Genomic DNA, 106,136 nt, shown 5'->3' with positions numbered 1-106,136 from the left:
ATTTCTGGATGAATCTCATCCATCCCTGGGGCTTTAACACTGTGGAGTTGTTTGACTACTATATACCTCTGTGTAAATATATATATAGGGCAGGGGTCTTCAACATTTTTTAGGGGAACCCCTTAACTCCATTCGGTTATCCTATACACATACCTTTTTCTGATGCATACAATAGTAAGCTATTCAAATAATAATTATTATTGATATATTAATATATTCAATTATTATTGATATATTAATGTATTTATTGTGGGAATCACAGTGAACCCTGCAGTGGCTACCAAGGCAAGTAAGCATTTAATTAATGTTAAAATAATTATTTATTATATTAAATTAAATGTTTCTTAATTTTACTTAATTTCAATTATCTTTGCTAATAATATGTTGGATTCATGTTAATGCATATTTTCTTATTAACAAGAAAAAAATTATCAAAAAGGGACCAAACAATATTGTGGCGGACCCCCTGGAGCAATTCTGAGGACCTCTCCCCCTCCAGGGGCCCTGGACCCCCTGTTGAATATGTCTACATTAGAGCATACAGGGGAAGTAATAAATAGAGCAAGAATAATATGTTTGTTTTGTACACAGTTCAGGAGTTGGTCAAATGGGATCAGTGAGCTGTAGGGTTACTTTGTGCCTTTGCAGGATTGTAGGGCTTTAGGCCAGAATGAAATGTAGCTCTGCTCTTGTATGAGCGTAACCGAGTATCACTTCTCTTGTTACAGTGCCTCAATACCTCAGATTGTGGAAATCCTTCCAGCTTTTTTCATTTTTTAGTTTGTGGCCTAAGAGCCACATTGCCTGGGACTTCAACTAGGGTCGAGTTAATGTGGTTAAAAGATTGCCTATAGGGAGGCTAAACTTTGACACAAAGCAATGGAAGTGGCTGTTTTCACACTGAAAATTGGCCTAATCCAGTAATGATTTATGAGGCTTTCTGCCCCCTATGGTCACATTTCTTTATTGATTAGAAATATGATACCTATGGATGATACAATAACATGAGTAAGAGTCAACAGCCATGCTAAAGATCTATGAGGCCGCATTTAGACACAGTTTGAGCTAAATGCTAATTTGCTAAATTTGCATCTTAACATGCTGGTGTTAGTAGGTGTAATGTTTACATCTTAGTAAGCATGGTAACATTTACTAATTAGCTCTAAACACAAGATGCAACTAAGACTGATGGGGATATCATCAGTTTAGCAGGGATTTGGTCAAATAGACCATAGTGTCGGACACATTTTGACCTGATGGTGGCGCTAGAGGAAAAGTTAAGGAATCACCAAGTTCTAACAATTCATGAATGTTTGTATCAAATGTCATGGCAAACGACAGCAGGAAATGTGAACCTTATAGTGGTGCTAGAGGAAAATTTGGGATTTGGGAACAAAGTCATAAGTAAACAATTAGTGTCTTAACCAGATTTTGTGCAAATTCTTTAAATAGTGGTCAAGATATTTTACTAAAAGACATACATGTCTGCTGGCTTCCCTCGAGGATCTCTAAAGTCAGCGAGTTTCATCATTTGGGGGACCATGAATGTCTGTTCAAAATGTCATGGCAATCCATCCTTTAGTCGATGAGCTATTTCAGTCCGGACCAAAGTGGTGGACCAACAGACATTGGCTCCCCGGAGCTGTGCTTCTAGTATGGCAAAAAAATAGCACCATAAATTGCATTATTGAGTATCACAAACACTATAAGACATTTCAGATATGGTACCTATACTGCCTCTGACAGCACAGGTCTTTTTTAATGGTAATAATAAAGCCATATTTCATCAGAGTTCATTGCCGTCTTTTAGTGGACAAGTGTGACAGATAATAACAAGGGAAGCACCATTACCATGCTGCAATAAAGCTGGTGGGAGAAGTGACACGAGCTGAACACAGAGGAAGTATAAAAAGACAAGAGGACGTTGCAGAAAAGTGGTCATGAGCAACAACATAAAACCTAACGTATATTGAGTCGTTGTGCTTGTCAAATCTTATAATATCCAGCTAAATTCTACTCACTGGAGCCCATAGCAGCCCCAGAGAGACACTGAGCCGTAATGCCGCTTATAACATTCTGAATGGCTTTGATAAGGGCGCGTCGTGGCATTTTGTTTGTTTGCAAAGAAACTCAATAGATCTATAGCCTTCATTTGATTATTGAGGCGTTCATGTGTAATGTTCCCCACAGTGACAGAGGCCGAGACCAGAATCCTGTTTCACATGTTTGACATCCAGATCCTTCATCCTGCTTTGGAAACACAGAAAACAGCATGCGTTCATATTCAATACTGAGGTATGATAAGCAGCTTGTTGTCTGGTGTGCCGCAGTCCACATTTATTTTAGTCTTTTTTTGGAAAGCAACACTTTTACCTCCTAACCTCTACTGTATAGTATGTTTACAGTATAGCCGGTTGGTGGACTGTTCTAAAACCAGTGCTATGTGCGTTCCTCGAGCTCATATTCCAAGTAAAGTGTCCAATTAGAAAGGAATGTTGGTTTTGGTGGCACTGGGCCTCCGCCAAGGTTGTGTATGTGGCTGTCACAGCGTGTGAAAGATATATATGTATTTGCCACAGCTGGATGCCTCCACTCCTGCCTGATGACTGTTTTGACAGTTCAGTAATAGCCCCTGTTGACAGTCAAGGCAGGCTTCCACTGGTGGAAGCAATTCAACTAGAGCTATTCAGAGTAAAACACCCCTTTCGCAGTAATTAGATTCTTGAATAAGATGATTTTGAATCCCTCGAAGCCCAGCCGAACTAGGAAAAACAATTAATCCTGAAAGGGAAGAGCGCTCTTTAATTGAAGCCCGATGGAGTGTTTTGCCTTGCAGAGAGGCATCCTCAGAAGCTTTCCTTTACATCTGGGTAATTTGTTAGAACAGTTCAGGATGATTTGCGGATAGAGTAAGCAATATGGACTTTCATAAATTTCCAGGCTACACAGAAATGTGTAATTATTAGGTCTATCTAATTAGGTGTTAAGTGTTGGAACATTTTCAAAACATGATTCGGTCTGTTTATCACCTCCTCCATGTCTCAGATGGGCAGGAATATGTGTAACAATTTGATAGCTAAAACATTAAATTTATGGTGTGCTTTTTATAGATGTTTTTTCTTTACCCAAAATGCACTGTTGAGGCCTCCCATTATCAGTGGAGTACTCGCTGTCACAAGGTTGAGATAAAATGCTGGATACCAAATGGCATCAGGATGCTAAGTTCACTCATTCTAACTCTGAAACGCTGCCTACACTAAGGCTGATTCCCTAAATCAGCAGCCTGGTTACATAAGCAGGGTGACCTGTGGCCCTCGCCTTGAATAGAAATGCTCACATCATCTCCTCTATGTTTTAACCTGTCTGCTAATCATATCAGAAACAATATATCACGACCCAGCTGCGTGTGCTGTGTCACAGAGTGGAACCAGATTAAAGGGATTTGAAAACACTGAAATTGACAAAGCACTTGGTTTTTATCCTCGAGGTAATCTCCTAAAACCTAACCCCCAAGTCATCACACCATGAAATGTTTCTAATATACTGTCTCTGAAAAACAACAGGTCATGTCACTGATACAAGATGTTGCATCACACACATGTAGCGTTACATAATCTTTGTCCAGCAATTTGAATGTTCCTTATCGCCGTGAAAACTTCTAAATAAAAGTAGCAGTGTGATTAAACAGAGTGGTGCATTACAATACAGTGCTCTCTTAGTCCTGGTTTTTTTTTTTTTTTTTTTTTTTTTTTGCTTAATCCCTGAGAGTTTAATAGTGATGAAACTCAGCGCTGTTAAATAGCTAGGCTGTCCCAGTTTCATGCACTGCTGCCCATTTGATTTTCCACCTTCTTTTTGTCTGTATTCTCTTCTAGCTGGAAATGATTCAAGTTTTAATTAAGGATGTGGAAATAATCAAAGGCCCCTCCTCTAACAACACGCCCTGTCTTTGTGAGACGCACGGTAACTGACAACTTCTCTTTGACATTATATGAAGGATTACATCTAATCCTATTCATTTTCCGATGCGATCCCACCCAGTATTGGCATAAAGATTAAACTGCAATCTCAAAACACTATGGATGCGCAGACTTAAAGAAATTGATTTGTTTCTTTTGAGGCTACTGTTTGTCTCATTGAGGTTTAAAATATCCCTTCATCCCTGGCCACCCATATGCTCTCTTTGGTCTTTCATGTCATCGACTTAATGTTCTCATCCCACACACTTATGTTCTCTCATGGCAGTGCATACCATTCCTTCTTCACCATCTTTCATCTCTGGCGTTGTAGTGTGTAATTCTGTCATTTGGAGCATGTTACACTGAATTTTTAAAAAAAACAACAAAGCTATACAAAGTAATGCTCCCTTCAGGGTTTGCGTCAGGGCTGCTTGAAGTGTTTGTCACTTCAGTTCAAATTTTGTGGTTGCGTTTGTTCCGCAACGTTCAAAGTGCTCTGCTGTGTTTGATCAAAGAGATGCTGTCTTTGAAGAGCAGTCCAATTGCTGTTTGTTTTTGGTTTGTTGACACTCCTGATTTCTGTACTTCACTATTTGCCAGATAAGCAGAGCGCTGATAGAGAGTCATTGTTTTTAGCAGCCAGATTAATGCAACAGGTTTATATGCGTTGTGTGTGTGTGTATATATATGATGGATCACTGCCGGATGCACCTCTGTTTCTGTTAGATAAGATTTGTTTTAATGTTTGCTGAAAGCTGTGGCGTCTGCACACAGATGTTTATTGCTTTTCTTGCTCCACCATAGTCTTTTTTTATACGAAAGTAATGGATTTGCTAAAACTGCCTTCAAAGCCAAATCAGCAGAGCACACAATTGATCTGAAGGGAACAAATCCTTTATTAGGAACATAAGGAACAGATGTTTTCAGGAGTTGAATAGATTTTCAGGAGCTTTATGTTTAAACTACATATTCTAAGAAATATCAGCTATAAAAGTTATCTTCAGCTGGTGCAGTGCAAGCGCCTGTCTCTGCTACACTAATTATGTAGCAACTCAACTCAACCAAGACACAAAGGCTGAATTTTTTCTGCACTCCGTCACAGTCATGAACTTGCAGCGTTTTTCCAGGGCTTTTAATCCTCGTTATTAACCACTTTCTGTGAAAAGCGGGCCAGATTCACTCTCTGATCCCGTGAGAAATATTCCCCCCTCGTGCCGTACCTGAGTACACACAGAAGTTATTAGCTGATTTTTAGGGCTGATAATGGCTCTACTGTGAGTTAGCAATGTCAGTACACTGAGGGTAATATACCAAAGTTGAAACTTTCATTTCGACTACTGAGCCAGATGACAGAAGAGCAGAAATGGAACAGGAAATATTGCTTTTTGTTCAGAAGGCCCTTTAAGTGCAGCTGGTAGTTGGGAAAGAGACGCAATGTTATTTTTTTCCTGTTCAGCGCTTCTCACTTCTAATTCCTGCGTAAGGAGCTCTGTTTTGTCCAGAGATCTTTTGTGTACACCTCGAAAAAAGGAAAAGAGAAAAAACCCTATTCAGCATTAACTCTCAGGTGTCCATTCTGTTCCTTCTTCACTCATCATCGGCTCCATGAATGCTACATGCTTGTTAGTTTGGATTTTGTCCTGGTCTCTCATAGAGGGAGCAAAAACAGAAGTTAGGGTGCTTGGGTCGTAGGTCGCGAGCGGGATAGCTAGAGCTTTGGGCTGTTTACAGCAGCTGCAGCGACATGGAGTCATGTAGAGGTATATGAGGATGCAGATTGCAGTCACCGCACAGCCTAGCAATGTTGTGTAGCCGGTGTTGAATGGCTCTGCCGTAGGCAGCAGCACCGTCACATTCACCTCCCGGGTTGCATTCAGTGCCTGTTTAATATCCATAGCTGTGCACACATACAAACCTGAGTCATTGACCTTGGTTGCTTGGATCTCCAAGGTACCATTAGGAAACAAACTAATTAGCGTGTCATTTATGCTAGTCTGGGTGATGTACCCCTTGCTGGGGGAGAACCATGTGAATGAGAGGTCTGTGCTACTCAGGGATGTTTGGCAGTCAAGATGCACTCTTTCTCCCTCTGAAATCAACACATTTGAGAGGAGTACGGTCACGGGCAATGAGACGGCTTTTTCCACAGTGCAGTTGCGAAAGAAGCGGGAGTGCCGCAGGAACCGAATGGACGCTCGTGGGTTCCCATAGACGGTGCATGTGTGCTCATCTGTAAAGTCCGTCAGTGAGTCATAACCCCTCAGATCCCAATGCCAGAACACACTATACATGGAGCAGTCACAGATCAGAGAGTTGTTGTGGAGGTACAGCCCCCGCTGCACCAACCCAGGCAAAGCTTTCACATCCTCCCAGGGAACATGGCTCATACGGTTGGACGAGAGGTCCAGCATGGTCAGGAAAGGGTGACTGTGGTCTTGGATGGAGAAGAACGGGAAGTGTGTGATCTGGTTGAGGCTGAAGTAGGCCTTTTTCAAGCTGCTCAGGCCGCTCAATGTGCCGGCCTCCACCTGTGTGATCTTATTATTGAAGAGAAGGAGCTCCTCCAGCCTCCAAAGCCCCTGGAAGTAGTGTTGCTCCACCACATGCAGCTTGTTGGAGGACAGGTCAAGGTACCGGAGGCCAGAGGCATTGCGAAACACCCCATGCCCCAGGGAGCCAAGCTGGTTGTGGGTCATCCGGAGGTTTTCCAATCTGGACATCCTTTTGAAACTGCCTGGACCCAACCAAGACATATGGTTGTGGCTGAGGTCGAGGGTGACGGAGAAAGAGGGCAGGGACAGAGGAATTTTGGTTAAACCACTGGCGCTACAGCTCACTGTGTCAGATACACAGAGGCAGATGGAGGGACAGTTCCCCTCGGAGTCGCAGAGGAGACAGAGCAGCACCAGGAAAAGGCCTGGATACAGTCCGGAGATCATGTTTCTGGAAGTTGGATCCGTCAAGCTTTCTAATCCCTCTGGCTCTCCCTGGTCAGATAAGAATCAAATAAGAAACGGCATGATATATTAAAAAGCTATTCTTTTTTTTCAAGCCACCTGCTGCTTTGAGCTGTTCAACTGACACATGATATAACTACAAGGTTAATACTGTGTTGGAACCCTCAGTATCTATGACAAATGAAAGATGGTTCAAATGTCCCTTTTGCCCCAGAAAAGATTGTTTTCAGCTCTTGAATCTAAAATACTCACATCAGACTATTAAAAAATGTCTCTACGTAAACATCAATAATGCTGTTTTTTTTTTTACAGCAGTAATCATTGTGGGACTTCTACAAATGATAATTTTCATTAATAATTAACTATTTATCTTGATCAATGGATAAGCTATTTGGTCTCTAAAAAGGCAGAAAATGCTCCTCAAATTTCCCCCCAAACCCCGGTGGCACATTACTTTATCTGACCTAAAGATATTTGGTTCGCTATTATAGAAGGCAACAAAAAACTGAAAGTATTCACATGCAAGGAGCTGGAACTAGAGACCTTTGTGGTTCAGAATTATTACTTTGACTTTAAAAACAGTTGGCAACTAATTTCCCACCCTCTATAAATCATTGTCAACTCGGTAGGAAACTTTTAAACATATTATGTAATGTGATTAAAAGTCATATGCACAGAGAGAAATACTTACGCCTTTTAAAAAAGATGTTTCTTCTCAGTTATTATCGGGTGACTTGCAGCAGAACATTTTCAGAGATCAGTTCAACATTTCCTGCTACTGTCCTGTAAGTCAGTGTGAATTTGAAGGCAGGGGGGAAAAGTTCATTCCACTTCCAGATGCGTGAGCATTTCGCCTCACTTACTTAACTCCATTCTCCCTAAAAAACCTGGGAAAAAAACACTTCAAATCCAAAGTGAACTGCTCAGCAACAACATTAGACTCCAACTTTTCCCTCTGAGAAGTTATATACCATCAATACCCATTGCTGTCTAATCCTTATCTTCTTCTCAGATCCTCCTTCCGAAGCGCTCGACTAACAATGCTTTTCCCATTCTCCTCAGCCAAGTTTAAGGTCCCCTACCGGCTTTCTCGTCATCCCAAATAAGAGTGCCGCTCAACAAACATCCTGCAGTGCTTTGCGTATAACGAATAGCACAGAGCTCACTTAATCTCCCACGATCCCCTCCTCCTTCTATGTCATTTAGAGACCAGCCTTGTGTCTCCCTCTCTCATCATTAAGTAATGATGCTTGTGGCTGCCCTTCCTTATTCCTCTCTTTCTTTCTCCCCCCCTCAACAATATCAGTTTTCTCACAATATCCTATTAATACAATTCCATTAAACTTTTAGTGTTTCCCTTGATAAGAGATTAGTAGAAACCGAGACGCTTTCCGCATGAATATTACATGCACCATCCGGTAACCTTTTACCAATAATCCCAGAGGACTGAAACTTAGATCTGCTTATGCCTAATGTATTTTATTCTTTTGTGTGTGTGCAACTCTGCCTCGATGTCGGTTTACTTATTGTTGTGTATACACCTGTTTTTGTGAGTTCTTGAATTCGGCAAATCGTGTCCATCCCTCTTCATCTTTTGTCAACTTCGTCTTCCTGACTGTGAAGGTGCTTGTGTGTCTCCTTTACCTTGTCGTTTCTATTTCTGCGTTTTTTGTGTAGATGGATGTTGCCCACACACACACACACACACACACACACACATACACACACACACACACACACACACACACACACGCACACACACACTCTCTCTCTCTCTCTCCATCTCTAAGTGCCTTAATCACTACATCCCCCCTCTTTCTTTCTGAGCCCCCAACATCCCTCCTTCCCCTCGGCTGTGGGTTTGACTGCATATATGCTGTCCATGCTGCTTGGTCATGGTGGCCCTGAAAGCTCTGATTTCTGTCACAGTGAATTAGCTTTGCCTTCCAGCAGCCACCTTCTCACTGCTACCCCCAACCCTCCACCCCGTCCCTATAAGTGCTTGGGGCTTTGACTGACTCCCACTCACTCACTCTCTTTTTCTGTAGGGGCACATAGCCGATTCCCCATAGATTCAGGCTCGCTCAATTGGGTTCACTTCTCTAAAGGTGGGCCGATGGGAGCAGATGTGGAGTCCACACAGGAAGATGAATGCAGAGCACTGAAGGTGGCATGTAAGGTGCAAGGCTTTAGTCTTGAGGTTGGTTGGAAATAGGACTCCTCTGCTTTTTAAGAATAGGATTAAGGATAAGAAAACACAGTTGGATGTGGAAATGAACAAGCCATCACCGTCTTTGGCATTGTGGAATTATGCACAATCTTATCCCAAGGCTAGTCATCAGCTTGGCTGGATCATGTAAGAAATATATACGCCCACAAATGCACATTTGAGTTATGTTAGAAAATGATGCTAAACAGGCCCTTCTTGTAGGTGTTATGTTTACGTGGGCTTATATCATGGCTCAAATGGCCTCAGAGTAATTTGTCTCTTTTCCTGAAAAATGAACTTTGTCCTACTGAAAAGAAAAGCTTCATCCGGGAAGCTTCTTACATGTGCATGTTTCATTGATTTAAGGTATTGTGTAGCACTCCTGTTTGTTTAGTAGGCTGCTCTAGTCATGTATGTAGTGTTTTTCTAAGTCCCTAATTGGAAATGGATCACACAAGACTTATAAAGCAGTGGCCTCATCTGCATAAGCTGGTAATGATTCATGGTGTGGTGCGCTCAGAAGGATATGAGCATACAAATAAGGTGCACCATCGTGCCAGCATAATGTCAGTGGCTGCATTTGTTTTTAGCTACAGTATAATTGTGCAGGGAACATGTTCTTTTTCTCAGTGAGCCCTTGTTTTGCTGCTGTTGACATTACAATGACGTACTTTTCAGTGCCTCATTATATCCTGTATTGACTTTCATTCCTTAAAGGATCTGTCATGTTCGAGTCCAATCATTTGCCATTGTCCTCGGAGATCGATTCAATCAAAGCATGAACAAGTAAACAAGGTGGAAATGTAGTGGAGTTTCTGAGCAGGCTTTAATACATTTTAATTGCACAACAATTATTTTTGCCTTTTACTGCTGATTGCATCTCATCATACAGTATTAGTCTATGTAGTTTCAACAGAAGGACATCCTTTTAAATGTCAATATTAACACCTTCTTTATCTCTTCCCCTTTTTTTCCAGTCAGGTTGCACTGAAAAGCTTTCTGCAAGTCTCTTTGTGTTTCTTTCTACATGCTCCTATTGTCCGAACGGACTGTTTGGCTCAAGCCAGCTGTTCTTTAAAATCCCTAATCTTATCAGGATCTTTGTACCAAGCTGCTTTGCAAATCCCGCCTTCTTCTGCATATATTTGATTAGACTCAGGGAATGCTAAAAAGTCCCGTCAAATCGGCCAGGTTCAGAGCGGACCTCAAAGCTTAAACCCTGACCCCGATGCATCCTTCCCCCGGCAGAAAGTGATTTTCTTTTTACCATCTGCTGCAGAGGAAAAGAAAAAAACAGAAACACACAATAGCACCGGGAAATGTCTGCTCTTATCTTGCCCTTGAGAAGCAGTGAAGCTCACTAAGAGTCGATAATATAAAGTTTTTTATTCTCAGATGCAAGAGGAATATTTTTGTTGAACATTAAATCACTTGAGTAGAGGAAAGCAGACATTTATGACTTATTCTGTTATTATTCTCTCTCTATACTTCAAAATAATGCCAGGCTCATAACAAGCAAGTCTTGAAATTATATTTACAGTATCTATAATATCTTTATATCCCCCTTCAGTGACATGCTGTGATGTGATTTTAAAGATAAATTGAATGTATAGAAAGGGAAATAAACATGTCTTTTGTTACTTATTGAATAAACATTTGATAAAGGGATGGACTTGCACTGAAATATCCAACATTACTAAAAAACAACTGCAGCTGAAGTGTTTCCATAGCCTGTGTCTGCCAATTCTGAGCCCCTGAACCTGAACATGCACATCTTGTGTTCAGTGTTTATTCTTTCTTTCAACAGCTTTTTGTTAGCATGGCTGACAGCCAGACTCTCAAATATGAATGAAGCAGTGCCTGGATTAAGATTCGGAGGATTGAGTTTTATTTCTTTTCGCTCCGCGCTTGAATTTGCTGTTTGGATGAGCTCTCTTTTGAAAAGGAGTTTCAGACAGTGCAGGACTGTTTGCTTGTCACAAGGAGCTGCTCGGCTGCTCCATATGCTGTGTGTATTCACAGTGATAGCAATGCATTATATGAGAATGTCTTACTCAAAAACCCCTAAACCTGGTGAGATAGCTGTTTTATGTGTTGTATAATGCTGGGAGACAATATGAGTCGTATCTTTTCCAGTTAGAGATTTTCTCCCACTCAACCCGTCTGGTGGATGGCGGATGTAGTATACTGTAAGTGGTAAGAGACAAGAACACCATCTAGTGGTTTAAGACTCAACTGGAATGATGTAGTATGCAAGTCATTTCCTTTTTCACTATTTCCAGTGCTGCGTAACGGGATAACAAATAGAAAACAAATAAATGGTAAGAAATACTATTATAAATTATAGATGCAGCTAATAATAATAATGAATAATAAATAATCTTAAAAATATAATACTGGGAAAGACGTCTAAAATGAAACACAGTAGTAGACACGTACCATTTGTCCTTAGTCAGAATTGGAGGTAATTCTCAGTACACACTCTTATAGCACAACATGGTTGGAAATATGCTTTCTTGGCAATAGTTTTTTAAGAAGTAGGGCTTCTGACTCCACTCCTGTAGGACTCTAGTGACCCACAGCATTCCCGAAAAAATGTCAGCATCTACTTCATATTTAATGGACAGATATGAGAGCGATTCACAGTCGGGATAGTTTCCCCTTTTCAAATTCAGCTGATTTACACTGTGCGAGGTGGGTGGAAACCAGAAATGATTTTAATTGCAAGCAGATCTCTGACTGAGGTATAATGCTCACATGTGCAGATGTTAAGCTGCCCTGTTTACGCGACCCATGAGAACAGAGATCAAGCATAACTCTTGATTATAATGCAAACCCACGTCTTCACGCATGTCAATACACAGAGCGCAGCGTGCCAGAAAGATGGCTTGGGGTATGAACAGCCCCACGTCTCCTCAGCCTTTATCATTTGTGCTGATTGGTAACGGATTTCAATTAGGACTCACAGGAGTTAATATGATTGCTTGCTGTTTACCCTTTCTTGCTTCCTACCATGGAAGCCAATTATGCATGAGTAGCTGTAGATGAGAACTGGACACTGCTAATGGCTCTGCTTCTCCCTTTGTGTTCACATTACCGAAGGATATGGGATGTGAAATGAGATCACTACTGACTACTGTGCTATCAGTGATTGTGCTATAAAACATTATGGGCCAGAACATAGTAAATTGTGTGACGTGACTGTGGGGTGGCAGGCTGTCTGCTCTTCCCCTGCTCTTTTATCTGTTATCCTCTCATCTTCTTCCTCTTATTTCCCCCATTTTTGTCATCTCTTGTTTTTCTCCCCTACTCTTATATAGTCTCTCTCCTCTCCTGGCTCATCCACTAACCTTCCTCTCGCTGCCTCCCTTTGCTTCTTACAGAGTCTCCTCTCATCCTATACTTCTTTCGTTTATACTCTCAACTCTTATCTCTCCACATCACTTTTTTTTTCACCACTTTCGTTTCATCTCCTGCTCTGTGGTTATCAACAGGGACAGACGGGACGTGGGCCTAGCCTCTACCCCTTCCACATCACTTATGGTTGATTGACATATCTTAGAAATTCCATTATGTTCTAATCAATAAGGTTTAATGTACATAATATAGTGGTTTCATATAAATCACAGCCATAAAATTAATCATTATTGTATTACTCATGGAATCCATTGCCCATATATCATCTGGTATGGCTGATTGCATGCGTGCATGTCCTTGTGTGTGGCCATGAATGCACACAATTGGTTTGACTTCTGATGTGCTGTTCGGTAAAAAATGAATGAGAGTTGAAATAATTAGTGAATATGACAGAAAGTAGCTAGTGTTAGTTTATGATCGATACCATTTTAAAAGGAAAAGAGAAAGAAGGTAGAGAAATGGAACTCAAAGACGGGAGAATAAAACAGCAACGTCTCATGCATAGAAGGTTTGTCTGACTGCACTCCACCGTTGAGAAAGTATGATGGATCCTGCAGGCAGCTGCCTTTGCCACCTGAGCCACGTTGCTGTCGCCGCCGTTCTGTGCTCAGACAGACACCCGGGGACATGAGGGGTGATGAGCAGTTAGCAGTTCCATCAAGTATCTCCGGGGCCATCCGTGGAAAATGAAACCATCTCTGAACAGGTAACTCAATTTAACTTGTGGCCGCCTTCTCCGGAGCTACAAGCACAAATACTTTCCCAGCTGATGAGATGAGGTAACAGAGCATGGCCAGAGTCACTGAGTGCAACAGGAGAGGCCGGCTTCACCCAAATTGCCTGGACATGGTCAGAGGAGGCTTTTCCACCACTTTTACAGATGGAGAAGCGGAGACTGAAGAGTAAAAAGGCCTTGGGTTTTCTTCCCTTCCTTTTCAATCAATACAATAGACCGGCTTTAATCATGGAGCTATTGAGTGCTGAAGCTAGCAAAATGGAGAGTTGATCTTGTGGAACCATTGCACAGGAGGGAAAAAACTGTATTTGGACCGAAATCGTAGTGAGGCCCATGAGGGAAACTTTCGAAATGTATTATTCAATTCCAGTTTGTGCTCCATACATGGAAATAAATGGATTTTCTAAAAGCCGTTCTAACTTTGAGCCACAGCAGTATCTTTTTGTTTATAGGGAAACATTTTGTGTCATCTGGCAACGTTTTGCCTGCTTGTGTGCGCGGGGGTTCATATGTCATCCATATGATTAATGCCATCTATCTGTACCGCCCACACTGCAGTAACACAAGGATAACTGAAAATCAGCAAAATTCCCCTTTAAGTCGCAATACAGCAGTGTTAAACCCTCAATAAAAAGTCCTGCATTCAGAATCCTACATATAGCACCATTCCTATCATCAGATTTTCTGCACGGTATATTTCAATATGAATATTTACTGTATTGAAGCGATTTATAATTAGTATTTTGTAGCTCATTATCTAGTCAAATCTTGTTGAAATGTATGAATCAAATGTGATAATGCTGGAATTGAAGATAATTTGCCATTGAATTCCCTATTAATGATTTCATAGGCAAATTGTTCTGTTGTTGCATTTTATCAAATGGTCCATAAATACTTAATTCAAAAGAAAACTGAATTTTCTGCCTATTATTTCATGGTTCAGGCTTTACAGGCTGTGTTATCACCAAAATATACTTAAAGTAGTGAAAGTAATGTGCTCATTTTGCAGTTAAATGGCCTCTGTAGTTGTATAATCATATATCACATTATTAAATTGTTTATACCAATGCATCATTCAGTAAGTAGCATTTCACTGTTGCTGAGTCGAGGTGCTGTTTTTTAAAATTACTTTATATACAGTTAAGTCGTTTAATAGTCATAAGATGAGTAATGGGGTGCAGCCTAGAAAAAAAGACATTTCTTCTACATAAATATGTTTTTTTAGGGGCCTATGTCTTGTCTTTTTTTGTAAAATATTGGATAATTTGACTTGTTTTAATAACCATTTAGAGGGTATATCTTTCTTTAGTGGAACTGCGAACAACCTGTAGGCATATGAAACGTGACAAGGGCGCCAACATTGCATTGCTCTTACAATACATTGTATTTTATAAGCGCTCAACCATTAACTATAGCTGTCAGCTATAGGGAAGTAAAAAGTGCAATATTTCTCTCTGAAATAATAATTCCCGGAAATATGGTAAATAGCAGAAAATGGAAGTACTCCAGTAAAGAACAAGTAAAGTTGTACTTAAGTGCCCTCAGCTAGGGGTCTAAGAAAATACCGATACACTTTACTATCACAATATTATGTTTTGTGATACTGTATTGATTCTCAAAAACACTATACATTTTTAACAAATTGTTGACATGCAAATATTTATGGCAGACCGTAGTTCATTTTGTGTGTTTAAACCCCTGACCGCTAGACGGCAGTGTTGTAATGTACCTTCAGCCATTTGGATTTTCCACTCCTATGTAACAATTCGTTATTATGCATTTGTGGTTTGTTCTTAATACTATAACAGTTTTCCTAAAATTTATTTTGACGTGTCGTCTTGATTACAGTATCGCAGTATAATGAAGTGAGTTCCACGATGGGTTCGCATTCATGCTCTGAAATGGATCTTCAAATTTTGACAATTAGCTCCAAAGAGAAGGAGATGTCACTCTCACACTGCACATTAGAATTAACTCTTATTAGAAGGTTTCATAATTGTTCTCCATCTAAATGATATAATGATCACATTGACCTTTCCAAAGTCCTGCTTAGTAGTCTGAGTTGGTGCATTCAGTGAGTGATTTTAATGAGTGCTGTTTAATCTGTGGCTCAATAATGCGATATTCTACTCTATTATTAATCACAATAAAAAAGTTAGCTCTGTTAATTATTGCAAATGCGTTTCAATGAAAATGCCAATGTAGCTTGAAGGCCTCAAGGTATTTCAGAGCAAGTGATGTATTGTTCGCGCTGGAAGAACTCCTAATAAAATGTTAAAGTCAGCTACTACAGCAGCTAGATGGCTTTAGATGTACACTGTCTCTCAGTAAAGTCTGTATGACTCCATTAAAACACATTAGATGAAACTTTAATGTTCCCTGCGGGCAAATTGGGTCATTACACCTTCATGTAAGAGGGGAGCTCTGAACATATACCATGTATTGGCATCCTACAAAGAATCCTATAAATGAGCAGGGGTTGTAATGAGGAATGAGACTTCCCTCTAATGACGAAGTCCGGGTTCAAGCCTCTGTCACATTAGCATCTTTCCTGCCGAAGTGTCCTTGAACAGGGCACTGAATCCCTCCCAGCTCCAGACCTGATGTTCTGCAGCTGAACCTGGCGATAATAGAAAAGAATAAACACAGCAAGCAGACATGCACGTGTTGATTACCTGCAGTGACTTTCATTGATTATTCACTAATGCAGTCACTAACTCTATTTGAAAAACAAAATGCAAAGGGAAAATAATGGTGGTGCCGTAGGTTCTTTAACCGAGCGAAGCAGTTGTATATCATGCCTCACGCTGTCAGCCGCATGCTGTGAAAGTGAGGCAGAAGATGAAAAAGAGAAGGGGGGATGGGGCGCGATGGGTACAAAAACAGGATTGAGTGAGACTGATTGTAGCCTGCAGAGGGCAACCATTAAGGCTCACAAATATCATTATCAGATTTTCAATAAGGTTGCAGCCATTAGACAGTGAATGCAGACAGTGTTGCTGTTTCTCCTTTCCGCTCCTGCTGCACCAGGTGCAACATGTTTTTGCAATTCAATCTGGCTACAAGGCCACAAGGAGGCTTTACTTATTGCTTAGATCCCAGAACAAATCATAAGCCCAAATATCAGGAGCTGGGCTGCCTGGGGAGTGGCTGGAGGCTCTTGGGCTTGGATGTGCACTGTTGTTTGAGTGATTACACAATGATTACCACCCGCTGTGTTCTGTTGTGCTGTATGTTCGCCGTGGTACAAGGGCACTCTGGGGATTTACCATGTTCTTCATTATCAAAATTTAAATTGCTTTGCTGATAAAGTCTATCCAAAATGAAACCATATTTTAATAGATTTACCCCCCACTCCCCCCCATGCAAAGCCCCAGCACTCATCACGGGCCAAAGCTAATGAGAGATAAGAAACTGAAGATAAGGGAGTTTGTGATTACAGGGTTTTCCTTTGCTTTATTGTACAGAAAGGTTATAAAAGACTAAGTAGTCTCATAAGCCAGCACACATCAACAGAGAAAGTGTTGGTTGGTTTGGATAAAATAAGAGAGGAGGGGTACTGAAAAATAAAAGTGGGAGCCCATCTGTCAGTGCAGTCTGGCTGAGGTTGGCCCTCGCCTCTCTGGTTTGATTATTTCCTTATCTCTCTCTTTTACTGGCTGGCAGTGAGTAACAATGACCTGCTGGATTGCTTCCTAGACCATATTTCCTAGTCTGACTCCTGCATTGCAATCCATTCCTAATGTCAGTAGATTTATTCTGATGCTTAAACTCCAACAAAGCAGCAAAAGAGTGACTTACCAATAAAGAAAAAAATGATAAAATGCCACATTGAACATACCGTGCATCCATGAGAAGGCTGAATGTGAATGGTGTTATGAATGAAAATGGAAAATAAACACGCACACACACACACACACACACACACACACGACCCAATCCGTGACACCTGGGACCAGTTTCTCAAAGATGGACTTTGACCATGGCTATAACTAAAGCCAGACTTCAGTCAGTCTAAATTCATGTGCAAAGCCGTTTGTTTTTTTGTTTTTATCATACTACACTTATGATATACATTTTTGTATTATGCTATAGCATGCCCATACTATGGTATATTCAGTACTCTATTCCATCATATGTTATGCTGTATTAGGTTATATTATACTACTACCCTTTCACATTATACAGTTAATCATTTCCCATAGCAATATAAGTACATCATATTTTACATTATAATTACTCTGGTGTACAATGGTAACACTTAAACCATATCAATGTCACTTTTCCTTGCAGTTCCTGTCTCCATATGTTCTTATCTGTAGTATTGCTGTCTGCTACTGCTGTCACAATAGAGGTTTTCCTCTGGGATTAATAAAGGTTTATCTTATCGTGACTGTCTTTAGTAGGATTCATTTGACAAGAATTATAGGTTTCAAGCTAAAAAACATAGCTGACCGAGAATCCTCTTCATATTGCTCAGCTCCCTTTACTCAAAAAAAAGAATGTTTTCGTTCTGGAAGAATTCAACAGTTATTCTTAATGTGGCAGGACTCAGTGCTTCTGCTAACTCTGAAGTCTAAAAAGTTCCTGTGGTGACATTATTATTATCAACAGTTTACTGCCGATGCTAAAACCCCTTCCCATTCTCACCAAACCACAAATTATGAGCCATGTTTTCTTCCTTTTTGTCATTTGGTGCCACTGGTCAGCATGTGTCATTGACTGTTACCATGGAAACACCGGTCAGCAGATGCCACTGTTTGGAAACAAACCTCTTATTTAGCTTGAGGGTAGGGTGGCTAACTTCTTAGGCATAAAATGTGTTTTTTGAAACTGTCTAACTTGCAGTAGACTACTGAAAGAGCACAATGAACAAATGGGAAACAATTTCTGTTTTTTGTGAAATCAACTTCATAAGACCTGAGGTATTAACTTTATAAATTAATCAGCTAAATAAAAAAAACAGTCTGAACATTACTGACAAAGACAGACAGACGGGAAATTTAATTTCAAAGCATTGTGGTGGTGACTTTTTAATTTAGCAGTGACAGATTGGGCAAATGCACTCGTCCGGGGAAGCCAATGGCGGGATATAAAGAATAACAAAGATGACGTCTCGGTTTCAGAACCGCTACACCCTTATATATGACCTAGAAAAGCAGAATATTCTCACATTGGTACCAGTGAAAGTTTGGCATTTTTCAGTTAACAGAATATTTGCTGGTTAATCTTTTGTCAGTCAAATGTTTATTTCAGTTGTTCTATCAATTATAAAAACAACAATAACAAAAATATAAATGAAACTTTATAACTGGCTTTGTCTTTTCAACAAGCAGTTTGTTTGGATACTTGTACAGTTTACATGCACTGCATGGCAGTCAAAGACTGTCAATCATCTGTGAAACACATCACACACACGTGACACTTTTTCCCATTTGCTAAACAATCATCTTTGCCTTGTTATTGTACTGCTGTGTTTTTCTCTGCCCTGGCTTATGTCCTGTACAAGTAAACAGTGTCTTTGAAGTATTCCCCCAATGTTAATAGCCATGGCATCTTTAATGATGAGGCAACCCACAAGGCCTGGGAGAAATATTAGCTCAGCAAGGTCATAGCAGACAAGGTCCCATCTGTCTCCGTGTAGCCTCGGTGGATCCCAGGCCCTTACATTACGGTGGCCCCGGGGCAGGGAAAATGGATCATCAATCTGATTTAGACTCTGGCCAATGCTGTCATTTCCAAGCTGAGTAATACTAGTTTCTTCTCCCGTCACCTCTCGCAGGTAAATTCATAATGGCTTGTGATGTTAAACTGTCTCATGTATGGCGTCGCTGAGACCAGACCTTCAGTGAGCTTCACATTGCATTACATCACACCAACGTGTCGCCATGGATATCTGGGTTTCGTGCAACACAGGAGTACAGACAAAAATAGAGCAGAAAAAGAAAGTAGTAGAATCTGTTCATTTTTTTATACACTGGTGAATATACCGCTGCTATGTATTCAGGAGTAATTCCCTGCCATGGTCATGAAGTTTAAATCCGTTGATAAACTCAATGGCCAAACACTTTACTCCAACTTCAGAAATGAAGCACAGTGTAAAACTGGATCAGCCTTGCCTTTAGCGCAGGCACTTTTCTCTCACACACACACAAAAACACAGCGACACTCTCCTCCCATGGAATTTGCCGTTGTGGATGACACCGTAGAAATGTGGTGTAAACGACAGTTGTTGTTGTTGTGTGTACTGTTGATAATGAGTCTATAATCCATTTGATAGCCTCTAAACAGGGTGAGATTCTTATAAGCCCCAGCCAGGGAAGGCAGCCAAACAGACCCCTGAGGTAGACATTATCATAAAGAAAAGAGCATGAAGAGGAGCCCCGGTCTAGAGCGAGCAGGTCATCACTGCTCCAACCTCTCCCTGTTGCTGGATGTTTACTTATTGAACCTCTCCCTGTTGGTGGATCGTTACTTAATCGAACATCTCCCTGTTGGTGGATCTTTGCATAAGGGGTGTTTGAAAATGAAAGGGTTGGAGAAATCCCACACTTGCTGATTTCTGTCATCTCCTTTTCACGCTGGTTTTCCAGACCCTCCAATCCCCGCTGTCGTCTTATCAGCCTTGCCCACCTATGAAGCGTCCTCTTAAGCAGCTCCTGCACGAGGAAAATGTCACGTTTGACTGCCGGTGTAAATTTGCTTAAAGGAGCCAGTGAGAGGGAAGAGGTTGTCTCCTCAGAATGGGGGCCTTAAGATCTTTTGAAAACCGGTTCGTTTCAGCTCAGCATCCCTCTTATGTGACACAAATCCCTCCAACAGAGGAATGGCTTCTCCATTCTCAGGTTGCTTCCGGTACATTAGTTGTGTTTTTTTCCCCCTGTTGTTATGTGTTGCATTCAAGCACAGCAGAGAAACAGCAGGGGGACCCCAGCTTTCATCCCTAGCAGGGTGTTTAAAAACCTTGGCAGCTGCCCATGAAGCAAGCGGGTGTTCAGGCCAGGCCAAGCTCGCTGTGCTCCTGCGCTCTTTGAACCTGATTCCTGCAAATCCACACATTGTTATTCACCTGGAACTTGCTGTTTGGTTGAGTTCCAGACCCAGACAGCATTTCCCAACACTCAGCTTAGCCTAGCTTGGGTTTTTATTCGATGTATCACATCTTACTTTCATACTGAGTCCAAACCTCCCTGAAGAGTTTCCTCCCTCTGTACACCGTGTGATAGCGCGCTTTGTTCTCTCTGGCAAGGTGAATATTGTCAAGGGATCATATAATAAGAAAAGAATTGCTTGGAAAGGAAAAGAAAGGGGCCTCAGGTGGAGAACCACCCCGATGAGGATTAGTTTTATCCTGCATATGCAAATTACATTGATTAAGCCATAGACGGTACTGTACTTTCCCTACTTCAGCGTGGCATTCCTCTCCTGCAGGTAATCTCTTGAGAAAGTACTGCAATACAGCCTTGGGAGACAGTGCTAATAGCCAAAGATGAACTACCCTCATCATGATCATCATTTATGGCTCACTGGCAGAGGGGTATTGGCAAATTACATACACATGTCTTTGAACAACTGGTGTTTGCTTTTCCTGCATGCTGATCAGCATGATAAGTAACATACTTCTCTGTTCCTAAAATGCACTGGAACGCATCTTGCAGTCCATGACTACACAGCCTTATCGTCTTCTCATGCTGGGACTTTTAACGTCTTAATCCCTCAGCATATTGCAGGAGATTATCTTTCTAAAATTAACTAGCCCCTTGAGACTGCAGAGATAGCAGCTGCTTTTTTGCCACTTGGCAAGTTTTCAACAAACAAAGTGGCTTATTGCATACAGAAGAGCATGCTCACATTAGCTTTTTAAAAGCTGCAAGATTATAGGACTATTATGCTGTTTCCACTGCAGCGTAATGCATTGAAATAGGGGAAATGTTTGTGTGCCGGTTAGAGGATTCTTAAGATTTTTTGTTGTTGAAAAGGCTGTTTAGCCGCATATGTGCTCTGCATGTTGTCGCTGTGCTGGGAAATAAAGATGGAGAAATTCTAAAGCGCTGTCAATCCCACTTCAATCCCAGTGTGCTTGGCATTTATGAGAGGTAGTCAATCTAAATTACAGAGAAGGAAACTTAAACTGACATATCCTGTGGGGAAAAACACACTGCATCTTCTTTGAAACAAAATATAGATTAATCATTCTTATGTCTGCATGTAAACTTAAAGCATATTGATTATAATTCAAGTTCTTATGTTGCCAACTAATCCTCCATATAGCTGAGGTTTCCAGAAAAAAATCACCTGACTGGACACAGCGGGTTTAAAAAAAACAAACTCTTCTCACCTTTTTGTTATATATGTAGATCCATACTACTGCAAGGACTAAGACATTAATATTACACATGGTCATGAGTCTCTCACTTTATATGTGTCCACAGGGCTGCAGCTAGATGTCCACTATTATACGATATCAAGTCTGGAGTTGTAAAAGTTAATACATTGATTTTGCATTATGCAGCTCTTTTCCAGAAAGTCAAACGATCTAGTGAATATGTCCAATCAATTTAAAAGAGCTAAAATAAAATAACCTATATATAGGCCTTAGTGGAGAGTATGTATTACTACTAGCAATTCAGTTTGTCTTTTAAAGGTAAAGGATCATTATGATGACATCTTTGTTCCTTCCGAAAGTGAACCCTTCCACTCTGCTATATGAATGTTGATTGATGTAAAGAAATAGAAAAGCTCAAGACTTTATTGTACTGATCTTGGCTTGGCAGTATTTTGCAACAACAGAGATGCTGGCTTTTATTCTCCCGCTACATTAATGGGAAACTAAATGCACAGAATGTATTTATTGTTATCAACTTCTTTCAGAGTCTTTGACAGCATATTCTGGATATAAATGGAAGGAAAACAACCTGGACAGGCTGCTAGTTTATCACAGAGCAATCACAGATTCACATAATAAGTCACACTTACACCGATTTGGAGTCATTAATCCTCCCCATTTGCATTTGTTTAGACTGTGGGAGGAATCATTAAAAGTGATGCATCACTTATCAAGAGCAACAGGTTTGGATCAGGTCGGGTTTGTTGTTTTTTTTTAAAAAAATTGAGATTATAATCACCACAATTGGGAGGGAAATATTGTCCTTTTTTTAATCCATCCACCTGACAGATGTGGCATATCATGATGCTGATTAAACAGCATGATTATTGCACTGATGTGCCAGTTGCACTCCTAATGAAAGGCCACTCTATGTCCAGTTTTATCACATAACACAATGCCACAGATGTTACAGGTTTTGGTATGCTGACTGCAGGAATGTCCACCAGAGCTGTTGCCCATGGATTGAATGTTCATTTCACTACTATTGGCCATTTCCAATTTTGTTGCATAGAATTGGCAGTACATCCGGCTTCACAACAGCAGACCACATGTAATCAGGCCAGCCCAGGACCTCCATATCCAGCTTTTTCATTTGTAAGAACATCTGAGACCAGCCACAAGGACAGCTAATTAAAGTGTTGGATTTCACAGCCAAAGAATTTCTGCACAAACTGTCATAAACCACCTCAGGGTTGTTCATCTGTGTGCTCGTCATCCTCAGCATGTTCTTGACCTGACTGCAGTCCGTCATCGTAGTTGACTTGAGCTGGCAAATGCTCAGCTCTGATGGCGTCTGGCAATATTCTCTTCTCTGAACGAGCACGTGTCCAAAAAATGCAGCCCTAGTTATTTGAAATCCATGGTTCAGAGTGCCTGTGACCAGTCCAAGGCACACCTGTAATAATCATGCGGTTTAATCAGCACCAGGCTGGTGGATGGCCTGGTGCCTTATCTTGGCAAAGGAATAATGCTCACTAACAGGGATTTAAACACATTTGTGCACAAAATGTATGTGTTCATATTTTTGTTCAGTGCTGGGTGATATACTGATTTTAATTTCCGGTATGATAGGAGATTTTCACATAATGCCATGCCGGTATAGCCGGCATAGCTGAAACTACTGCTGTAACTCTTCAATAACTTTTGACCTTAACATAACAAGTAATAACCCACAACTAAGTCTCTTTAATAGGGCAAAACACCATGGCACACAACAACCCTAATAATTAGCGCTAGGCCGATATGATCAGCCAATATTGACCTATCACAAACATATCAGTATGAAAACCAGATTATTTAATACAGAAATGATACTTGGAGTGATTTAGAAATAGTATGTAGCTGTAAAATGTAAAATGTGTTTTATTTATTCAAATGTTAAGCAATTGACTGAAACTGAACATGCTATTTATATTATTTTTATTTATACTTTTTTTCTTCAGGGTTCATTTATAAATGGTTGAAAATGTAAAACATTATGTATATATGTTTAATAATATTAAATATTCTTTAATTAAGTAATTTGTTTAGTAGTTTGTCTCTGGGTACCTTTGCGAAGCCATGTCTGTGCAAAATTGGTGCTCAATCCACATAGAAAAGGTCTATTATTATTATTCCAGTCCTGACAAACGCCACTATAAACCCAAGATAAGGCCCAGTTATAAAAAAAGATACCATGATGTACCATGAAACTGCCAGAATCTTTGAAAATACTGTGACACACATTTTTGGTCATACAGCCCAGTACTAGTGTACATTAGATAATAGCATACAGTCTGTTTTCCCTTACCTTTGTTGATGCTTGTCATTTTCTGTTACTGTAAGTGAAATTTTCATTGTGAGACTTTTACTTTGCAATGGATTATTTCTGTATTGGAGAATTGTTACTTTTACTAAATGATCTGAATACACCCCTCTCCGCTGTTGAAATGCTATACTGTAGAAGGATTTAAGGCCCCAAATTAATTTTGTCAAACTTTAGTCTCTGGTCCATTCTCTGCAGGACTGAAACACTCAATCTCCTTCACAGCAAGCCAAAAAGCCTTATCTGACTCACAGGCAGATGTGTTGTTACTCGTGAGTGGCCACTTTGAAGACAAATACCGAGGCCTTCACAAAACGACATGAATGGGCCGTCCAGTCAAAGAGTAATGAGGGCTTCTTTGGCTTTTTACCTGTATCCATGCCTGTGTATGCCTTTATAGAATTATGCTCATTATTCACTATTTGGTGCTGAACTGTGTTCCGCTTCAACTCACTCCCTGGTAATATAAGCTATTTTATAGAGTGCATCTATTATCTGTAATCTGATAAAGATTTAGAAGCAGTGTATGGTTGCTCTGCTCCAGCCTCCTTTGTGTGCAGTAAAGCTGAGACTCAGGCAAGTGAGTCATGTTGGAAGTGACAGCAGATATTTATCACTGCCACTGTTTATGGTGCAGCCTGCATGTACATTTTTTCTTTTTTTCTGTCAATCTGAAGGCCTGAGCAGGAGAGTTAACTACTAATAAGACAGCTTCAATGTTCATCTCGCACACTCCCCTCCTCTCCTCCGTCAGATGAAGGAAGAGATCTGAGCGCATCCTGGAGAGCCTCCCTAGTGATCACTGTGTAGAAAAAAAGCAGATTGCTTAAATAAATAAGAACTACCACCACTACTGACTGACTGGCTAGATATGCTGCAGCAGTAGATTTAGCCCCATCAATGTTTGAATGTGTGAAAATCAAAAACAGTTATGGTTTTGCATCATGTACACAGAGTGGAAGCAACTGGGTTGCTGCTGTATGCTGGCAAGTATCTGCTTTTCAAAATTAGGACTTGCCCCCGTATCAGCATCCTATTTCTTTCCCCCCACAGAAAACATGATAAATAATTAAACAATTAATAGTGGAAGCAAGGAATATGTCATCAGTGCATCAACTTGATTTTTCAAGACGTTACAAAGAAGAAAATATCTGCCAGGATTAAGTTTGTACACTTTGTTCTTTTTGAAGCTTAAACGTCCTTCACTTTCCTGTTTCTTCTTTTTTTTTTTGTTATCTACGTTTGTGATTGGATTTCACAACTGAGATCCATGCAAGCCTTCACGCAAGGAATATCCTTTGGATGTTTTGCATTCAGTGTATTGCTGCGTGCTATACGAGTGTCATGAACAGGTTAATAAAACGCTGAAATTACATTTACTGCAAAATGAACCACACTGAAAATGACTGACCCTGAAGGGAATGCATTTTTTTTTGTCTCAGTCTGTGATCATGATTTACCCATATCCCTGCAGCTACGTTGTGATTGCAGAGGTCGTCTCCTAATGTTTTGCTGTTTACTTTCAGTGCACTTTCAAATCGCTTATATCACCTTGTACACGCATGTTTTCTAATAGCATCCGGACCGAGCATCTACCATGTGCACCATGGCGTCTCTGAGGCCTTCATCAATTATGTCCTCAAGGCTAAGTCTTCCAGCATATTTCCTCTCTCAAATGAATGAAATTCTCTATTATTTAGCTGCTAATATGGCTCCTCATGGCCCCTAAAGTCTGACAGGATGGGCTCGTGTTTGATGCTTTCCTGCACTCTAGAGCAGCCGCAATGTAAAAAGGGGCTGACTCTGGCCACACTGGTCATTTTATCTTTTCTCCTCATTTCCTGCTAGTTGCATTAGCCTGCCCACTGGGGTTTCTTTTGGCACATTAAAACAGATTTGGGTTAATAATTGATGCTGCGATTTATGGACTCTAGTGCCTGAGGTTCAATTGTAAGCATCCACTTAAAAAGAAAGCATGCTTCTCATTGCTGCCTTTGCCTCAGAGTGCTGCGATTTATAACGTCAGATTGATGGGCTGCAATTTATTGTATAGGAGTCTATTGAAAAAAAAGGACCCGACGTATCATTTTTCATACAACAGTCATTTTGATGTGATTATGTTTGAGTTTCGGATTTCTCCTTCACACATCAACTCAAGACAATGAAAAAAAATATATCGATCTATGCACCAGAGGCAGTAAATCTATTTGTATTTGTGCAGCGCTGGGCTCCTGATATTTGTCTTTGATTAGGAAGCTGTGCCTGAAATTAATGTTCAGTGTCAACACTGGCGTTGACATGTGAAAAGATCTACAGGATGTCCCATCCATTTATCCGTCTTCAACCGCTTGTCCCTATCGGGGTCGCGAGGAGGGTTGGATCTGGCAGAGCCCAGCTGACATCGGGCGTGAGGCCAAGACACACGTCTATCGCAGGGCTCATAGAGACAAACAGAGACAGACAACCATTTACACTCACATTCCTACCTACGGGCAATTTAGAGTCACCAATTAACCTAACACGTGCATGTCTTTGGACTATGGGAGAAAGCCAGAGAACACCCACGCAGACACGGGGAGAACATGCAAACACAGAAGGGTCAAATCAGGAACCCTCTTGCTGTGAGGTGACAGTGTTAACCACCACACCACCGTGCTGCCATCTACAGGATGTCAATCAATAGTAGTACATAGGTGATCAAAGAAAGTGTAATAGATGTAAATGCATCAGGCTCAGCTTCCGGTCCAATTCTGAAAAGAGACTGTCAAGAATCGCATGTCTCATAATGTTTTTTCTGTGATAGCTCTCCCTTTCTACACAAAACTGGAAGTGAGAGTCATATATTTCATCTGAATGTGTCATTCAGCTAAATGCCTCAGTGTATTCCATCCAATGCCTATCTGAGAGGAAAAATGTAACTTATATCTGGACTTATTGGATCAGATTGTTGGATAGAAGACAACTCAACTTTGAGTAGTCATTTCTAGCCATGCTAATGTCGGAACTCTAGGCAGTATCAGTCAGTCAGTCCAAAACTTTGGTACTCCCTGACACTTTAAAACAACTATTGGATGGATTGTCATGACATTTCATACAGACATTCATGTTACCCAGACGATGAATCCTAGATGACACGGATGAAGAGGCGACCGCTCATTAAAAACACCAATGGCGACTCCTAAAGAAGTTAACTTAGATGCTGCAATAGAATCATTTTTTATTAGAACTGGAGAGTTTTTATTAATTGAGAAAATATGTTTTCTCTCTTCTCCTGATTGACTTTGGTGAGTGTTTGATGGACAGATGGTCCATCCAATCACCTGCAAAAATGTATGCCCTTTACTCGTTACGCTGTTGAAGCACCTTTGGAAGTAATTCAAGCCTGGATTCCTCTTTGGTATGAAGCTACAGGCTTTAATTCAATTCAATTAAATTCAGTTTTATTTACAGTGCCAAACCATAACAAAAGTTATCTCAAGACACTTTACAAATAGAGTAGGTAAAGACCACACTCCCCATGAGCAGCAACAAGTTGTGCTATATGTAGTAAAACAGTAATTATTATTATTGTTATTATATACAGTATTAATCCATTAATCTTGTGCACATAGTGCGACAACCATCTTCCCTTTAACAGGCAGGAACATCAAACAGACCCAGCTCTATGAAGGACGACCATTTGTCTTGACCGTTTGGAGAGGAAGAAAAGGAAAGAGAAAGAGAGACAGAGAGATCAACAGACAAGGACTCTTTGTATATGATTTTCAGAGACCCTTACAAGTGATACTAAAACCTCTTTGCATTTGCAATGCATCACTAAGAGAATTGGGGGCAGGACTAGATTCAGATGTAAATGACACTGGTACAGTAAAGAGCAGGTGGTTGAATAAACAGCAGTAAGTCAACAAGGGTCTGATGGATCAGGTGAGCCTCAAGTCATTACTCTGCTGCCAGATGTGCAGCAGAGGTGGGTCACTTTAAGGGCTGAATCTCTGGACTGATTTTCCTCTTGAACTCTATATAAGAATTAGTCAAGAGAAGAAACCTGTAAAGTGACCCAATCACCTCTGCTGCACATCTGGCAGCAGACATTTGTGGTTCTGAGTGAATGTCTCATGTCCTCATCAGGACTAATTTTAATAACTTTAATAACTGACCCCCTTTTCATTACGGTCAAAATTTAAAATTGTCCAATACTTTTAAAAAAAATACATTCTTATCAGCCTCAGTTATACTTTTAGTGTTAGTGTTTGGTGTTTATTGTTAATTAGTAAATGTTGCATGCTTGGACATGTTAACATTATCTACTAAATATCAGCCTCTTAACATTGTGATTAAAGTCTGATATAGGTTTTTTGAGACTGATACCGATTTTAGACTGATTACAGATATGGTGGCAGATATAGCGAATTTCTTGAGCTGGAATGAAAGAAGCCATTTTCTATGTGGATTGTGCACTTATGTATATACCTATAAAAAGGTACCAGAATGTATTTTCTTAAACAAATAACTTAATTAAAGAACATTCCCCATTATACATACAATGTATTAGAAAATAAAGAAAATAAAGAATAAAAAAAAAAATAGCTAAACATCAGTACTGTTTGTTCAGCATCAGCCATTTGCTGACTGTTTAAATAAAGAACTACGTGGTGGCACCATTTCTATGTCATCTCAAGCATAGTTTTCTGCATGAAGAAAATAATATTTTCAATCCGGACAACATATGACATCACACTAAGGCCAAATCAGTTGTGCTGTTCTTTTTTTATGTGTTTTGTGTGAAAATGTTTTTATCGATGAGATATGAAAGCTTCACACATGCATTTTAGAGAGAGTATATCCAGATATGTTCCTGGCCCTTTGTGCTTGAACTAAATATACAGGGCGCAGTGGTTTTTCCACCCGTAAGACAGTGTGAACAAACATTGATTGAGTCTATATCCCGTTACTGATAAATACCCTTATGCCTGACATAGTCCAATAATGTCGGATAAAATGGGCTTATTGTGAGTATGTTTGCATTTAGCTAAAAGCCCTGCTGTGCTTAAGAGTAGTCTCTAACAGGTTTGAGCTGTTGGTGGTAGATTGTGGTCTCTCACTCATGGATGTGGTCAGTGCTCTTGTGAAGTGTGAACAAATTAGTTTTCTCAGTGGTTGCTGCGCCTTGTCTAATCATATGCTTTTATGCAAATTAAATTCAGTCTGAAGGTCAGCCAACAGCTTTGTTCAGCAGCAATATTTCAGTAAAACACACAGCCAGGTGAGCAGTCGTAGGGGATGTTAAACCCGATGACATACAGTAGAAAGCCTGGGGATACAATGTAAGACTGCACTTGGAGGATTTTGCACAGCATGACAACTTCTTTTGGTGCCTCAGAATACAAAAAAAATCAAAAACAATTGAACAAAAAAGAATCAGTTGTTAATTTCTGGCGTTTGTAGCATTTCTCAAAGACTATAATTCCTTTCCTTTTTTCAAGAAATGAATAGGGCGGAGGAGGATTCATTCCCAACAGAGCGGAATATAAAGCAGGAAGAAACATTAAGAAATACACCTGGTTTCAATCCCCTGAAAAGAGGAATTGCTACGATTTCCAGCTCCATTTTAATTTCCTGTTTATTTCGCTCTCTGAAGCTTTGGGAACTCTGAAAGGATTTAAATGCCCTTCAGTCCCCGTGTCTTTCTCCCATTGCCTTTGATTTATAGATTTGATTTTCTTTTTGAAAGCGAAAAGGGAGAAATTCCAAAAGGGAAAAAAAAAACACCATCATGACACGGAGGAGCTTAAAGCGAGCTGAAAGGTGGAGGAAATAGAAGGGATATAAAACGCCCATTGCCAGCTCCACGGATGAAATATGATGAATTGTCAGAAACCATGTAACAAAACGTGATATGTAGCAAATGAACTGGGCTTCATTCAATCCCAGAGCAACCATAAGAAGTCCCATTCTACGCTGCCAGTATTGTGCGGTGCCCTGTGTCGACAGGACTCACTTTCACTCAACACCCATTATATTCTACAATACACAATCATTCCTCCCTCCAAACTCTCTGTAAACACAGTGTGCTCCATGTTACTCTGTTTCACTTTGAGCAGTGTTTTCTCAGCAGGAGATGTCACTTAAGGACAGGCACCCTGATTTGACCATGACAATTTAGTGCAGCCAAAACAAGCCATAACCCAGAAGGTATGAATATATGCATTTCCTCACCTTGACTCTCTCTCTATATGCGAGCGATCAGCTGGGATGGCTCAAAAAGGCACCCAGTGTGGAGAGAGTGGGGCGGCCCTAGGGAAAAGGCAGCTTTTGTGACACACAGTTCCAGCCACAGTGCTCCTATGGGACCACTGGGCCATGGGGAGCCCGTTGGGAGACGGACCATGGCTGAGAGACAGGATGGATAGTGGGGGACGGAGAAGCACTGAGCTCACTGAACAGATAAACCCAGGGGATTACTGTCAGACTGTACGCTCCTCAGGCTTGCACATGGTCAAAGTGGGGAGAGGTTTAACTTGAACCTCTTTTAATTGAGTACAGCCTCCAGATAAAGGAGATGACATACAGTGTATGAAACAGCGGCCATAAGTGTCGATTCAGGTGGATTGCTTTTATACATAAAGGTAGTGATTTATTGTTCCACCTTATGTGATAGCTATGTGCGGTAATTTGTAACAGAGTTAATTTCCGCCTAATGAGTGAGAGTGATTAATTTATGTGCATGATGAACTGCGCAGTGGCAAGCAGTCAGGCTAAGCAAATTCTTGTTCACAATTGTGTGTGTGTGTGTGTGTGTTAGGTGTGTGTGTGTGTGTGTGTGTGTCTGTGTGAGTGTGTGTGTGTGTGTGTACCGTTTCCAACTCTGGTAAAGACTGCAGGGGCACTTATCTGAAATAAGTAGGCTTGCCCTCCACCGCAGTCCTCACTAGCAGCTCCATATGGTAATGAGCTGTGTAAGATGAAAAAATATGTTATTTGCAACACAAACAGCACTGCAGTTAATTCAAACAGCCTAGGCACAATCCACTCACAAACTTTTCAGCGATATGTGTAAAGTTCATGTGACAAATGAAGAATGAGCTCATTTGCGTTGCAATGATTCAATGAGCATTTAAAAAAATATATAATACTTTGAAGTAAGGCTTGTGCAATGCAAATACGTTAGTCACTGTGGTAGTATGTGACTAGCTGCCAGATCATTCATTGAAAAGAATAACAAACCAAGAGGCTTGCATGCCAAAGTGTAAGGGATGATGGGTTTATGATGTCCATGTGCAGTATGTGCAGTGTCTCAGCATTAGCGTCCTCATTAACGTCAAGATTGTTTTTATCTGCCCAAATTGGTCAGTTTAAACACACCAATCTTTTTAAATTTAGTGAATCCTTTTGTCATACATCATTAGGGATGGGAATAGGGAATTGAGAACCAGTAACAAATTGGAATCAATACTGGAATTGTAGTCCTCTGAGCTTATCAGTTTCTTTTATCAATGCTGGCATGTTTTTCTGACAGTTGCTCATTGCAAAACAATGACATCAAAGTCATGCAACTAAACTGCTGCAAACTTGGAACAAGAAGGAGTCATACGGACAGGAAGACACAGTCCCAAGTGTGGGATTATAATACCATTAGCAAGCAGGTTTAGCAGATTTTTCTGGAAAATTGAAATGAAAATGACTGCTGTAGAAATATTCTCTCAGTTCGTCAACACTGTGTTCAAACTCACAGATAAAACAGTTGTGTTTACTACGAAAACCTGTGGAGACCTACTTTATTTTCAAAAAGAAAATTGATCAGGAATCAATCATGGAACAGTATTGGTATCAGTAAAATCTTAACAATACCCATTCCTAATCACGAGTTAAGAGCTACAGTATGTTTGGAAAAAATATCTGCACTTGTATAAGCTACCTACATTACTGGACAATGTTTACCACAGAGACAGAAATCAATTCAAAACAAAAACAAATCATTGTTGAATAAAAATGGTAATCATAGATCAAAGCACTTCACCTGCACACACTGAAAACATTTCCTGATGTTTATCACGTCACAGTGCAGATTTTTACCCCTTGTCCTGTGTTCTATCTCTGGTTTGTTTGTAGGAACCAAATGTGGATTCCCAGTCAAAAAGGATGATGATGATGATGATGATGATGATGATGATGATGATGACGATGATGATGATGATGATGTTGATGATGATGATGATGATGGTGATGATGACGAGGATGATGATGATGATGATGATGTTGATGATGATGATGATGAAATGGTGCGTAATGGTAAGGCTGCATTCACACTAAATCAGGGGTTGCACCAGCAGCTATGGCCCTATGTTTGCCCTGTGTATTTTTGAAGATTTTGTATTTTTAAACATCAGTATTCTTAAAGTATTTCTCATGTCACAGAAACCACTGAGAGTGAATCTTGTGATTGCATCGTTTGCTGGTTCTATTTAGAAGCCGGCGAGCTTGAGGAGGAGCTGTAAATCAGTGGGTAAACACATTTCATTTCCTATAAAATCTTCACAGTAGTCCACTGATGTTTTATTATTATTTTTTTATTATGAAGCCACTAAATCAGGAAATGTTGGGCTTTCATCATCAGTAACTTAACCCTTGTAAATTATCTTTATCTCTCGTCTCCTTCATAGAGACATGAGTTGAATGTCACAACACACATTTAACTCTACCTTAGTATCGGCTCAGCTCGTTTGGGACCTTGACCAAAGTAGTACTAAAAAAAGTAACACAACTGTTGCTAATGGAAAACCAAAAAAGGGTGACATGCAGACATCAGAAGTTAGACACACCCCTTGCACATCCAACATTTTCTAACCACACGAAAATTGAGAACTGCTGCTGATGTGCCTCAAGGACAAACCTGCAGAGAGTATAAAAGATTTCCTTGTCACCATTTAGCCTCATGTCCGTGCAAGCGTCCATGAGGAAAGCATGACTGGGGCTTAAACAACCAACATTCAAATGACAGTAAGGACCTGCGTTTCTGTATAATCATGATCATCAGGTTACCTGAGAGCGCATGAAAGTAGTAATCATAATGTAAGTAATTAGAACTACTAAATCATCATGTGGTTCCTGATTTGTTCCTACCTCACTCATTTCATGGTATTGTATCCTTTTGTAAAACATTACCAATAAAACCCTTATTTGCAATGGAAACATACATTTTTTTATTTGAGCTAAAGTGCTATTTTTATACTGGTTTCTTCTTTCTTTTGGCAGATAAATAGTTATGAAAGGTGGTCATCTGGACCTGTCTCTCCACAGTCACGCAGGCATGTCACACCTCCCTTCCCACACACAAACACACACGGTTGTTATGAGTCATTCACAAAGACTGTGGATCAAATCTCCTCCATCACAATGCACCATGAAAACACTCTTGATAAAACAATTTGCTGGGATCTAGGGCAGCTCAGAAGGTTGGCTAATTAACAGACACAAGGCGGGAGGCATTTGCTATCACAATCAAATTTGTAGCTGAAGTCCTCCTGGCTAACTAACACAGCTGCACCCACTTATCACATAAGTCCAGTGGACCATGAGGTTAGCCATCAAAATAAAGGCCCAGTCACCCACTAATAGAGCCTGTGGAAGATTCCAGGAAAGTGTGGGTGGGAGGTCAACACCTTTGGGTTCATTACTGCCACATGTAATACCTCTCATCATTATCCAGGCAGGTTCCCAATCAGGAGCACATACTTGAACATGTGTAAGAAAGAAAAGCAGTTGTGGGTTAATATTCTTTCGCTTTCCCTTGCTTTAACTTTTTGCTGGTCTCAAAGGCCACATCTCTGTGTTACCATCCCTGCAGACTCGTTGTCACATAACACACGAGTTATAACAAAGAAAGCCAGAGGAGAAAAACCTCCTGTTACCAAGCTACCCCTGCAGTTATGTATTCCGGTGGCCACTTGTGCATTATCTGTCTATCTTTCACATTTCAGAGTGTGAATGGGCACTGAGCTCACAGCAGCAACTTTACAGAGACTTAATTAGAATGGAGCTGGTATGACAGATGGATTACAATCATAATTGAGAGCGTGGAGAGTCTATGGCCCTAGCTGCAGTGCACCTGCTTTGTCTTTGGCATAAACAGCAGAAGAGGTACAAATTTGTCTTCCCATACAGCGTGCCTGTAGAATTACAATATGTTTTTCTTTTTTTTCCCCACAGGAGGTGATTCTGCTTACAGTGATGAAGAAAAAAACCTAGATAGCCTTATTTTAGTATTATAAAGCAGATGGTGCAAAAGGAGACATGAGGGGCCCAGCAGCTCAGTGACCTTCATGTTGCTAATCTAACATTGCCCCTACATTGATCCAACACCTCACCCCTCACAGAATATGCATGACTCCAAACAGAAGCTGGTCGCCTGCTTGCTTTCGAACAAATCACCCAGACATGCAATTACCTTCCCGCTCTGGAGTTATTTCTTTCCCGTGGATACGACGGGTCTTTCATTTGAGGCTCGGAATTAAACAGGTTTCCAGGTTAATTAATTTGACAGACAGACCCCATTGTGCCTAGTGTCAGCCCAAAATGAACCCTTATTGGCTCTTGTCCTGAAGGTTGACTTTTTATTGTTCTTTGAATCTTCGTTCTTTAAAGGAGCCGTGTAATTGACTTGAAGAAGGCTGCATCGAGCAGACGTGTTATTGGATGCTTGAAACAAAAGCTCTGGCCTCTCATAGGTGGGTGTAATTCATCTAGTGGGATGAATTGAAATGTAGTGCACCCTGGGCATATGAAAACCATGGCTGTTTGTTTGTTTGGTCAGATATATATTGAACATAGACCTCTTGCAGTATACATTCACACTCCTTGCTTGTTGCTTCCTACTTCATCCCATGATGAAAACGAAATGGAATTTATCTGAGTGTGTGTTGTGTGTGTGTGTGTGTGTGTGTGTGTGTGTGTGTGTGTGTGTGTGTGTGTGTGTGTGTGTGTGTGTGTGTGTGTGTGTGTTTGTGTGTGTGTGTGTGTATGTGTGTGTGTGTTCACATGAGTGAGTGTGAGAGTGAGGCAGGAGAAAGAGAGAAGATTCAAACCAAAGTGTAATCTCAGTCTAAATCACACAGCCTCCCCGGGGGGAAAGACCCCTCTTCCTGGGGTTAGTCAGTGAATTAAATCATGGTGAGGGCCCCATTTTTCAAAAGTAACCTTTCCGTTGACAGTATAAGTGGGAGTCAGGCTCTCACCGCAGCCCGAGTCCGAGCAGTGGAATTAGTGTCGTTCGTAGCGACACCAGTCTCTCAGGGTGTCATTTGTAGGGGCTGTTGCAGCATTTTCCAGGCCTGCCTGTCTTGGTGTGCCCACAGTGGAGTAGGCCATCTGCCTCCCTCCTGTCTCTCATCCCTCACTTCTTTCCTCAGCAGTCTCTTCCCAGCAGCTCCTACACAGTGTCTTAAAATGTATTTTTGGTGCAGCTCATGAATTCTGGCCTCATCGTGCAGTTTTTTGAACCCAAAGCCACACTGACATGTTCGGAGTTTGACATGCATGAGTTGCATATTGAAAGATATTCACGCAAAATCAGTGCGGCTAATGAAGATAAATACACTACATGGTCGGATTAGGCTTGAATTAATCTTTATTCAACGTAATTAATTAGAAATTTGTCCATCCAAGCCTGTAATGTCAATAGGACATGTTTCAATTAGAGCTACATCGCCTTTTCTAATCTTTTAATTGAACAGAAACGAATGCAACGAACATGTTCATAAAATGGGATTCTATGCCTCATAATCATTTTCACGATAAAGCAACTCTCAGAGGCTGTTTATTACTCAGTGATCAAGAACTTTAACTGACTCATCCTATAATCCATTTACTGTTTCCTGTTTGACTGTTTCCCTGGGTGCTGCTGATTTCTCAGCAACAGCAGCATGCTATTGTGGGATGTGTGGCGGATGGTTTAGAAGTGGCCGGTTCCTAACATTACTTGAAAATGAAGGCTTACACATGAATTATATATCTACAGAGTGCTCAGTGGGCACCTTTTCTCACACTGTAACCCACTGAATGAATACAGCAGTCGTTTGCAGAGCCTAACAATTTCTTTTTAACATGAAATTTGTATTACAGAATACCTTTTTGAATTAATGCCACAAATTGCCAACTGAGTCTTTGACTAATGCATGCCCAGTGAAGGCAAATTATCATAATCTGCTTGTTTGTAAAAGTGCCATCTGTGCAATTAAAGACTTTAGTGATGATAGTGTTTTGTTAGGAAGATGTGAGGGCTCCTTGCTCCAAAAGGTGTGGTTAATTCTCACCAGCCTGTGTGCCAGCATGAGGCGCGCGCGCGTTTGTATGTGCGTTCGGGGTGCAAAGGATGAATCAGGAGTGTCTTCAGAAGAAGGGTTGCCTGGGAGACCAGCCTGGACCCCGCTAAACGTGTCTGTTCTCTCTCTCTCTCTCTCTCTCTCTCTCTCTCTCTCTCTCTCTCTCTCTCTCTCTCTCTCTCTCTCTCCTCTCTCTCTTTCTCTCTCCCTCATCCGATTTAAAGGTGCATCGATAATGAATCCAAAACTATTTCAGGAAAGGCTCTTTATTTAGTCGGCGGGTGAAGCTCTGCATTCCTGCAGCACCGCTGTGTTTTCATAATGCCACAGATCTGTGTTTCATGCAACATCAAAAGAAAAGAGGAAAAACACTCTGACTTATGCGTGTGTGTGTGTGTGTGTGTGTGTGTGTGTGTGTGTGTGTATCTGTGTCTGTGTGTTTGTGTGTGTGTGTCTGTGTCTGTGTCTGTGTCTGTGTTTGTGTGTGTGTGTCTGTGCGTGCTTGAGGGGGATAAAGGAGGGAGGCGAAGAAGAGAAAGAGATTATAAATGCGCACTTCAGAGGAGCAATAATTGTCTTACTATATAAGTGCATTTGTTCGCCTTGTTTACCTTCTCGTTGAACTGTCTGAACTTGTCATGAAGTGATGCCTCTCTTTTTTTTCTAGCCTGTATGACGTCTCGCAAGGAAAGGGGGCTGAAAACTGGGAAGCACACAGTGAATCCTCTCGCTGTGACTCATTCATTTTGTCTAAATGCGAGCGATTGTGGAGACCGAGAAAGAGCCGGTGCTTTAATTGGCTTTATTTCTTAGTCCTCCGCTCAGAGAACGCACATTTGAGCGCATACTACTCGTTTTCTTTGCTTTCTTTTATTTTGGAAGACTGTGGAGATGATATGCACCCCTGGGAGACAGACACCACCGCCGACCGAGCGACCGAGCCGTGGTGTTGGTCCGAGCAAGAAGAATGTCACCCACTTCTGCCGGCCCTAACATCTAAGTATTGATTTCGAGATATAACCACTTAAATTAACATCGTTTATTTGGCAGAATTTCCGCTCTAGATTGCGAGGATTCTCGGCAGCGGCTGCGTTGTGTTTTCGCGCTTTGGATTCAGCATAAATGGACACAGTTAGGCCAGTTCATCTGCGGCGTGTGATCATCATCTTTAACTGATATTTTCCGACTATTGGATGTAGCCTCTCTCTCTCCAAAGGGAACTGAATTACCGTCAAGAGCTTCACTATTCAACAAGCTGCACCGCTCACTCCTGGCAGCAAAGCGATGGGCGCTGTTTGTCTGAGCCATCTACTGCGTCTTGGTTCTTCAGCCCAGCTTGTTGAATATCTCTACTGACAAGAATGGGTTCGTTTTAAGACACTTCTTCGCCTCTCCGGTTCTATCTTCAGCGGATTTGCACACTCCCGTCTTTCCTAAAAGTGAATCATGGCCGGACCTGGTGGTTCGTGCGTCAAGCTGAGCGCTATATGCAGAGTGCTTTGGCTCATGAGGACTGTGGTAGATTTCGCGCTGCCTCAAGAGACTTATGCGCCCCATTCAATACGGACTGAGGGACACCTGACCCTCGGTGGACTCTTCCCGGTGCACGCTAGGGGGGCCGACGGCACGCCGTGTGGAGACCTCAAAAAGGAGAACGGCATCCAGCGGCTTGAGGCCATGATGTACGCTTTGGACCAGATAAACCAGGACGAGGTCCTCTTACCCAACATCACCTTAGGCGCCCGGGTGCTGGACACTTGTTCGAGGGATACCTACGCGCTGGAGCAATCTTTAACTTTCGTTCAAGCCCTGATCACGAAAGACACCTCCGACGTAAGATGCACTAACGGGGAGCCACCGGTTTTTGTCAAGCCGGAAAAAGTGGTGGGAGTCATCGGAGCCTCCGCGAGCTCAGTATCGATTATGGTTGCCAACATCCTACGCCTCTTTCAGGCAAGTCTGAGTGTGTGCGAGAGTGTTTTGTGGCTTTAGAACAGGGCTTTCACAGATGCAGCTTCAGTGTGTGCAAGCCTCTGGTAATAATCCGTTTTTTTTAGGGAGGAGTGAAAGTGTTGCCTCATTGCTACACCCAGTGATGAGAAGCAGGTGAGAACAGGGGATGCCATGAGTAGTAATAACAAAAAGCCTTATCTCACAGGAAAAAAATATTCTGTGTTGTTAAGAAAAATCTGCTATTTTTCAGGTCATATAATGTATTTTGTGCCTTTTCTTTGTTTTTAATGTGGTGCATTTTATGACAAATTTACACATAGACTTCTCTTCATTTTTTAATGTGGTAACAAAGAAAGGCAAAGTGAGTTTGGGTGATTTTTCCCTCTACTACACTATGTGGATGAGACAGCTGAGTGTGCTGTTGCTTGTCCCCGGTGGTGCTGGAAGAACAGCTCCCGTCTGTTCCAGTCTCACTCCAGAGTCTGGATGAGTGGGCACTGACAGCCTGACACAATCACACCCAAACTCAACAACCCCCTCCTGAGAATAACAGGCCCGCTTCATGTGATTGCACACGATTAGGGCTATATGAATCCTCTTGCACTGTAGAGACTGCGGGCGTTTTTTGAATTGTTTTGAACCGGAACGCCTTGATTTATGACGGAGTTGGCTAGCTTTTATCAACAGGGGGCCCCTTCTTTGAAATGAGCCTGTTTCAAACTCTTTGTAGCCTAATTGAGCTCCATGGCTGCAAGTAAATTAAATGAATTTGCATCACTAATTTCAAAATGAGCTAGCTCGGGTTGATGAGGAGCACATTTTTATTCTTGTATAGGCTGAGCGTCGACTGATAATGTTTGCCCACTGCTGGTGCTGCAGTGGAATGGGAAACGCAGCAGGGCACCAATACAGCCGATCAATTATTTAAAACACATCTCCATAGCAAAATATCTAATAACTTGAAATACCATGTGGATGGTTTTTCAAACTTCCAGACTTCTGTACAGTTTTTCTCATGTGAGGACGGCGGCGAGGCTCATCAAAGCTGCAGTGTTGCGGTAATGATTTGTGGTAGCAGTTTCTTACTCAGTCTTGTCATCTTGTGTTTTGTTTCAGTTCAATTAGACAGGATATTGGGTCTGGCTATTAGTAGCTGTTTGACTGCAACTCTAAGACCATCAAAGTACTTAACATGCTTTTAGCCCCCCTCTTCCACACACACTAACACATGCAACACATGGATTTCCTGGCTCCATCAGCTGGACAATACACCGATGGTCCCAACCGCAACCTTCAGCCCTTTGGTTCTCTTTGTAGGCTGAGTTAACAACTTATTTATTTATTATCCAAGTTGGTAAAACCCTCCAGTGATACTTTGAAGCATCCTCAATACATTTGTTATTTGTTGCTGAGTGTGAGAGTAATAAGGCTTCCCTTTTTTCATGCAACATTATGTATGCATTTGGGATATTCAGAGGGTTTAAGGAGAGAGAGAGATTATTTCTTAATTCCCCCTCATCTTTCCTCCTCACACCAGGTGAACCAGCATGTCTAAGTGTAAAGCAATGGGAGAGTAGGTGGAGTCCATGTGTGATGTTGCACAGAAACTTGAGCTTGTAGAATCTGTGGACTGAACAGCAGTTGTCGTAAAGCTCTGTTTAATACTATTTTTATCATCTCCCTTAAGTGTTACCAGAAAAGTGGATTGAATCTCTGCAGTCAAATCTAAACACACACCCAATGCATTCAGTCTGAGCCTGATCATCCTTTAGCACACTTATTTTTCCTATGGTACCAGTGGTGATGATAGCAGCGATAATAAGTGATGATAAATTAAACGTGAGGCCACAGGACACTGTATAATCAATACTTACCAGAAACGATAACTCCCAGCCCATTTAACCTCATTAGTTTTACAGTATTTGATTTGTGTTTGGCAGCCATTACACGTTTTTGAGATTGTTTGCAACTGTAATCCATCAAGCGTCAAATGATTCCTGTCAAAAGCTAGATATAACACCTGTTCCGTTATGATTAGTGAAGCAAAGCAGATTTCTTTTCTCAAATCAAAGCAAACGTGTTTAATTTATTCTCCTTGTTTATTTAAATTACATTTGATCATGGGATGTGGTCCATAACTAAGCTATCTAATGGACTTTGAAGTAAAATCTTTACACTTCAAGCTTTTGGTCAATGACCGCTGCTTTAGCTGTCCTCCTAGTCCAATTCTCCCCTTGTACTCAGTGAATATCTTGAGGTCTTTGTGCGTCTCACCCCTGTGATAAATGAATCATCAGAGTAGCTAACTTGCCATACGCCAAATATCATGGCCCTCTTTTCAGGACATGAGTAGCTACTGAACTGTTAATGCTGGGAAATTGACATGCGAGATAGATTTTTCTAAAGGGCCTAGGAGGGTTGATCAATACTGTTGCCATGGTGAGGCCGATTTGCTGCTAAGGTGTTTTTATTTCACTGCCTTTCATGCTGTGTTGGAAATGAGAAGCAACAATGCCACAGGAGGGGGAAAAAAATCAATCAGCCAAACTTTTGAATTGTTACCATGAGCTAGGATGTTGTGCACCTTCTTGAAAAATCATCCAATCCTTACAGTCTGAGCTACCCAGTCATTCTCGGGGAGGATGGCACTGTAGTTGAAAAGGCCGGGCAACCTTGTCCATTTGTAAGTCCTGGTCTCTTGAATGAATCACAAAATTGATTTTTATCCACATGACATTTACATCAGGGAGTCTCTGTCGCATCTCTTTTGTCAAAGGCTGATGCAAAACTTTGTATTGAATGCAGGTGAACTCCGTCTTGTCCTCTTGTCTGGGCAAACAGCCCCTTCAGACTAGCTGTCTAAATGAGGCATTGACATCCCGTGCTCTTATAGCCCTGACAGGCATCGGTCGGCTTTTTATCTCTCCTTTTTCACAGAATCATCACCGTGATTGATTTGAAGGAGATTGAAGCCTTGCAGTGTGATCTATTCAGCTGACAGGCAGTGGTAAAGACAGACACCAAAGGATTATGAAGGCTGTGTGAGTGTTACGTAACAAGCTTTCAAAGTGACACAAAATGGCAGAGGTTAATTATGTCTGTTTTTCCAAACAGCGTTGTACATCGATGCATGCAGCAGTGCAGGTTAATTAGTCACATCTCTTGTACTTTCAATTTTCAGCCCCATCATAGGAGATGTGGTTGGTATGTCAAATTTGCACCATATGATTAGATACACGCACACACATGCACACACACACAGACACACAAATATATATATATATATATATATATATACATATGCATACAAAGAGCTTCATTACCATTACTGAAGGAATGAAAACACAACTGTCTCATGGATATTTCATGATCCACGCCAGTGGTTCTGGCTGTAGTATTTTCTCTCCATCACTCTCTAATTGGCTTTTATTCAGGGTGAGACACAGTGATCCCACTCAGTACATCACAACTTTATACCAAGTATGTGAATGTGGATTACAAAAAAAGTTATTCCACTTCCTCATCTAACTGGACACTTCTATCCACACTAAGGTTAAGCATCTTGGTCAACACATTACTAAAACCATGTGAGAGCTATAATATTAATTATTTATTATCTCAGCAAAGGAACTTAAGCTTTCTACTCAGTTTGTCTGTCGGTCTGTTTAGTTGTTTGTGTGTTTGTCAGTCACCAGGATTATGGCCTGACTTTTTCGAAACATGGTGGAAGGGTGTAGCATGGGCCAAAGAACTATTAATGGTCGATATGATGATATACGTATTTCCTCAAAACCATATCAAATATCTTATATATCTTACATATCACAATGTCGAAAAGCCACCGGCCCAACTGTTAGTAAAATAACTCTTGTTTCTGGTAGAGTGGAAAAAGTGACTACTGTATGCAGAAAAGTTAGGTTGGCTATAAGGTTGGGTGATATTAAATAAAACAATTCGACAAGTCATCATCAGCCCAGCAACCACTGTTTGCCATCCATCAATCTGTGTGTGTTTTTTGGAGTGGGACAATTAAATTACCAAAAAATAAATAAAAAAAAGCCCCCCCCCCCAAACAAAACAAACAACCAGTCGCAGATATATATATATATATATATATATATATTAACCCCTGGGTTGAAAGCAAAAAAAGTCTTGATTGTATAACATAGCATACAAGAATGGAGAAAAGAGTGTGAGATTTAAGAGAACATTTTAAATTGTACTCAATATGAACGATAAACCATCAAACCTCCATCCTCCACTCTCTGGAGTCGTGAAATATTCAGAGTGGAACAAGAGTATTACTGAATATTAGAACATGAGTCATATGAGTATATCTGTCTGGCTTTCCAAAAGGTTCAGCTTTAACTTTGATTTTGTCCTTAGATGCTGAAATGGAAGACCACCTGTACAATTGAATGGACCGTGTTGGAGGCACAAGTAATCAAAACAACCCCACCACTTCCATCCCGTCCCAATTTTTTGTTTTATTCTACATGAACATGGCATGTTCTATAGATTGAGATTGTGAGCGCGTCTTTATTTATGGATGAGCTGTGATGACTCAGTACAGCACCTGAGGCCCCACAGGAGTCAACTTTTTGTTTCAATCATTGCCATGCCCTTGTAGAATAAAATAAGAAATTGGGAACAAAATAACACTGTGCAGGTGTTTTTTTCCCCTCACTGTTTTCATGCAGAACACAAAACATGAATACAAAATTCTCCCAGGTTGATTTTTTTCAAAACAAAGAAAACATATATTTATTGTGAAACAGTCTCTTCACAAAAAAACTGAAATTCCTGACAGACTTTAAAGGGTTGAGGAGTCATCACTTATTTGTGCTGGTTTTGTAGAACAAACTTTGTTCACCAAAATTGTTATTAAAAAAATAGAAACAACTACCATAACCTACAAAACTAGAGTATTGCACATGTAAATAAGTATGACTTTATTAAACATATACTACATATGTAATACTTTTAAAGGATAATAGTACTAATAAATGTTATACTGCCTAGTAAAAGTAATATAATTAATAATTAATTTGTTGTACTTTCATTGGTCTTATAAATATACTCAAAACATTATCCATAGTCCATTAATTCTCACTTCTGCTGAGAGCCCTGCTGGTTTTCATTCCAGCCATTTAATCAGATGCTGACTTATGGCCCGATTAGACCACAATTGGAAAGGTGAAATTTATTTTTGTGCTTCAACTAAGAGCCGGTTGGACAGGAAATAATGTGGGCAGGGTTACCAAGCATGATTTGTCAGTGTTAAGAATGGCATTCCACAAGTTGAGAAGTATACCCTGTATTGATTAATTTACACTCTGTTTTTTTTCCACTATCCCTGTCCTTGGACTAATGGACCACCACAAAGCATGGACCTTCTTCTGCTGCTTGTGTTCTTTAGGCATGCAGTTAGAGAAGCAAGGATACAAACAATCAATATGTACTTAAGAAGAGGTCAATCCCAGCTGCTCTTCCAAATTGGCTACAGGCCAGTGCGACTCGCTATCTCTCAGGTCAGAATTCATTCGGATTACAGGAAGTGAACGGGGTGAGATTAATTCACGACAAGAAATGAATGTGTCTCGCCTGTGTCACTGAAATGACGGGGAGCGAATTTTGGTGTGAACAGGGCAGTAAAACTGGGATGCGGATGAATGCATTTAACTGAAGTGATCCAGTTGGACAGAATGGCCGCATTTCTCTGAGTCTGAGCGCTGTGATTAAGCGATAACATGCATAGATTTGATATTGAAACTGGATGAACTACAGACCGAAAACAGCAATTATTTTTGTGTTTGAGTTGGGATGTTTGCAAAATGAGAGTCTGACTGTTTGAATTCATGGAAAATCCAGACCCGCAAAGGCAGTTATTAAGCCAATAACACACAGAGAAATGTTTCCTGAGAGCTTGACTTTTCAAATTTCCATGCTTTTTGCCGTTTGAGGAGAAATAGTGCTGTGAAGGTGTGCTGTTTCTCTCATGTCCAGTGGAGCAGGTATATATTCACACACACAAACACGACGCAGCGTGAGCAACTGATGCAATATTAATAGACTGAATAAAATATCCCTGTGTCAAACAAGTTGTCATTGCGCCTGACATGAGGTCATTAGGTCAGCAGCCTGCCACAGGGGGAATATGAGAAACCATGCACGCCTAATATTAAGGTCTTGGCTATTCCCACAGGCCTGGGGGGATGGTGCACTTTATTATTCAGCTAGATAATAGCACGCTATATGAATAAATGTTTCTCAATGAAAATGCAGCTGATACAATCTTATTTTTCCATCAGTCATTTTCAGACATATTCTATTTGTTTCCACGTTGTGATTGCACTTATAGTTGGTAAATATTGTTTAGGTATATTTAATGAGGTGCCATCCCTGGGGTCTTTGCTTGACGATTGCAGCAGCTTCACTCAGTCCCAGTCAGGCTATTACCCCCATTTTCTGCCACTACACTGGAGGCGGGAGGGGGGCTCCTGCTTAAAAGCTTAGCTCATCTCACATTGAGGTCACACCAGTGTTCCTTCAAAACTTATTGGTTGATATGACTGTAAAAGGTGACAATAATAGCTCTCTTAGACTTTGTTGGAAGTTTTCTGCAGTTTATCCGGCAAGCAGAAGGAGCCAGAGAAGAAGAAAACCCCATTACGTCGGATCCTCTTACGGGGATGAGTGGAGAAGCATGATGAGGTCTCTGCTGGTTGCTGGTTCTTCTCTCACTCAGCCTTTCAGCAGAAAACGAATCCAGTGTGGGCAGAAAAGCATTATCACAGGGCTAATTGTGTTTTTAGTAGTCATTTCAAGGCATTGGTCTCTGATCCATGCAACATTATGGACAGAGCCTGAATTACAAAGTCACTCAAGTGTAGCAGACGTCTGTGCTATATGACTAAATAACATCTCGGTCTGTTTTCGCTGTGGAAAACCTCAAACGAGCACAAAACGCCTGCATTGATCAATAAGAAATTTGCCTTTTAAATTTGATTTGAGTTTTTACCAAGCAAATTCCTCTCTTCTTACAGTTCCTCAAATCCTGCTAAATGAGTTAAGTGAATTTGTTAAAAGGCTGCCTTTGGTGCTGCCTGTGAGAGTGTCTGCTGTTTCAAAAGGAGGCATGTTGTTGAGGGTTTTCTTAGAGCTGGGATCTGTGCTTTGTTCTCTGTTTTATCCCTTTGTCAACACTTTTATGCACCACTACGATGCACCTTAGAAATTATATTGCAGACTAATACCATGTATCTACTTGTCAGGGGGAATCCCTTTAATGTTGCATTTTAAGAAAAAAGGGAGCTAACAGAAGATAGCAAGATTAAGTCTACAGCCCTGGCTCTGTGAGGCTTCCATTTACCTATCTTTATGTGCATTTTGAAGTATCCCATTAGAAAAGCTGAATAGAAAGAGCAATTTTCAATAGAATTGTCTCAATTGCGAGAAAAAAGGTTTATGCTTGCGTGAGGGTGTTTTTGTCTGATGAAAAAGAGTTGATGCTTGATGGATCGGCTGTTTTGCACTGTTGGCATCTTCCTGGATATTCTTCAAAATTATTAATATTCATCTACTTCTTCTCTGTTAACTGGAACTTTTTTAAGACATTTCAAAAGTTTGCTTAAACTTCGCTTGACAATTGAATGGAAACATTGCTAATGATACTTTGAGCTAAATGCTAACATCAGCATGCTAACATGCATTATTCATCCAATAGCTGTTGAGAAATTTCTAAAACCACTAATGTCAGCCTCATGGTGGCGCTATGTGGAAAGTCAGTAGGCTACAACCTTTGGGCACTACAAAATTCCATGGCAAATATCTAATATCAAATAATATAAAATAAATTAAAGTCTAAATATTTCAGTCTGGACCAAAGTGGTAGACCAACAGTCCGACGTTTCCATCCTTAAAGCCACGCCACTAGCATAGCTAATGAAACAACAGCTTCATATTCAAGTTCTGCACATGGATACACACAATTTCAGTGTCTCAATGACACAGTTCACAGAGTTACGGGCAGCCATATGTATGCAAAAAAACTTTTGCAACAAAACACTTAAAACAAAATGATCTGTATGCAATGTGCTACCAACAGGAGGTGCACCACTCACATGGCTGTCCCAGGAGGCTGGTGGAACAAGGCTCTGTTTAGACGGCATGCCCATGTGAGGGCTCTAATGTAGATAGGCATGCCAATGAAGAGCAGTGAGAATCAGACAGGGAGTCACAGCACGCCAACTTGAGCTGCAAGAGAGAGAAGAGAGAACACAGTGGTCCTTCTTCTACATTCTTCATTTTTTCTCAGTTACCTCTAGTGGCACCGAGCAATGCAGATTCAATCATTTTTAGTTTTATGTGCCACACTTTCGATTCTGTTTTTTTATTTGTTGTCATTTTGTTTTAAGAGGAAATTATTGTTGTAGGCATTCACCACCACGATCAAAATCCATTTCACTGCCACTGTTTTGGGGTAAGGCACCAATCAATGTGGCAGATATTGATGTAGAAGTAGAAGTAGAAACAGCAAAACCACAATGCAAACAAATAATAATAATAAATCCATTGAGAGTAAAACAAGTCCTGCATTTAAAATCTTAAGTAAAAATACAGCATTATCAGCTAAATGTACCATGTATCAAAATATACATGTAGAGTAGTTATATTGAAGACATATTTGTCATGCAGTAGTTTTATTATATATGTGGTGATTATTAATGATGCATTAATGTGTAATTAATTAAAGTAGTGCTTTACAGTTTGAACTAGTTGAGCTTATTTTAATTACTTTATATTTTGTAAGCTGATTATGTGTGTAAAATCCCTATCAGTTAGGTAACTGGTAATTAAAACCAGAAAGAAGAAGAAGAAGAAATATTCAGATATTCCACTTAAGCAGAAGTAGCAATACCACAGTATAAAAACTCTTTGCCTCACGAAAAAATGTGCACCCCCAATCCTAGCCAGCATTAAAAATATACCCAAAGTACCAAAAGCAAGAGCAGTCATCATACTCCATTAGATTCACATATAGTATATTATTACATTACGTATAGAGTTACAATCACTAATGCAACAAGTGCACATCACTGGTAAAGATGGAACATATTTCAACAATCTAATACACTGCTGGGCAGCTGAATCGATTAACAATACAATAGTCTAAGTTATAAGTTGATCCATACCCTCTACCAACAACCGATCTGTCAAACAAATGCAGTGCAGCAAAAGCACTATACCTGCAGTGTCGTGGAAGCTGAAAGTAGCAACAAATGTTGTTAAAAAGTACAATATTTCCCTCTGAAAGGTGAAGTTGAACTATTAAGTAATAGCATGCATTGAGAGGAGTAGCTTGAAAGTGTATTTTAAAAAGCTGGCCAAATTAGACCAAACCTGTCCTCAAGGCTGGATACAATAACCGATTTCCGATCTCTGTTTAAATATGCATTTGATTTTCACCTCATATATGTGTGTGTGTGTGTGTGCGCATGTGCGTGTGTGTGTGTTTGTGTGCGTGCAGATACTGTTGGATCTCAGGGATCTCAGGCTCCAGTGTGCTCTCTCACAGTATACATAATAAGCTGTCATAGGAATTCATTCCTTGTCCTTCAGTTGTGTTTTTCAAGATTCAAGATTTATAGATATGAATAGATTTATAGTTTATTGTCACTCCGGTTATACAAGTACATGTGTGAAATGCTTGTGCTGGGAGGCTCCATTGCAGAAAAATACAATTAAAAGGAAAACATAAACAGTAAGGGGTAGACGTAAGGGAAAATAACATATACAATCTGTGTGTGTGTGTGTGTGTGTGTGTGTGTGTGTGTGTGTGTGTGTGTGTGTGTGTGTGTGTGTGTGTGTGTGTGTGTGTGTGTGTGTGTGTGTGTGTGTGTGTGTGTGTGTGTGTGTGTGAGGGAGTTGCTATTGTTCGTTGTGCGTTTTGAATGTTGGGTCCGTTATTTTTACAGCGGGGCCTGAGGGTGCATCAGAATGGTTGCTAACAACAGATAGTAATATATAACCATTATATCAGCTAGCACAGTGTGGACCTTTATAGGGAGACTAAATTATTAGAGTGCAGCATGGGCCTCGGGCAATTATGTTAAAATACCTGTTGGTTTTATGTGTGGAAAGGAAAGAGTGGAACTTCGGTGTTTCATTATCTTCAATTTCATTTTGTCGGTATTTCCCTCAAGATGATGTTTGGGAAGTGTGTTTTTTTTTCCTGACTGGCTGTGCAGTGGTGTGTGAGTTCTGTTTGAACATATTTGTGTGTCTCTGCTCTTTTGAGCTTAAAAAGTATACTCTGCCGCAGCAGCCAGAGCGTACATAAAAAAATCAGTTGTCAGGATAACTGTTTTCAGATGCAAATCCTGTGGGATTTCAAGTGCTCTCTGAAAAGCCTGCATGTGACAGTTACATTGATTTGGGGGGAAGACCTCAATCACCATTGACATTTTGTAAATTAGGGAAGCTCTTTCTTTTCAAATAGGGTTGCTTAACCTACTTGCTTGACAAGCGGACGGGAGCTTTCGCTGACAGAATATAGTGTTTTTTAACTGCCTTATCAATGTTAGAGCACTCACATGATGCCCTCAACAGGGCTAGGGGGATCGATAGCATGTAATTTATCAATGGATTATGCAAAGAGCTGTCAGGCACTCACGGAGGTCTCAGGGCAATCAAGTGTGGTATTTGCCAGTAAATATGCTCAGACCTTTGGGAAACAAAGCCATCTGTATGTTGCATCAGCCAGTCAAACATAATCTCCAGTCCCAGTGGATACAATTCTTAGATGTATGAAAGATGTTTTGTTTCATGATAAGTATTTTACAGTCCTGATTAAGTCAGCTCGGATCCATCAGCTTCGTCCAGTTTTTCATATAATAATGCAAAAGGTTTTCCTTTATGTGTGTTTTTGTATGAGTCGTGTAGTTGGGACAAAAATATGTTAAAATATTCACATTATGGGGACCTCACAAGGTTATCCAGTAAATTTCAGGGCTATGATTTGGTTTCTGGCTAAGGCGAGAGTAAGGGTTGGGCATGTAGTGATTAAGATTAGGACAAGTCTCCAGAGACTTAATGAAAAGCCAGATTTATGCTTGTGGTTAACAGGAGCCCCACAGTACATACCTCCAGCATAGGTTTTTGATTTACAATTCTGCTTCAGATTTCGCCCGTTCATGCCACCACTGCACACACTACATTGACGGATAGGATGTGATCAGGTTACATCTTGCTTTATTTGTATTCCCCATAGTTACTGTTGTTTACATTATTTAATTCCCTTTGTGATAGAGAGATGGTGGGCTATGCAAAGACTTGTACAGAAGAACTGGAGTTCCATCAAGGTTAAATGCCTATTTTGCCATGTCTCATTACTGAACAGGAGACTACTCCCTGTGCAGTCCCAGTGTTTACGTTAATTTATTTGCTGTGAGAAAGAGTGGGGGTTGCAGTTAGCACAAGGTTTCCATTGGAGAGTTTGTTACTGGAGAAGACTTCCTTAACATTGACTTTGCTATAAGCAATGTCCACCATCATCATAGTATATGATATCTCCGTAGCCCCAACGTATTGTTAACTTTCTGAGGATGCACACCTCAGATGCGGCATAGCCTACATCACATCTTTTGCAGCTACATGCCATAACCCTGTACAACTATTAATCGGAATATGAGCAGTGGGTTGTCCTCCCCGGCTCCTCTGGTCTGAAGTGTCCTTGGGCAAGGCACTGAACCCGAAATTGCTCCCTGTGCTGTGAATGTGGTCTGAATGTTTGAATTAGATTAGAGGATGGTCAGGGCCAGAAGTAAGAATTACTGTGTGAATGGGTGACAAATAATGTAAAAGCTCCTTGAGTATTCAGAAGACTAGAAAGGCGCTATAAGTCCACTTACCTTTTACTATTTAATAAAACTTAAGTTGAGGCAAGTGACAAAAACAAGCTTGTGCGTATATTTGTATAATGTGTGTAATACCTTGTATTGATTATTTACAGGGACTAATTTCTCTGGAGACACAGGTTAACCATTAGATTTAGCTACTCTGAGAGTTGAGGCTGAGGAGAGGGTTGCGGTTAGGCATGTAAATGGTTATGGTTAAGGTTAGGCTAAAGCCTCTAGGGCAGGGGTAGCCAACCCTGCTCCTGGAGAGCTACTGCCCTACATGGTTTAGATTTCTCCCTGCTCCAACACACCTGATTCTAAATATTATCAAACCTTTGGCAAGCTTCACCTGCTTGATAACGAGCAGATCATTAGAATCAGGGGTGTTGGAGCAGGGAGAAACCTAAAACATGCAGGAGCAGTAGCTCTCCAGGAGCAGGGTTGGCTACCCCTGCTCTAGGGTATAAATATACGTCAATGTCCTTTTTTTAGGGTGGCAAGCAATTTCTCAGTTTGTGCGCACAGTTGGAAACCCATCACACCTTTTTTTTGGGAGAAAGCATCCACACAGAGGTTATGATCTTGAATGCACTCTAATGAACATAAAAAGAAAAAAAGAAATAAACAAATGCCACTTATATTCAACCACTCTGTTGGTCATAGCACAAGAAGCTTTGAGTAGCCTAGTTTACCACAAGACTTTGTTGCATTTTTCTATACCAGTTCACACTACAATGATAATGTTAACGTTTTTTTCTGTTCAGGCCGTACAGCTCATGTAAGTCTTTACTGCTACTGTGTTCACAGGTTTCACTTCAATAATATTGCTATAGAGAATTATTCCTCCTCTGAAATCTGTAATCATTTGCAGACTTTGAACGCTCGTAATTCTTGAAAAGACGCAATCTGCATATCGGTCTCTTCTTAATGTAATTCACAGCACATCTATTACATTTTTTATTTTGGATGATCAATGAAGCAACAAGTTTAAAAGCCAGGGTTTCAAATCTTTTGCGGTATTGTATTTGTCTTATTTCAGCTCATGTGACATGTGTTATGAGAAGACTTTAGATCAGCATGAGTTGTTTTGGGAAAGACGCATGTTTGTGCTCTTGTTGAAAATAAAGATAAGCCTTCAGTAGCTGTGTGTGACAGTTCCATTGTATTTCGACTGGGCCGATTCCTGTTTCGGCTGGTTAACTTGTCTGAGGGTAATTGTCTGATCTGGCGTCTGTTGCACATCTCTGATTCTGGCCCTGAAATACATGCCAGTGTGCAGCCTTCTGACACTTAATCTTACTGCGAGTGGAAGTTATGTGAAATGTGCGTGTCACAAAAACACATTCCACATAAATCTTCTCGGTCCATTAGTTGAGACAGTTGCTCTGATGAATCATGATCTCGGTGAGAACGAGAGTCTGTTTACAAGGAATAGCTCTCTCTGAAAGACTGTCCAGTTCATTGGCAGGTTGTTCAGTACGGCACTGTAAAAAGCCTCTTGGGCTCACTCAGTGGACAATTGTCCATTGTTCTGGCTGTGCAGCACAGCTAGTGTGATGCTGACAGGTCTACCAGGTCAGATGTCCTCTGTGATGCACTACACCTGCAGCACAGAGCAGAGCGGAGAGCCCAGGAGTGGCCAGGTCACGACTGGACACAAGATTGTTTCCATCAGAGGAAATGTAATGGGATCACCAAGTCAGTGGGGTCCATCCTTTGGGCATCATGAAAGTCTGTACAAAATGTCACACCAGTCCATCTACAGCAATAATGGTAAGAAATTGAAATATTTATGTCTGGACTGAAAGACTGAAAATACAAGCTCTTCAAGTCAAACTCTGCACATGAATGCACAAAGAGCATACCAACTATCGATAATGCCATCCCTAGAGAAAAGTCCCTAAGAAAAAACAATTATTTGCAAAAACAACCAGGATTTATTTGCATATTTGCCTCTACATTTAAAGAACCTTTCCCTCTCCATGTTCTTGCCTTGAGCATCAAAGTCATTAAAATTCAGCAGTCAGAATTTAAAACATTAAAGGATCATACATTCTTGATTTTAGAGTCCTCTCATTAGCTGCAAGTTTTTTAAAGTCAGTCTTCTGTTGACATCCAGATCACATTGAAAACATGCAGCTGTGGTCTGACTGATGAGTCACGCTCAGCATGAGATCCTCAGGCTGATCTGACTGTCCCCTGTCTTGGCAGAAAAGGAAAGGTGACTGCGCTTTTGCCATTAGGACCCAGAGACTAACTGAGACTTCCAGGCTTTGGGGTGTATACAACATTGTCTACCAGTCAAATGCTTCAGGTTATAGATGGTCAATGTGAGTGCCAGTTAGAGTCAGCCAATCCCAGCAAAGGAGGCAAGATTTGTTTAAAGCCTTGGAGGAAGGTCTGCATCTGCAGCTCAACAATAAAGCCTAGAGTTGACTGTGAAATTACTTTTTTTCCAACCACGCTCAAGGTTGTCTTTCAAGTCACTGTCATTATCATTTTTATACTCTGGAGGTTTTGCCTATTTGTAGTTTTATGCTGCTATATTTTGAATGTTTTATCTGTTTATGCATTTGTTTGTTCATTTATTTGTTCATTTGTTTATCCATTTTATTTTAACTCCTTTTTTCTTGTGAATGTGTTTCTGGATTTTTATTGCTTTTTTTTTTAAATAGATTTTTGATGTTCTTTGTTGTTATACCAGTTTTGCAAAGCCCTGCTCGGTGAGTGTGAATATCTTGCTGTGAATGGCAGCTTAAGCAGCTATTTCTGCCCATTTCCTGTAACATTTGAATATGAGCTCTACCTAAATTGCACTGCGGCTGCATACGTTCATCTCCAAATACCTCCTGTGAAAACTGTTATAGTTCCCAAAATCCATAATAAAAAAACAGCAGGTATTACATCAGTTTTGGCTATTTAAATAAACATGTGAAGCTGTTGCAGGAGAGTGTATTCATCTGCACGTTTGCAACGTCTCTCCCATATGGTCAGATGGTGGATTTGCTGTATGTTGAATGCAGGTGTTGTTGGTAAGATACTATAATCTCAATCCTTGGCGATGTTCAAAGCAGCACTGCAGGCAATGCCTAGCATGCAAATAACTTAAAAGTGTTCTGTTCTGTTCTGTTCTAAACCAGTGCATATAACTTAAGTGCATGGCCTCAAGTGGGGGTTCAGATGCACTAACAGACGGAATAGGGTATCTGTGATATTTTCCACTGCTGTGATCAGTACGTAATTACATGGCCCTGCTAAAGAATTCTTTGTGAGGAGCAGACAGAGTGGAAAGATAAGATCGAGGAGGCTCACCCGCATTGTCTGTGCTATTAGGAGAGAAATGGGCCTGTTGATGATGCTCTGTCGAGTTTGAAGAGAGAGCTATACAGGGAGCGGATGATAGTACAGAGGGAGTCATTGGGATGCAGGTCAGAGTGTTGCAGGTGCACGGCTGACAATGAATGTGTCAGACCCTGAATGTTCCAGGTGTAGGTAGGGAAAAAAACCTGCAGCTATGCGCTCGCTCTTTGGTGAATAATATGTCAGAGCCAGATTAGGACTGGATAATGAGGCAGAGCAGAGATCTCAAGATGTTGCAGACACCAACAATTCCTCAAAAGCAAACATTTGTATTTTGTTTAACATGAATTGATTGAATGATTAATGATGATTCTTCTTTTTCTCCAACCCAAGGCAAAGTAACCTGCATATTTTAGTATTAGTTTGTAGATCTTCCAAATGTATCTGAGAGAAAATAAAGTTAGCATGCAGGGTGTGAAAGAACACAGTAGAGAAAAACAAAGCTGCGTCCAGTGAACTTAGCTGTCGGGAAAAATCATTACAGCCATATGTAATGTGAAACCCAGTGGATATAAAAGAATAAATTTGATAACGCTTACTAATAAACCTGCAGGCTACGTTTTATTCCTACCGTGAGTCGAGATTCTGTCGCACCTGGAGAGAGCACACAGCACAGCTTCGATGATCAAGGCTGTTCTGCTGAACTGCATTGTTCTCTGCAGGGCCTCGCTTTTTTGTGAAGCCCAAGTGAAAAGAAGCCTTACAGAATTACTTGAAGAGGTACAGTTTCTGTACAAAATAACTCTCACAAGTGACAGCGTAAGTTTGGCTGTCATGTACGATTGAAAGGCAAGATCCTTAAATGGTGCTAGTAGGCTCGATTTGTGACATGTGCTCCTATCGACACCACTGCGCCTTCATAGTGCATTACATAGATTTTGAGCCATTCCCCTGTACAGGCTCTTCTCCGATGAAGCTTTAAGAGTTATTTGGTTTTGGGAAACGATCATTTCTTTGAAACACCGATTCCGAAACAACACCGAGTTGAAATAGCAGTCTGTTTACCAGATGGAAAAAAAGAGGTCGGTCAGGTTCCCTTTGTGAGCTATCCACACTTTCCTCCCACGCCTCGGCTCTACTCTGTTGTGTGGCTCTCCTGGTCAAATATCGGATTTGTGAGTCATACCTAGCCTCTATACCCATGGAGAAACACGCTGGTTGTCTTAAAATACACACTGGCAGAGCAGCCATGCAAGAGCTCTGGCCCGGCACAGAGCACTGGAGCTGCCCGTGGGACTGGCGTGGTGCGAGCAGGAGAGACGGAGGGTGAGGGAATCGACTGGGAAAAAGGGGGAAGTGGGCGGAAAGAAGGAGACAGTGGAAGGTCGTGTTAGATAAAGGATTATGAAAGCCTAACTTTCTGTCATGTAACACGAAGTCTAGTTCAGTGGTGTGGGCAACTCTGAGAATGTGGTGTTTGTGAGTCCTGCAGCAAAAAGCTGCTGCAAAGCGCAATAAAGACTCAGACTGGTTAAACACTATTCAGGTGAGGTCCTTGTAGAATAACTGGCTTGAAAATGGTAGAGAGATGTTGTAGGAGTGCGTTGCGAGGCTGCCCTTGGCGAGAAGTATGGATGAGAGAGAATTAGAAAGGAGTATCCTTTTTTCTCCTACAAAACACATCAACATCTAATTTTCTTTGTCAAATACGGTATGGAGGAGACAGAATTGCTGCCTGGGTTATACTTACTAGCAACGCTTTCTCCAATCCAGGAAGTGTGACATTCCTATACAGTGATGGATAGTTGGGTGTACAAAGCACAGGTCTTCAACACTTAAAATTGCAGTTCACATCCTGCGTCGTTGAAAAAAACAATTTGTCTCATCTGACGCTTCAAGTCAGAGATAACTTTCTCAATATTAGACCATTATTTTTCCCTAGCGTTAAAGCTGTTATATTCAATAATTTTATATTAACAATGAGTCAAATGACCATGTATATGTGAAAGGTGTCGCACATAGTCGTGATTCCACACAAAAATATAACCCGAGTCTGCAGTCTCCCTTAGCTCTACTGAGCGTTTCCAGCTAATTGTTTGAATTATTTGCCACACAACTTCATTATTTATGTTCACTTTCATTGCTCCACCAGTGTCCATTTTTTTCTATTTTCAATGAGAAAATTCTACATTCTAGACTACTAGCCCAGCACGAAATGGCAGAGAGATCCAGTTCACAACTAGCTGGGGAACTCAGTGCAGCATTTAAACGGATGTTTCCCTCAGGAGTTGGTGTGGACCAAAAAGAGGGCTAAAAGACACTTAATATTGCACATTATGTCCGCTGGATGTATGAATAAGCAACTGTTTGCGTTTATGTTCATAATATGTCAGTGTTGTGCTGCCTCCTATCAGTCAATGCAGGTGCTGTAGTTGCCACAAGCGCATATTGTTGGGAAAATCAATTAATTGCACTGACAATGAACCTTCTACAGATATGATTTTGAATTGGCAGTGAACAGTTTGCAGATACACTGTGTAGCAAACAATGGTAAAACCTAATACCGGCGACATTACATTTACAACAAAATGTATTTGCTAATGCAAATTAGCCGTTACCTGAGTGAAATTAGTAGGAGCTAGGGTTTAGAGGAAAATTCTGGAGAAAATGGAGGAAAGAAAAGAAACACTAACAACAGCGAGGAGGGAGTAGTTGGGTGGCATGCAAGCAAATGACTGAGGGCAGATTGTCTCAGTTTGGGAGTAAACCGGCAGCCCCAGGACCTCTCTGAGCAGGAAGTGTCTGCTGATCATCTGTGTGGGTGTGTCTGCATGCAGACAGATGACAGGGAGGGAGGGAGAGACGCACAGGAAGATGAGACTCACTTGTCTCTCTCTCCGACGAGGCTGAAACGCACAGAGGGGCGGAGAACAGTGGAGCGAGGCTGAAAGTCACAGGTTGTGTGAGGGCACAATGATGAAACATAGCCTTCACAAAAGGAGAATTTGAGTGAGAGACACAGATGGGCAGGAAGAGAGGGGGAGAGAGTGACAGAGAGAGGGAGGGTAAGCTGCCCCTTCCTCCGTCCCTGTCTCCTTGGCTGTGTTGGCAGTGCCATGCTCTGGTGAAGAGAGATTACTAAAGCCCAGCCTGAGGTTGCATGTATGGACACAGTCATTACCTCTGCCCTGCTAATAAATGGCACTGCTGTCTGGATACAAACCAATGGCTGTCTGATTCCTCCCCCATGTCACAGAGTTGCTGAGCCTTGATTTAGCAGGAAAGATGTAAACGCTGATAACTGCTCAATATCTTTACAGGCCTGTTTATCGTACTGTATTATTTTGTTTAGAGGATATCGACCGTGGCTGGTTTTACAACGCCGGGCAGTGGAGCTACAAATAAATCTTCTGACTAGGAATGTTTTTTGGGAGCAAATATTTATCCCATCATGGGTTGTGAAATTTTTTTGAACCGCTTTCAAAATGACCAGTCCATAGGATCATACTTACAGTGTGTGTGTGTGTGTGTGTGTGTGTGTGTGTGTGTGTGTGTGTGTGCATGCCATTGTGCTGGTGTCACAAGGACAATCTGTGCATTGGCATCCGGCCACAGACAGCATGGGGTTAGAGTCGGGTCTGTCAGAACCCGCTGTCATTTCCGCCGTGGCCATGGAGATTGTTGCAAACAGGCGAGTGGAGCTGACTGATGTCAAGATATACTTAGAGGCTAATCATGCAGCAAATAGAGGCACAGGAATTCCTGCAACAGAAACTGCCTGGCCGCCCTCACCCCAGTTAAAGCCATTCATGGGAAGCATTTCAGCTCTGCCACTCACAGCTCATTTGTAGCTACGTTTTTGAGTGTTGCTCTCAGATTACTGGAAACCAAACCCAGTCTGGACAACACTAGCTCTCTGTGTCTAATATTTTGACACGAATGATGTCTACACGGTGCTGCCTTTTGTAAAGGAAAGCGCTGTGTTTGAAAGATGGCCTTTGTTTTTTTTAATTTTTGTTTAAGAACCCATGGACTGTCATGTCCCTCTGTTTTCTGTGGAGCCAGTCTGTCTTTTCATATCTGCAGATTTCCCTTCTCTCAGATGACAAAGATAGATGGTTGCCATTACCCTAACTGAGAGTCGTGTTGTGCCATATGCTGCCTATTTTCCTTCAAAAAGCATTTCTTTCTGCATTGAGCATTTACAAGAGAAAATACGGAGCAGCATAGCTAGCTGCAAGTGTTGCTCTGAGCCCGTCGGAGTCGTCATCTTCACAATAGCAGAGCAGGACGGTTAAAGCACAAACATCACATTTTCTCACCTTTCTTTACAACTGACCATGGTGCTTGTGGGCTGCTGTATGTGAAAATGCAAGGAAAGGCCAAGGCACTCTAATTAACTTCACCTAGCACTCCCACTTACTGTGAACGCTTCTAACCTTTACACAACCTCTCTTAGTCACCTCTCTTCTTAAAGACCGACGTTGAAATTCTCATTTTATGTCAGTAAGCAGATTACCACGTCTCCCTCCATGTACCACCTCCCAACCCTGCCTTCTTTTTTCTGAGCCTTCTTTAGACTTCAGCAACAGCTTTTTTTTATTCAGGGCGGCCGCAGCACTTTGTGGTGGTAAATCAATAAAATAGTGTCCCCCATAACAGACCTCTGTGTTTTCGTTCCATCGATCCTGTCAGCCCAGATACATTCCAGAGCAAGTCAGGCGATTACCCTCAGCAATCCTAACTTTGATGTATACAGCCAATGACAGGTGCCAGACATCAGCTTTGGGTAATTGTGATACTGAAAGGGGGCATCATTAATCATTCTTTCTTAGTCTGAACTCAGTTGCTTATGGTCAGATTGCAGTTATTGTAGTCGATGCAGGCTGCTCACAGGCATCACTGTCACAATTTCACCTTGTTGCCACTGGAGCAAAGACCATGTTGTCATGTCTCATACCATATTTCACGTTATAGATTTAGGGAGCAATGCAAGCTGTATCAAGTGCAACCTTGAAACTGGCAGATTCTTAATATAGAGTGATTGAGGGAAAATAATCCTTTCCTCATTCTGTGCTGATTATTTACAGACAAAAATCCTAAAATGTTGATAAAATATTCATTCTCCCGCCTTATTATCTCTGCATCATGAAGAAACTCAAATATGCCCACAACAAAAGCTTATTTAGTTGAACCCAAATCTGGGAATCAATCATGCAACTGTGAAGTGGATAGATGGAAGATAAACTTTGTTGCTTGTAATCTACTGACAAAAGGCATAATCAAGTTCAGAATATGGTTTCAATTCACTTATTTCATGAATATGGTTAAATTACTAACTTGCTTTCCACTTGATTTGTAGCCCGTTATCTACCAGAGGGAAAAACACAAAGGCGTTAGATTCTAATCAGCATTCGTTTGTCAGCATCTCCTTGCATCGTAATTCCAGCATGTTTAATCCTCACGCCTCAGCATTTTCTCAATCAAGGTTTAGCACATTTGTTACCTGAAGGTCAAAGTGTTAATTAAAAAAAGGCAAAGTCTGAAAACATAGAGGTTTTACATTCCTGGGGAATAATGAGTTGAAAAATGATATCAACAGGGTACAAGCCTGGGACAAAGTAAAAAGACAGTGCCACCTTAAATGCCTCCCCTGCAGCAAAAAAGCTACAGAAAGATGAATGTTCAAGTAGCTTTCTGTCCCAGCTGGGGCGAAGATGCGACGTGATTCAAAAAACCTATAACACCTTTTGACTGCATCGTATTACTACAGCTGCACTGTTAAAATACATCCCCTATCAAATGTTTCCAATAGATGCTTCACTTTTTTTTTTGTTGGAAAGAAGAGTCTTTTTAAATGCAAATCACTGCTGCTGTTGCTTTTCCATTACTTTTCAGCCCTCCCTTTCTGACCCACTACACTCAATTTAGGCAGCCCTGGAGTGATTTCACATGTGACCTCACAGCAGCATTCCCACCTGTGAATTTGTTTAATTGCATCACTCATTTTGTGTTTGCTGGTTTTGTAGTAGCTGGGTGTTTTTTTTTTGGGCGACTTTAAACATATTGAGTCATCTTGAGCTTCACTCCTCAATTTGTCAGCTTTGTGCGGTTGACCCCCTTTGAGTTGTGGGTCAAAGCTATAACTCACACTCTGTGAGTTGAAGCAATCCCATCAGCAAGCTGCTGTGTCCTCATTCCTGTGTTTCCCCAGTGTCTGGCTGCTTTTGATCACTCTAACGGAAATGGATGGCATTCATACGCTGCTTAGATGAGACTGCGTGATGAGGTGCTGCACTGGGAGAAAATAAGGCATGTCCCTCTTGTGCATCCACCTGTCTAATGGGAGGTAGCCAGTTTGATCCCAGACGTGCCACATTTGTGATTGCAGTTTCAAAACCTTGAACATAGTTGCTGATTACATGTTTAGGTCTTCATCAGACAGCATTGTAAGCATTGTGAACAACCTCATACTCATCCCCCTATCAACTGATGTACTTTGTACTGGGTATTTGACTATGAATGCAGTCAAACTGATAGATCCCACTTTTACTTTTCCAAGACTTTTTAGCTTGTATGAAACAAGACTAAAAGTGTATAGAGACAAAAAGTGATGCCTCGTTTTATCCACACAAATTTGACGATTGGTCCATTTGGGTTTATTTGCACCAAACAGTCAACAAAGCTAGCAGGATAGCTAACAATAGGCATACAGACCATGCCTGTGGGCAACACACTCTCACTCCCAACTGGTCACATATGGCATCTTGGTCTGGACCTTTTTCATCACATTTTTAATGATCTGGTAAACCCTTCGGCATCATTTTTCAATATGCATGGTAGTGTTAGGTTTAGGCAACAAAGCTACTTACAGTAGGTTTAGGAAAAGATCATGGTTTGGGTTAAAATTATGTAACTTCTGTGCATGATGTTAGTGGAGTATGTTGCGTACGTTACTTAACATATGTGGGCTACTTAGTTAAAATAAGTCAACAGAAAGTCCTGTGCTGGTTTGAGCCATGCATCCATCACTCTTTATACCACGTTATCACACAGCTCTGTGTTTTAATCCTGGTGCATCTCATTCAAGGGTGCCTTGTGCATCCGTATCAGACGCTGAGGGCCGCTGACCAAGCTGCCATATTTGACGAGTTGGAAGTGTGAACAGGTTGCTGACTATATGCTTACTCCAGAATGCTAACATGCTCACAAAGGCAATGCTAACATAGTGATGCAAATAAGCTGTAATGTTTAACATGATCAACATATTTGCTTGCTAAAAGTATTGGACACAATTTGACCTAATGATGGAAAGAATAAAAGTTAAGGGATCACCAAAGTTATTGCATTTCATCCTGAGGGAGGATGCATGTGTGCACCAGATTTCATGGCAATCCATCGTATAGTTGTTGAAATATTCCAGTCAAAACCACAAATATGAACCTCATGATGGTACTAGTGGTAAATTGGGCAGAGCGTTTCACCGTCAAAAACTCTGAGCGATTTAAAGACGTGTTTGGGGGAGGGAGAGCACCTGCAGTCTATCAAGGATTATCCTGAACATTACGAAAAGTGACTATCTTGCATTTTTCTAAAGAATTTGATTAATACAGCCTGTTTACATACTCTCACTTATCTACACTGTTTAGTTGATAGTGATCATTAGGTGTGCTTACACTGCTTTCTTTAAGAGGGAACATAGTATGCAAGTATTAACACATTTTAACTCCATTCACATATATATTTGTTTATTCCATAAACCACAGAAAGTCTGACTTAAACAACAGGTCTGCGGAGTAAAATTGTGAAAATATTCTAAATATAGCATATACTTAAACTGATATTGATTTTTTGTAGTTGGGCCTTTTTTTAAACTAAGATATGTTTTAATGCAGCTAGTGCCCCTGTCCACAGCAGCTTCAATGTTAAGTACCTCATACAGCCCCACTTCAACGAATCAGAACGATCAACTTACTACTTCAATGCAACAAAAAGCATTTAATAAATTTGATGAAAATGAATGCAATTGAAAGCTGAATTCCTTAAGTGTAATACTGGATATACTGTAGGGAAGAGGGAAGTGTAAGAGAGCGAGGCTGTTCTTCTAGTTCATAAAAAAAAGTGCTGCACAGAAAATATATTTCTCCAGCAAGACTTCAATGACCAGTTCAGAGAAGAAAGTGACAGCACAACAGGTTGCCCAGGTAACAGATCCAATATAGGCTCTGTAAACTATTGCATCACATACATGTAATGTGAGTGTATTCTTAGATGATCAGTTGACAAGATGATGTGAAATATATGAAAAATATATAGCTTGTCTGTTTTGCAAGCCATCATCTGCCTGTGTGAGTGGCAGAAGGAAGTGATGTGCAGCTCCTTTCAGAGATACTTTCAATTAATTATAGGACAGATATTATTTATATGGAAGAGACCCAAGTGAAATCAAACCAATGTGTCGAAAATGACATCTGACAATATGCATAAAATACAACATAATGTTATATTTATATTGTAATTCTTTGTGATGGAATTAGAGCAAGGTGATAATAATGTTTCGTGAGAAAATCAAAATCGATACACAGTTAAAATCCGATGTCAGATATTTTAAGGGGAACATCGTTAAAAGATTGTTTTGTTTTTAAACCACACTATTTGTGTGCATACATGTAAACAAAGCTGCAATAATTTCACCTGAAAATGTTATGTCCATTTTTGCACTGAAGTTCTTCATAAAATCAGAAAATACAGCGGCAATTTCCTATACTATGTATTTATGAAATTACCAGAAAAGTTGCGTTATTGTGATATATGTCTTTACTGAGATGTGAAATGATCTATTTCAGGATAGACGATTTTGCAGACGAAATGTATTTGAGAGTTGTAAACCAAAAGTATATCTGAAATGTATCCAGCTTGCCATCCCACATTAAAAGAATTCAAATATGAAAATGTCCCTTATGTTAATCTAAGCTAACCAGCTGTTGGGAATTGTTTTGTATGTACAGAAATTAGTGTTATCGATCAGTGAACTCTCTGCATAACGGTAAATTAGCATGTTCCCCACAATGTCAAACTTTTTCCTGAACTTCTCTCACTTTCATTTTCACATCTATCACGTGCCACACATTGTGGGATTGCTGGTAAAAATATTTTATCTCATTGTGAGAACTAAACTGAGGGCATATTGTTTGTGTGAATTTGACACTTAAAATGTATGCACTGGCAGGCAGTAAATATAGTGCACCTTGTGGTAAATTGGGAGTGATTTTGGGCACTGCCATTCAAAAATGTGATATGTCATAATCATCCACCCATGACACTAAAGCAGAATAGCACCAACACATGAGTAAACGTTCTCTTCCCCTCCCCAACCCCACTTGTTTTATGAAGATCCCGCAGATCAGCTATGCGTCAACAGCCCCGGAGTTGAGTGATGACAGGCGCTATGACTTCTTCTCACGGGTGGTCCCTCCAGACTCATTCCAGGCTCAGGCCATGGTGGACATTATCCGAGCCCTGGGATGGACTTACGTCTCCACCATCGCCTCAGAGGGCAGCTATGGAGAGAAGGGAGTGGAGGCCTTCACACAACTCTCCAAAGAAGCAGGTAAGGAAAGATGATTAGTGATGGGCACGAAACAGAATTCTGAAAAAAAAATGCTTCTATTATTTCTTAGTCAAATCAAATTATTAATTACATTTATTTATATGGCACTTTCTATACTATTACAGTAGCACAAAGTGCCTTACAGAAAATAAAAGCAAAACAAAAAACCGAAACAAAACATGAACAAAAAAGAAACACATACAAACCCAAACCTCCCATCCCCACAAATATACACACAGAGATACACAAAGACATACACACTCACGCACACACATAAAACAGTAAAATAAGATAAAAGGTATAGAAGCTAAAAACTGAGGGAATAAAAAACAGTAGAATAAGATAAAAATAATAGAGGCTAAAAACTGAGGGAGTGAAAACAGTCAAAAGAGATAAAAGGAATAGAGGCTAAAAATAATAATAAAAACATAAGAAGCATGGTAGGAATGAGAAAGAATTAAACAGGTCAGTTAAACATGTATTTGATTTTTTTTCACCGGAGTCAGAACATTTTGCATCTGCAATTCATTGTAAAATCTGTTTTTGTGGATGAATTATTGATCTGTTTGGCAGCCATTGGTTTAGTCCCCCAGTGAGTTGTGGTGTGTTACTGAAAATGTAGACAGAGAAACAGCTTGTAGAGAGGATGGCATGTTTCAGTGATCATGGTCTGTACCTATGTCACAGTATGATGATGATTATAGCCACAACCCTGAAATTATCTAGACATTACCCTGCGGAGCTGTATGAGAGCGCAAAAATCATAATCAATTGAACCATAAATTAAACAGTCTTTACCGTGCCGTCTAGTACAAAGCCCACGTTATGTCCAGTTGAGCCCTTGTTTGAATAGAGCATTGTGTGGAGTATTCACAGCAAGCAAGTGGGCGTGTTAATTATCTATCCGTGATGCGGCTTGCCTAAAACTGGAAGAAACAAACATCCGAGGGTGAAGAAGAAGGGTCATTTAGTCAAAGACGCAAAGGAAAATATCTAACTGGAGAAATGATTAGATTCGGAAACTTCTACGGTGATGTTGAGGTTTTCTATGTAGTGAGACCCCTGGACCCACAAGCGGTCATTTGCGTGGCTCCTCCCAGAACTGTCCATAATACAATCTAAGCCATCCCAAGATGAAAATGGACCGCTCCAAATTATGTGTGACCTTTAACATAAATCATCATACAGTACAAATGATTGACCTTGTTATTTAAAGTCTTCTGAAAATATTAGAAACTAGAGTCACATCAATCAGTCACACTAACGAAGCACACGGATATCATAAAAACTGTTCTCAAGGAGTAGAAAACTTTCAACTGTGGTAGACCTTGATAAAACATTTTAATGGTCCTCCTCTCAGTCTAAAGTTTGTACAAATGTGCCCTTCTTATCACTTAAATAAACCCAAATATCATGGAGCTTTCTGTTTCACCATACTGATGTAGCTTTACCTTTCTTAGCTAACTTAACAATACTAACATATACACAATCAATGAGGCCTTTTTTCCACTGACTGATAAGCTAAAGAAGCTACCTCAACCTCTACTGTAAAGACTGGGGCCTCCCCTTGTGTGCTACCATATTGAGAGATATGCTTGTGTTAGTAATGCAATTCTCTAGAAACTTCATAAAATTGGTAAGTGTTTAGAATGCACACATGTGCATTTAGCTTGTGTGGATTGCAGGCTGTGGGAAGATTTAAGACTGTACACTGCAGCAAAGAACATGGTGCTCTTTTCAGAAGCTGCAGGTGGGAGACGAGCATCTCGAGTAGCGTGTGTGTGTGAGCACATGTTTTTGTTATCTATTGGGGACCTTTCCATGTGTGTGTGTGTGTGTTTGTGTGTGTTAGCGTGTGTGTGTGTGTGTGTGTGTATGTGTGTGTGTGTGTGTGTGTGTGTGTGTGTGTGTGTGTGTGTGTGTGTGTGTGTGTGTGTGTGTGTTTGTGTGTGTGTGTGTGTGTGTGGATGTGGGTGTGGGTGTGCGTGTGTGTGTGTATATGTTGTGGAGGAGGTTTAATAAGAACTAGTGTGCTACACAAAATGTTTCTTTGAGGTTTTGAGGTTTCTTTTATTTATTGCCATGATTTCAACTTCGATTTGTTGTTCCCAAGGTAGCATTATCAGAGATAAAAAGGGTCTGTCCCCTAGATACATGGATAGTGAGTTTACTGCGTCCTTTCACATTTTAATGTGTCAGAGTATTCCATACCTACTAACATCACTGCTTCTGTCCGTAAGGGCCAATAGGAAAAACCACCGGACATATTCAAGGAATGGCAAGAGACTTGGATGTTTATGACCAACTTATGAAATGGTTACATGGCCGCTGCATAATCCGCGTCATGTCCTACCTCCTGCACACTAAGGCACCATTAAGTGAGAGCGCTTCATACAAGGACAATCTCCTGTTGTGTGCTACGTGTGAAAGGGGAAATGTCTGAACCTCGTTAGACATCCGGAGTTGAGAAAATTGCTTATGTAACCATTTCAGCTATTTGATGCATGCACACTCAGAAAAGGAATTGTTAGGAGATGTCTGTCTCTTTAGCCAGAAGAGTGGAAAGGGAACAGTTTGGTTGATGGTCATTTGGGAGACATGAATTTTGTTTTACACTCGTGCCTTTTCTGTTTCACTCAACCTCATTTTTCGTCCCTGCTTGTGAGAGTGCAGGGCTCTGAGGATGGTAATGGTGGTCAGTCAGCCTTGTGGTCAGTCAATTCAAACCACTCTGATCTGGTTTTGCGCATGAAGCAGAAGAGTTTTAGATATTTTATAGAAAAGAAGCCTGCCTTCCCTGGTGAATGTCTGTAGGTATATCTCTGAGAAACCATATGATTAAACAGAGAGAGCTGAACCACGGAATAGGCTCGAATCAAGCTATTAGAATCAGTCTTGTTTGTCGGTCTTGTAATGTAACACTAATGGTGATTGTTTAAAGTGGCAATGATCCTTTTTCAGGTTAAACAGCTCAGTTGTTAAGTTCACATTTGGGGTTTTGAGAGGTTAGAATAAGGATGTTGAAGAGTATTCACAACAGAAATTAGCATTCAGACAAGGTGTTGTTGGTTTGCCTGTAACTGTGTTGAAAATTGTGCTCATGCTTGACTCACCTGCCACATTGATGGCATGTGATGGTACATGTGAATCAGCAGCCACTGCCGTCGCCAGGAGACACTCAGTTGCTATACAGTACAACAAGCCGGCTATCTTTGTCAAATCATGTGGTTTACAATCTGCTGCTGCAGTCTGTAGGATAAAGACATGATACACTTTCATTATAAAATACAGTGAGTTTGAAATAAAAAATAAAAAAAATGGACCATGATTGCAGCAATGTTTATAATGCTCAACAATAGCTGTATGATCTCAACTCAAATTCCTTTTCCATATTTGTGAAATAATAACTTGTTACCTGGGCTGAAAAAATCACCCTCCATGATTCATGACAGCACAAGCATGGCACTCATGATAATAGCAGCAAATGTTTTGCTGCTTCTCACTCCGACCTTCTATGGATCCCAATCTATTTCCTGTAAATCTGCAGGGAGTGATCTCTGTCTCTTCTAGTGTACAGAAACCCATAAAATGAGGAGAGCTAATGATATCCCATAGGCACTGATCAGAAGTCCAGCATGCATGAATTTTTTATCTGTGTGCATTTGTGTCCAGTGTGATCACTCGTTAAAACGTAAAGTAGCTGTTTGTGGTGGTGTAATTTGCATGGACACAGAGAGGGAGGAAGTAGCCTGTATAGGAGCAAATAAGGGAAAAGTCACAATACTTATTTTCAAAGTTTCAATTCATCTTATATCTTCTGCATATGAGTTTCTTCCTGCTGGTTTTTACAGAGACATTTCCTATTGATGTTTCTTTTTTTCTCCCATGAAAAGAACAGTAAACACACTGCTATTATTATGACTGTTGAACAGGTACACAATGAAATTCTAAGCCACTGTTGATGTCGATTCATCCTATTGCTAGTGAGCTGCACTCACTTTGCAATATTTTTTTAATATACAAATGGGAATTATTTCCTCAAAAAAAAAATGCCTGCAATACCCAGGGCACCTTATCTTTAATAAACACATTAATTATGTAATAGCATAACTGTAAATTCACAGGATTCAGTCAAAGGCACCAGAACAGACTGGAATGGATTGAATATGAAGCAAACATTTTAGCGAATATGGAAAGAGAGAATATCTGAAAAATACTGTAAGTCTGGCGAGAGTGGATGAATTAAACATTGCAAAGCTGCAGAACAACAACAATTTTTGGGTAAATGTTTTTTGCAGCATACCTTCAAGCTGATCGGGGGGACCTTGAGACATTTTTTTGTGGCTGTCCTGTTTGGTTCCAGTGAAATGTCAGATGCATTAGTAGGATTCTCGCTTCACCACTTCAAGGAGAACCGTCTAGCGAACTAATGCAATATGGCTACCCATTACCCGAAGCTGAGACTGGAGTGATGGTCAGACTGTATTGATCTCTTCTTTTTTTTTCTATTCTTCTTTTTTTCACTCCACCTTCTCTCTCCCTCTTTTACTGTTCCCGTTGTGCACCTTCATCCTGGCTCCAGGTGAAGCTGGCAGAGATTAATCTTGTTTGTATTTTTCTGTGTCTGTCTGGACTCAGGCCAGAGCGATGGAGTTCAGTTTTCCCATTTGATAAAAAAAGACTTGCATTTAAGGAAAACCTCCCACAAAGTATCACTGTGGAATTGATTTCATCAAGTTGCCAACACAATGCGTTTTAAGATCTAGTCTTGGCTGTGAGAGGGGGGAAAAAACTGCCAGCTAAGTATAGCACTCTTATTTAGCAGTAGGAGAGGAGTGGGGAGGAAGCCTGATGCATCTGCAAACACCGTAAAATAGACCACGATCCTTCTGCATGACCCTTCGTCATTGCCAAGTCCCAGACCGGCACTGTAAGGGCACACAGACGTAGAATATGAATGTCAGCCCATCTTGATGTGCTCCCACGTGTTCAGGCGGGGAGACTGGAGAGAGCGGCTCTGCCTTTTGACTGCTGAGGTGATAAATATAATTGCAGCATTATGGATCCCCTGGAGGTTTGGGTATGGAGGTGTTCAGTCGGTGGGGTGGGGGGTCGAATCCATCCAGAGCCTCTAATTTAAAAGGATTTGTATTCCCCTAATCAAAATGGCGAAGCTGGATCCCTCGCCCTGGAGTGCATTTTCAGAACCGAGGGCATTGAGAATGAATAATTGAAGCAGTTAATGCAGTGCATGACCTATGGCACTCAGACAGATAAGCGGAGAACTTCCAAGGGCCTGATGAATTTAGCCATCATGATCAGTTAGCCGTCTTTGATATATTAATCAAATGTGGAACAGAGGGTAGAGGTTCATGATGCATATAGCGTTGATATTACGTTCTAGGATCATAGTTAAATGAATAAAGTACAGCTAAAGCTATCTGTGTCACAACCTCACTTTAAATGTAAGCACAATTTTCATATTAGTAAAGTTATTGTATTGATTCCCTTTCACACATGTAGCACACAGCAGGAGATTGTTCATGTCAGATGCATTCTCACCTACTGTAAATACTCGTTTAGGAGAGGGGTGATGCCGGGTAGAGCGTGCAGGAGGCAGTACTTGATGCAGATTACACCGCGGTCACGTAGCTGGTATGAAATTTGGTCATAAACAACCAAACCTCTCACCGTTTCTTGAATTTGTCTGATGATTTGAATGTTTGCCCTTACTTTCCGACAAAACTGAATCTCGTTATCTCTCCAGACATTTTTCTTGAGGTCTTCGTGTAAAACACTCTTCTTCTTCACCCTCAGATTTTTATTTTCTTTAGGTTTCACACAAGCCACATGCTTGAAACGTCATCAAAACACCCACTCACTCACTGTTAATTCTCACACTTTAGGCTCAGTCGGACAATTACACAGATTTTGTACTAGAGAGCAGACAGGGTAAAGTCTATTTAATTTCCAGTCCCGCTGATTCTGGACATTTGTGTTCTCACATATAGATCCTCCAGGTACTGTGTAGATAATTTCAAGTTTGCAGTTCATGTGTAAAAGGGGCTTTGTTTTCTACCACATCAAAAAAGTGGTGATAGCTGTTCAGATTTGCTTAAATATATTATGAATTCATGTTGCACTGGGTGGTACACATGAAGTGTCAGAAATAGTTGCATAAGGAACGAAAAGGAAAGCTTGACCTCCTTCACCTCAACACCCTCGCATGAAGTGGGTGTGAATGTCTAATTGGGGTAGGGGGGAGGGGAATATCCACAGCTATTCAAGCGTCCAACAAGCACTTCTGATATACTGGCATCTTAAGTGCCAGCCAGGAGGCACAGAGTTACTATACAATCCTATTTCTTGGATAAGACTTTGAGAAAAACACTCTCTTCTCCCAGAGCCTGACATTTATCTGTCTCTCATCACACATCTCCAGCCAAGACAGACATGCAGCTTTTCTTTAAACCCACTGTTTGAGTCTGTCGGGGACTCTTTCAAGTCCACACGGTGACAGGTGAATGCGTTCTGACCCACGGTATGGCACTCTGGAGTAAAGATACGATACTTGCATTTCCATCAGGCCTGCCTTCCTGACTTTCTAACTGACCATCTGACTGACTGACAGATGAGGTATTCTGCAGGCATTCAATAATTTAGCCACCGCTGCACAACCACTAGTCCACAGCCTGTAGGGCAGTCTTAAGACCCCAGCATGATCAGCTCTTTGCTATCTCTCTGAAGACGGGATCTGCTCCAAATGCGTCTTATCTTCATCAGTGGCCCCTGTGGTCTCTGCATGTAGTATTGACTATTGTGACCTACAGTATAATATGTCTCTGTTCAAGACTGGTATACGGTTATAACTCTTCACACAAGCCAGCAGTTTTTTTCTTCCTTAATGGAGTTAATGCATTTTCATGAGCCTTGAGTTCACAGTGGAAAAAAAAAAAAAATGTTTTATTCCTCTCTGGAACTAATGTGTGTGATACCTACCTGCAGAGATGCAAACCCTTGAACTAAAAGGTCTCGATAAGACACCATAATCAGATATTATACAGTGCTAGAGATTCCCAAAACAGAAACCTAGAAGTGCAGTGTCAAACTGTAGGCTTTCTGGCTGAAATCAACCGAAATCTCTGTGCTGAAACCGAGCTTTAGTGTCTTCCCATGGAGACCTACAATGCTGGCTGCTCTGCATAAATGACACCAAGCACGTTCCACTTTAACAGGATACCACAAACCCTTAAGCAACAGCTAGGCCATTTGCAGGATCTCCAGTTTTATGTTTAGTCCACTTAGGGAGGATAACAGCAGCCATCCCAGAGGTCTTCTGGCACATAAAAAATGTTTTCTCGCATTGAGAAATATTCCTAACTCTGTCTGAAAAATGGATAGTTAAGAGCAGTCAGTAGTTGTCATTTTTCTATCTTCTGCCTTTAGAAATGCCACAGTAAACCGTGACTGGAGATGTGTGATCTGCCAGCTAAAAGCTGTTTATATCAAAGTAATGAGCCTGAGGAGACTGGCAATTAGAAGATGTCTTCCATTTCTGTGTCTACTCAGGGAAACTTAAACTGAAAGGTTATTGGGTAGGCTATTAAAATGCTTGAGTGGGAGAAATTTTAATTGGTTTGGGTAGAGGTTTACTGTTGACTCAGGACACAGACTGTCTCAAATATAGGACTAGAGTAGTTCTTTCATAAAGGTGTTCATATTATCTGTTTACCCAAAGTGCCTTGAAGGTTAGCTTGTTCTCCGCACCTGTAATTACCATGCCAGAGTGAAGCAAAACTCTTATTATTTTTTTATATGAAAGATATCATTTTTCCTTTCCACTTGATAATGAGCAGTTGAATATAACCCAGAAGATAAAAATATATAGCAAACAGCCAGAAGCCAATTGTGATAATATACTGTGCCAAATATGCAGCAAACGCATGGAAGCAATCAGTACCCTTCAGCCTGTACAAAACCATTAGTGGTGACCTGTCTGAGAATGATTTATTGTCAGTATTAATATCCTCTTTGTTTGTTATTGCCAGCTGTGCTATCTGATTGGTTCAGGGTCTAACAAGAGATGTTTGATAATAACTTTAAATGAAAAGTCATTGGCAAGCTGTTGGATTTTCTCAAATCCATAATATGAAACCTGTAGCTTTATGTCCCTAATGGTGTGGATTATTGGATTTGTTACAGCAGCTACATACGGATGTTTATACCTCTCACTCTGTGAAATGACTCTGGTGCTCGGTCGGAAGGCGCATTTTAAGTGTGATATTGCATGCTGCCGTGGTTTTCAGACCATTTCCAAAATGTAAATGTATACACTGTAAGAGTATCATTTAGACTCAATAGCAAACATGATAGCATCATCAAAATCTCACTATTGTGTTCAGTTGTTTTCCATTTCCATATGGAAAAAAGCAGCTATTGTGACCCCAGGCTTTTGTGTACGAGTGTGCCTACATCTGTGTGTGAAAGTGAGTGAATGGGAGAGCTCATCCCAGAGGCCTTACTATTTCTTACTCCTCTCCCATTAAAAAGGTGGAATCTGCATCGCCCAGTCTTTGAAAATTCCCCACAACCCCAAGCTGGAGGATTATGACAAAGCCATCCAACAACTGGTGGAAACGCAGCACTCGCGGGCAGTCATCATTTTTGCCAGTGAAGAAGACATACGGTGAGGAGCTTCACTCATGTTGTTCAGGCGCGTTGATGGCTTTCCATGTTGTCGTTTTTAATCTCTGAGTAGCTGTTCCTGAAGACAGGCTAGAGGCACAGATTTACCATGCATACAGGATGTCTGCTACACAAACATAGCTCCAACAACACAAACACAACCGTGCCTCGGAGGAGAGGTGGGAATACAGCTCACAACAAGGCAACACAGAGATATTGTTTCATTTACAATGCCCCATGGGAAATATTTATGTAAAGAAACATATAATCAAACATTTAGTACCTGGAAATTCAGAGTGAATGCCCGTGAAATCTAAAAGAAAAGAAGTGTGGAAGACATTAAGATTAATTATTGTAACTCCCTGTAACAAAAATAGAAGGAGTTTCTGTCCGTCTGTCTGTCTTTCTGTCCTTTGATTTTCTCAACACGCGTTCATCCAATCAACTTCACACTTGGCTGGTGGATTGCTGAGGACCCAAAGAAGAGCAGTGTCCAGTGTGAGCTCTTGAGATCTGCGGCACATATTTATTAGTGGTGCTTTTGTACACATTGTGTAGTGTATTGAGAGGCAAGCCCTATTAACTGCTACACCAGCAGGCTTGGTACAGCTCGCTCGCTACAGTACATTCAAGAACAGATGAAGAGAGACTGGAGATGTGTTAAGCATCTGCGATGTAATTTTCAGAATGAACGCTTTTGTTCCTAGAAATTGCTTATTTCCAAATAGCTAGCTGTTGGAAAAGATTAGTTTACTCTAACATTGCTGGGAGACACAACTAAGTCACGGCAGGTGTGTTGCTCAGGACCTGAGGACGTGCAGTGTCGAGTGGGAAGTTGTTTGGATAAGCGGTTCTTGAGAAAGCTGCAAGCAGCAATACTTGAGACCAAGCAATCGTCCCCGCTCCCAACAGACAAGTTTTGAACGGGCACTGCACTAGTCTCTAAATAAAACACACAAAACATATAAACATTACAAACAACAAAACGATAGTGCCTCTCCTTTCCCCTCTCAGCTGTAATGAGAAAAACTGTAGAACTATACGCTGCAAGGCTGTAATGTGCAGACAACTCCTTTAAGCTAGCTGTGCTTTTGTATAATAGATATAACATTACACACAGCCCCTTTGCTCTCTCCTAATTCACACATGGATGTCCTTGCAGGGGAGTTCTTAATGCCACCAAGAGGGCCAATCAGGTGGGTCATTTCCTATGGATTGGTTCTGACAGCTGGGGGGCCAAAAGCAGCCCCATCCACCAGCTCGAGGATGTAGCGGTGGGAGCAGTCACTATACTGCCCAAACGCTCCTCCATTGAAGGTAAGCACACACAGTGACTCACACCGCATACTTCACCACATGTTGTGTTAATGTAATGTATTGGTTTAAATTTGTTGGGTGTATTTGCCTTCTGCAGTCTTTTTTCCTAATTTTTTGTGTAGTTGCAGAAAAACAATATTTCTATGAAAACACCCGCAGTTATTGTTTTTTTGGGTCACCTGAGGGCATTGAAACAAGTTATGAACACAACATTGACATATTATCACCTTAACACAGCCAGCAGTTATGTGGAGCAACGTTACGGTAGCATTCACTTGGAGTGGTGTTTTTGACTGCCAGGCAAATGTGAGTCCAATATTATCTGTCCTTCTAGCTCTGTTTTGGGTCAAGTAAAGAAAGGAGACATACTTACAGAGCGGGGGCTGCCCGGAGGCAAACTGGCACCTCTCCAGCTTCATATTCAGTCCGTACAGGGGACGTACTGGCAACCCTCCGGTTCCCAAGCCAATTCCCTATTGCCTGTGCTATTGCCGCCCTGTAGATCAGTTGTATGTATAAAAATATAGACACGTTAACTGATGTGCATTTTGCATGTTTTTTTTCACAGCACAACAACAATCTCTATGGCTAAATCTTGCACATTTACATGTTGGATTCAAGTGCTCGTGTTAATTATTGTATATTATTCTTTCCTTTTATTTACATATATATATATATATGAGATTACTGTAGGAAAAAACTGGTCTCACAAATTTCATGAAGCTTAGTGGAAGTGCAAGTAGCATGGACAAAAGAAGAACACATTAAATTCATGTGGTGGTGGAATTTCAGAAAAATGAGTTCCGGACAGGTAAAATTCAGACTGCATAAATAATGTGAGATAGGGCATGCCTTGGCCGGAGTCTGTCCTTTCCGAGTGCCCTTTTAGTGTAGAATTGTAGTTATGACCACCTGTCAAATTTAATATTCTCTCTCCTGTTAGCAAAATATATATTTTGCTTGGTGTTGGTAGGAAAGTGGGATTTACAGAACTTCCTCATTAAAAAAAGATGCCTGCTGTAATGATGCAGGCCATGAAACCAAGACAGTGAGCTAAAAGATCCTAAAATGCTCCCTAAAACTGAGAGGAGTCAGGTGGAAATTAACCACCATTGGGTTACCACATTCAGCCCTGCCTCATCTAGTTCTACTTCAGCTGGCAATATTCTGCATTTCTCACAATGACTTTCGATAATCCCAAGTGTGACCTTGTTGTTTGCATTTGGCCGTGGGTTGTAAATGACCAGACTTAAGTTGTTTTGGACAAATTGGCTACTCTGTGTATTTTACAAGTTGCTGAAACCAATAAATGTCAACTTTAATTGTCATCACTGTTAAAAATGGAAAAATGTCCCATCTCAGTCTGCTGTGGGTATCTCTGGTCTCTGCTGTATCATTGTTGATTGTTGAGGGATGCAAAAGGACGAGTTTGAGAAAAAGCTTTAATTTAGTTTTTAATATTAAGCGCTGAAGTTTTATTGTTTTCTGTCATTAAACTCCAAAAGAAAAAACCTCCAAGTATTTTCCTTTAAAACTGTAGCTTACAGTTCACAAGAGAAAGGAGGAAAATATACTGTACAATGTAGAAATTCCCCACAGAGATAAAATATTCACACAGCGTCTATTTTAAGTTCTGTCCAGTGTCACAATCCTGATAACCACTCACCATTACAATCGAGAAAATTTGAGTTTTATGAAGCTCCCCGTAATTAGGGGAGGACTAGTCGGGACAAACGCACACTCTGGAGGCAGGGAGAATATTATTAATCCACCATGCATCATTGAGGGTCTTTTGAAAAGAAAATCTGCTGAGTCATTCGGCTATGATTAGCCATTATCACCTCTACTTTGATATGACTGGATAACAGGGGAGTGAAGACACAGACTATAAAATGTGAAATACTGATTATTCTTAAAGGAAACTTGTGAAAAAAAGGTAAAAAAATAAAAATGAAATACTGCACCATGAATCTCATAGTGAAGTTTGTCCTAGCTCAGCTCCCTGACCCACATTGGGTAGTAAAGCACAAACAAGAGGAAAAAATTCTGCATACAAGCTTTTTTTTTTTTTCCTTTGTTGCAGCAAGTTACTTCTCCTAAAGCTAATGTTTCATATAGTACAGGCACCTAATCCCTGTTGGAATGAGTAATAAACTAATACGTCATGCCTTTCATCCATTTCTATTGTAATAGATTTAATGAAAGGAAGAAAACCTGTTCAGCACCTGCAGGACCATCGCAGCCCGAGGCAACAGGCTGCGGCACCACTTACAATCTCTGCTTTATTTATTATGCATCCTGTTTTTTAATTAATGTAATTTCCTAGATGAAAGAAGTGATTAAAGATCCATGGGGCTCAAGAGGAAGAGGAACCACCGTGTTCAAATTTTGATGAAATAGTGCTTGCTGGTGTCCTTCCAACACCTAGCGGCCAGCACCACACGACCACCACCACCACCGCCACGACACTGCTGCACAAGTTTTTCTCCATTTCCTCCAGGTTTGAATTGGTTGATAATTGGTCCGGAACTGAGCCATTCTCCTCTTTCCTCTACTCCCAGGGTTTGATGAATACTTTACTGGGCTCACCCTCGAGAACAACCGCAGAAACGTGTGGTTTGCTGAGTTCTGGGAGGAAAACTTTGACTGCAGGCTCCTCAGTGCCTCAAAAAGAGAGGATACCAGCCGTAAATGCACAGGTACACCAGTTTTGGCATGAAAAAATTCTGTAATACACTAAATAGACGATACATATTTTCACCCTCCCTTGTCAGGTGTATGTGAACTTGACCTTTTGTCTGCATTAGTAGCTACAGATAGACTCTCTGGTTTTTAATTCAACCCCTCTTGTCTACGGAACAACCAGAAATTCTAACACCAGGTGTTTCTACCCAACGGGTGCAGCACAGGCAGAGTTTATTATTAGAATAATAATGCTCCACGTGTCTTAGTTATACTACAGTTACAGAGTGTCTGCCCCTGTGGCTAATGTCCTGTAACTCTTAAATCCCATATTCCCTCTCTTCCCCCTTAACCCAGTCACCTTGACAGCTCAGCAGAGTCATGCAGTGTGTACTAACTGCACAGAGCCAGAGTCCACTTTATTTAGGTTAAAAATTGCAGGTGAAATGACAGAAAGCTAAGTGAATACTGCTCATGCTTTATTATCATCTTCGTGGTGGCGTTAATGATAGTGTTGTTAACAGCCAGGCATTCACATATTACTTAAACTGTGCTTGTCAACGGTGTGACAGCCATTGCACTGAATTCATTATCTACGAGGATGATGCCTGTGATGTGGAATGCTGTATAAATCTTTCTTGCATACATGATGACGGTAATGGCAGTGTGACACAAATTACTGTTTGCCGGAGGATTTTGTTTCCTTTATAATCTCCTGTTTGACGCCTTTTATCATGCCTCAAAGACTGAAGATTCTTGTCCTCTCAGTGAGCCCCACAAACCCTCTCCAAAATTCCTGTCAATGTCTTTTATCTTTTTTCCTGGCTGTAGAGCCATCTCTGTGTTCTCTTTTTGTATACCTCAAGCCAAGCTGATATTTATGAATGTTAGATACAAAGGGGAAGCATTCAGACACTGTCCATTTAGCACCCTATGCAGAGCTCAGAAAAGCAAGAAGGTTACGTGTGGGCTGAAATGTACGTTAAGTTCTGAGGAATGCCCTGAGATGTCAAGACATATTCCTTTTCTTTCAGCCTCCTACATTTTTAGATGTTTTCTATTAACATCCTCTGCCCTCCACTGAGCTCTCTGTGAGAGCTATGAGCAGCTATCACTGAGGAGAAAATGGTCTATTAGAGTTATTTCCTCGATGGTGTATTTTTGTTAACTGGAAGCTTGAACATTAAAATTATGATGCTAATGAGGATGATAATGATGATGATTATTATTATTATTATTATTAAAAGTTATAGTAGTATTTTTGTTGTTATGCAGTTGAAATACGACTTCCATCTACCAGCAGAGTAAAAGCTAATTCAGTTTGTAACAAAAACAGAAATCCAGCAGAGGTTGCACATTACGTATTCAAGCAGAGTAGCAGCGGCATGAGGCAAAACCTTCACAGCAGCCCATAGTGAAAGGGCAGAGCACTGGGAGGAGGATGTAAAAGAGCAGGAAGCCACTGTAGAAGAGTATGTTACTAAAGTTCATGGTGATCTTCATCACCTTGCATACAGGACAAGTGAGGTCTGTTCTTAGCAGCATATTACCTTGTAATACAGCGCAGTAATTCAATCTGAGCCTCCTGTATTTGTCACAAACGCTTTGCCTCCCAGCTCAGCTTGATATTTTTCACTTGGGAATTAAATGTGTCTTCTTATTTGCTATGCCACATTGTCCCTTTAGGTGTAATTCCTACAAAATCACAATTGAAGTCACTGGTAGAAAATGTTAAATGAGGGAATAAAAATGAAGCTGTAGATGATGGGGAGTGCTAGGAGGATATAATGCCTAATGGCTCATGGTGCATTTGACTGTAAGTCCTCCTCCTTTCTTTTCTTCCCTCAGGAAAAGAACGCATTGGGAGCGACTCCAAGTACGAGCAGGAAGGGAAGGTGCAGTTTGTGATTGATGCGGTGTACGCCATGGCCCACGCTCTCCACAACATGCATAGGGACTTATGTCCTGATCATCCTGGCGTCTGTCCACGAATGGAGACTGCTGAGGGAAAGACTCTGCTCAAGTACATACGAAACACCAGCTTCAACGGTGAGTGAAGATGCTTACACAATGTGTAGATAAGAAATGTTAAAATGTTGTAACTTTTTGCAGAGTTTTGGATGACCTTTTTAATAGAATAAACTGTAGATTAGAATAATAAGCTTGACTAAAACAATGTATGCACAGTGATGAATTTCTGGAAGAACCACCTATAAACATAATGAGGTGAAACAAGTTAGTTAACCAATTGGTTTAAATGTGCCTACTGACCCTACGTTAGTTAAAGAAATAGTTCAACATTCTGGGAAATATGCACATTTGTTTTCTTGCTGAGAGTAAGATAAGGAGATGGATACCACTCTCATCTCATGTCTGTACGCTAAATATAAATCTACAGTCAGCAGCTGGTTAGCTTAGCTTAGCACAAAGACTGGAAACAGGGAGAAACACGTAGCCTGACTCACCTGTAGCTTACTAATTAACACGTTATATCTCGTTTGTGTAATCTGTACAGAAAACAAAGTGTTGAACATGGATCCCACAGGTCCTTGATATCCTTGAAAGTTTGTCAATTTGAGGGGAAAAAAACAAGGCCCAAAAATATTTGGAAAATAGATGTTGTTCATTAAAAGTGCTTGATATTTGTTCTACTTAAAGGTTGAATATGGAGAATGAGCAGTGATGAATCATACAGCGTAACAACTAATTTCGACTACTGGATTTATTTTACAACAGTATTTAACGTTAGCCAAGCTTCAACTGGAAGTCTTTCTTTGAGTGGTGTGTAATAGATAGTTAGCTCTCGACTCGAAATGATTCCTTAAGTCTGTAGCCTAACAACAGACAACCCTGGCAACCTGCCTTCCGGACCGCTATTGGCTGGTACAATGTAAATAGAACGTGACAGAAAGTAATTGCCAAATTTTTTTTTTTTTAAATATAATTCAGACTAAGTATATATTTTTTTAATGGAAAAGCAATACTTTCATTCTATACCCCTCAAAACGCCCCGTGGGTGTATTATTATTTATTTTTTTTAAATATAGCTTTTAATGGAGATTCTACATATTCAACCTTTAATGTTAGTAAATAGGCTTCCATCCCTATCACTCATCATACGCTGTACAGTATAGTGTTTTGCTGTGCAGTGTTCATACATAACCTGACTCGTCAGATGGTTTGTTACACAGAATCATCTGAGACGGCATCATTGGAAACTGAGTGGGAAAGGGCAGGCAGTTAAAAAACATACTTGGCAGGTTATAGGATAAACCATCTGACTGGCAAACTCTCGCCAAAGTCAATCAGGAGAAGAGAGAAAACAACTTCTCCCTCGAGGAAAGCCTTCGGTGTTGTTCTCTTCTCTCAATGAACACTGTTGGTGTTGCTTTGAATGAGCGGTCGTTATCTTGAGAAAACAAGTTGTGGTTTTATTTATTTCTTAGCTGGGGGGTTGCCAGGCTAGACGCATTGATGTAGTTTGGGGCAAAACCCCCCACAAATTGGCAAATTGTTTTGTATCATTCTTTTTTTCAGTACAGATTAACAAACAAGCTATAATATGTTAATTAATGAACATATTGTAACTGGTTGTCAGATTTTTTTAAATCCTTGGACAGAGACTGACTAGCTTTCCCCCCCCGTTTCTCATCTTTATTCTAAGCAAACTAACTAACTAACTGTCTCCTGGCACCATGCTAATTATTTATTCTACAGACATCTCATCTAACTCACGCCAAGAAAGCAAATATGCATACTCCCCAAAATATTGAACAAATGTAATCAAATTTGCATATTTTAGCAAGCTAATCATAGCACCTTAATGTCGGTGTTAAGCTCAAAATATTGAGTCCATCATCAATCTTCTCATCTAATAAGAAAGCTAATATGTGTATTTAACAAAATGTATAACTATTCATTAACTACTACTTTATCCTCCAAGTATTTACTCAGAACTGCTGTGTCCACACCTATCTGAAGTGTAGATTTAAAAAGCAATTTAGAGAAACTAAATAAGGAACATAAGAGCCAGACAGAGTCATCTCCGTTCAGACTATATCAAGTAGGTAAATGAGTAAAAAGTCAATATGTCCACCTCTGTTTTATGCACCACATCCAGTTGCTTGTGGGCTGGCTACAGTTTAAATTTACATGAAATTGTTAGCTGAAAGCACCACAACATTTTCTGGATCCGTGCGATATTTTGAGCCAATATGATATATTATCTGCCAGTACTTGAACCTCTGCATTATTCAGCCCTGTGCACAAAGTGATGGAGGAAGATACTTAACAATTAATGGCAAATAGCTATTAATGACAACTGCTCTGAACTGCAGAAATGAGTGGAGGAGGAGAGCCATACGGGAGATGCGTTTAAAACAAGACAAACCTTTGTCATTACAAATTCACTGGCATGTATGTCAGCCAGTGATCATTAGAGGCTCTACTGAACTACATTGTGTCTTCACAAAATGTTCTAGAAAAGATTCAGCAGTAAGGAATCAGCGTAATCTTCTCACAAAAGTGCCCTACTTTAAGAGCTGGACTGAGCTCATTGTGTCTCTTTTTTAAGTATTAAACACTCCAGTATAATGTTTTATATGTAGGATTTGATATGTGGGAAAAAAATGTACTTTACTGGCATAGACATATTGTACTAATAATTCGCTAAAGGTCCTGGTGCTTCATTTCATTCTTTATTCAATTTCCAACATGAAATAATAATGTACAGAATCCATGAGTGAAAAGGAGCAGAGAGAAGAAAAGTCTTGTTTCTTTGCCCGGTTAAACGAATAAATGATCATAAAAAAAAGATAATCTTCTAATACTTTTGAATACCTTTTGCTAAAACATACGAATGCTTTTATAATATTTCTTTTAAATTTTTCATTAAATACATTTAGTATAAAAACAACTGCAGAATGCAAAACAGATCAAATCATGTTTTTCTTGGACCTGCAGCACATCTCTCATACTTGTGAAATGTGAACACTGACATCTCTAGCCTTATAATAAGACTAAATTTCCATTTAATGTTGCGTTATTATTCTGTCAGGTTAGCTGTCAGTTTTGAAGATGGGGTTGTTTTGTTTTATTTTGTTTTGTTTTGTCCTAAATAATCTGAAGCGTGACATATCCATCCCCAGAAGTTTTTTTCTCAAAGATCTGAGACATTTGCAGTCGGAAATGTATCTAATGTGTCTTTTTATTCAGTCTCTTTTTTCATGGATATAGCTATTCCTCTGGCTCTGCCACAGAAAGACGACTTCCTTATTAGTAATCCTGCCGACAAAGCTCTGTTTGCCTCGATTGTTTTCCAACCAACAACACAGACCTATTTGTATCACTGAAAAAAATGGAAGATGCAGTCTGGTACCAGCCTGACACTTCTATCAGCCTTACTTCTTCCATAATACAGGCTAGCGATCTATATTTTTATTACTGTCAACACTTTTTTACTTCCTTACACTGTCTGTGGCAGCCCCAAGCCCATTTATTCCTAGTGGAGAGGGTCTGTAAGAGGTCATAATTGTAGTTAACAATTTTAATAAAGATTTTTAAAATGTAATTTTCTAAAATGGGCACTGTAGTTTAAAGAAAAATTACTCAAACAGGACTAAATAGTGCGTCTGTTTGGGACTTTTTTCCACTGCGGATTAATAAGTATTTGCTGCGTTAGTGAGTATTTCCAGAAGCAGGATGGTATGTGTGGGAATAATTTGAAATAAACAAGAGTGGCCATGTTTATCACAATAAGGGAGCATATCACCCAGTGCACTAATGTGATTTCTTTATGAGTTTTTAATTGTTTTTGGACAACGATAGAAGTCTGTGGCATAGAGGAATAAGCTGCATCAGGCAGTCTACACAGGCAATACTAAGCACATTACATGATTAATTAGTTTGTTCAGATTATATATAATACAGGTATATAATAAAGTTCCTATGCACATTTTGTATTTTGTTGATCAGTGTAAGAAACACATCGATCATGTATTTTTTTAGAATTACTCATATGCAAAAACATGCAAGAACAAACTTCTGTCAGTGAGCAAAGGGTGAAGAGCTGCCTGTCTTTCTTTAACACCGTCGCTATGGCAGCGGTGCAGAGTTCCAGCAGGCGAAATGCCTTCAGATTTTAAGGCAGAACTAAAGGAACCCAATATATGCAATTGCCTGTGCACTGCTGAAATTTTAAGGAGACCTTAACTACTGCAGATTCATGCATGGGATCGAGAAACTGCTCTCCAATCTCAGTAACCATCTGGGGCCGTGCTGACTTTTTTTGGAGGATTTTCAGCTTCCATTAAAAACATTTACCTCAGTATGGAACTGACAAAAAAGAAGCTTATTTCACCTGAGCCAAAAATAAGATCACTACCTTCTCCTCCTCCTCTTCTACTTCCTGTCATGCTTTTATATTCTCAAACCTTTTTACTGGCAAGCAGGGGTTGTTCTATTGTTGCTCCCATCAGGCATATCTCACTGCCCCTTATTGCATTTAAAGACTGGAACCACGCACATTATCCTGTGTATGTGCCACTACTAATGTATGTTTGAAAGCGAAGGAGTGTAAGCCTCCTTTGTTGATCTCCCCACTGCGCCGGAGTCACAGAGCTGAAGAGTGAGAGGTAGGAGAAAAAAAAGGAGAGAATAATGATGCGAGAGAAACACAGCAGTGGATCCCCAGTCCACCCACACTGCATGGCACAGCGGCAGTGCACTTTTGTCATGTCTTAGTTCAGAGCCACATGCAAATGCATAAATCTTTCATCTTAGACAGCGTTCCCACTAAGGAGCCTACATAGACCATTTTGCTCCCTTGGAAATATCAGGCAATAGAAAACAGAGTGGAATTCCTAATGCCTTTTTGTCTGCACACACAGAGATACCACTTAATTATTTGCTCTAAAGCTGAAGAGCGCCAAGTGCCCAATCACTAATGTCACTTACTGAATGACTTTGTGTGTTTGTTTGCATGCTGCATGTTTTCGCTGGGGTGGAGAGAAAGAATGGTACCCCTGTCATAGCGTTTGCTCGCAAGAGTCAATACCTTGTCAACATCTTTATTCACTGTGTCAACGAGTCGACAGTCTGTTTGGTGGAAGCAGAAATGACAGGACGTTGACTGCCACCCATCGAGGTTTAGGTTTGGTTTTCACATTGAGAGAGTTTTCACTCTGGGATTCACAAGAACACTTGAATTAATTCTGAACCCCCCCGTCCTGCTTCATTTTCTGTGCCGACCCATGGGTACCTATAAATTAGTGTTCGGCTTTTACACACAAAGACCGATGGGTCAGATGGCTCCACTGGTGCCGTTTCTGCATTGTTAATGTGGAATATATGTGCTGTCACTTTGCATAACAGCAGATAGTGAGGGGTTTATGGCTGTACATCAACATGGGAATGGACACTTAAAGTTTTATAAACTGACATTTGTAATGCACAGTGGTGTTACAAAGTCAAAGAGGAACATTTATGTGCTTGTCCACAGTATTTTATTAAAATGGCCCCATATTCAGTCGCTTCAAATGGGCTTTCTCTCTTGCTACCTCTGCCTCTCTTGTTTTACAAGAGTCCTTTCGTCCTGAAACTTTTGTAGAATGTTCAATGACAAATGTCCTTGGAGAAGGCTGGAGGGAGATGAAATTCCCTTCTGGCTGAACACTACGGTAAAAGGTGCAGTGGCCTTCCATCCAAAAGCCATGAGCTCTGTTCTAGATACAAAAGACAACATGTTCCCAAAACACATGCTCCGGGTCCTTTTTTTTAATAGCCAGAGCTATTAAAATACTTAATACCCATGCCAATTGTCAACACACTGTCCCTGTCCCATTTCAAAAATGGTGCCTCCACTTGTGCCTAAGAGCTACTATATACAGTGCCAAGGTGAAAAGACTTGTAAAATGTGTTCATTCTCTCTCAGCATTGTGGGATGGTAAAAATGAGCTCATCAACAATGCAGCACCTCATGTATAAAATAAAGTACAACCGTTTTTTTCCCATTAATGCCATTCAAAGTTTACTGCTGCAGTGTTGCTCTCATGTTGACTGACATCTGCATTAACACACCATCTTGCACACATACTTATAATTGACTGACATACATTCATACATTAGACGTAGACGACACGGACAGGCTTGAGAGCTCGCACAAATACTCATTTAAAAAACTCATTTTCCTCATGCGCTCTGTTTCAGGTGTCCGCAGTCCTCTCTGAGCTAATTAGTGAAATCTTCAGGGCTCTGCTTGAGACAGGCTGCTGCACACTGAGAGCAGATGGGGACCGTATGATGCCTTGGCTGACCTGTTTATCCTCCCTATATCTCCTGTTGTTGTCCACTGTGTGATTGAAATGCATAACTTTTAACCTGAGGAGGTGTGCGTTCACTTGAATTTCTGATATGAGCGCACAGCTGAGAGTTAATATATATAAGCAGGTTTCCAATATGAAAATATATTCCTCCAGAGGCCACTGTGCGTCCGTGATGATGCATAGGAAGAAGGCGAGAAAGTGCTATATTGGTCAGTAGGGAGCTTGCTTCCCTGTTCGTGATTATCATAAAGGTTGAAGATATAGGTCATTGTGTTTGGAGGTTTTAACTGTGTCGTTACTCTGTGGTTCTTTGTGTGGTCCGTTGGCCACCGCGCAGGGTTAAAAGTTCATGTTTCAGAAGAGGTGCTGTACCCTGTCACACCAGCATCTAACACTTTTCTTTCCTGCCGTCCTTTTACTGTATTTTTTTTTCTCTTTCTCTCGCTCTGTACAGGCAGTGCTGGCACCTCTGTTGTGTTTAACAAGAATGGGGATGCTCCAGGACGCTATGACCTGTTCCAGTTCCAGATGACCAACTCCTCCACCCCAGAATATAAAGTGGTAGGACAGTGGGTGGAGAACCTCCAGCTCAGGGTATGATGATTTACTGATACCGGAAAAGCAGACGACAATGTCAAAATGTTGTTTTTTAAATGCTTGTGTTTAAACAGGATGTCTGGGCTAAGCGATTGGAGAGATTTGAAAGCGTGAAGACTTTCCGTGTTTTCGGAAAATTTAAATCTCTCAGATGACAAGGGGGTGCACATTTATTTGCATCTCAAATACGGAGAGAGCTCAGGTGCAGACACGTTTTACTTTCAGTCTAATTGGTGTATTTTGAATCTGTTTGTGCAATTTAGCAAGAAAAAAAAAGGTGTTACTCTCTACCCAGAAGATAATGTTCAGAATTCTTCAGGTGTAATATTTTTCTCCAACAATGAATAGAAAAACAAGTTCACACATTTCAGCTAATGTGCTGCTTACTAATGTGTGACAAATGTTAAATATATTCAAACTCCAACTGAAAATTACTTTCAAAATTGATTTAAAGGTCCCATATTATGCTAATTTTCAGGTTTGTTCTTGTATTTTGGGTTTCTACTTGTACATATTTACACGTTTTAATGTTAAAAGAAACAGTTTCAGCGCATGTCTTTTTAAGCCCCCCTCCCAAAAAAGCCAAGTCTGCTCTGATTGGTGTTTTGGGTCTTTGGGTCAAATCGTGCTGTGGGCATTTCTCTGTGGATTGAGCATTTTGATACTGCTTTAAAATTAAAAAAACAAAACAATATAAGACCTTTAATTGAACAATTTTATATACAAAATTGAAACATGGGTTTTATCAAATTTATGAAAAGGGCTGCTTTTATAAGAGGACAAACACATGCAATTAAAAAGACACATTATTTAAAACTCTGTGTGTGAAGGGTGATACAATGCTATAATTTTAGTCTGTCAAGATTATATGCTGTTAAAAGGGGGTTTGATATGTTTCCACCTGTAAAAGTATGTCATGGCAGAACTAAAACACCAGTGAGGGCTTCACTTGAGAATTCAACAAGAAAATAACAGAAACATTCAAAGAAATAAGTAGAACTATAACAGACAATTAACGAGGGACATTATTCCATTGTCAGAGATCGCTCTTCTCCCACTGCATAGGTTTGGATGACTGGGGGTGAAGGAGTGGGAGGAAGAGAACTACATGTTTTTAACCCAAGTGTCAACCCATATATGTTCAGCAGAGAGCTGCTGAGGATGTTTGATGTTGTTGGAAGCTGACACCTAAATAAACACCTCCCATGTTGCTGCTGTTGCTCGGTAGCTTTTCCTGCAGGTTTTACTGGTCATGATGAAACTCTAAATCTATGATCGGATTTTATCAGATGACATTTAATGTAGACCCAAAAGAGCAAGATACATCATAAGAAAGCTCTGGGTACTGTTCAGCTAATATATTTGAATAGGAAAAATGTAATCTATTTTAAAAATTTGGTGGCATATGGAAAAGAACCAATGGGATAACAATGTGGATTTGACGTTTTTAATTTCATGGGAGTTTTAAATAACTAAAAATACTGTCTAATATCAGGATAGGTGCAGAGCACGAGACAGCTGCCCTGATGCTTTTATAGGTGCAAGGTGTTGGTTTGTAGCTACCATGATAGATCTCACTGTCACAACACAAGAATGGGCTTGGGTGATTCATGTGGACAATAAAGAAACTGATGAGTTTTATTTTATTTCAAGGCAAACGTGGTTTGAAATTGCCATTGCTGTATGATAGGATGAAACCTTAGCTGAACATTTCGAGGTATTTCTATGTAAGTCAGATTACACAAAAACATGACATTTACATACAGATGAGTTAGCATTTGCATAATGGCTCTCTGGTTCACAAGAATTAAACTCAGCCGAATGGACTGCACGGCACAGGTGGAACAACGGAGGAGATTTGTGCTGCATTCTGTTTTAGTGTGATTACAAACCAAATGCTGTTACAATGCAATTATTTTCCAATGCAATAGCTATCACTTTAACAGAGGAGAGGATAAACTTAAGAGGAAAGTTTAATTACAAAAAGAAACATTGTCTTTGGACTATGAAGAGTATGTGTATTTCAATTTGTGGAATGGTTTGGATATTAAACTTCAGCAAAGTCTAAATATAAATCAACTTAAGAAGATATACAAAAAAGTAATTTAAAGAAGTATAGATAGGAAGGAAGGGTTGGTAGGATGAATGTGCGGTAATTGTTTTAGTTATCTCTGATTGACACAGGGTAGATGTTGGGTGGTACGTAATGGCATTGGGATAGTTGTTTGTGAGTCAACCATTTCACAGTCGTAATCAGAAACATTCTAAATGTGTCCTAGTTTATTTCCTGTTGCAGTGCAAGGAAACTCTAAAAGTAGGAACGGTCATTACTCATTAGATGTTGCTCTGGTGCCAGTTCTGTTGAAGTTAATGGGGCAAGCATGGCAAGTCCCACTATAACCCCTCATATCTGTGCTGTTTGACCCTTGATTTAAAAATGCTTCCACAAAATAAAACACATTGAGAGATGTTGACTGATTTTTTAATCTATATGGGTACATTTGTTTTTCTTGTTGTCGGTCTCCAAATAGCAGCAGCTGCTTATAGCTCAGCTCAAGCTCCCGTTTGGTCCAAGATGGCTGCTACATCCTGATACATGACCAAACAGAGCAGGTCTGACCTCGATAGAGCTGACTAATGTTAGGCCTCCTGAATGTTATTAAATATAATATGTGATGGTTGTTTAGATATTGACGAAATATGATGCTTTATTATAATCAAGTACATGTAGAATCCTACCGCTTGGCACAAATTACATCACGACCGTTCCTTCTTTAATAATTTCCTTGTTGCGGTGTATGTGACTGACCACAACTGACAGGAAGTTAACAAGGACCTAGGCTGTTGCCTAGCAATGGAATTCCATTGAAAAGGTCTATAGTCAGTAGTGTATGCTTCTTCCTACTCTTTTTTGGAGTAATAGCTATTTTTTTTTTTATGATCATGTGTATGTTAAGAGTTGGCTATGTGTTTACTGTTCATTTCATTTTATTTATTTCATTTATTATTATTTTTAATTATGTTAAAAATTAAATGAATCCAAAGGTATTCAGTAACATTTAAGGAACAATCCAATTATTATTATTGTTATTATTATCAATAAAGACACTCGATGTAACGCTGTACCCGCTCACAAAAGCTCAAATTAACTGTAAAATTAACAACTAAAGCAAAAGCCAAATGAAAACTATGGCAGCCGTACAAATCCAAGGTGTCAAAAATCTTGCTTCTGGTCTCCATGGCAACAGAGCTTTTGGTCTCATTACTGTTTCCACACTGTGTGTAATCGGGAAGTTTTCCAGAGAGCACCATTCTTTGTCCAAATAACAAATGGCACCTTCATGCCCCCAGATAAATGGCAGATGATAATCTATCCAGACACCACAGAAACAACACATTTGTCATACAGGTACACACAACATAAACACACTGCATGTGTGTGTGTGTGTGTGTGTGTGAAGCAAAGGTGCTGCACTGTGTCTGTAATTATTGGCAGTTGCCACATTTGGAGGAGGCGATCCTGTTAGTATGCTTAGCTGGATTCCTATTGTATGTGATGATATTTGTACGTGGTGGAGATTTTCTATCTGCTGACATTTATGTTACATAAGTTATGTGAGCTGGCTGGTAGTTAGTCTGTGAGAATTTCCATGTGTTTGATGTATGCGCACATCAGTTTGAATTCCATTTCACACCACGGAAATGAAAAGATCAGCAGTGAAGAAAAATTGTTCATTTTTAAAGTAAAGAATATTTTGACATTTTGGGGAAAGCGCTTATTCTCTTTCTTGCTGAGAGTCAGACGATTGAAGCCACTCTCGTTTCTGTATGCCAAAAACAATCTGCCTACCAGCACCTCTAAAACTCACTAATTAGCACGTTATATCTCTGTTCAATCTGCACAAAAACTGTGTAAAATTGAGAAGTTGTGGTTTTATAGGGGATAGTGTGCCATACTAGTTCTTTGAGTCTTTCTCGAGTTTAACCGTCACCGTGACATTGCCAGGTAGTGTAACCATCGGTTTTTGTATGGATTAAACATAGAAGATACAACACGCTAATTTGGGAGCTTTAGAGATGCCATGCTAGCTGTTTTGTCATGCTTTAGTCTTGATGCTAAGCTAAGCTAACAGGCTGCTAACTGTATGTGTTACTAAATTTTGTATAACAAATACCTATTGCATAACATTTGTAAAGCCGATTTAGTATTTTAAATCCTGCATTTTTGTGGATCCATGTTTGCTAGTATACAGTCTATTCCCTGCCTTTGCTGGCGCATTGCTGTGTTTCTTGGCACATTACTGACACCATTATATCACTGGAATGGCGGGAAATCATTGGCAGAACTGTGCATCTTGTCGTTTACCTCCATGTGTGTGCATGTACGTCCTGGTGAACATAACATGAGACAAAAAAAATGGGGACACACTCGACACAAAACACATCCCTCCTATTTTAACTTCTCCTCACTGGCTCCAAATATAATAAAAAATTGATTTTAAAACAAGCTTAGCTCCTTCGTACATCGCTGACATTCTCACTGAATAAAAGCAGACTAAAAATATATCTTTTTTTCTCAAGCTTTAGTTTTTAATTGTATATTAAGTGTGTTGTTAATGGTTATTTTATAATCAGTATTATTATTATTCCCTTTTTTAATCTCAATAATGATATTACCATCTTATTTTACTCAATTTTCACTGTAATAGCCACATTATTATGCTATTTATGTAATACCTTCTTAAGTTTTTGTCATGTATGATTTTTGCCCTTTTTTGCTTTTGAGTGTGAAGCACATTTAGTTACCTATTGTATGAAACGTGCTGCATAAATAAACTTGACATGACTCATTGAAAAAATGCTCCACTGCGCTATTAGAGGTGTAAACTCCACAGGGTTCCTTTAAGTCATTAAATCACTTAACATCAAGACATAATTCACACTACAAAAACGATCTCTGCAATTAATTCCTATTCATTTCCATAATAATTTTATGCTATTCTGAGTTTCATTTAGGCCGTTTCAGACTCATCATCTCAAAGTACCTTTTAAATCTGTCATATTAGCAGTTTTAGAGGACAATAAATATCATTTAAACCATCATACCACTAGAATGTGTAGATTTCTGTTTTTGTGTCTTTTTGTTTGTTGGTAACTTGGCTCATACTGTATATTACTGTGAAGCTGCCATGTTGGAGTATCTTTAATCTTCTGGTGCTTCTAAAGTCATGGATGAGTACACTTTCATAATAGATCAAAAGGAGTATCAAGAAAGCTTTTTTTTAACACCCTAACTAAATATGTAAGAGCCCTTAAAAAATTCCATTCCTTCATGGCTTCTTTTTTAAGGCCGACATGTACATTGAGCTTAAACCATGAAACACCTCAGGGCCTTTTTAGATTGGAGTTTCAGATAGTTCTTCAGTGTGCCTGTATACTGCACTTTTCATTTTGATGACAAGATCATAAATAGAAATAGCTCTACGAAGTCTAAAAGAGGCCTTTTGCAATCCCAAAGTGCCATTCTCCTTCCTTATCATCACATATTTCATACCCCACTGGCTTCTGTATTAAAACATAATGTCTCTTGCATTTCATATTTCTTTATTTTCATTTCACTGAACAAAGGTAAGCTCTGTTGCCATGGTGATTTCAATTACTTTCAAGTATTAGAAAAAGGCAATCCTCTCCGAAATTGGCAAGAAAGATGTTGTACTGTATTAGCTTAATTGTTTTTCCGACTGCGTTTACACTTTTCTCAGCTGTTTGCAAAGATTAAATTGTGCTTTGTTTTTCAAAGAATGTAACTTCATGGGAAGCACAATATAGTGATTAGTGGCCGCTTCTAAGTATAAGGTCATGCCCAAAATTCAGGAACATTTTACCATCCACACATTTTTCATGTTCAGCTGTACCTAACCCTAGCCTCCTGTGCTGTGGTTCATCTCTCTACCAGCTGGAGGAGCTTCAGTGGCCAGATGGGGAGCAGGAGGTGCCTATCTCTGTGTGCAGCCTGCCCTGCAAAACTGGAGAGAGGAAGAAGAGGGTTAAGGGCATGCCGTGCTGCTGGCACTGTGAGCTATGTGATGGCTACCAGTACCAATACGACGAGATTTCCTGCAGACTGTGTGCCTACAACATGCGTCCCAACCCCAACAGAACCGCCTGCCAGCCAATCCCCATTGTCAAGCTGGAGTGGCACTCCCCTTGGGCAATTATCCCCGTCTTTCTTGCCATGCTCGGTATCATCGCCACCATCTTTGTCATGGCAACCTTCGTGCGGTACAATGACACACCCATCGTGCGGGCGTCAGGCCGAGAGCTGAGCTACGTGCTGCTAACTGGCATCTTCCTGTGTTACATCATCACCTTCCTCATGATTGCCAAACCTGACGTAGCCGTGTGTGCCTTCAGGAGGATCTTCTTGGGCCTGGGCATGTGCATCAGCTACGCCGCTCTGCTCACCAAGACTAACCGTATCTATCGGATCTTCGAGCAGGGAAAGCAGACAGTCGCAGCCCCACGATTCATCAGTCCCACCTCCCAGATTGCCATTACTTCCAGTCTGATCTGCGTGCAGCTTCTTGGCGTGCTGGTGTGGTTTGCCGTGGACCCTCCGAACACTATCGTCGACTACGATGAGCAGAAAACCATTAACCCCAAGCTGGCCCGTGGGGTGCTGAAGTGTGACATCACAGACCTGCAGATAATCTGCTCGTTGGGCTACAGCATCCTGTTGATGGTTACCTGCACTATCTACGCCATTAAGACAAGGGATGTACCGGAAGACTTCAATGAAGCCAAGCCCATTGGCTTCACTATGTACACCACGTGCATAGTCTGGCTGGCCTTCATCCCGATTTTCTTTGGCACAGCCCAGTCGGCAGAGAAGGTGAGTCATTTCTTTCTCTCTCTTTGTCGGCACCCTTCTCTTTGTCTGTTTCTCTCTCTCTCTTCTCACAAATTTCCCTTTCATTCCTTCGGCCCTGTTTTTATCTTGTCCAAACACATGCGCACACGCATATTCGTGCAAACACAAAATTAAAACACAAACAGTACATAAAGGGACCACACAAACACGCACACACACACACACACACACAGACGCACGCACAAACGCACACACACACACACACACACACACACAAACACACACACACACACACACACACACACACACACACACACACACACACACTGCAGTGACTGTATAAGTCATGGGTTCATTTTCTTTTGATCTCACATCCACATGGCTCCGATGTGCATGGAAACCCACACCAGGACCACCACAGACAGAAATAGGCATAAAAAGGCAGAGGGAGGGTTGATGTTAAGCACCACAATCCTGAAATGCCTGAGGGGTGATACGGAGGGGGTGCCAGCAGCTCCAGATGCCATTATCTTAGTTCTCATGCCTTGTGCTCAACATATACTGATATGCCTAATTCTGGAAAAGGAGACAAGCAGGTTGAGGAGGTGGAGGAAGAAGAGGAAGATGAGCTGGAAGAGGAGGAAGGCAGGGAGAAATGTGGGGGTACATAGAAGTTTGATTCAACACATTCCATCTCCTGATAGCTGTGCTCTATTCAACAAAGCATTTGACATCGGGTGCTACTGGAGTTGATTGAGAATATGACATTTTGACCTGACGCGCTAGTCATTGCTTATCTGGCCAGCACTGGGGAGAATACAAATGCCTTCGCCGGCTGGACTCACGAGCCGTGCGTGCAGCTCGGCAGGCCTGCGTGTTCCAGACGGAGTGGAGGGGAAGTTTCCACTGACAGAATATCGATGCTGACAGGAAAGTGTTACTCCTAACCTTTTTGAGAGGCACGCCGCTCAATATCCTTCCTGCTAAGCTACTGCATGAGATGGATCAGAAACTGATTTTCCTCATCTCAATTTGCTGCTGATTTCATAGATGAATTACACCCTCAGCAGCGATTAGGAGTTCATTATGTTACTCGCGGCGACTAGCGAGGCAGTAATGTGTTTATCTTTCCCCTTTATGCAGTTAACTCTTTCTTCACACAAGCTCCTGTCTTGCACTCACCTCCAGTTCACACCACGGCATCCTGTTGTTATGGCCTTCATGGGCACATTTCTTCTTACTCCCTAGCCACTGCAAGTGAGAAGTGCCTTTGCACGTCTTGATAACATACTTTTCAGAAGCTTCAGTGCAGTTAAGGTGAAGTGAAGCTATCTCATCCATCATCTCAGCTGACTTATACTTAAAATAATGGTGTCACTAGTGATTGAAGATATTGATGCTGTGGGTGTGTGTGCATGTGAATGAGCTGTTGGAGGCGAAATGGGATTCAATGTCATGCATTAGACTATATGCTTACTTTGTACGAATTTTACCTTGACATTTTGTGTTTATAAGTGCAGATGGGGAAAAACAAACACAGATTTGAATAACCTCTCTTACCCCAGGTTGTCTCATATCAAAATATTTATGAAAACAGTGGGAAACGTATGTATTTGCCAGCTGCCAGTGATAAAAAAAATCAGATCACTGACCTTATGTTGTATTGTAGCAGTTGTGACAATTTCTTTAACTCAACACCATTTAGACTCCCATGTTTTCCACACCTGTGACCCCCCCTCCTTCCCCTGGTTTTGCCCATTCAAACTCATGTTGAGGGCAGCCATGCGAAAACAGTAACAAAAGATCACAGAGCATCCCCCCTCGCCTCCTGTGCACCTGCATGTGCTCAGTCAACTACTCAACACTCTCAAGTTAATGACTGTGAGAGTCACCAGCATCCAAATTCAGCCATCCTCCAGCCTCAGACTTCAAAACAATTAGATGACATAGAAATGTGCGAAATAGCAATAGAAAAGTCCCAAAAAGTGTTTTTTTTTTACATTACTGCATATTTTTGAGTAAAGGAACTAGGGAATAGATATAAGGGATGCTATCACTGAACACGAGAAGTCTTTGACCACAAAAAAGAACATTTCTTACAGTTGAGCAGAATAGGATGATGATATAATAAAACATTTTCCCTGAGGTGGAAACAATTTAGATGGATACTTTCTAGTAAAACACCCACGAGATTCAGTCACGCTCAAAGGAGATCTTCATGTCATGCAAACTAACACACAATACGTGTATAGAAACCACTTAGGCTCTTGTAAGATGTCTCCTGTACCCACAAGCCTCCAGACAAGAGAGGCTATGCCGCCAAGTATCATTAGCAATGATTAACTATACTTGGAAAAAACTTTGACATTCCATGTTTCAGCAGGTAAAATAAAATTGCAACAAGTAATCCTCCCATCTCTCTCTCTCTCTCGAAAACAACTGCACTTGACAGGAGTTGGACTTGACACTTACTGCAGGGATGGGGAGTCTTTTAAAATTAATGTCTGAAATTCTCCTGCCTATCAGTTGTTTTATGATTGAAAGTCGGAGCAGACTGTACAAGAGGCAGACTGCCGGCAAAAAGTTAAAAAGTGGCCTAATGGAAAGAAGGAAAAGTTGGAGGTTTTCTTCTGAAAAAAAATGTTGAAAATCCCTCAAGATAAAGAGGTCAAGTGGGAGAGAGTGTGATGTTGCTGTTTTGCAACACACAGAGCCGCAAAGTAGTAAAAGTAAATATGATTAGGTATTGCATTTCTCTCCACAGCTGCAGTTTGGAATATTAGACAAAACCAAAATGAAGAAAATAGCAAGATTTTTTTTAGTAGTATGGGCAAATAGTTCATTTCAGAGGTAATAAATGCAATAATATGACAGCGAAGCATAAATATAGCTATATAATATATATAATAATACATCATTTACATAGCCGACTTTGAGTAAACACTGGCAGGCCACTTATCTGGCTTTAAAAAGTAGGTAGCCGGTAATTTGACTCAGCTGCATGAAATTATCATATACAGTAACCACATCATTTTACAAAACATGCCACACACAGACTGCATCCGTTGTTCAGTGTTGTACACACAGTGATAATGTTTGAAACCCTCTGTGGGCTGTGGCACGCCTCTTAACTGAGAACATCAAATCTTCTATTTTGTGTCCTTTACAGGTGCGAGAAAATAAAATTCTGTAATGTAACCCAGTCTTGTGAAGTAAACCATAGCAATGTGAACACATCTCTCAAATATTGTAGCTCTTATATAATTTGAAATAAATGAATAGGACATAACATATAAGACCCTTATGTTTGATTTTACCTCACCTCATGAAGATTATGTTGATGAAATTTGATTTATTGCCGCCTAGATTGTTAGATCTAATAGAATCATCATTGTTGAAAAGCTGAAATTTCCCTGTAGGAAAAAAGCCTTATAGGAATACACAGGGACTGATTAGCTTCCGTGCCAGGGCTCATGTCTGCCAACCGCCATCTACTGTAGTTAATACAGACTATGAATAAGTACCTCATGAAACCCCACTTAAAAAAATGAGCTATCACTTCAAGGTTGTGAGGATAGCGCTTTCTGCACAAAGTCACAATTGCTCAGTTTTTTTCCAAAACAGTATCTTTTTCACAAACTTCTTGTCATGAAGTGTTACTAAAACATCTCTCCTCCCCTAAATACTGTCTGAGTCAAGAAAGATAATACGCTTTTACCTTTAGTGCTAAAGGTTGGCCCAAAATTGAGCCCCAGTAAAATTTTTGGACAGTCAGTACTGATTTACAACACGCTTGATGATGCAGGCCCTGATTAGAGCATTAGAGCAACATTAAGACTAGTATGAGCGCTGTATTACAGCATATTGTGTTGAGAAAACATCACTAGCAACATCAGAGTGTCTTACATGTGTCAGCACCTTTTTATCTTTGTCTTGAAACCCAAAAATGGGGATCTCCTGCACAGTCAAAATTAGGGGAAGACCGTCCACACAGAAAGACTCCTATATGGAATAGGGCTTTGCAGCACAAAGCCAAACAGAGTTATTCATGACATGAGTCTGGCAAGAAAGTAGGCCACCCAAAACAACAAGAGACACATCCAGGTAGTTGAGAGGAGACTGCAAATCCCCTGGATCCATTATTGAAGGCATTCTCTAACAGGGCAGAGAGCATCCTAATTGTCACTTACTGAATCAAACCCTTATTGCTGTGTGCATTTATAGTACTCAACCATACCCTTCTAAATTGCCTTTGCAGTAAGTATGTCCCTAGTGGGTATAATTATGAGGATTACCCTCAACAGCTTTTTGTGTAAATGGAAGACATGTCCCTTGTTGTGAGTTGGTGTTGGCGTTTGGCTTGTCAATGAGATGTAAAACTCAAAAAGCAACCATTTGATTCGATTCTTGATGAGGACGTTAATAAATCATTACTGCAGCTATAAATAGTGAGTTGCCAAGCAGTTGTGAAAATGACTTCATGTATTTATTTATGTTAAAGCAACAGGAATTAATTATGAATGTTCTGTGACAAGCTAAACATTCGAGTGGTGGGTGAGTGGGGCTACGAATTTGGGTCAAGCTCATCGAGAGGCACAATGCAAAACCCCAGTCTCTATGATTAGAGGCAATAAGAAAGAGGATTTGTGTGTGTGTGTGTGTGTGTGTGTGTGTGTGTGTGTGTGTGTGTGTGTGTGTGTGTGTGTGTGTGTGTGTGTGTGTGTGTGTGTGTGTGTGTGTGTGTGTGTGTGTGTGTGTGTGTGTGTGTGTGTGTGTGTTATGTGTGTGAAGCTGTATAAGAGGTATCGAAAGCCCACATATCAACACGTTTTCTGTGTGTGTGTGTGTGTGTGTGTGTGTGTGTGTGGGGGGGGGGGGGGGGGGGGTTTTCTTGTGTGTGATGAGTATGAGTAAGCACCTTATACTCATTGTGCGCCTGCTCCCAAATCAACTCTCCTGCGTGGTCAATAAATCAGTTCTGATAGGGTCAGCATTGCAGCGTCTAAGGTATCAGAATCTCATTAAAAGCTTATTCCAGTCGTGTTTAGTTGCTTGCACCAAACTCTATTGTTGCTATGGATACCAGACAGGTTACCAACTACCAAACATGGAAACACAGCACAGGGCGGAGATTCTCTGGTGATTATATTTGACGCCACGTGTACTCCTCGCTTTGCTTTGATCAGCTGCCCAAATATCTAATCACAAACTCTGCGAATTCAGAGCTCAGACTCCAGAAAAAGCATGACATTTCCGTTCTCCCCCAGCTTGGAGTGACACAGTACAGAGTGCACCGAGAGCATTGTGATATTCATACAGTTATTAATGCATGGTGCGCCAGCCAGATCACTGCCTCTGATGCTGCTCCACACAGAAACAGGAGGGGATGGAGAGAGAAAAAGGCAGTTGAGTGTATTGGCATGTTGATTATATCAGGCATTTGAATGATTGGTGGAGATTGGGAGACAAAGACACGACAGGCATATAAATGAGTATCTTGTATGAAAGAAATTACCATTAGTCATGCTTTTTACCAAGGAAAACGGTATGCAAATGCTGACATTTCTTCCTCTCACTGAATCAGTGAGCATTCCTCTGCAAATACTGTACACTCTGGTGGCTAATGTGTCTACAATTGTGTCCTCTCCCTGGTTCACATCAACAGTGGCTGGCAGCATATAAGTGACATCTGAGGCTTTCAAGCATAGTAGATGAGTGAGGGACTTTGGTGATCTGCTCTTGAAACAATAATGTCCCCTCTTGAAGCAATTCCTTCTCCTCCGATTCGACCTTAAATGAAAAAATAGGCTGCTGCGTGCTGAATTACTAACTTAACTACCTCTTGAAATCACCACCTTTTGATGAAGTCATGACAGAAAATAACCTAAATAATAGCGTGATCTCAGTTATGTAAGCTCGTAATTACCACGTATCAATGTGAAAGGTCTTATGTAACCTCTCTGAAAAGGAATGTTACAGCATTAAGCATTTAAGAGAACGGGCTCAAATGAATGGAAATCTTGTGAATGATCTTACCACTTAATGCAGGGAGAGGCTTTCACAGGTTGTATTCGACTGCATGCAGAGCTGCAGAAAAGCAAATGGTCTGCTGTATACTGCAGATGCAGTGTTCTTAGTTTAAGTTTGTGTTCTACTCTAGGGGGAATTTACATAGAAATGATCCTGGCCAATGGAATTATTAGTAGAGGAAGAAGTAGCTGAGTTGCTGTTGATTGGTCTGATGAATGCTTGTATGTCGCTTGAGTGGTGAGATAAAAGATCTGATATGAAGGGAAAGGAAATGTGACTGCAAGATGTCACGGACAGTGTAGTCTATCAATCTAGTCAAGCGATTGGGTGGAGGGACTGGCAGAAAGGAGGCCATGTGAGGAAATTTTGATAAAGTCATGGTGATGCTTCTGCTTTTGTCATTAATACGCTTGAACCGTCTTCGACTTGACTGAGTAGCTGCAGGTCAGGCTTTAATAAATGCTGCTGGATTATGTTACCGTACGCATGACTGCTCCTTTCCCCAAAGCTACAAATAGAAGCAAATATCCACACTAGAGATAGGATAGCACCCAAAAAACTCAGGCCCAACCTTACATGAACCCGCATAGTTTCCGACCCAAGCCCCAACCACAAGTTTTGGGCCAGAGCCGGATTAAAAAACTGAATTTCCCCTTCTTTTTTAGTCCATGTGTGCAAATTGAATATATACTGTATCCAGAAGATGGCTATCACACAACACATTATTTGTGGCATTACTCGGACGTTTAATCACACACACACACACACACACACACACACACACACACACACACACACACACACACACACACACACACACACACACACACACACACACACACACACACACACACACACACACACACACACACACACACACACACACACACACACACACACACACACACACACACACACACACACACACACACACACACACACACACACACACACACACACACACACACACACACACACACACACACACACACACACACACACACACACACACACACACACACACACACACACACACACACACACACACACACACAAAATGGGACCTCAACCTGATTGAAGTCCAGGGTAATTTTGAGAAATTTCAGGACGTATCTTTTCTTTCTTATCAGAAGGTTGTGTTTAATACAAGTTAAAAAAAAAAATAATTACAAACATTTTTTTGCTGGATGCTCACACTTATCAGGTTATAGTTATCATTAGGTTTTGCCTCATCACTGTGTTCAACAGTGTGACTGTTCTGTAATTGGCAACAGATGTTAACCCATTATAGCTGTCTTTTCTTTCATTTTTCTTGATCTTGAATCTCAGAAAGGAATTGTCCATTTATGATAGTTTTGTTGCTATTACAGTCTGTATTAAAAATACTTTTTACCTGTGCTTTTTTCCAGCTGTACATTCAGACAACCACCCTGACCATCTCCATGAACCTCAGTGCCTCTGTAGCACTGGGCATGCTCTACATGCCGAAGGTGTATATCATTATCTTCCACCCTGAGATGAACGTACAGAAGAGGAAGCGTAGCTTCAAGGCTGTGGTTACGGCTGCGACAATGTCATCACGTCTTTCCCAGAAGCCCAACGAGAGGCCCAATGGAGAGGCTAAGACTGAGCTGTGTGAGAACCCTGCTGCTGACCCCATGAGTAAGTAGCCCAGTGAGAGTCATAGTATAGTACGTCGAAAAAAATGCCATAACAAGTAATGGCAGCCTGCAGTAGCCGCTGCTGGTCTTTCAAGGAGGGGAAGCTAATTTTTCCGGCCTACATCATAAATGTGTTTGTTTATTTATATATAAATTCTACCCTTTGTTCCTTTTCAATAAAATGATCTGTAACCTTGTCGTATCAACTAGGCATCTTTTCCAGTGACTTGACCAGTGTCCTCTCAATGCTAGCAGAGCTAGGCTGCTTAAACGGCCTTGGCCCAGCTGGAGCTGCTGCGCCAGGCTACTGTGAAGTGTGACTGCCTGTGAGTGTGAGTGATGGGGGAGGAAGCTCCACAGCTGCTTGTTGGGGAAAGAAGCCGCAGAGTGACAGAACAGAGTTGCCAAACACAATGCTAGTCGTTTTTAACAAAGACAAAGTAGCTGGGGATCAGTACATTCCGGATCAGTTCAGAATAACGGAAGGAAAAACTTGGAAATGCTCTGATGGATGTTTATTCTTTAAGATCACTGATTCGCTCATTTAGCTGTCAATCAAAAAATTATTCCGCCTCAGACAGCTCATCCAATCATCATGCAGAAGCCAAGCGTCCGGGCCAGCCCACCATTCCATAGAACCCAGAGATGCTGAGCTGATGGGCGGGACAAAGCCCAGCATTTATCCAATGACCATCTAGTTTCGCTGCAGTGGAACAACCTGCTTTACGCTTCCCCATTGAAGTCAGTAGAAGCTGAGCGTCTGCTGTGTAAAGCACTGTGGTGCTGCGGGGATGAATGAGAAGGAAGTTGCGCCGGCTTCTAGCACATAGTTAGTCAATGAAACGTACACACAGCAGTACATGTTTAACCCTTTTTTTTTGGTGACATTTTAGGGGAAGCTGAGCTTCCCTTGCAGTCTTAGAGCAAATGCCACTGGTATGTCGAAAAAAAGTCATAGTATAGTACACATAATCACAAAGCCTCAGAGCCACATATGTATGCAACAAGAACACATTTAAGTTAACATTAGACCACATTTCATGTGTAATCAGACGTAATCTATTGCTTAAGAGCTCTGAATGCAATAGTGAGCCATTCGTCAAACACAACATGAATGCTTTCCATGTTTGGTTACGCATAGCCTAAATATGTCACTGTTCATTTTACGATGATCAAGCCAAATTATTCACCAGCGTTTGACAAAATGGCTGTGTATCATAGCAAGTGTAATATAGCCACCATCACACACAGAGGGATTTTCTGTCAACTATTTCTGGGTTACAGTAGGCGCAAGTCTGTCCCTTTAGTCTCCTGTAAAATGAGTTAATTAAGCTTATATAGAGATCAGGGTGTTATACAGACCACAGAGAGCAAGGAGTTGAAATATATATATATATATATATATATATATATATATATATATATGGGGGGTTTCGATTGGTTTTAAATTATGTTCCTAAGAAGGACGAGTGAGATCTCTCTCTTTCCTTTCTCATATCCTTTCTTGTACGAAAAAAAAGTCCCATTCCAGCAGTTTAATTGGGTGGCTACTTGGTCAAAAAGTATGTATGATGTCCTTTAGAATGGACCCAGTTTTCTCAGGGCTCCTGATAAAGGGTTGGACCTTTAGCTCAAATGCATGACAGTGAGAATGAAAGAAGATAGGAGGAATCGCTCTGTCGAGAGATTTGAAGAAGCGGGGCTTTGTAGCCTGAAATGGAAGGAGATAATCCGTCTCTGTGGCTGCATGTTACTCACACCACCCTTCATCTGAAACAGTAAGCATGATCCTGTTAGCAAAGATAATACTGGGTATTAGTACGTGAGTGGGGAAGCCTACATACAGCAATAGTTAGGTGATATAGTGTTTGTTTGTGGTGGGAAACACCAACACTCAAAAGGGTTTTAGAGAAAATAAACTGCAAAGCTGGTTATTAGACCAAACGTTGCCATGGAAGCTCTTCTCTAGTTGTCACGATGAAGACAGAGATGATTGACAGCTTATGCAAATCACACATCACAGTCTCTAAAGGCCTCCTCTCCTGCAACGCTTTTAATCACACAGAGCGATCATGGCACCCACAGGTGCACCAGCCCCCAACCCCTCTTTGAATTATGCCTGCGAGATGACAGATTTTCCTGGGAATTTCTCCAAACACCCAACAGTTGTCACACTCATCTGTCAGGAGCTGAATAAGCTTGTGTATGCGTACAACTGTGGAGGGTGCATCTGTGCATGCAGTTTTCAGTGTGTGCATCTGTGTGTGACTGAATGTGTGAGTTACGTCCATATAACTCACAGAGCTGATGCAAGTGTATCAGGGGATGGGGAGCATATCCTACCCAATCACACTTGTGGTTCAATGAGCAAATTCACTCCGCATTGAGGGTGAAACCCCAACATCTGTCGCAGCAGCACATCAAAAAGTCCCCAAGCAGGGCATGCGGTCTCTGCGAGGCCCTCCCAAAAGTGCACCATGTCATCTGCTCTGTGTGTCTCTCACCTTCTGTCTCTCCTACATGAATGTCTTCTCACCTCACCTCCCCCTCCTAACTCACACTCTTTTCCTCTTGCCCTTCTTTTTTTTTTTTAGCAGCAGATGAAGTGACATTTATTAATGGCGAATTTATGTGCATGACCGCCCCGAAACCTGAACTGCGCCTCCACCATCCCTTGAGACTGTCCGTCAATTCCTGTAACCATCAGAGCGCCAAATACCTCCCTTTCAGGGCCCATCAGCCCTGTATGAGATGACATGGAGTGATTTATGGGATTAACAGCGTTAGCAGTTCTTCTGATTTACATTGCTTCTGATACTGTGTAAAATCTTCATGATTACGCCTCTAAAAGACCTTGAAAATCAGTGATGTTGAAATGCTGAACTTTTCTGTCCTGTTTTTTTCCAATATAGAACAACCAAAACAGGCATGTGTGGGCATTGTTGGGAGTATAGAATATAATGCATACATACCCTAAAATACATGCCCTAAAATGTAATTTGTAACATATTCCATTAGATTATTCAAATTAATACTTGGATTACTTTTGCAATACTTCAAAATTGTCTTGCTGAGCTAATTTGTCTGGGTCTTACATTTTGATGCCAAAAAAACTTCCTGACTATGTCCTCACTGTGCATCTCCTCTGCTGTTGTGAGGCAGGTGCACCGCATACACACCAAAGGGTTGCGCTTTTAAAAAAAGAAGAATAAAAATCTGAGAAAATCGGAGAGCACAGACCTCCCCCAGGGCCAATGATCGAAATGTTAATAAAAGAAAAAACAATGCGTACCTGCCCCCCAGATTCTCCCTTGGCCTTTGCTACAACCTTCCACCAAGTTTCATGGAGGCAATGAAGCAATCCCCTTTATTCAATATATACCAACAATTCAAACTGTCACATAATACAGTTTCAATTCATATTTTGTAATATAAATACGTAATTCCGTTATTTGTATTCGGTTACTCCCCAACCCTGAGTGTGGTTGACTTGATGTTTTCAGATCAATTTAAAATATAAGAAAAGGTTTGGGGAGAGATGATTAACAAGCTATCAATATTAAAAATTGAAATGATGGCATAAGGAGATGTCAAAATCCCCCCCCCCACACACACACAAACATACATACACACACAAACACAAACACACACACAGACTTATCTTCTTGAAGACTGTTTATGATTACAGCAGGATCTGTTGTACATTTACTAATGTTTTATTCATCATTCTTGCTGGCCAAGACTACAAAATGCAGCTGTAAAGAAATGGTGCGACTTTAATTGCATAGCCCATGGGAGCTAGTCACCATAGCAACGTTAAAGCAGTAGAATAAGAATTTATAGCAATGTGTGAGATTCCGCCCTACAGAAATAACACACATTCACACATCCTCGCACTTAACAACAAAATTCTAAAAGAAGGAACGATCATGATGCCATTGGTGCCAAACGATCGAATTCTTTATTTATTTGATTTTAATCAAGCATCTTTGTTATCATAACTAACCAACCAACCAATTGTTAATGGCATATAAATAATACGAGGGCTAACATTAGCCAGCTCTATCGATAACAGGTCGGACCTGCTCTGTTAGTCATGTATCATGATGATGTAGCAGCCGTCTTGGACCAAACATGGGCTCGAGGTGAGCTATATGCAGCTGCTGCAGCAGAGCCACGATCCTTGTACAAGAAAAACAAACACGTACATTTTGCTTACATAAAAGTCATCGTCGCACAATGTGTTTTATTTTGTGGAAGCTCTTCAGTCAAAGGTAAAGCAGCACAGATATGAATGGTTATAGTGGGATTTGCCATGCTCGCCCCATTAACTTCAATAGAACTGGCACCAACATTTGAATGAATAATGTATGTCCTTTTTTTTTTAGAGGTTTTAGAGTTGGTCCATTGACTTCATTCACATTTTCCTTATCCCAACATCGACACCCACCCTACATTTAAACCTAATTCAAAGAATAATACTAACTCTTGACCTAATATAGACTTTTACAGAAGTCATGACAAGTCCAAAATGCCTTCACTATCAAGGTTTGAAACCTTGGCTCTCATAACTATAGATACACAGAAGGATGCACACAAAAACACACAGCACCTAGGCACTCAGCCACATTCTGATATGTTTCCATGGCAATCCAGGCTGGGATCACATTGTATGCCCTAGCATTTGTTGGGAGTTCACTTGTGTGGTGTTTGTGTTTTTTATCTCTAGTTAACATCTGAAAATAGAAACTAAGGCTGCACACGGGGGCATTGTGAGTTGAAATGATACACTAAGCCAGAAAATATTGCAACTGATTGCACACAGCTGGTGATACAGTACGAATGCACAGCGCAGTAGGATGAGTTTACAAAAGCAGTTGCTTCAAGATGCTTTTTTTGCCTCTTTTGTTTTGTTTAATGCAGTGCTCAAAGTAAATCTGAATCTTTTTTTACTCTGTTCTCAGGTCAAGCAACCAAGAAAACATATGTGAGTTACAACAACCTCAGGATCTGATCTGCTTGAAAATGAATGCTGTTTGTCCTTTTATCTGTGATTTGAAAAGGGAAGGGAGCTCTAGAGGAACAGAGAAAGACAGACAGAGACAGGAGAGCGAACGCAGGCATCCCAGCACCACCTGCAGTACCTATGCACTCCAGGACTGTGGATAGCATCCAACCTTCATCCAGACATGATACATGAGTTTTGACAGCGACTAGCACAACTGTAAGCCAGTGTGTCTGGGTCGGCCTCACGAACCAAACTGTAGGTTTTAAACTTGTATTGTGACCCCTATCTCTCTGACAGAGAACAACTTGCCTGCTAAAAAAAGGGTCACTGTGGACGAGAACCACACACAAAAAAAAAGGACAGTGGATCTGCTTTCAAGATATTTTCTTTTAAAATGTCATTAAAGCCATATTCTCTTGGGATTCCCATTATCTGATTTCAGTTGTATTGTTTAAGTGATTTTTCTTGTGTGCCTCTTTTTCTTGCAGTTGATTTAATTACCTTGAACAGCAAGCTCTGCCACAAACAGTACTTTGTTTTACTGATATCAACTCAAATCAGTTCCAGATGATTATGTTAGAGTGATGGGCATTGTAAGTATATATTTTTTGTAAATATTTGAGAGTATTTTCATGTTTGGAGTACAAAAATAGATATCCAGTCTTTGTTCAGTTGGATTTGGATGGTTATGAAGCACCACAAAGTGTTCACTTTGCATGTGCCAATGTATGTCTGTTCTATTTGATGTAAACAAAAACAAAAAAAGAGAAATAAATTCTAAAAATGATAAGCTTCAGCATCCTTCTGCCGTTTGTTTTCTTTACCTGGACTGAACTTCACTGAATGACAGAATATGGCTTTAATTAATCTGTTGTTGAATTGACCCTCCTTGTATCTGCAAGCATGTTTGTTTTATATAGTTTCGTACTGGGTATGTTATGCCTAATTACTATGGTGTGGGAAACGTTATTATCAGAGCAATCATGCAAGTATGTTGTGATGTCTGTCAAATTATGAACATGTAATAAAAATCATTTTGTTATCTTTTATACAATCAAACCAGGCAGCATATCATAGTTATTTCAGTGTTTGTGCATGCGTATGAGTGGGCATGTTTGTGTTTCCTAGCACAATAGAGTGTGGTGTGTTTGAACTGCTGTAAGAAAACGTACAATTAATCACCGTGTTGTTTATGGGTTACTGTAAACCGATGGAAATGTCATGCGCCCGTTTACTGTCTCGCCCCATGACAGGGCACATTAGCGAGCTCATTGAGCAGTGCTGCCATGCAAAGAAAGGATGAGACCCTGCGAGGAGAAGATGTCCACTTGCTGACTCTTTTACGCACCCTTTGCTCTTCTCTGTCACATCCATTGTTTCTCTCTCAATGGTGCTCCTTCTAAGTCTCACCACCAAACCCCTACTGTACATGAATAATATAACATGTCAGATCAATTTGTCCCACTGATGGTCGAGCCTTTATGAGCCAACCGCTCTTTATTCCTGTGCCTGCCTGCAAGCACAATGTTTCTATTTTCAATATTGATTATTATATAAAAACATGAATAGGCCATGCATGAGAGACTTCTGTTTCTTCATCTGGTAATCATCTCCCTCTAGGCTGTTACATGGGCAAATGATATATGACCGAGAGATGCTGATTCCCCCTTTTATTTTTGTCTGTGTGTGTGAGGAAGGAGAGATAGTGGGAAAGAGAGGGAACGATATCCTTATCCACACAGGTTTTCGGTTGTTTCTCTTTCCATTTGTCTGGCATCTCTCTCAGCTCCTGAGAGACCAGATGGTCTATACTTCTCATAGACACAGTCTGTCATTTTCTGTTGCACACAGCCAAGAAAAATCCCACTTATGCCCAATTAAGACTAGCCTCTCCCCCACCAAATTAATTGCCTGT

At 40.6% G+C, this 106,136-nt stretch overlaps 2 protein-coding genes across 2 annotated transcripts; one reads left to right on the top strand and one right to left on the bottom strand.

The window, feature by feature from the left end:
- Positions 1-5,515: 5,515 nt before the first annotated feature.
- On the bottom strand, positions 5,516-6,898 carry LOC310951537 (amphoterin-induced protein 3; the record flags this gene model as incomplete). The annotated part of the gene is made up of 1 exon (XM_083919817.1): positions 5,516-6,898. One exon carries the CDS (start codon positions 6,896-6,898, stop codon positions 5,516-5,518), a length of 1,383 nt encoding a protein of 460 aa, XP_083775943.1.
- A 30,178-nt stretch (positions 6,899-37,076) lies between these two features.
- Positions 37,077-104,860, top strand: grm7 (glutamate metabotropic receptor 7). The gene is made up of 10 exons (XM_083919821.1): positions 37,077-38,239; positions 62,833-63,049; positions 71,600-71,735; positions 72,897-73,051; positions 75,613-75,750; positions 77,582-77,782; positions 84,509-84,648; positions 90,608-91,543; positions 98,962-99,214; positions 104,178-104,860. Exons 1-10 carry the CDS (start codon positions 37,733-37,735, stop codon positions 104,225-104,227), a joined length of 2,733 nt encoding a protein of 910 aa, XP_083775947.1. The 5' UTR covers positions 37,077-37,732; the 3' UTR covers positions 104,228-104,860.
- Positions 104,861-106,136: the final 1,276 nt, after the last annotated feature.

This window comes from Echiichthys vipera (assembly GCF_963691815.1).
Source record: "Echiichthys vipera genome assembly, chromosome: 9".
In the NCBI taxonomy this organism is placed as follows: Eukaryota; Metazoa; Chordata; class Actinopteri; order Perciformes; family Trachinidae; genus Echiichthys; species Echiichthys vipera.
Note: the sequence above shows the minus strand (reverse complement) of the source record. Positions and strands in the feature narration are given on the sequence as shown.

Excerpts from the sequence above, each read along its gene's own strand:
- grm7 (XM_083919821.1), top strand. The coding sequence starts at position 37,733 with ATGGCCGGACCTGGTGGTTCGTGCGTCAAGCTGAGCGCTATATGCAGA. Across the intron at positions 71,736-72,896 it reads GCCAGTGAAGAAGACATACG|GGGAGTTCTTAATGCCACCA; the intron begins GTGAGGAGCTTC and ends ATGTCCTTGCAG. Across the intron at positions 99,215-104,177 it reads CCCTGCTGCTGACCCCATGA|GTCAAGCAACCAAGAAAACA; the intron begins GTAAGTAGCCCA and ends CTCTGTTCTCAG.